The sequence below is a fragment of the Gopherus evgoodei genome, chromosome 16 (assembly GCF_007399415.2).
Source record: "Gopherus evgoodei ecotype Sinaloan lineage chromosome 16, rGopEvg1_v1.p, whole genome shotgun sequence".
NCBI classification, from domain to species: Eukaryota; Metazoa; Chordata; order Testudines; family Testudinidae; genus Gopherus; species Gopherus evgoodei.
In genome coordinates this window covers 2,943,689-3,084,412 of record NC_044337.1, presented here as the reverse complement: position 1 = coordinate 3,084,412, position 140,724 = coordinate 2,943,689, and the positions used below count along the sequence as shown (strand labels likewise).

Here is a 140,724-nt window from a genome sequence, read left to right as displayed (position 1 = left end):
CAGGCCGCCCAGCTCCAGCAGCAACAACAGCGTGTCGAGCAGCTGGGAGCACAACAACAGCAGCTGATCCAGGACCTGATGGTACAGAACCAAGAGTTCCAGTGACAATGTCTGCAGCAGCTAGCAACGGCGCTGCCCCGGCCCTCGGAGCTCTAGCCAGGAGGCACGGACGGGACCCCTCGGCTAACCCCACCCGTAAGACTGACTAAGATGGGCCCACTGGATGACCTCGAGGCCTTTCTGGTGACTTTTGAAACGGTGGCTCAGGTTGCCGGGTGGGCCCCCGACCAGTGGGCCACTCTCCTGGCCCCATACTTGATGGGGATGGCGCAAACAGCGTACCGGGGTTTATCCACGGAAGATGCCAGGGACTATACCCGGGTGAAGGCGGCGATTTTGGACGCCCTAGACGTCAGCCCGGAAACCTTCTAGCAGCAGTTCCGGAGTCTGGCCTACAACGTGGGCGCCCGCCCCAGGTTGGTGGCTCAGGAGCTGAGAGACCCATGTAAGCGGTGGCTGCAGCCCGACAGGCAGAACCCCGAAGAGCTCATGGAACAAATTGTCCTGGAGCAGTTCCTCCACATCCTCCCGTTGCGGGGCAAGGCCTGGGTCCTCCAGCACTGGCCCCCGACCGTGGCAGCCGCCGCCACCCTTATGGAGAACTTCCTTGTGGCGGAAACCCCGGTCGGGCCGGTTACGCGGAGTCACCCTGCAAGGCTCGAGCTCCCCAACCCCGAAAGATGGGTGAGCACCCGCGCCGAGCCACAGACTCCCCCGCGGAGTCAGGAACCCCGGTCTAGGCGTCCCAAGGGTCCGCCTCGACAAACCCCTACGGGCCCCGAGACCGGGACTGGCTGCGCCCCGCGGAGTCCCGCTACGAGCCAGAAGAGCGGTTCAACCCGGCCTGGGCGGTCTGAAATTGGGCCCTGTTTCTCCTGTGGGAAGCATGGGCACCTCCCATGGAACCGTATGGAGATGGAGTGCAGCTTTGGGCATGTCTGCACCAGAGAAAACTGTGCCCGACGGCCACAGGCTGCCAAAGTCACCGTGCCCGTAGTTGTCGGGGACTGCCAGACGCAGGCCCTGGTTGACTCTGGCTGTGGGCAGACACTCGTCCGCCGAAGACTCGGCTTCCCTGAAGACCATCGACTGGGAACTATCCAGCTGCAGTGTATACATGGCGACGTTTGATCGTACGCCAGTGCCCAGGTCCCATTTACCATGGATGGAGTCACACAAATCATCGTGGTCGGCCTGGCCCCATGACTCACCTACCCCATGATCTTGGGGCGGGACTGGCCAGAGTTTCCGGGCATCCTGAGGGCACATACGCAGGAAAACCCTGAGGTCACCCCCGCATTGGAAGGAGACTGCCCCAAGGACCCCACGGAAGAGGCTGAAGAGGCGGGGACTAAGAGGCAGGAAGGTGCGTCAGATGACCTCCTGCTGACACCCACTGACAACCCCACGATCGACACAGACTTCTGCCGGGACCAGAGGGAGGACCCCACCCTGGGCCAGGCATATGAACAGCTCACGGCGGTTGACGGTGCCCCGATTGATCCGGCCTGGGCTAAGAGCTGGCCCCACCTCGAGATACGTCGCGACCGCCTCTATCGGGTGGATCGAGATTCCCGCACCAGGGAGGTCCAGACACAACTGTTGGTGCCTCCATGCCACCAACGAGCAGTAATGAGGCTTGCACATGACGTCCCAGCGGCCGGGCACTTAGGCCAGGAGAAGACCCTCCCCCGAATTCTGTCGCGGTTTTTCTGGCCCGGGGTGCACCAGGAGGTGCGGAACTATTGTAGCTCCTGTTCTGAGTGCCAGCTGGCCGCTTCCGCACGGACGGCCCCAGCCCCCTTAATACCCATGCCTATCATGGAAACACCATTTGAGTGGGTGGCGATGGACTTGGTGGGACCCCTCCCGAGAAGCCTGACTGGGTTTCTATACATTCTGGTCATCGGGGACTATGTCACCCGCTTCCCCGAAGCTGTCCCGCTTAGAGACATCCCTGCCAGGACCATTGTGGATGAACAGGTCAAGATCTTTGCCCATGTGGGCCTACCCCGGGAAATCCTTACCGACCAGGGTACCAACTTTACCTCACGGTTGCTGCAGCAGGTCTGTAAACTCCTCGGGATTAAGCAGCTGCGCACCTTCGTGTACCACCCACAAACCGACAGCCTGGTGGAGCGGTTCAACCGGCCCCTGAAAGACATGTTGCACAAGTTCTCTCCCGAAGACCTGCGCCGATGGGACCAGTTGATCCCACCGTTGCTCCTGGCCGTCCTCGAAGTACCCCAAGCCTCCACCAAATTCTCCCCCTTCGAGCTGCTGTATGGCCGGCATCTGAAAGGGCTCCTGGACCTCATGAGGGAGACCTGGGAGCAGACCCCGTCACCCACTCAGGGCCTTCTACAGTATGTCCTGCAGCTTCAGGGCCGTCTCACCCAAGCTAGAACACTAGCCCGAGAGAATTTGAAGGCGGCACAGGAAGCTCAGGCCCAGACCTATAATCGAGAGGCTCGGGCTCACGAGTTCCAACCGGGAGACCGGGTGCTGCTTTTCTTGCCCTCCAAAGAGTCCAAGCTACTGGCCCGGTGGCAAGGGCCCTATGAAGTGGTTTGGAAGGTCGGGCCAATCACCTATGAGCTTAACCAGCCCAACCACCGGAGGAAAACCCAGAGGTACCATATCAACCTCCTGAAACCTTGGCGAGAACGAGAAGGCCTCCTGATCAACCCTTGCTCACCAAAGCCTGAGCTAGGGCCCCGGGCTACCCTGCCCGAAGACCCCATGACACCTCAGCTCAGGGAGCCTGTCATAAACAGATAGTTAAGGGTTAAGGTCTCTTTTACCTGTAAAGGGTTAACAAACAGGGAACCAAACACATGACCAGGGGACCAGTCAGGAGACAAAATACTTTCAAGTCTCGGTGGAGGGAAGCCTTTGTTTGTGTTTTTTGGGTTTTGCTTTGTTCTCTCTGGGCTCTCAGAGTGACCACACGTACCTACAGGCTCTCTAATCTTCTATTCCAATTTTGTGAGTACAAAAGTAGGAAGGCGGTATAGTCTTTTTATTTGTTTTCCTTTATTTGCAAATGTGTAGTTTGCTGGAAGTATTTTAAATTGTATTTTGCTGGAAGGGAGGCTTCTTTCTAGTTTCTATAAGCTGACAGACCCTGTAACTTTTTACCATCTAAATTGCAGAGATAAACTTTTACCTTTTTTCTTTCTTTTTTATTAAAAGCTTTGCTTTAAGACCTGTCTGATTTTTTTCTCCTAGTTAAGGCTTAAAGGAACTGAGTCTGTGTACACCAGGGAATTGGTGGGGAGAAGGGAAAGAGAGCAGGGGGGAGAAGGGAAAAGTGAATTTCCTCTTTTAGATTCACGGAGTTTGAATCTGGATTGCCTCTGGGTGAAGAGAAAAGAGGAGGGGGGAAGGTATCATTCCTCTCTGTGTGGTGATTCAAGAAGTTTGAATCACGGTGATCTCCTAGTGTACCCAGGGCGGGAAAGATCTGGGAGGAAGAAAGAAGAAGGGGGAATCCCTTTGTTTTGATTCACGGAGCTTGAATCTGTATATCTCTCCAGGAGCCCAGGGAGGGAACACCTGGAGGGGAGGAGGGGGAAAGGAAATGGTTTATTCCCCTTTGTTGTGAGACTCAAGGAATTTGGGTCTTGGGGTCCCTAGGGAAGGTGCTGGGGGAGACCAGAGTTTATCAGGCACTCTATTCTAAGTCCTGATTGGTGGCAGCACTACAGGATCTAAGCTGGTAATTAAGCTTAGGGGAATTCATGCTAGTACCCATATTTTGGATGCTAAGGTTCAGAATTGGGAATTATATTATGACAGAGCTGCTAACGGAGGAGCAACGAAAACAAGCCAGCTGCCTCCTGCAGGCATTCTGTGGGACATTCACAGCACAGCCAGGCTACACGACCCTCGAGTACCATACCATTCAGACCGAGCCGGGGGTGGTGATCCAAGAGTCCACGAGGCCCTTACCCTATCGAATGCGGCAGGTCATCGAGGAGGAGGTTCGGGCGATGCTAGAACTGGGTGTTATCAAACTGTCACGGAGTGAATGGGGTAGCCCTGTAGTCCTGGTTCCCAAACCGGATGGCACCCAGTGCTTCTGCATTGATTTCCGCAGTGTCAATTCTATTTCAAAATTTGACGCGTACCTGATGCCACGGGCAGATGAGCTGTTGGATCGGTTGGGCAAGGCCCGCTTCCTCACGACGCTCAACCTCAGCAAAGGGTACTGGCAAATCCCCCTCTATCCCGTGTCTCGGGAAAAGACCGCCTTTGCCACGGCCTTGGGCCTCTACCAATTCACCCGGATGCCCTTCGGTCTCCATGGTGCCCCTGCAACGTTCCAGCGGCTCATGGATCGCCTTCCTCATCAAGAATATTCGGCCATGTACCTGGACGATGTCGTCATTTACAGCTATCGCTGGGAAAACCACCTAGAGCGAGTGGCGGCGGTCCTGCAGTCCCTATGGGCCGCAGGATTGACCGCCAATCCAAAGAAATGCTGTATCGAGTGGCAGGAGACTACCTACCTGGGGTACACTATTGGGAGGGGACAAGTGAGACCGCTCATGGGAAAAGTCCAAGCCCTAGCGGCCCGTCCACCCCCACTACAAAGCGTCAGGTACACCAATTCCTCGGTCTGGTGGGCTGCTATCGGAGATTCATCCCCGACGTCGCCTCCATTGCAGCCCCTTTAACGGGACACTTGACTAAGACCAGTCCCCGATGGGTGGAGTGGACCCCAGAGTGCGACCGTGCCTTCCGGGCCCTCAAAGACTGCCTCTGCCGTGAACCCATCCTGCACAGTCCCGGCTTTTCCCGAGGTTTTGTCCTGCAAACAGATGCCTCAGAAGTAGGATTAGGAGCGATCTTATCCCAGGAACTGGAGGGTGAGGAACATCCCGTTATATATCTCAGCCGGAAATTACTTCCGCGAGAACGGCACTATGCCGTGATACAGAAGGAGGCCTTGGCCATAAAGTGGGCCTGTGATGCCCTGTGGTATTACCTACTGGGGGCCCCCTTCATACTTGTCCCCGACCAAGCCGCGCTTTGGTGGCTGGCCCAAATGAAAAACAATAATATGCGGCTCATGCGGTGGTATCTGGCACTACAGCCATATGCTTTTACCGTCCGCCATAGGGCCGGTAAGGACCATGCCAAGGAGGACTTCTTGTCCTGCCTGGGGGAAGCGGATGGGTCTGACCCCAATGGACGGGATCCAGCTTTGGTGGCGGGGGGGTGTAGCGAGGCGGTGGGATACCTCACAGCCCCGCTGAGGGACAAACTTCCCGTACCACCACCATGGGCGGAACCATTGGGTCCTGCGCCTACCCCTCAGAGGTCACGGCGCAGACCCGAAAGTATAAAGGCCCGCCTGCAGAGCTCAGTCGAGGCCCAGCCACCGCAGGGGCCAGACATCTGCAGCCACTGCCAGCCGGAGCTCACACCCGGCCAGCCGAGCCTGCCCCACGCTTGCTACCCAGAGGAAGACTGTCCGAGCCTGCCCCGCGCCAGCTACCCCGAGGAGGACTGGCCAGGACCACCATGCTCCAGCTACCCCAAGGAAGAGCTGAGCCTGCCCCGAGCCAGCCACCTCGAGGAGGAGCCGAGCCTGTCTCTTGCCAGCTACCCCGAGGAGCTGCTGAGCCCACCATCGGCTACTTACCCAGAGGAGCCGATGGTGTTCGAGACCGCTGGTGACGGTACGATGACTCAGGTACCCGACGAGGGGGTGTGCGGAAGTAGCCTGGGGGCAGCCGACCCCCGTATGACTGCAACACTGCCAGAGCCAATGTCAGTGTGTTGCGGCCAGGATCCCCACTGACAGCAGCGAATCTCTGCCACTGTTAGGGCCCCGGGCTGGGATGCAGTGGAGTGGGAGGGCCTGTGTCCCCCTGCCACCCCATTCCGGGGTGGCAGACTCCCCCTTCCCCTGGACTGAGGAGGCCAAAGCCTATGATTACTGCTCAGCCCTGCCTGAGGGCCTGAGCATTCGGACTCAGTGTTTGGTGCCCTGCCCTGCCCTAGGGCCGGGCTTAAGACTATTACTGCTCAGCCCTGCCTGAGGCTTTGAGCATTCGGACTCAGTGTTCGCTGTTCCGCCCTGACCTAGGGCCTGAGCAGGTTTCGGACTATTGACTCAACCCCGCCCGGGGTCTGAACCCCCCTAACCAAGTGTGCGTTAGTTCCTAGGACAGCAGGGCCGCCGGCCGGCGAACTAAAGAGAGGAGGTTGGATGCCCCACAGCCCCGCAGATGCATATTCCTTTTCTGGCACCACCCCACCTAGCATCTGAGTACGTTAATCAAAAGGAGCATTTCTCTATGGTTCTCCAGGCACTTGTGGATTACTGTGGGCATTTCATTGACACTAATGCAGGCTGGCCCAGAAAGGTGCATGATGTACGCATCTTTCAGAACACTGCCCTGTTCAGGAAGCTGCAGGCCGGGACTTTTTTTCCCAGACCAGAAGATCACAGTAGGGGAAGTTGAAATGCCCATTGTGATCTTTGGAGACCCGGCTTACCTGTTAATGCCGTGGTTCATGAAACCCTACACAGGGAGCCTTGACAGCAGAAAGGAATGGTTCAGCTACAGGCTGAGCTGGTGCTGAATGACCGTGGAGTGTGCTTTTGGCCATTTAAAGGGCCGCTGGCGATTTCTGTATGGGAAGCTGGACTTGGCCGAACACAGCATCCCTGCGGTTATATCTTTGTGTTGTATCCTCCATAATATTTGTGAAGGGAAGGGTGAAAGCTTCAGTCAGGCATGGTCCTCCGAGGTTCAACACCTGGAGGCTGAATTTGCACAGCCAGAGAGCAGGGCTGCTAGAGAGGCCCAGCACAGGGCTGCAAGGATTAGGGATGCCTTGTGGGAGCAATTTGAGGCTGAAAACCAGCAGTGATGTCTGGTGCCCTGCACGGGTGTGAAGTGCAGTGGTTACAATGTTAGTAGGAATCTGTGTTTGCTAAGCTGATTTGCAGTGCCTGTTTCTTTCCTGGGCTAAGGTATCTTTGACTTTATGCAATAATAAAGACTGTTTTCAAAGCCAAAACATCCATTTATTGAAAAGAAAATTCATTTATTGAAAAGAAACACAACTGCTTGGGAAACAGAAAGGGCAAGGGGGTGGCGTGGGAGTGGTACACTCACAGATTTGCATGTGTCCTGTCTGGAGTGCTGTGCAGTGAGTGCTGCACTTCAGGATGCCTATACTGCATGGTGATGGGGGCTGAGTGCAGTGGGTAAGGGTCGTAGTTTTCAGGCCTGGGTGGTGAAGCTACAGAGGGCAGCTGGTGGCAGTAAGAACCCGAATGTTGGGGAAAGTGGGTTGGAGGTGAAATGGGGGCACAAGGGAAAGAGTTTTGGGACAAGGGCTGCGGGGAGAGGGTGGGGAGAGCCGTGGCAGTGCTCCACCTGCATGGCTACGAGCGCCTGGATAGAGTCCGCTTGGTGCTCCATGATGCTCATCAGCTGCTCCGTGCTTTGCTGCCGGTGCTCCGTGATTCGCCGCCGGTGCGCTGTATTTTCCTGGCGGATCCTGCTTTCACTCTCCCTCCACTGCTGTGCTTTTTGATTCTCTTTGAGAGATTGATGCATCACTTGTTGCAGCATCTCTTCTTTGCTTTTTTGCAGCCTCTTCCTGAGTCTTTGCAATCTCTCAGCTGGTGATAACATGGACTGCTTAGATCTCAAGGTTGCATCTGTAAAGGAAAAAAAGGAACACTTAACAGAGGCAGCATTGTTTATACTAGACAGAGTAATGATTCTCTCACACTTAGGGGAGGGCACACACAGTCTACACAATAGCATAATTTTCCCGTCCCAAAAAGAGTGCACATCACCCACAGGAGCCCCAAAATCATGAGTAAGGGGGACTGATTATTTCACTGCTGTACTGTCCTCTGGGTTTCGTTTCACTGCTGTACTGTCCTCTGGGTTTCTGTGCCTTGGGGAGAGCCAACAGCTGCAGAGGGCACCTATACTGAACACTGTCCCCACATTTTCCACAGGAGTTCATCCTGGAAGATACCTCGCTGCTGAGGGTGACCTGGGAAGCAAGGGAGGGTCTTCTATTGCAATGCGGCTTCTGCCCTGGCCCATATGCAGCTTGTCTGTGTGCAGCAATGGTCCCCCTGTCCCTCACAGCACAGTGGCATGGACATGTTAGCCTGACTGGGACAAGGACCACGGTGGCTCTCCCTAGAAACCTGCACAAGTGCATTGCCCACGTTCTGGATGAGACTTTCAAAGAGATTACCGAGGCCGATTACCGCAATGTGACAGACCACATCAATGCGCTGTTCCGCATCTAAGCATGCATGCAGCTCTAACCCTCCTCTCCCAAAGAACCTGCACTGAAAAAAATCCTTCCCAAAAGAAAAAAGCTGCTTACTGTGAACCTGCACCAGGTACTGTTTGTCCTCCACCAGGTACCGGCTGCTGCGACTGGCTACCTTCCTCCTGGCTATAGAAGAGCTCCTGGCTGCATGCCTCCAGGGAGTCCGGGGTGTCTCTCCCCACCCCAGCACCCTCACTCCCGCTTTCCTCCTCATCCTAATCCTTGTCTTCCCCCGGCTCTGAAGTGTCCATGGTGGTGCTCAGAGTGGAGGTGGGGTCACCCCCAAGTATCGTGTCCAGCTCTTTGTAGAATCGTCAGGTTGCGGGGGCAACACTGGAGTGGTTGTTTGCCTCGTGGGCTTTGTGTTAGGCATTCTGCATCTCCTTCACTTTAATCCTGCACTGCAGTGCATCCTGGTCAGGGCCCCTTTCCATCATGGCCCTTGATATCTGCCCAAATTATAATTCCTCCAGCTGGAGCACAGCTGGGACTGGACAGCTTCCTCCCCCCAAACACTGATGAGGTCCAGCAACTTGCCATTGCTCCATACTGGGGCTCACTTGACACGTAGAGGCATGGTCACCTGGAAAGATTCGCTGATAGTGCTCTATGCCTGGCTGAGCAAACAGGAAGGGGATTTTTAAAATTCCTGGGGAATATAAAGGATGGGTCTGACAGCTGATCACCTGAAGTCAGGGCAGTAGAGTTCGAACTGATGACCAGAGTGTCTAGAACAGGCATTGTGGGATACTGCCGAATATTTCTGGAGGCCAATCAGAGCGCATTGGGTGGCTATAATGGCACCGCAGCACAGCAGTGGCAGTGCAATAATCTTTATGCCTGTCGGGGAGGTGGAGTACCAGCAGCGCTGTAGCCACAGAGATACAGCATTGAACGTGACTTGCCAGTGTGGATGGGGAGTGAGGTACAGTGCTGTGAGCGGCTTTATTGTGCTGTAACTCGCAAGTGTAGCCAAGGCCTCAGTTTAAGGGACTTGCTCCAGCACTCAGATGTCCATCTCCCTTGGAGTGCAAACCCAGAGATATAGTATGAAATTCACCTCTTCCCTCAATGTGGAAGAAGGTATGCACAATTTCTCACCCCCTTCCCTGATAGAAATCACATAAACTGGGTTGTATGATAAACCAGAAATAAATGTATTAACTAGAACCAGTATATTTTAAGTAGTTACGGTGGTAGCAGACAGAACAAGGCAGATTATTAAGAAAATAAAACAGAGTATGCAAACTAAGCTTAATACACTAAAGAAACTGGTTATACGCGAGTTCTCACCCTAAATGTGGTTCTAATAATCTTCTTCACAGGTCAGATGCCCTTCCAGCCTAGGTTCAGTTCTTTCCCCCTGTTCAGTCTTAGTTGTTTCCAGATATCATCTTGGGTCGGGTAGAGGGAAGAACTGATTACCTGGATTACGTCACTCCCCACCCTTAAATAGGGTTTTCATAAGGAAGGAGCCCTTTGTTTCCTAGTTTGACACCCCCCCCTTCCCTTACAGTGGAAAGTTACAAGAAGTCTCAGGTAACGTTTTAGTATCAGGTGACAAGACCAACTGACTCTGTGGGGCCCTTGTAACCATTCTTCACAGGCTGACCCACACGTTTATAGGAAAACTAAGCTTTTTTATAGTCCATTGTCCTTGTTGATGGGCCATCCACCCTGTCTGGCTTTTCCATTGTTGTACCTGAAGTGCTGGCAATGGCATTACCCAAAGTAGCATCATTGAAATACAGATACATAGTCACTATACCTAATTTCAGATACAGAAATGATACATGCATACAAATAGGATAGTTGCATTCAGTAAATCGTAACCTTTCCAATGATACCTCACATGAGCCATCTTGCATAGAGTACATCTCAGTTATGTCATATTCATAAGCAGGGCCGGCGCTACCATTTTAGGCAGCCTAGGCAATCGCCTAGGGCGCCAAGATTATTCAGGGGGTGGCATTTTGCCGGGGGGGGGCGGCAGGCGGCTCCGGTTGACCTGCTGCAGGCATGCCTGCTGAGGGTCCGCTGGTCTGTGGCTCCGGTGGAGCTGCCGCGGTCATGCCTGCGGACGGTCGGCTGCTCTCGCGGCTCCGGTGGACCACCCGCAGGCATGCCTGCGGCAGCTCCACCGGAGCCACGGACCAACGGAGCCTCCGCAGGAATGACTGCAGCAGCTCCACCGGAGCCGTGGGATCAGCGCGGGGGCGGCAAAATGGCCATGCGCCTAGGGCGCGAGAAACCTTAGCGCCGGTCCTGTTCATAAGCATATTTTCATATAGCATATGGAATGCCACCTCCCATGCCCCCTCAGCTCCAAGGGTCTAGGTAACTTGAGACAGTAGATTGGGGCAGAGGCAGGGAGAGTAATCAGAGAACAGGCAGCAGCTGCCCCGCCGAAATTTGAGAGTGACGCCTCTCGATGACATAACTTGTCGACCGCAAGTGGCGTCATCGAGAGGCGTCCCTGATGAAATTCAGGGACGATGCCTCTCGATGACATCACTTGTTGGCGACAAGCATCGTCATCAAGAGGTGTCCCTGCCAAAATGCCGCTGAAATTCGGTGGCATTTCTGTGGGTGCTCTCCCGGGGTCCAGGACGCGGGCGCACTAAGATGCTCCCGCGGGTGCCATGGCGCCTGCGGGCACCGCCTTGGGGACCGCTGCCTTACGCTCTGGGTCTGCGAGGTCTTTTAACAGTGAAAAAGCCTTACACAGTAATATTCTACTTAACTTCTTCTGATGAAGTGGGGTTTTCCCCCTTGTTATGTTGCATGTGAATGCTACTGTCCTATATTAATACTGTGTGCACCTTGGTGTGCCTGTGTACTGTACCAATGGCTAGGTGGTGGGAATAAGGGTGTGTGGCTTTTGCTAAGACCCTTGGGGGCAAGTGAGGCTGCCCAGCTGCCTGCACATAAGCTATGGCCGATGTCCTTCATAACCTAGGAATCAGGAGGGGAGTGCAACCAGGTGACATTTTGCGCAGAAGGCAGAACAAAGCCTGGGGGAGGAGCAATGTGTGTCAGTAGCCAGGTAACGAGGTCCAACTCAGGCTTCTGTGAGGGACTTGAAGGGTGGGAGACCAGGGCGTCTGGCCTGGGGTTCCCCCCAGGATGGACTTGGCTGAAAGTCACTGATTTCTGTGCTAACAAGTTAGATACACAGCGGAGAACAGGTCAACTAATAAACATTCCATGTTACACCCTGGCTGAGAGTCACAACTGACTGCGGAGCTGGGGTGCAGGGCCCTTTGGTTTAGGCGGACTCACTGCAGAAAGCGCATTGTGAACCAGCGTGCTGAATGCTCTGAGGTCAGATCCAGGAAGGCCAAAGCTGTGGAGGCTTCTTGCCCGGGCAACGGTGAAGGTGGGGGCACATACACACCGTGCCTAATAAGGCAGATGAACTTTTCTTGCTGGCCAGTCAGGATCAGGTCATCTGGGGAACTCCAGCTTCTGCCTGGTGTCACTAGCAGAGTGTTGAGGTCTGGCAGCTTTGATTGTGGGACTAGGGCCTGGAGTTGGTTCCCAAGAATTTCCTTTTGGACCACAATTTATATAGTAAAATTTGAGTCTTGCTTAGCTGTACCTTAACCAACCATTTTACTAAATTATTAAACAATTTTCTAGCCAATCCTAACATATTGTATAACCATTCTTTAACCAATCATATCCCACCACCTTCATTGATTTACACCCAGCAAAATTAGTTATGCGACAGACAGAAACAATTAAAGAACCAGGCAGAGGCTCTACAGATAAACAATACAGAAATGGGGAAGTAGGAATTTCACAACCACAACTTATTGATTATTGATTTCTTGCCAGACAGATGCCATCAAACAATGTTTTCTTTAACCATCTGAAGATTTGTTTCTTTATCTGGTGGTGGTGATACTATTAGGTCAGGAGCCTTCTTAACAGCTCAATATTACATTGTTTTAATGTCATTTAGATGGACCGTGAGATGTAACCTTCTTCTTTTTAGCTCATGGCTGCAGCTCTCCTAATATGGCTGCTGACAAAGGCCTCAGACCTCACAATATGGCTACAGGAAAAGCCTTATCCTTACACCTGAGTGACGTATTTGTACTGCTGTAGATTTGTCGTGTAGACCTGGCCTCAGCCACATGGACAGAGCAGTGCATGGGCCTTAATAAAGTCCCCCTTGTTTAACTAAATCTGCATTCAGCTTCTCTTTGTAAACGAAATCTCCACCAGCTTCCCACAACCACCTGACTGCACGTGACAGCCTCATTCCCCCCAGTACTTCAGTGTATGGCTGGGGAAGGGGGCAGACAGAGAGGTGCATATAGCCCATTTCTTCACCTGGATAGGGCTGAGTCAGGAAGAGAGGAGACTTATGGGGATAGAGGGCTGGTATAAGGGGGATACAGAGAGGTGGCAACACCCCAAAGCCTCCTATCTCCATCCTCTCCTCATCCACTGGCAGGAAAGGGAAGGGAAGCTGCCTCCAAAGACTCAAAATGAGAGAACAGGCTTGCCATCCTCCCTTAAACATGGAGGAGTGGACTAGCAGGCCCTTGGACTGGCTACCACCCAAGAGGCCATCTGCAGGCAGGGAGGGAGGATGGTTGTATGTCTCCCAAAGGGGACTGGATGCTACTCCAACCTTCAAACTTTTAGTGAACCTTCTAATTAAGCAACTTCTATTAAAACCCACTACAGTACTTTACCAGAATGTGCACACTGGCCCCTGGTGGCTGGAACCTAGAAGCCAATCTCCATCGTACAACTGGCCCTTGAAAAAGGTTATATGTTGATAGCTGTTGGGCTAGAGGATGGGGGAAAATATTGTGAATCTCTTCCAAGCTCAATCAGGACCAAATAGCTCCCACTTCATGCAGCTGAGGCATGTGATGTGACTAATAAAGCACATATTAGCATCCTAACCTCAGAATAAGCAGGAAAATATGTATCCCCCAAAGGTGTCTTGTTTTGGAAATTTACGTGTGTCTGAAAACAGAGGCATATAATGGCAGTGTTTCCTTCATCCTAATAGCATTGCTATCACAGTGTTATAGTTAAGGCTAAGATTGTGTCATGGTTATTTTTAGTAAAAGTCACGGACATGTCACAGGCAATAAACAAAAATTCACAGAAGCCATGATCTGTCTGTGACTTTTGCTGCTTCTGCTCCATGGTTTCTCCTGCCACCCTGGTGGCAGGGAGCTATGAGGTTCCCCCTCTGCCTGTGGCAGCTGCAAGGTGACAATATTTCCCAAAGAGAAAATGAGACACCCCCAGCTGCTCATCCGAGGCATCTTCCTGCCCCCGGGAAAGGTCGCCTGTCACTGGAACCCTGAGGAGGGCCCCCTCAAGAATCTGTCACCTGTTGCTGGAAACTTGCAGGGGGCCCCCTGTCACCTGTCACTGGAACCCTGCCAGGGCCCCGCTGGCTGCCAGCTCCAGAGTCCTGCAACCCCTGGGGCTGAAACAGAGAATGTCAGGGAGGTCTCTGGACCTCACGGATCCGGATCCGGTGACTTAGTTATAGTGTGAGCCATGCCTGCTTGGTGTGACACTCTGTCCCTCTCTAGTGGCAGCTAGCTCAGCTAGAGGCTGGTGAGCCCGTTGCAGCCTGGGCTACTAGAGATGTATCTTATAGCTCATGCAGTAAAGGCTCCTGCATTAAGCTCCAGAGATACTGTTGGGTTAAATCTTGTTTTGGTATGTTTCTCCTCTAGTCTCCATCTTGTTTTACTAAAACAATAACTAGGACTCCATTTTGGATGCCCTCCTTTATGGAGAGCTTCCCGCCCCTCCTCCCTGCCTTTTTCAAAGTAGAGCAGGAAAGGCAAGGAGTGATTAGAACACGTGATTGCGTACTTTGCCTAGCAACAGCAGACTATGGTGGCAGCCTCACTGCTGCTCGGGGCTGTCCATCCTAGTGACAGTCAGTGTCTCCCATGTTACCAGACTGTGGAAGGAGTCCTAGCGAGGCCGAGATTATAGTGTATGGTACTAGGTTCCATCTGTGTCATACACTGCATGCATCCATTCCATATCCACCTGCGAGTCCACATACTACCACTCAGGACGATGCATAGGGGACGGAAGACAGAAGAAAGGAGAGGAAAGCCATTTACCTGGTGATCATCATTGTGCTGCTCTGTACTTTGGAGGAAAACCCTACACCCCCATGTTCATCTTTATAAAATGATTGTGTGGAAACCAATGCAAAGTTTGTCATGTTGGGTGTCTTCGGAAGGCTCACAATGTACTGAGCATTGTTGTTATAGTCATTGTTGCAGTAATGTTATAGGTTATAATTCCATGTATATAGTTATGAGGCTGAAAATGTGTCCTCATGGCTTAAAATAAGCCCAGACAAAAACTCTCCAGAAGCAGAGGGGCAGTTCACACCTCATCAGGGCAGGTATGGGACAAACCCAGCCCAGCCTCACAAGAACAAAGGACGCTGGCCTAGGCAGCAACAAAGGATCTGTTACACTCTCCAGGGAGTCACCCCCCTTCCTTTGGTCAGTTTGGAACTGCGATAAGGTAATGCTTACCTGACTCTGAAGGGGGTGGGGGCAAAGCCAAGAGGGAAGAAAGAACATGATAAAAGGCAGAGACGTTGGCCATGCTCTTCCTCTGTCTTCCACCTACATCTACAGACACCACTCCAAGCGACTGAAGTGCTGATCAAAGGGGAGAACCTGGCTGAAGAGCAACCAGCCAGTCTGTGCTGGGCAGTATCTAAGGGTACGTCTACAGTATGAAATTATTTCAAAATTGTTCTATTCAAATTTTTGGAAGTGATTTTATACATTCGGTCCTGTGTGTCCCCACTAAAGCGCGTGAATTCAGCGGAGTGCGTCCACAATACCGAGGCTAGCATCGAATGTCAGAATGGTGCACTGTGAGTAGCTATCCCACAGTTCCCGCAGTCCCCGCCACCCATTGGAATTCTGGGCAAAAACATTCTCACAGGTGTTTCTGTGTGTGTGTTGTCAGTCGCTCCTCCCTCCGTGAAAGCTACGGCAGACAGTCATTTCGTGCCTTTTTGGCGTGCAGATGCCATACTGCTTTCAGTAGATGGTGCAGTATGGTGCACCGCTTCTCTCTTGGTACTATGAATCCACCTCACATTTCCTTTCATCTTTCTACGTAATCTCTATAAGTAGCTACTCTTTCTCTTCCTCATCGATCGCTTCCGCTGCCAACTGTGCTCGGCCATCATGAACCGAGCGTCACAGCTTCCGCTGCCAACTCTGTTCTCCTGCTCTTGCTGCGCTACTGAGCTTCTCCATGTTGTCTATCCTGGCTCCCGCCTCCATGAGAGCTACAGAAGACAACCATTTCTCATCTTTTTCGGCTATCGTGAGCCAAACAGCACCTCTTCTGCTGCCACTCTGCTCTCCTATATTTCACGCCCTTTTGCCAGGATTATCCATGCAGGCACCATAGCTCAGCAAGCATGGAGCCCGAATTAGATCTCCGCTGCAGTTTTGGCCACTGTAAATATATCGCACATTATCCAGCAGTATGTGCAGTACCTGAAAAACCGGGTGAGGAAGCAACAATAGCACAATTACTATACTGATGAGGACATGGACACAGATGTTCCTAGAAGCATGGCATGTGGCAATTGGGAGATCATGGTGGCGTTGAGCCAGGTTCATGCCGTGGAACACCAATTCTGGGCCTGAGAAACAAGCACAAACTGGTGACCATAGTTTTGCAGGTCTGGGATGATTCCCAGCGACTGTGAAACTTTCGTATGTGTAAGCGCACTTTCATGGAACTTCGTGTCTTGCTTTCCCCTGCCCTGAAGTGCAAAGACACCAAAATGAGAGCAGCCCTCACAGTTGAGAAGTGAGTGGCCATAGCTCTGTGGAAGCTTGCAATGCCAGACAGCTACCAGTCAATCGGGAATCAGTATGGAGTGGGCAAAGCTACTGTGGGGGCTGCTGTGATCCAAGTAGCCAATGCAATCATTGACTAGCTGCTATCAAGGGTAGTGACTTTGGGAAATGTGCAGACCATTGTGGATGGCTTTAATGTGCTGGGGTTCCCTAACTGCGGTGGGGCAATAGACGGAACGCATATCCCTATCTTGGCCGCGGAACACCGGGGCGGCCAGTACGTAAACCGCAAGGGGTATTTTTCCATAGTGCTGCAAGCACTGGTGGATCACAAGAGATTTTTCACTGACATCAACATGGGATGACTGGGAAAAGTGCTTGACACTCGCAAATTCAGGAACTCTGGTTTGTTTGAACAGCTGCAAGAAGGGACTTTCTTCCCAAACCAGAAAATAACCATTGGGAATGTTGAAATGCCTATAGTTATCCTTGGGGACCCAGCCTATCCCTTTATGCCATGGCTCATGAGGCCATACACAGGCACCCTGGACAATAGTAAGCAGCAGTTCAACTATAGGCTGAACAAGTGCAGAATGGTGGTAGAATGTGGTTTCGGATGTTTGAAAGTGCGCTGGCGCAGTTTACTGACTCTGTTAGATCTCAGCACAACCAATATTCCAATTGTAATTGCTGCTTGTTGTGTGCTCCACAATATCTGTGAGAGTAAGGGGGAGACTTTTATGGCGGGATGGGAGGTTGAGGCAACTCGCCTAGCAGCCAATTTCATACAGCCAGACAACAGGGTGATTAGAAGAGCACAGCAGGGCAAGCAGGGCATCAGAGAAGCTTTCAAAGCCAGTTTCATGACTGGCCAGGGTACGTTGTGACAGTGGTGTTTGTTTCTCTTGAAGTTACCCTCCCCCTATATATATGAAAGGAAATAAAGTCACAATTGTTTAAAAAACATTCTTTATTATTTGTTGCACAACAAAGTGATAGAAATCAGAAGGTAGACCGGGGTGGGGTGGGGGTATTGGGTTGGGTGATGGAGGAGGAGAGAAGGACAAGTCCAGAAACCATATCAAAATTTCAGATATGCCAGCTTTCTGCTGCTTGTGCAGTCCTCTGGGGTTGAGTGTGTCGGTCCCCGTAGCCTCCCCCTCCTCCCCCCCCCGTGTTCTTGGGCATCTGGGTGAGGAGGCTATGGAACTTGGGGAGGAGGGAGGGCAATTATACAGGGGCTGCAGCGGCAGTCCGTGGTCTTGCTGCCTTTCCCGCATTAGATCCACCATACAGCGGAGCATGTCAGTTTGTTCCCCCATGAGCTTGACCATAGCATCCTGCCTGCTCTCATCGCGCACATCCCTCCTCTCTTTGTGTTCATTTAACACTTTACGGGACTCCGCAATTGTTTGCCTCCACGCATTCAGCTGGGCTCTATCAGTGCAGGAGGACTGCATGAGCTTGGCAAACATGTAGTCCCAAGTTCGTTTTTTCCGCCTTCTAATCTGGACCAGCCTCTGGGAGGGAGTAGATGGAGCTGCGTTGAAACATTTGCACCTGCGGGAGTAGAAAAAGGGAGGGTAGTATTTTAAAAGATACATTTTAGAGAACAAAGGGGACACTTTCTCAGTGAAACAGGCAATTCATAGTACACAGCACATGTTCTTTCTGTACAAAGCTGCATTTTGCCTCTTATACTGAAGCGCCTGCCACTTTGGTGTGAGTAAGCCATCGCACGCGGCTGGGCAACAGAATTCAGCTTGCAGGCAGCCATGGTAAGCCCTAGGGGCACACGGGGTTCTGATTCTTCTGCATTCATTTCAATGCTTTCAAACTGCCAGGCCACCTTTCCCACAGCAAGCAATGCCTGGTGGGTTTGCCATATAAAAGGAGGGCCTGGTGGACTCTCTGGGATGATCGCTTCACACAATCACCACACCTACCTCCCTCTACACACACAGCGTGTGGCTCCGATGAGGCTCTGAGCAAGGATGAGCCCTTTAAACTAAATGCAAACAGGCCAGCACAGCTGGATTTTCCCCCACTCCCCACTGCATGGCTCTGATCAGGCTCTCGCTCACTAGAAGTGCCTTCTCCAGGGTCGTGGTCCGGGAGCCTGCATTGGGAGTCGGGGGAGGCTATTGGCTCCAGCATTAAGAATAGTTCCTGGCTATAGGGGAAAATGAATTCCCCACTTGCCACCTGTGCACTGTTCTTCTCCTCTTCATCCTCCAATAACTCATCCTCCTCGCTCCGTCCAACTCCCCCCTTGCAGGTGTCCATGGACAGTGGTGGGGTAGTGGTGGCGTCACCCCCCCTATAATTGCATGCAGCTCACGGTAGAAGCGGCATGTATGGGGCTGTGACCCAGAGTGCCCGTTTTCCTCCCTGGCTTTTTGGTATGCTTGCCTGAGCTCCTTGATTTTTTGTACGACACTGCTCTGTGTCCCTGGAGTAGCCTCTTTCCGTCATGGCCCTGGAGACTTTAGTGTACGTATTTGCGTTTCTTGCTTTGGAACGTACTTCTGCCATAACAGATTCATCTCCCCAACATGCAATGAGATCCAGTACCTCCTGTCTAGACCATGCTGGAACTCGTCTGCGAATCTGGGACTGCGTAGTCGCTTGTGATGATGGACTCTGCATGGTCGCCTGTGACGGTGGACTGTGCTGATGATGACCAAACAGGAAATGAAATTCAAAAGTTCCCGAGACTTTTACTGCCTGTGACGAAGTGGGAATGTTCTTAATGTTTTCTCTGAATACTGTGTGTATGGCTCAGTTTCCCCTATGCATTTCTTGAGTGTGCACAGAGAATGGCTGACACCCTGCCTCCTGGAAACTAATGGCCTGGACCTCTCCCCTGCAAAGTTGTCAACTAAAGGTGTTGAAGAACAAAGAGATCAGGTGACCTCATGGCCCAGGAAAGAGACAAAGGGAGAGGAGGGGCTGGAGAGTCTCAGTTTGGAGCTGGCTGGGAAAATGGAGGGGAGCCCAGACGGGACTCTGGCCTCCCTGGGGTCCCCCAAGATGGACCTCACTTAGGGCGTCCTGTTATCTGTACCTGCAAGACCTGTCTTGGACTGTGTTCCTGTTGTCTAAATAAACCTGTTTTACTGGCTGACAGAGTCATGGTGAATCACAGGAAGCCGGGAGTGCAGGATCTTGTCTCTCCCAAACCGTGACAACGCCTACCTGGCTAGTGCATTGGAGTTGAGAGTGTTGTCCAGAGTGGCCGCAAGGGAGCATTATGGGATAGCTCCCAGAGGCCGATAACATTGAATTGCATCCACGGTTCCTGTAACCCGGAACTGCAATCTCAATTTTAGCACTACTCCACTTGCTGAAGTGGAGTACAGAAATCGGATTAAAGAGCCATTTAAATCGAAAAAAAACAGTTTGGTCGTGTGGATGGAATCAATTTTATTTCAAATTAACTCGGCTAATTCCGAAATAACTGCATACTATAGACCAGGCCTAAGTTTGTAAGGGCACTGAAAGTGTTAAGATCAGCTTAAAATGCATTTTGCTTTAATTTCATTTGGCCAAATCTGACTTCTTATGCTTTGATTTAAAATCTATCTTTCATCATTAATAAATCTGTTTGTTTATTCTACCTGAAGCAGTGCATTTGGTTTGGAGCATGTCAGAAACTCCCCTTGGGATAACAAGGCTGGTACATATCAATCTCTTTGTTAAACTGATGAACTCATATAAGCTTGCAGCATCCAGCAGGCATAACTGGACACTGCAAGACAGAGGTTCCTAGGGCTGTGTCTGGGACTGGAGATATTGGCTAGTGTCATTTAGTTGCACAATCCAAGGAGCAGCTTACATGCTAGAGGCTGTGCATGAACAGTCCGGGAGCGGGAGTTCTCACAGCAGAGCAGGGTAAGGCTGGCTTCTAGAGTCAAGGATTGGAGAGGCCTAGTAGATCACCAGTCCAGATAACACCAGAGGGGAATGTCACAATCGCATCCTTCTCCAGCATTGATAGAATCATAGAATATCAGGGTTGGAAGGGACCTCAGGAGGTCATCTAGTCCAACCCCCTGCTCAAAGCAGGACCAATCCCCAACTAAATCATCCCAGCCAGGGCTTTGTCAAGCCAGGCCTTAAAAACCTCTAAGGAAGGAGATTCCACCACCTCCCAAGGTAACCCATTCCAGTGCTTCACCACTCTGAGTGAAAAAGTTTTTCCTAATATCCAATTTAAATCTCCCCTACTGTAACTTGAGACCATTACTCCTTGTTCTGTCATCTGTACCACTGAGAACAGTCTAGATCCATCCTCTTTGTACCTCCTTTTCAGGTAGTTGAAAGCAGCTATCAAATCCCCCCACTCATTCTTCTCTTCCACAGACTAAATAATCCCAGTTCCTTCAGCCTCTCCTCATAAATCATGTGCTCCAGCCGCCTAATCATTTTTGTTGCCCTCCACTAGACTCTTTCCAACTTTTCCATATTCTTCTTGTAGACATAGTACTCCAGATGAGGCCTCATCAATGCCGAATAGAAGGGAAAGATCACGTCCCTCGATCTACTGGCAATGCTCCCACTTATATAGCCCAAAATGCCATTAGTCTTCTTGGCAACAAGGGCACACTGTTGACTTCTCGTCAACTGTAACCCCCTATGTCCTTTTCTGCAGAACTGCTGCCTAGCCATTCGGTTCCTAGTCTGTAGCAGTGCCTGGGATTCTTCCATCCTATCCTATCCCTACCCTCCAGTGTGTCTACCAGTCCTCCCAGTGTAGTGTCATCTGCAAACTTGCTGAGGGTGCAGTCCACACCATCCTCCAGATCATTAATGAAGATATTGAACAAAACCGGCCCCAGGACCGACCCTTGAGGTACTCCATTTGATACCGGCTGCCAACTAGACCTGGAGCCATTGATCACTACCCATTGAGCCTGATGATCTAGCCAGATTTCTATCCACCTTATAATCCATTCATCCAGCCCATACTTCTTTAACTTGCTGGCAAGAATACTGTGGGAGACTGTATCAACAGTTTTGCTAAAGTCAAGGAATAACACATCCACAGCTTTCCCCTCATCCGCAGACCCAGTTATCTCCTCAAAGAAGGCAATTGGGTTAGTCAGGCATGACTTGCCCTTGGTGAATCCATGCTGACTGTTCCTGGTCACTTTCCTCTCCACTAAGTGCTTCAGAATTGATCCCTTGAGGACCTGTTCCATGATTTTTCCAGGGACTGAGGAGAGGCTGACTGGCCTGTAGTTCCCCAGATCCTCCTCCTTCCCTTTTTTAAAGATGGACACTACATTAGCCTTTTTCCAGTCATCCAGGACCTCCCCCAGTCAGCATGAGTTTTCAAAGATAATGGCCAATGGCTCTGCAATCACATCTGCCAACTCCTTTAGCACCCTCGGATGCATTTCATCCAGCCCCATGGACTTGTGCTCGTCCAGCTTTTCTAAATAGTCCTGAACCACTTCTTTCTCCACAGAGGGCTGGTTACCTCCTCCCCATACTGTGCTGCCCAGTGCAGCAGTGTCATAAACAGATAGCTAAGGGTTAATGTCTCTTACACCTGGAAAGAAGTAACCTGAAACACCTGACCAGAAGTAACCTGAAACACCTGACCAGAGGACCAATCAGGAAACAAGACTTTTTCAAATCTGGGTGGAGGGAAATTTGTGTGTGGGTCCTTTGTTCTTTGTCTTGAATCTGTCCCTCTCAGCTATGGGAAGGATTTTTCTGTTTCCTGCTTTCTAATCTTCTGTTTCCCAGTTGTAAGTACAAAAAAAATAAGACAGTGATTTATATGTTTTTTTTTATTTTGTATTTACATGTGTGTAGTTGCTGGAGTGCTTTGAATTGTATTCTTTTTGAATAAGGCTGTTTATTCATATTTCTTTTAAGCAATTGACCCTGTATTTGTCACCTTAATACAGAGAGACCATTTTTATGTATTTTTTCTTTTTTTTTATATAAAGCTTTCTTTTAAGACCTGTTGGAGTTTTTCTTTAGTGGGGAACTCCAGGGAATTGAGTCTGCAGCTCACCAGGGAATTGGTGGGAGGAAGAAGTCAGGGGGAAATCTGTGTGTGTTAGATTTACTAGCCTGACTTTGCATACCCTCTGGGTGAAGAGGGAAGTACTTCTGTTTCCAGGACTGGAAATAGAGAGGGTGGAATCCCTCTGTTTAGATTCACGGAGCTTGCTTCTGTGTATCTCTCCAGGAACACCTGGAGGGGGGAAGGGAAAAGGTTTATTTCCCTTTGTTGTGAGATTCAAGGGATTTGGGTCTTGGGGTCCCCAGGGAAGGTTTTTTGGGGGACCAGAGTGCCCCAAAACACTCTAATTTTTTGGGTGGTGGCAGCTTTACCAGGTCCAAGCTGGTAACTAAGCTTGGAGGTTTTCAAGCTAACCCCCATATTTTGGACGCTAAGGTCCAAATCTGGGACTAGGTTATGACATGGTGGCAGCGTTTGACAAGCAGTCTGGGAGCTGACCTTGTTCGTGAAGACAGAGGCAAACAAACCCAACATTGAGTACATTAGCTTTTTCCACATCCTCTGTCACTAGGTTGCCTCCCCCATTCAGTAAGGGGCCCACATATTCCCTGACCTTCATCTTATTGCTAACATATCTGTAAAAACCATTCTACATCTCTTGCTAGCTACAAATCAAGTGTGATTTGGCCTTCCTGATTTCACTCCTGCATGCCTGAGCAATATTTTTATACTCCTCCCTGCTCATTTGTCCAATCTTCTACTTCTTGTAAGCTTCTTTTTTGTGTTTAAGATCAGCAAGGATTTCACTGTTAAGCCAAGCTGGTCGCCTGCCATATTTACTATTCTTTCTACACATCGGGATGGTTTGTTTCTGCAACCTCAATAAGGATTCTTTAAAATAGCTCTCCTGGACTCCTTTCCCCCTCATGTTATTCTCCCAGGGGCAGTAGCATAGCTAAGGGTGAGCGGGGTAGTGGCCATTCTCCCACTGAGCACAAGTAGTGCCTTTTCAATTTCTTGGCGCCTTTTTAATTTTTACTCACCCAGTGGCACTCCGGGTCTTCAGTGGCACTTTGGCAGCGGGCCCTTCACTTGCTCCAGGCCCGCTGCTCTTCACTCGCCGGAATGCCACTGAAGACCCGTGGAGCGAGTGAAGGTCCCACCACCGAGGTGCTGCTGAAGACCCGGAGCACCGTCTCATCAGTAAAAGTGCCACTGGGTGAGTAAAATCATCGCAGCGGGTGGCACCTTTTTTTGTGATCGCTCCCCCTGTTCCCTCCACCTGGCTACGCCACTGCCCAGGGGATCCTGCCCATCAGTTCCCTGGGGGAGTCAGAGTCTGCTTTTCTGAAGTCCAGAGTCCGCATTCTGCTGCTCTCCTTTCTTCTTTGTTTCAGGATCCTGAACTCGACCACCTCATAATCACTGCCTCCCAGGTTCCCATCCACTTCTGCTTCCGCCACTAACTCTTCCCTGTTTGTGAGCAGATGATCAAGAAGAACTCTGCCCCAGTTGGTTCCTCCAGCGCTTGCACCAAGAAATTGTCCCCTACATTTTCCAAAAACTTCCTGGATTGTCTGTGCACCGCTGTATTGCTCTCCCAGCAGATATCAGGGTGATTGAAGTCCCACATGAGAACCAGGGCCTGTGATCTAGTAACTACCTGAAGAAAGCCTCGTCCACGTCATCCCCCTGGTCTGGTGGTCTATAGCAGACTCCCACCACGACATCACCCTTGTTGCTCACACTTCTAAACTTAATCCAGAGACTCTCAGTGTTCCAGGTTCTAATGTTCCTGTGTTCCAGCGTTTCCAGTCTTCCTTGATTCTGTCCAGGATTCCAGAACCATTCTCGTTGCATGGTTGGGATTTGTTCCGTGGGACAGTTGGGGTCCATCCCTTGGACAGTTGGGGTTCATGCCTAGGACAAGGAGAGAGATGGTACTGTAGTTTCCTTTTCTTGTCTGTTGGTTATCCCAGTGTATCAGGTCTGTGTGCTCTGGACTTCAAGTCAATTTCCATACTGTTAACAACTGAGCCATTTGTTTTACCTGTGCTTTTGTTATCACTTGTGCTTATGTTATTTAGCTTTGCAACAAGTGTTCTGTTTAAGACCAAATTGATCTAATAAATCTTGTTGTATTTGCACCTTACCCTGTTGATTTCATTCTTAATTACCCCAGGGACAGATATGGGAGGGGGAAGGGCCTGCCAATTAGCCCATCTTCTGAGCAGCCTCAGAAGGAAAACACTTTAAAATCTGTTACGGGCTAACAATACCAGGTTTGATCCCAACAGGCGTTACCATAGCATGGGAAGATATATGCTGTTTTAATAACACTGATTAAGACTTATTTACTTGACTTCAAAACATCATAGGGCTGATTCCCAGCTGGTGTAAAGTGTCAGAGTGCCATTGAAGTCAAGGGCACTAAGACAGTTTACATCAGCTGAAGATCTGCTGCTTTTGGATGGTCTACACTAGAAAACCAGACTTTTAACTACACCATATGGGTCCAGTGGTGTGACACCCGCTGCCCAGTGTAGCCTCAATTACACTGGTATACTGGAGCTTAACACTGGTACAATGGTGCTTTGCACTGGTACAACTGTACTTTAAGAACATAAGAACATAACATAAGAATGGCCCTACTGAGTCAGACCAAAGGTCCATCTAGCCCAGTATCCTGTCTTTTGACAGTGGACAGTGCCAGGTGCCCCAGAGGGAATGAACAGAACAGGTAATCATCAAATGATCCATCCCTTGTCGCTCAATCCCAGCTTCTGGCAAACAGAGGCTAGGGACACCCTCCCTGCCCATCCTGGCTAATAGTAATTGATAGACCTGTTCTCCATTAGTTTACCTAGTTATTTTTTGAACTCTGTTATAGTCTTGGCCTTCACAACATTCTCTGGCAAAGAGTTCCACAGGATGACTGTGACTTGCGTGAAAAAATACTTCCTTTTATTTGTTTTAAATCTGCTGCCTATTAATTTCATTTGGTGACCCCTAGTTCTTGTGTTATGAGAAGTAGTAAACAACACTTCCTTATCTACTTTCTCCACACCAGTCATGATTTTATAGACCTCAATTATATCCCCCCTTTGCTGTCTCTTTTCCAAGCTGTAAAGTCCCAGTCTTATTAATCTCTCTTCATACAGAAACCATTCCATACCCCTAGTAATTTTTGTTGCCCTTTTCTGAACCTTTTCCAAGTCCAATATATAGTTTTTGAGATGGGGTGACCACATCTGCATACAGTATTCAAGATGTGGGTGTACCAAGGATTTATATAGCGGCAACATGATATTTTCCTATTCTCTATCCCTTTTAAAATTATTCCCAGCATTCTGTTTGCTTTTTGACTGCTGCTGCACATTGAGTGGATGTTTCCAGAGAACTAATCACAATGACTCCAAGATCTACTTCTTGAGTGGTAACAGCTAATTTAGACCCCATCATTTTATATGTATAGTTGGAATTATGCTTTCCAATGTGCATTACTTTGCATTTATCAACATTAAATTTCATCTGCCATTTTGTTGCCCAGTCACCCAGTTTTGAGCGATCCTCAGTCTGCCTGGGTCTTAACCAGGTCCGACTCCAGGGTTTTTGCTACCCCAAGTAGAAAAAAACCCAACCAAACAAAAAACAAACCGCGATCATGATCTGCGAGAGCTCTACTGCTACCGCTTCAGTCTTCGGCAGCAGATCTTTCGCTCCGAGAGCGAGTGAGGGATCCAGAGCTGAATTGCCGCTGAAGAGCCAGATGTGCCGCCTCTTCCCCGTGGCCACTCCAAGCACCTGCTTGATGGGCTGGTGCCTGGAGCTGGCCCTCATCTGAACTATCTTTAGTAATTTTGTATCATTTGCAAATTTTGCCATCTCACTGTTTATCCCTTTTCCCAGATGATTTATGAATATGTTAAATAGGACTGGTCCCAGAACAGACCCCTGGGAGACACCACTATTTACCTCTCTCCAGTCTGAAAACCCACCATTTATTCCTACCCTTTGTTTCCTATCTTTTAACCGGTTACCAAGCTATGAGACCACCTTCCTCTTATCCCATGACAGCTTACTTTGTGTAAGAGCCTTTGGTGAGGGACCTTGTCAAAGACTTCCTGAATATTTAATTACACTATATCCACTGGATCTCCTTGGTCCACATGTTTGTAGACCCCCTCAAAGAATTCTAGTAGACTGATGAGGCATGGTTTCCCTTTATTAAAACCATGTTGACGCTTCCTGAACAAATTATGTTAACCTAGATGTCTGACAATATTGCTCTTTATTACAGTGTGAACCAGTTTGCTCAGGACTGGTCAGGCTTACAGGCGTGTAATGCGGGATCACCTCTGGAGCCCTGTTTACACACGGGCACTGCTGTGGCAGTGCTTTACGCTGCTTGAAGGTTGGTACTTTGCACTGGTGTAAAGCAGCTTTGGGCTGGGGCGGCTACCGAAGTAAAAAGCCCCCGAACCAAACAGCGGCGCCGGCAAAGCCGCCAAGCGCACACCACGCCCCGGCCACACAGAGAGCGGGAAGCCCCAGGCTGTGGCTGCCCCCTGCCCCGCCTAGCCCAGCCCAGGCACGCGCACGCGCACGAGAGGCGCTACAGCGCGCACTGACGCGAGTTGATGCCGAAGTCCGTTGGGTCAAGGCGCCCCAAAGTCCCACCCTCCTGAAGGCGTCATTCTTAGCCAGTGAGGTAAAGTGTTTGATAAACACGTAAATAAACCAATCAGAGCGCAGAGCGTAGGCACAGCCGTTCCGGGATTAGGGACTCCTCTCATCCAATCATTCCAAGCCAACTGAAGGAGTGACAGGCTGGGCGCCCTATGAGCGGCGAGGCGGGGCGCGCAGGAGAAGGCTGCGTACGGGTGGAGCAGGTCGGTGCCATGGCGGAGAGCGACTGGGACACGGTCACGGTGCTGCGCAAGAAGGGGCCGAGCGCGGCCCAGGCCAAGTCCAAGCAGGTCAGGGGGGTGCCCGGAGCCCGGGCCGGGGCGGCCGAGCGGGTCCCGTCAGGCGCGGCTCTCAGCCCCGTGCGCCTCCCCCCCCCGCGGCTGGGGACCGGCGGGTTCGGGGCGGAGCCGAGCGGGAGCTCCGCGCGGGCGGGCAGGGCCCGCCTAGCTCCGGCTGCCTCGGCCCTGCTCCCCTGAGCCCGGCCGGGCTCCCCCGCACCCGCCATGTGGGCTCCGAACGGGCGCGGGCCGCTGGCTGGTGCCGGGTCCACAGCGTCTCCCCTCGGGCTCCTTGTGTTCGGCCCCGGCCCGGCCGCAGGGCCAGTGCCAGGAGATCTTGTGCCCTAGGCCAAACTTCCACCTGGTGCCCCCCCCCGCTGCAGATCGGCTCATTGAGGGGCGAGTCCCTGTGAGCCTTTATAGCCCCCAGGCCAGCCGTGCCCAGGGCCTGCTGCTCAGACCAGCTTCCCCGTCCTGCCGCCTGAACTCCCCTGGAGGGTGCAGCGCCTGTGAGCAACCCCGGCGGCCCCCGCCCCAAGTCCACTCACTGGCTTTGCCCCAGCCATGGAGGAGCCAGCGCGGTGCCAGGGGGGCAGCAGCAGCCCTGCAAAGGTGGCGATGCTGTTAGTGGGGACCAGCTGTGCCCCCTGCCCAGGCTGTGGCCTGGTCTCACACCCCCCAGCGGCTCCTGCAGTGGATTCATGTGGGTGGTGGTCCCTGTGTGTCCCCCCAGCTCCTCCCCTCACTGCACTTGGCCTCTGTGGCTCCCGGGAGTGTGAGCTGCTGCCACTGCCCCTCCCAGAGCAGGCTCAGGGCCTGTGCCCTGGTACTGGCTCACATGCCTGGGAGCCGCAGAGCCCGAGTGCGGTGAGTGGGGAGCTGGGGGGGCACAGGGGGGCTGCTGCCCACATGTATCCGCTGCAGCATGCAGAAGCCCAGGGGGTGCTGGGCTGCAGGATGGGTGGGGGCGTGGCTGCTCCCTGCTAGCATCTCCGCTGCCTTTGTAGGGCTGCTGCCCCCCTGCGCCGCGTCTGCTTCTCCATGGCTTGGCTCACCGCTACTGCAAGCGGGATGCTCTGGCTCTCTGGTGCTTCCGGAAGGTGGCTCCTCCCTGCTGAGCCAGGGCACTGCTTTTTGGTGCCCATGGCCGCCACCTAGTTTGCCTAGTGGTTGCACTGGCCCTGCTGGCCCGGGGGGACTTTGTTTCAGCCCTAGGACAGTGGGACTTGCACTGGTGCTCTCTAACTGGGCTTTTGACGATGAGTGGAAGGTACGGGTCCCTTTTGTGCACCAAAATAATCTTCTTTGGAGTACTTGCATTGCTCACCACCCAAAACACATTTTGGAAGCGGGCTGGATATTTCCTGCTAGTAAGGGCCTTTTGTTTAGGGCATAACTGTACTGAATGGCATACTCTAATGCAAGTATCAGAGGGGTAGCTGTGTTAGTCTGGATCTGTAAAAGCAGCAAAGAATCCTGTGGCACCTTATAAACTAACAGACGTATTGGAGCATGAGCTTTCGTGGGTGATTACCCACTTCATCGGATGCATGCGACAAAGTGGGTGTTTACCCACAAAAGCTCATGCTCCAATACATCTTTTAGTCTATAAGGTGCCACAGGACTCTTTACTGCTTATACTCTAATACAGTGGTTCTTAACCAGGGGTCTGGGGCCCTCTGGGGGGCTGTGAACAGGTGTCAGGGGGGCTGCCAAGCAGTGTCAGCATCAGACTCACTGGGGCCCAGGGCAGAAAGCTGAAGCCCCGAACCCAGCCACCTGGGGCTGAAGCCTGAGCAACTTAGCTTTGGGAGGCCCCCTGTGGTGTATGGCCCTGGGCAATTGCCCTGCTTGCTACCCCCAAACGCAGGCCTTGGCTTGTATATGCAGAAAACCAGTTACTGTAGCACAAGTGGGCCGTGGAGTTTTTATAGCATGAGGGGGCTCAGAAAGAAAAAGGTTGAGAACCCATGTTCTAATAAACAGTACTGAATGCAGAATCATGTCAATCAATGCTCTGATGCAGCACAGTTGAAAAGAGTGTAAAATTAAAAAAGGGATTTTTGTCTAGTTTGGTTTGTTCCATTGCTGACACTTGTGGGGTAGGCTTTTTTCTAATAACTTGGTGTCTGTGCAGTAAGATTAATCTACCTAGATTATTGTACAGTGACAAATTGCTGCTGTTCTCTTGGAAAGCACCAAGATGTCACATGTTTTTTGCTGAAAAGACAGAATTGACATTTTGAGGCTTCACTCTTATCCAGGAAAAGCACTGACTTGGCAATAGAACGTTGTGCCTTGGATTGCTACTTCTAGTAGGAATAAGAAGGAATACAGCTGGAAATACAGAATTGCAGATAATCTAGTTCATCTTTTAATATATGCCTCTGCTAACCAGGCTGAGAGGGGCATTTGGCACAGATTCTAAAAAATTAAGCTCTCTTAAGCTCCTCCAGTGTTGCACTGGCTTGTTCTTGTGTGCGTTCAGACATTCAGTGGCTTTCAAAGGTCTCTAACATTAACAGTTCACTTACTGTATATTAAAAAGAATATTTCAAAACTACTGTGCATCAAAGAAGCTGGCTGATGCAACATAATTGGGAGGAGCTTCAACAAGTATAAACTGCTTGGAGTGTATGCCCTGCCCCAACCTCAATGGAAGGAGCCTTTGACCCACATTTGATGCTGCAGTTCGCCTATTGTCTATTTCACTGTTAAGGATTTTTGTGATTGGACTACAGCTTTGGGAAGAAGCTGCAAACTACCCAGGTGCATATTACTTATTTCACATGTGGGTTCATTGCCTGAAAACAGCCATGTAGCTGTTTCGTGCAACTACTGTTGAGTGGTAGTAAAAACGAACACAAATTCCTAACTGATAACAGCCCATCTGTGTACAGTCGTACAAAAAACCTGTATGATAACCATCTCTTAGCTATTTCGTAATCATCTGTCACCTTGATGCTTTTGCCCCTTGTGATACAGCAACTGAATACCAAATTCTGTGACCTTTGCCTATCATCTGTTTGTTCCTAGGTAGCTCTAAAAGTTCCGGGGTCAAACCAGAGCATGTAGTTTTGGTATCAGTGGAGATAAGTACTTATCTTATCTAACCTGTACTTAGTTTGAGTTTGTGTTAATACTAATGGTTAGTGCTGCATTTTGTTTGTTGGCTACTTCAAAAATAACCATCTATAGTCTAAGTATCAGAGGGGTAGCTGTGTTAGTCTGTATTCACAAAAGCAATGAGGAATCCAGTGGCACCTTAAAGACTAAGCATATGTCTACACTATGAAATTAGGCTGAATTGATTGAAGTCGATTTCATACAGTCAGTTGTGTCCCCACTTAAGACCATTAACTCGGCGGAATGCGTCCACAGTACCAAGGCTAGCGTCGACATCCAGAGCATTGCACTAGGTAGCTATCCTGCAGTCTCTGCCGCCCATTGGAATTCTAGGTTGAGCTCCCAATGCCTGATGGTGCAAAAGCATTGTCATGGGTGGTTCTGAGTAAATGTTGTCAAACCCCCTCTACCAGTGAAAGCAATGGCAATAAATTGTTTCTCGCCTTTTTTCCTGGGTTACCTGTGCAGACGACATACAGTGAGCTGAGCGGGCTCCATGCTTGCCATGATATGTCTCCGGGGTGCTGCCAGATGTGGTACTGCATTGCTACACAGCAGCAGCTCATTGCCTTTTGGCAGCAGATGGTGTATTACGACTGATAGCCCTCATCCTTGTCTCCTGGGAGCTCTTGTAGCTGACCTCGGTGAGGTCAGTTGGGGGCGCCTGGACATAAATAGGAAATGACAATGGCCAGCAGTTGTACTGCACCTTCTGCTGCCAGCCTAAGATGTATGAGAGAGATGGAGTGGATCAAAACAATAAAGAGACCAGATTTGTTTTGTATTCATTTGCTCCCCCCTCCCTCCATGAATAGTGGTGGGAGGGATAGCTCAGTGGTTTGAGCATTGGCCTGCTAAACTTAGGGTTGTAAGTTCAATCCTTGAGGGGACCATTCTGTGTGACAGCCCTGTAAGCCATGTTATCAGTTGCCCCTCCCTCTGTCAGAGCAATAGCAGACAATCGTTTCACGCCTTTTTTCAGCACAGACGCAATAGCATGGCAAGCATGGAGACCGCTCAGATCACTGCCGCAATTATGAACACTGTAAACACCATGCACATTATCCTGCAGTATATGCAGAACCTGCAAAAGCAAAACCCAGCGAGAAGGTGACAGCTGCATGGTGACAAGAGTGATGAGGACATGGACACAGACTTCTCTCAATGAGCAGGCCCTGGCAATGTGGACATCATGGTCTTAATGGAGCAGGTTCATGCCGTGGAATGCTGATTCTGGGCCCGGGAAACAAGCACAGACTGGGTGGACTGCATAGTGTTGCATGTCTAGGACGATTCCCAGTGACTGCGAAACTTTTGCATGTGTAAGCGCACTTTCATGGAAGTTTGTGACTTGCTTTCCCCTGCCCTGAAGTGCAGGAATACCAAGATGAGAGCAGCCCTCGCAGTTCACAAGGGAGTGGTGATAGCCCTGTGGAAGCTTGCAATGCCAGACAGCTACCGGTGAGTCAGGCATCAATTTGGAGTGGGCAAATCTACTGTGGGGGCTGCTATGATCCAAGTAGCCAATGCAGTCAAAGAGCTGCTGATATCAAGGGTAGTGACTCTGGGAAATGTGCAGGTCATAATGGATGGCTTTGCTGCAACAGGATTCCCTAACTGTGGTGGTGCGATAGACGGAACCCATATCCCTATCTTGGCACAGGAGCACCAAGCCAGCGAGTACATAAACTGAAAGGGATACTTTTCAATGGTGCTGCAAGCACTGGTGGATCAGAAGGGACGTTTCACCAACATCAACGTGCGATGGCTGGGAAAGGTACATGACGCTCACATCTTCAGGAACTCTGGTCTGTTTCAAAAGCTGCAGCAAGGGACTTTCTTCCCAGACCAGAAAATAACCATTGGGATGTTGAAATGCCTATACTTATCCTTGGGGACCCAGCCTACCCCTTAATGCCATGGCTCATGAGGCTGTACACAGGCAATCCCTGGACAGTAGTCAGGAGCAGTTCAACTATAGGCTGAGCAAGTGCAGAATGGTGGTAGAATGTACATTTGGACATTTAAAAGCACGCTGGTGCAGTTAGCTGACTTGGATAGACCTCAGCCAAACCAGTATTCCATTGCTGTTACCGCTTGTTGTGCTCTCCACAATAACTGAGAGTAAGGTGGAGACATTTATGGCGGGGTGGGAGGTTGAGGCAAATCGCCGGGGCGCTGATTACGTGCAGCCAGACACCAGGGCAGTTAGCAGAGTACAGGAGGGCACGGTGCGCATCAGAGAAGCTGTGAAAACCAGTTTCATGACTGGCCAGGCTGTGGTGTGAAAATTCTGTTTTTCTTCTAGATGACCCCCCTCCCTACCCTTGGTTCACTCTACTTCCCTGTAAGCTAACCACCCTCCCCTCCGCCCTTCGATCACTGCTTGCAGAGGCAATAAAGTAATTGTTGCATCACATTCATGCATTCTTTATTAATTCATCACACAAATGGGGGATAACTGTCAGCGTAGCCTAGGTGGGGTGGGAGAGGAGGGAAGCACCAGGTCACACTGCACTTTAAAACGTATTGAATGCCAGCTTTCTGTTGCTTGGGCGGTCCTTTGGGGTGGAGTGGTTGGGTGCCCGAAGTCCCCGCCACCACGTTCTTGGGCGTCTGGGTGAGGAGGCTATGGAACTTGGGGAGGAGGACGATTGGTTACACAGGGGCTGTAGCGGCAGTCTGTGCTCCTGCTGCCTCTCGTGAACCTCAGCCTTGTGCTGGAGCCATATCAGTTTGTTCCTCCAGTAGTCTCAGCATTGCCTCTTGCCTTCTGTCACCAAGCTGACACCACCTATCATCTTCAGCCTGCCACCTGTCCTCGCATTCATATTGTGCTTTCCTGGACTCTGACGTTGTCTGCCGCCACGATTCTGCTGGGCTCTTTCTGTGTGGGAGGACTGCATGAGCTCAGAGAACATTTCATCGTGAATGCATTTTTTTCGCCTTCTGATCTTCGCTGGCCTCTGTGAAGGAGAAGATAGTGTGAGCGTTGAAACATATGCAGCTGATGGAGGAAGAAAAAGGGAGAGTGGTAGTTAAAAAGACACATTTTAGAGAACTATGGGTGACTCTTTCACCGTAAACCTTGCTGTTAACATTACATAGCATATGTGCTTTCGATACAAGGTCGCATTTTTGCCTCTTATTGAGGGTATGCCAGTTTGGTGTGAGAGATCTTTCACGCAGGGCCGGGCAACAGAATTTGGCTTGCAGGCAGCCATGGTAAGATAGTCTTTTGGCTTCTTTAACCTTTATAACATGTGGGAATGGTTTCAAACAGCAGTGCCCTCATTTCCCATACCAAGCAGCCGTTGGGTTGGCCATTTAAAAGGAGGAGGGGGTTGTGGTTTTTGGATTAACGTGCAGCACAAACCCAACTAAATACTCTCCCCACACACACACTCAATTCTCTGGGATGATTGCTTCACCCCTCCCCCCACCGTGTGGCTAACAGCGGGGAACATTTCTGTTCAGCCACAGGCGAACAGGCACCTCTGAATGTCCCCTTAATAAAAGCACCCTATTTCAACCAGGTGACCAGGAATGATATCACTCTCCTGAGGAGAACACAGAGATAAAGAACGGATGCTGTTTGAATGCCATCAAACACCAGGACCATACGCTGCCATGCTTTGTTATGCAATGATTCCAGATTATGTGCTACTGGCCTGGCATGATAAAGTGTCCTACTGTGGAGGACGGAATAAGGCTGACCTCCCCAGAAACCTTTTGCAAAGGCTTTGGGAATACATCCAGGAGAGCTTTATGGAGATGTCCTTGGAGGATTTCTGTTCCGTCCCCAGACATGTTAAGACTTTTCCAATAGCTGTACTGACCGTGAATGCCAGGGCAAATCATTAAACACTCTTGCTTTTAAACCATGTGTAATATTTACAAAGGTACACTCACCAGAGGTCCCTTGTCGACCTGACGGGTCCAGGAGGCAGCCTTGGGTGGGTTTGGGGTGTACTGACTCCAGGTCCAGGGTGAGAAACAGTTCCTGGCTGGCGGGTGAAATGGTTTCTCCGCTTCCTTGCTGTCAGCTATCTTCAGCCTCCTCCTCTTCATCTTCCTTGTCCCCAAAACCTGCATCCCTGTTGCGTGCTACTCCATTGACAGAGTCAAAGCACAGGGGTGGGGTAGGGGTGGCTGCACCACCTAGAATGGCATGCAGCTCATCATAGAAGTGGCATGTCTGGGGCTTTGACCTGGAGCAGCCGTTTCCTTCTGGTTTTTTGGTAAGCTTGCTTCAGCTCTTTAAGCTTCACGCAACACTGCTGCAGGTCCCTGTTATAGCCTCTGTCTTTCATGCCCTTTGAGATTTTTTTCAAATGTTCGGGCATTTTGTCTTTTGGAACACATTTTGGAACATTTTCCTCAAACACAAGTCCAGTGGGACTGCATCTACACTTCAAAGCAATAGGGATTGAACCCTGGGTCCCAGGTTGACTCAGATTCAGACCCTTCACCCCCAAGGAGTCCTGGAACTCTGGGTCAGAGCCCTGGGTTAGGGGCACCTGCCCCCCCCCCCCAAGCTTCATACCATACTTGGGTGCAGTTTGCAGCAGGAGGGAGAAGCGCATTTTATTTATTTTATCTCTACTAAAGATAGTGTATAAAAGCTTGTAAGGCTCCAGAATTGGTACCTCAAGGCTTGGGATTGGGAATATTTTGTGGTATTGTCTCCCTGATTTTTCTAAATTTACATATAAACTTAAAATATGGCTTTATTGGGGTTTGTATATTTTTTCTTTATATATTAATTAGGAGTACTGTATCAATCAGCTAATTTCTAAGAGTGTGTCTACACTACAAAGTTAAGTCGATTTTATGTAAATTGACATTGATCCTCCAATTTAAGCAAGTCGATATTGTGTGTCCCCACTATGCTCATTGTGTTGGCAGAGTGCATCCTCACTGACAGGGCTTGCATCAACACATGGAGTGCTGCGCTATGGGTAGCTATCCCACAGTGCATGGAGCCGAGTGGAATTTTGGGTTGGGCTTACAATGCTTCATGGGACCAAAACAGTTGCACAAGTGGTTATAACATGGCGTTAGCCACCCTCCCTGAAATCAACGGCAAAGAAACCAAGCCTTTTTTCGTGCCTTTTTTCGTAAGCCTGGGTTACCCACGCAGATGCCATAGCACAGCAAGCATGGACTCCGATCAGCTGTACACTGTTGTTGTGAGCATTACAAACACCTCATGTCTTACCCTGCAGTATATACTCAGCAGGAGCTGCCTCATGGAACGATGTGATGCCATACAAGCAGCCCTGCTGGAAGCCATATACTGGAGCAATTTGCAGTTGCTGGTGACTGTTGCAAATCACCTTGACAAGGTGGAATGCCACTTGTGGGCCCAAGAAACAAGCACTGACTGGTGGAACCACATAGTTATGCAGCTATGGGATGGCGAGCAGTCGCTGCAGAACGTTCAGATGTGTAAGGCCACTTCCATGGAACTGTTTGAGGAGCTTTCCCCAGCCCTAAAGCACAGCAATAGTAAAATGAGAGCTGCTCTGACAGTTGAGAAGCGAGTGGCGATAGCTCTTCGGAAGCTTCCAATGCCAAACTGCTACCGGTCAGTGGGGAATCAATTCAGAGTGGGTGTATCTGCTGTGTGGTCTGCTATGATCCAAGTTTCCAAGGCAATCAATAGACTTCTGCTACGAAGGGTAGTGACTCTGAGCAATGTGCAGGGCATAGGGAACCGCATAGTGGCAAAATCATCCACTAACTGCGGTGGGGCTATAGACAAAACGCATACCCCTATCTAGGCACCATACCACCTTTGCAAAGAGTACATAAACTGAACTTCTCAATGGTATTGCAAGCGCTGGTAGATCACAGGGGCCGTTTCACCGACATCAATGTGGGATGGTCGGGGAAAGGTGCATGATGTGTGCATCTTTAGGAACTCTAGTCTGTTCTGGAAGATGCAAGCAGGGACTTTTTTCCAGACTGCAAAATAACCATTGGTGGTGATGAAATGCCAGTTGTGATCCTGGGAGACCCAACCTACCCCATGCTCCCATGGCTCATGAAGCCGTACAGAGGCAGCCTAGACAACAGTTAAGGACCAGCTCAAGCATAGGCTGAGCAAGTGCAGAATGGTGGTGGAATGAGCCTTTGGATGTTTAAAAGGCTGCTGGCGTTGTTTGCTTACTAAGTTAGACCACAGTGAAAGCAATATCCCCATTGTTGTTACTGCCTGCTGTGTGTTCCATAATATCTAAAACAAAGAGAGAAAAGTTTCCGGCAGGGTGGAGGGTCAAAGCAGATCACCTGGTAGCCAATTTTGAGCAGCCAGACTCCAGGACAATAAGAGCACTTGGAGGGGCTGTGCATCTCCATGAGGCTTTGCAAACTAGTTTCAGCAATGTGACCCACAATAATGTGATACTTACATGTGGTGTTCCTTATCAAGCTACCCCCTTCATTGCATTTTTCTCCCCTGTAAACTCCATCCCCACTCACCACAGTGTGCTGAATGAATAAAGAGCCTTCTCTTGTGAGGGAATGGGCTCCAGAGTTTAAAAACAGTTCTTGGCTGTTTGGGGAGAATGGATCCTCCACTTGCCTTCCTCGCATTCTCCTCCTCTTCCTCGTCAACAGTGTCATCATTGTTGCCCTAGGTCACCCAGGGCTCCTGGGAGGTATCCACAGAGCATTTTGGGGTAGTGGTGGGGTCGCCACCAAGAATCACATGCAGCTCCTCATATAAGTGGCATGCCTGTGGCTCAGAACCAGAGTGGCTATTCACCTCCCTTATCTTCTGGTAGGTTTGCTGAAGTGCCTTTATTTTCATGTGACACTGCTGCATGGCCCTGGTATAGCACTTTTCCTACATGCCCTGCATGATTTTTGGCAAAGATATCAGCGTTTCTTCTGCTGGATCGGAGCTCTGCCTGCACAGACTCTTCTCCCCACACAGCAATAAGATCCAGCACCTCCTGCGTACTCCATGCTGGCGCACATTTGTGGCCTTGAGCATCCATGGTCAGCTGTGCTGACGAGCTCTCCATGCTGATCAAACAGGAAGTGAAAATTCAAAAGTTTCCAGGGCTTTAATAGGGAGGCGACTGTTTCCTGTGTACCTGGCTGATGTGCAGTGGAGTTGAAAGTGATCTCCAGAGTGGTCAAAATGGAGCAGTTTGGGACACCTCCTGGAGGCCAATTCATTCAAATTACATAATGCAGTGTCTACACTATCCCCATGTCCACCCTTGGATGTCAAATCAAGCACTGCGCCTCTCATGGAGGTGGAGTACAGAAGTGAACTTTATAGGTCCCTTAGGTCGACGGAAGGGGACTCAGTAATGTAGACACCTATTATTAAATAGGTCAACATTAGCCATGTTAGGTCAAACTTTGTAGTGTAGACCAGGCCCAAGTTATCTGCAAAAAACTTAGTTATCAGGTGCCTAAGTAGCCACTCGAGTCGTGGGTAAAGTTGCTGTCTTCTCCCGACCCCCTTCCCAATCTGAAATAGTACCCCTGCCCTGGGTTCGCACAATTTATGTCAATTATGCTTGAGCATGAGTTTGAACCTTGGGCTTAAATTGCAGTCTAGACACACCTCTGGACAACAGTGTTTAAAAGAGAACTGGATAAATTCATGGAGGTTAAGTCCACTAGTGGCTATTAGCCAGGATGGGTAAGGAATGGTGTCCCTAGCCTCTGTTTGCCAGAGGGTGGAGATGGCTGGCTGGAGAGAGATCCCCTATGTTCTATCCTAACCCATTTTACATTGCTTTCTCAGTAATAGGAACAATAGAGTAATGTAATGTTTCTTTCTCAAACTGGGTGAGGGAAGATTAAAATCCACATAACGTAATTTTTTTTTTCCAGGACATCCAAAATGTCTCAGTTAATATGGAGAGTTCTTCCATGTACTTCTCAGAACTAATAAATCTCGTCTCCAGCTGGCAAAGCAGGCTACTTCCTTCCCTCTCCTTTGGTAGCAGAATTGTTGCTGGTTGCTTGGATACTTGCTCAGGGAGGATTTTTTTGCTAGCAGCTTGGCTGTTTGTGGATGATAAATCCATTCTTTATTAGTGTTTAAATAGAGGTCTGTGCCTTATGTTAATGGAACTAATCTTGATAAAGTTAAATTTCTTATTTCTAGGCAATCTTAGCAGCGCAGAGAAGAGGAGAAGATGTAGAGACCTCCAAGAAATGTAGGTATTTCTGTCGGGGGTGGGTAAGGAAGGACAGGTTCATGTTTTCCTTTAACTTCATGGTAACCCCTGTCATGGTTTTAGAGTTAATTGCACACACACACACCCCAGTCTTCCTCAAGAGTACCCACTTCAGATTTCAGGCTCCCACCCCTTGCCTCTCTCAGGCAGGGATGTTTCTCTCTCTTCCCCTCAGACTGGGGATTTAGGCTTTTTGCAGTACCTCTGCACTTCTGTGATTTTCCCCAGCACTGTTTAGCCTTTCCCCAGGGGTTACAACAGTGTACTAGTTAAAAAGCAAATTGCATTTAATAGGAGGGTGAAAGCATTACAGAGGGAGCATGTTAAACAAATAGAAGTTCCCATATGCATGGTAAAAGCTTACCAAAGGTCATCATTCATCCTATGCGGCTCTAATAAGCCAAAGTCTTCGAACCCTTCTGCAAGGGTTCCCTCCCATCCGCTCTCTTAGACAGAAGGTCATGGCCATTTCTTGAATTAGAAAGAAGACCCCCTTGTCAGTTTTAATCTCAGCTTTTTTTTATGCCAAAAACCTTTTCATTGTCTGGTCTCTGGAAAACCCAGTGTGAGGCATTTATATGCCAACCTCCCCAGGGGGTGATACCTCTCTGGAGGTGGGTATTTGCATCCTGAGTGATTCACTTTAATCCCACTGGCCACCAAACAGCTGATTGGTGGTGGGTGGGAGCCACTGGGAGGGCGGGGTAGTTGCTGATCAGTTGGACTATTTTCCGCCCCCGGAGCACCCACAGAGTTGGCATCTGTGCATTTATGCTGCTCTGACTCTGGGCTTGTCTACATCAGAAAGTTGCAGCGCTGGTGAGGGAGTTACAGCGCTGCAACTTTGAAGGTGTACACATCTGCAGGGCATCACCAGCGCTGCAACTCCCTGTTTGCAGCGCTGGCCGTACTCCCGTTTTGTCTGGGGTGTAGAGGATCCAGCGCTGGTGATCCAGCGCTGGTAATCCAATGTAGACACTTACCAGCGCTTTTCTTGACCTCCGTGGAACGAGGAAGCCTCTGGTAATCAAGCTGGTCTCCTTTCCCGGTTTGCTCTCTCGTTCCCGGAACCCCGAGCAAGCAGGTCTCCTTCCCTGCGGTTTGCGGGGTGGCTCCGGGAACGCGAGAGCAAGCCGCGGCGAAGCTGGTCTCCTTCCCCGGTTTGCTCTCTCGTTCCCGGAGCCACCCTGCAAACCGCAGGGAAGGAGAACCGCTTGCTCGGCGGTTCGGGGAACGAGAGTGCAAACCGGGAAAGGAGACCAGCTTCGCCGCGGTTTGCTCTCGCGTTCCCGGAGCCACCCTGCAAACCGCAGGGAAGGAGACCTGCTTGCTCGGGGTTCCGGGAACGAGAGAGCAAGCCGGGGAAGGAGACCAGCTTCGCCGCGGTTTGCTCTCTCGTTCCCGGAACCCCGAGCAAGCAGGTCTCCTTCCCTGCGGTTTGCAGGGTGGCTCCGGGAACGCGAGAGCAAACCGCGGCGAAGCTGGTCTCCTTCCCCGGTTTGCTCTCGCGTTCCGGAACCCCCCTTGAAGCCGCCCAACAGCGCTGCAGTGTGGCCACATCTAACACCACTTGCAGCGCTGGTTGCTGTAAGTGTGGCCACTCTGCAGCGCTGGCCCTATACAGCTGTACTAATACAGCTGTAACAACCAGCGCTGCAAAATTTTAGATGTAGACATGGCCTCTGTAAAGTGGGCCCTTACAGTGGGTATAAATATCATTTGCTCCTAAATCAAGGCCCCTTTATATTTATTGAATTATGTAAAAAGGACTTGCTGTAACTGAGAAATGGGCTCTATATCTTTTTAAAAAATAGACTTGCTTTTTACATCAATTACTTCATTTATGTATTTTGCATTTACAAAACTATAAAAACAGATGAAGCCTTTTTTGGGAAACTACCAAAAATATAATTTGGGCTAAAATTCTTTAATCCAAAAAGGCAGCCTGGAGCAAATATTTAAAAGATAAGTTCCTTGTGGCTGATGTATATAAAATAGAACTGTTAACAGAGTCTTTAACCATAGCAAACACTGTTATGCAGTGGAACTAAAATAATACATATTTCCATAAATTCACTCTTTCAAAATACAAGTGAGATATATAAAAATAGCTATTGCACTCATTTTTTAATTATGAATTCAATCGTTACAGATGTTGGAACTCTTGAAATCTATTATGTTGACAACCTGAGTATTTAAAGTTCTTAAACATTTACATAAGACACACTTTTAAAGAAGTGTAAATGTATTTACATAATACAGTGTAATGGTACTATTCTGTCTATACTTTGTGGCTTTTCCCCTAAAAACCCTAAAGAAAATAATGAATATTTAAGACCTCTTAACTCACAACAGTCCTTCAGTCTTTGTTTTGCAGAGGTCTCAGGTCATGCTCTGACAATACATAATATATGTGCTTCAGTAGTTAAGGTTAATAGGGAAAGTTTAAGAAAAGAAAGGGGAGAAGTTAAGAATGTTGATTTTTAAATTTATGCATTTCCTTTCTTGATGTTGATTGTAATAAGGTAATCAGGAAAAGGATAAAACACATCTGTAGCTCACTAAAGTACCCTCTTCTAATAGTTAGCTATATGTAATGATCACTCTTGAAAGCAAATATAAATTTAAGTGGAAATAGAAGGGGGGTTCAGGGGTAGTCAATTATTTTTTGTCCAGGTCCAAATTTCTTGGCCAAGGTATAGTCAAAGTCCGGATTCCAGAGAAACATTTTTCACAATGCAAGTGCCCCTGTTCAACAAACACATACAATGCTGTGCATTAGTAATATGCCCAGGGTGTATTGCTTATATTGTTTAAATGAAATCAAACCACTGTATAACCTAAAAATAACCTCCAAGAAAGATGTAATAAATCACATAGATAAAATGTCAAATAGATGTAAATATAGCATTAAAACACTTTCAGACAACTGTTTTGTTTTGAATTTGTTTTGAGTTTACAAAGAGTATTAACTTTGCTTTTGTCAAATAAAAGTATTGGCATATATAAAACCATCTTCGATACTTTCAAGCCTTTTGTGGCTTATTTAGTATTAGTATCAGAGTTTGAAAGAAAACAGTTCATACATGAGCTCTGTATCTTAGTTTTATGATTCAAGTCTTTCATTTAACAAAACACACCCACACACATGTATTAAGCAAAAGAATCATGAATAATCACTGTGAAATATCTGTTAAAACTTCAGTATCACCACTGAGAATGAAATGTTATATGGCAATGCAGATTTAAAATAAAATATGCATGATGAATATATAATACTCCTCCCCATCAGTGGGAAAAGTGACAGGCCCTGTGCTGGACAAGGACCTTTAAGTTTGGAGTGAGTTCAGTCAAGGCAAGACGACTCCAATCACTCCCCTCCAGTCCCCTCATTCCCCATGTCGCCTGCCAGCTCCCTATCCAGAGAGGCTCCCGCCATCCCACTCACTCAGTCCAGCTGCCAGCTCGTTCCTCCACATGTCCTGCTTGTCCCATGCCTGCGCTGCTATTGGCTGGTGGGGCTGCGACTGCACAGGCAGCCACTCTAGGGACGCACTGCACCCAGCTGCCTGCCCCCTGTTGGGGGGGCCCCGCGCTGGGAAGCAGACAGCTCTAGCCCAGGCTCGGCTTCACCCCATTTGACCTTTGTTTTGGGAGGGGTGGCTACAAGGGGGAGAGGGTTAAGGCAAGTTTTGGGGTAACTATAGCCCTCCAACACTGCACCTGACTCCAAGGTTCCACATTGGCCCTTCTAAATAAACAAGGAAACATAACCAAAAACCTTAAAGTTAAGAGTTTTGTCTATTACTAATAATCAGGTATGGAAGCAAAAATACTGTGCTCTTCTTGCTTTTCAAAGTTTTTCTGTGTGTGATGTTAGAAATTAAGGTCTCTTACAGCCTGAGAGAGTCTGATAACTGGAGATCTAATGAACTGCCAACAGCCAAAAGAGTGAAAACTTGGAAGGGAAGGGATTTTTATTCAGACTGTTTAAAACTTTATGGATTTTGTTGTTGTTGCTAATGCTGAATTATCTTTAATGATTAACATTTTGGAGAAGGAACGTCTTTATTTAAAGAGTCAACACCCACACCCCTTGGATTATTCAGCGAAAACTAACTGCATCATCTGAGACCTTCAGTGGGTCCTGCAGTAAACCAGGGGAGATGGGAGTTGACACTGATCTCTTTAAAAAAAATAAAAATAAAACAACAAAACCTTTCAGTCTTTTATTTCTTGACACAACAAGTGGGACTATGCTAATAACACTTGCGGAGGACAAAAAGTTGGGAGGTAGTGCCAGTATGGAGGAGCACAGACTATAGCGTGAAGATCTGGATGACCTTGTAAACTAGAGTAATAGGGTGAAATTTAATAGTGCAAGGTTATGCACTAACAAAAATTCTTGTTGTTAGTCACTATCAGCTGGGGACTTATCAGTTGGAAGTGACAGAGGAGGAGAAAGACCTGGGTGTATTGGCTGATCACAGGATGACTGAGCTGCAAATGTCAGAAGGTGTGAAAAAGGTTAATACCGCCCTAAGATGCATTGGGCTAGGTATTTCCATTAGAGACAGGGAAGTATTAGTACCATTATACAAGGCACTGCTGAGCCCTGATTTGGAATACTGTGTGCTTTTCTGGTCTCCCATGTTTAAGAAAGATGAATTCAAACTGGAACAGATGCACAGAAGGGCTATTAGGATGATCTGAGGAATAGAAAATCTTCCTTGTGAGAGGCGATTCAAAGAGCTTGGCTTGTTTAGCCTAAGCAAAAGGTATAAATACATCAGAGGGATAAATACCAGGGAGGGGGAAGACTTATTTAAATTAAGCACTAGTGGAAACACAAGATCAAATGGCTATAAACTGGCCATGACCAAGGTTAGCCTTGAAATTAGATGAAGGTTTCTAACCATCAGGGGAGTGAAGTTCTGGAATGGCCTTCTAAGGGGAGCAGTGGGGGCAAAAAACATAACTTGCCTCAAAACTGAACTTGATACGTTTATGGAGGGGATGGTGTGGTGATAGACCATATGCCACTGTAGGCAATCGATGACTGCCAGTAGTAAAAAACCCCTACATCTGGAAATGAGACACTAGATGGGGAGGGCTCTGAGTTACTGCAGAGAATTGTTTTCCCATATACCATTTGGCTGGCAAATGTGTGCACAAGAGAGAGGTAATTCTGCATGTTTGAAAAACAGCCTTAACCATTCATCTGACAACACTAGAAATTCCTGAAATCCTTGACCACAAATGAAAATTAGTTCTACAGAAAGTCAAAACTGGACACATCTGTAATCTAGTGTGGGCATAGAGCTTTCAGGTGTATAGGTTGAGGTTTGGATGGAATTAGCTTTGTTGCTTGATTATGCAATGTGATTATTTTATACATGTACACTAAAATAATATGAATTGTGAGAGTATTTGGGTACTTAGCTACGTTCCTTCAGATGAGTGTACTTTAACTTTTCTTGGTCCATGTACATTTTATTGAGTAACAGCTTTAGGACAAAAACAAGGCCCTTCATACTTCCTAGTGTGGTAGACTTGAAGTTCTGTAGCAGTTTAAAGTCAACTTAATATATTAAACTGAAATATGAAAACCAATAATCCAGTAGTCTTTGTGTGTTGGTAGTGCGTTACACTTTATTCTGGCCCAAAATTTTCAGTTTTCAACATGGCACAGACTGCAATGTACAATTCCATCATACAAGTTGTGGTGGGAGTGGTAGGGGATCTTGGAGTGCTTGGCAGCTGGGGTAGGGGGGTTGCAGGATGAAACATTAACAGGGCTTCTGGTAAAATGGCCAGCAGCGTAGTTTAGATTGTTGTCATTAGGTTTTAGACCAGCCAATTAAAATGAATAAAGTAGTTAACCCCTGTCTCAGGTCTTATTTCAGGCAGTCTGCAGGCAACGTTGCCTCCGTTACCCTTGAGTTTTGTTTGAAAGGTTTTCTTTGCAATCATCAGTGATTGTTTTTCTGTTTTTTTAAATTAAAAGCTTAGGTTCTGAAGAGTGATTCTGGGGTAACTTCTACATCAGTGGAGTGCACAGGGACCTGGCTCAAGTTAATGGTGACTTGAATGGGTGGAGTGATGAATGCTGAAAACTCTACAAAGCTTAGGGAAGTTGACTGACTTTCATCAAAGTGCTTGTTTGTCCTAGTACGGTTTTGACACCTGCCTCTTCTTGATTTTGTTTAAATGCTAGGGGCCGCAGGCCAAAACAAGCAGCATTCGATCACTAAGAACACAGCTAAGCTGGATCGGGAAACGGAGGAGCTGCACCATGACAGAGTCCCCCTTGAGGTGGGCAAAGTAATCCAGCAGGGCCGACAGAGCAAGGGCCTGACACAAAAGGATTTGGCCACGGTAAGTGCTTATCAGTATCGTTTGGTCTCTACTCCTGCTTTTCCTCAGCCAGACTCTGTGTATGTGAGGGAGCTGGGTTGTAAATGGTGTCAAGTTAGCCTCCTGACTGGTAAATGGTGAGCTGGTATCATCAAGGGTTAATATAACACCACAAAACTTTGCAGTTAACTAGCAGCTCAGGTGGTGGACCAGGGACCTCTGTCTGGAACCTGTGAACACTCTTTAAGAACTGCGAGCTATGTTGTGGGCTGGAGTTAGCTTTCTCTCTAACTGACTTAGCCCTAGCATAGTAATTTCTGGCGGAGGTGTTGAAAACCTATCTGTATCTGAGCTTTCAAACAGAAGTATCTGCCATGCTGCTGGACTGCAGTAGCTTGTGGATACTCTCCAATTTCTTGAGAGTGAGGCAGACCTTTTTACAATACAACTGTTATCAGCATGGTAGCACCCAGACAGAAGAAACCAATGATAGGCAGAATTCACTCTTGCAAGCCTGGTGTACTTCTGGGAAGATGCAGCCACTCATGTAATATGGGATGTCTTGGGTTTGTGTTTCTGAATGTTCACTGTTTGTTAAACTGATGTGTTTAAAGCACATCTTCTTTTTAGAAAATCAATGAAAAACCACAAGTTATTGCTGACTACGAATGCGGAAGAGCAATCCCCAACAACCAAGTTCTGGGCAAGATCGAAAGAGCCATCGGTGAGTGTTAGATGCATAGTAGCATCTAAAACCGCTTCAGTGGGGGGGGGGGGGGTGGAGGATGATGCTGCTGTCGATGAACATCTACACTTAACTTCTTTCCATTGCACCCAGCATTCTCTAGGGCAGCAGCATGTGTTGCTCCGCCGGTAGGATACTTGGGGGCTTGAAGTCAGTGCTGTTTCATGGGTTCACCTGTGGTAGTGGTCACCAACTGATCAGTCGTGATTGACAGGTTGATCCTAGAGGATCTCTTGGTCGATTGCAATCTCTAGTGTTGTAGCAGCGCTGCTGCTAAGGCAGGCTCTGTGCCTTCCCTGGCCCCACGCTGCTCCCAGAAGTGGCCAGTGCAACCCTGGGGTGGGGGGGAGCAGGAGTCTCACGCTGTGTGCTGCTCCTGCCTGCAGGCACTGCCCCCGCAGCGCCCATTGGAATGGGGAACTGTGGCCAATGGGAGCTGTGGGGGAAGTGCTTGCAGAGAGGGGCAGCATGCAGAGCCATGTGCCCCCCGCCTCTCCCCAGGGGCACATTGGCTGCTTCTGGGGGAGGCAGGGTAGGCAGGGAGCCTGCCTTAGCTGTAACCCTGCTACACCACCAACCGGGAGCTGCTGGAGGTAAGTGCTGTTTGGTGGGAGGCCGCACCCCAACACTGAACCCCCTCCTGCACCTCGAACCCCAGCCCTGACCTCTCTCCCAGAGCCACCACGCTGTACCCAGTCCTGCACCTCAACACTACCCTAGCCCTGACCCCTCCCAGAGCTTGCACCCCTCACCCCCTCCTGCCTCAGCTCAGCCCAGAGCCCCCTCCCGTACTGCGAACACTTCGGCCCCAGCCCAGAGCCTGAGCCCCCTCCCGAACACCTACTCAAGCCTAATGAAAGTGAGTGAAGGTGGGGGAGAGTGAGAGGCAGACAGGGGGGGATGGAGGAGGGGGCGGGGCCTTGGGGAAGGGGCAGGGTGGATCCTGGGTAGCCCTTAAATTCAAAAAATGATCTTGGGCATAAAAAGGTTGGAGACCACTGACCTATGGGGTTCACGTTGCATCCTAACATTAAGATTGTTTCTGCTGATTCAGAAGCGGGAACTCGGAAGCTTTCAGCCCTCTGCAGGCATTAAAAACTCACATTGTTTCAGTGTCTTGGACTTGCTCTGTGCCATCCAAAAATAGCACTATCAGACAGACATCTGAAGGCCTTATGTAAATCCAAAGTCATGTGTTTGGCAAGTAAACAAGGGTTATGTGAATACATTGGGGGTGGGAGGAGTGCCCAGCTTTCTAGTTATACAAAGCCTTAATTTTTAGATATTTGTAATGGACTAGCATATCTGCTGCTAAGACCATCTCAGATGGCTTTTGCAATGATGCTTAGTCAGTAGAGTGATGTTTCTCGGACTAGTGATTCTCTTCCTCCCCTCTCCCCCCGTGTATTCTTCAGGAAGTGACTGCTAATGTCCTATAAATTACCTGAGCAAGGATCAATTTTTCTAATTACCTGTTACAATTTCTTTTCAGTTATGTATAAAGCCTGATTTTTTTTCTTAAATAAATCTCCCTCTAGTGTACTTGTCCTGTCTTGCAATGGATGATTTCTCCCTTCCCTCACTCCAACCACCTTAGTTCATTTGTTGAGCTGTTTGGGGATTCATGGTGAAAAGTATGTTGGGAGGACTCAAGTCAAACTGCTGAAAGTTGTCTCCTTTGTGTGTCATTCTAGGCCTTAAGCTACGTGGAAGGGATATTGGAAAACCACTTGAGGCTGGCCCAAAAGGGAAATGAAAACAAAGCCTCGAAATCAGTTTGTTCAGACTGATCTCATCTGGCTGGTGCTCTTTAACCACCAGAATCTCTCTTCATATTGCCAAGCAGAACAAGGAGGTTTCAGACTTGCTTGGGGGGGATGGGGGCCTGCAGAATTTCTACCTGCTGAAAAAAGGCAAACTTAAGTGATTTTCCTGATTTCTGTGTTTTCCTTTCTCCTTTCTGGAGATTAAGAAACTAAACCCAATAAATAATGCATCTGATTTTGCCATAAAAGTGTGTCTTGGTGTTCAGAACTAGCTATTGATCAGACAGTTGGGTGATCTGAAGTAAGATAATTTAATTGGAGCAATTTTAAGGGAGGGTGGGTTGTAAGTATTTGGGAGAGGTGGGGGTTGGTTAGAGCCCATATTGAAAAGGGGTTGGTTTGGGGCACTATATTGGAATGACATTTGTTTGTTCCTTCCAGCCTGTTTTAAAGAGATGTATAATAAAGTTTGTTACCCTTCAGTTAGCTGGTGTGATCATTTTGTCGGTCTGTCTGTTGGAGATGGCTCACCGCCCCAGCACCTGTTTAGAGTGTAGGACTACACATAATGGAACATGCATAGAGCACTGAGGACGTCATGAAGCTCTAAAGTCAGAGAGAGCACAGGAGGCGTCAGATGTTTCCAGAAGCAGTGAAGTGACATGTTCTTCTGTCTGGCTTGGGTCAGCAGCCTTGAACCATCTGAAACAAGTCATGGTGTTGACTGTGGCTCTAGTGCAGTGGAGGTAGGTTCAAAGAGCAGGGTCATCGCAAAGAAGGTGACTTAGACTACACCAGGAAACTTCCAGCTAGTCAAACATAAGTACTTCTACCCAGCACCGTTCTCTTTTGTACCAAGCCAGTAGTTCCCAATGGAACTGGACAAACTTCCTTTAACCAAAATGGGTGCAAATATTCTGAGCTTGCCAGGGCTCATGCTAGAGATGACAGCTCAGTGTAACTTAGTGTCATGGCCTGAGTAAGGTCAGCACTGCATCTTATGACCTCTATATTGTACTGCAAGAGAGACACTGATGAAATCTGCACATTTCTCTGCTGAAATGTAACACTTCCCTTCAACCAAGTTTTCAGAATGATGCTTCTGAAGAAGCTAGACTTGCACAACATGTGCTTGTACTTGTACAGAGGCAGAACCAGTTGGCTAGCAGCTCTAGACTATATTCTGTGGTTCAGACTGCAGGCTTCCTATTAGCTAAAATGATGCTGTACTTCAGTGTCCACAAATACCGCTGTGGGTAGTGGGAAAACAGGCTGAACAAGAATAATTCCTGTACAATAAGAAAGTAGGGCTTGAGCCACCTGATCTTCAAAAGCTGTTTGTTAGCCGTGTGAGAAACTGAGGGCTTTGATCTCCCCTTCATGTTCCTCAGTAGGACTCTGAAATGACCCCATTCTTCATTGTCTCTGCTGTTCCCTGGAGCCCAGTGCACATGGGGAGTTTAGCTCATGCTCTGAATACTAATGCAATGCAACCATTTCAGGCACATGGCCCCTTCACCCTGACTTCTCCTCAGCATGCCTTTGATGGAGGGAAAAGGGGATGGTGAGATACAGTAACTGGTTTGCCCAAGGTCATACACAAACTGGCAGAGCTTGGACTTGAATCCAAGGCAATGGCTGTAGCTATTGCACCATCTATCTCTAAGTTCAGTTGATGTACTATCCCCTTTGGGGGCCAGTCTTTGGACCTAAGGAGCTTCTAGTAATCAGCACACTCACTTCTTTTTATTTGAAGATAACTTTGACATACTGAAGGTTGTATAGTGTTTAAGAGATTAATAAAGAGTCAGATTAGGATTTTAGTCAAATAGCTTCTGAGACTGTAAAGGGAGAAATTGGTTTGATACATAGCTGCACTTATTGTAGAATAAAGTACTAGATTGCTACATAACAGGGCCATTTCTACCCTGCTTCTTGGAGGGGAAGTAATTCTTAGGTGCTCACAGCTGCTTTGATGCAGATACCCATGACTAGGCTTGGGAGGATTAGATTTATCATTACATGGCACTTACACCTTACCCTCCCAAAATGACCATTTCCATCAGTAATGAAAAGTGACAGAAAAATGCTGCTTGAGAACTTAGTTTAAGGATCTTTATATATAGTGGTGCATGATGTTGACAGTTTGTTTTAATGGTTGCAAAATCTTAACTCTTTGAGTTTCAACTTCTGTCATTAAGAATCATTCCCTCCCCCTCCGTTTTCCCCAAGTGAACGTTAAAAAGAGATACAAAAGGCTTAAAATTATATCCCTTAAAATTATAAAAACCTTGTCAAGCCGACCCCTGACAGTCACGAGCTTCAGCTTCTTCCCTGTAGCTGTGTCTTATTTAATTTGAATACATAATTCCTGTTTGTGTCTGATCTGGTATTTGCCAGACACCAACCAGTCCTGGATCGGAGCCAGCGGTCCCGGCCCTGGCAGCCCCACAGATCATCCAGAAGACACAATGAGCGTGAAGGCCTTTTAGGCTCATTCCTGCTGTTGAGCAGGAGATGCTAATGGGAGACAAAGCTCAAATTGATGTTCAATGTATTGAGTGCAGTGGAGGAAAACATCTATATTGGAATCAATGACTGTTTTGTCTTTCACTTCCTAGTAGAAGAGAGGATATCATCAGCTGAAAAAATAACTTTTGCTGCCACCAGACAACTGCATAAACACTTGGGCTTCAAGAAAGCGGTCAGTGAGCTGAAATCAGCTTCAGCACTCAACAGCTACTGGTGCTTTGTGACAACCCAGTAATGTTAGTTAACATGATGAACCTGGAACCTATCCCCACTGGAGCTAGAATCAAGGGAGTTGTGACATTCACATTAAATGAAAACCCTATGAGTGGGGACCCTTTTTGTGTAGAAGATTGCATTATTTTAGTGAAACGGCAGACCATCCAGATGTTCTTGGTGTATGAGGATAGAGTCCAGATAGTGAAGGAAGTGTTCATTATGGAGTAATCCTGTGCCTTGGTAGATGGTCATTACTTATGCCTTGCATTCACTACACAATATATCATATTGAATTATAATGCTGTCACCATGCAGTGATGAGAAATGGCCAGTTGTGAAAAGGATAGGCAGACAGAAGTTTCTGCTGGCTGGACCTGTTAGGTATGTTTGCAAATGTGGATGTGTAGCAGGGTGCTGGTGCAAAAGCACCTAATTACCGCTGCTCAGCCAGCTCCAATCAAGAGAAATAGGTTGGGGCTGGTGAAACAGACCTGATGCCTGGCCTGCGGATTGGCTCCACCTGCAGGTCTGACAAGTCAGCAGTTATAAGGGCTGGGAGCCAGCAGAAAAGCCAGCCAAGGGAAAGGTCAGTCTCCTAGCTGTGGGCTGACTGCAGGAAAAGGGAACTAACCCTGCATGCCTTGTACATAGCTCAACACTGGTGGTGGGAGAACTGTGTGTATAAATAAAGCCACGGGTGCTGCATAACTAGAGGCCTCTCTGCACTTTATTGGGACAGGGCAGTGGACTCGTCACAGGATGGCATGTGCTCCTGTGCACTGGTCAGAGACTGATTGGAGCAGCTCTGTGTTTTCCTTATGGAGTTGCTCTAGATGAAGTTTATTACAGTGCATAGTATGCTGGATCAACAAGGAAAACAGACCCTACCTTTTAAGGAAGGCCACATCCTACAAGACTTTGAAGCGAAGGTAATTATAGCTACCAGTAAAGGTGTGTACATCTTGGTGCCATTACCTTTGGAAAGGCAGATTCAAGATCTTCTAACCCGTCAGAGTGGAAGAAATCCTAATCTTAGTAAAGGGAGCCCGAAGGAACATATAAAAAAGCAGCCAGTTGTGAACCAAGCGAACAGCCAACAGAGGACAGATAATAGAGGGAGTTTGCCTAGGAGTTTGCTTTGGGGGAGTTCCCACAGAGTTTTTTTGTGTTTTTTTCAGGCTTCTGTGAGCAGTAAATACAACACTGAAGAGGCTCTTAGAAGGAAGACATTATGGGATAGTGAGCGATCAGCTGTTGTGACCTGCACAGGATGTGCCATGTTTGTCTTTCTCCCGGAGGATAGACGCGACTTCATGTGCACAAAGTGCAAGCTGGTCTCCATATTGGAAGAGAAAATTAAAGGGCTAGAGACCCAAGTATCAACCCTGTGTTGCATCAGAGAAAATGGAGATTTTCTGGATAGAAGACAGCGTTTGGTACAGCAAGCTAAAGAATCAGAGGGTGCAGTGCAGAACAGGGAAGAAAATTGGCAGCATGTGACCTCCAGAAGAAGAAAGAGGAGAACCCATTTACCTCGAAAGCAGATAGAGGTAAGAAACCGTTTTCAGGCTCTCTGCACAGGTATTATGGTGGAGAATGGTTTGGAAGACTCATCTGAGGGGAAGGGATCGGAAGGGAGACCCCATTGACTGGAAGCATGGGATGCATTGTCCTAGGGATGGGGTTCCATGACCACCACTCCCAAGAGGAGGAGATGGGTGGTGGTAGTCCCCCCTAAAGAGAACGGAGTCATCCATATGCCGACCAGACCGGGAAACTCAAGACATGCTGCTTGCCTGGAGCTAGAATTCAGGATGTGATGGAGTGTCTGCCGAGACTGATCAAGCCCTCAGATCGCTACCCCTTCCTACTTCTCCACATGGGCACCAATGATACCGTCAAGAATGACCTTGAGTGGGTCACTGCAGACTGTGTGGCTCTGGGAAGAAGGATAAAGGAGTTTGAGATGCAAGTCGTGTTCTCGTCCATCCTCCCTATTGAAGGAAAAGACCCCGGAATGGACCATCGAATTGTGGAGGTAAATGCCTGGTTACACAGTTGTTGTCGGAGAGAGGGCTTTGCATTCTTCGACCATGGGATGATGTTCCAGAAAGAAGGATTGCTAGGAGGAGATGGGATCCACCTAACAAAGAGAGGGAAGAGCATCTTCACAGGCAGGCTGGCTAACCTAGTGAGGAGGGCTTTAAACTAGGTTCACCGGGGCATGGTGACCTAAGCCCTGAGGTAAGAGGGGAAGTGGGATACTGGAGGAAACAGAAGGAGGAAGGTACAACAGGGGAGGCCTCCTGATCCCTACTGGGAAAGTAGGGCAATCGGCTAGTTATTTTAGGTGCTTGTACATGAATGCAAGATGCCTGGGAAACAAGCAGTAAGAATTTGGAAGTCCTGGCACAGTCAAGGAACTATGATGTGATTGGGAATAACAGAGACTTGGTGGGGTAACTCACATGACTGGAACACTGTCATGGATGAGTATAAACTTCAGGATAGACAACGGGAGAGAAAAGATGGATGAGTTGCACTGTATGATTGCTCAGAGCTCCAGTATGAAACTGGAGAAAAGCCTGTTGAGTCTTTGGTTTAAGTTTAGAGGAGAGAGCAACAAGGCTGATGTCGTGGTGGACCTCTGCTATAGACCACCAGACCAGGAAGATGCAGTAGACGAGGCTTTCTTCGGACGACTAACAAGCTTTCAGATTACAGGCCCTGGCTCTCATGAGAGACTTGAATCATTCTGATATCAGCAGTGCACAGACAATCCAGGAAGTTTTTGGAGTGTGTTTGGGACAACTTCCTGGTGCAAGTGCTCGAGGACCAACTAGGGGCTGTGCTCCTCTTGCCCTGCTGCTCACAAATGGGGAAGAATTGGGAGGGGAAGTAGAAGTGGGTGGCAGCCTGGGCAGCAGTGACCATGAGATGGTCGAGTTCAGGATCCTGACAAAAGGAAGAAAGTAGAGCAGCAGAATATGGACCCTGGACTTCAGAAAAGCAGACTTTGACTCCTCAGGGAACTGATGGGCAGGATGCCCTGTGAGGTTAACATGAAGGGGAAAGGAGGCCAAGAGAGCTGGCTGTATTTTAAAGAAGCCTTATTGAGGGTGCAGGAACCATTTCAATGTGCAGAAAGAACAGCAAATATGGCAAGCGACCAGCTTGGCTTAACAGAAATCTTCAGTGAGCTTAAACACAAAAAGGAAGCTCACAAGAAGTGGAAACTTGGACAGATGACTAGGGAGGAGTATAAAGATATTGCTCAAGCATGCAGCACAATTAGAGTTGCAGCTAGTAAGGGATATGAAGGGTAACGAGGGGTTTCTACAGGTATGTTAGCAACAAGAAGGTCAGGGGAAGTGTGGGCCCCTTACTGAATGGGGGAGGCGACCTAATGATAGATGATGAGGTGGAAAAAACTGAAGTACTCAATCCTTTTTTTGTCTCGGTCTTCACAGACAAGATCAGCTCCCAGACTGCTGCAATGGACAGCACAGTATGGGGAGGAGGAGGTGAGCAACCCTCAGTGGTGAAAGAACAGGTTAAGGACTATTTAGAAAAGCTGGGCAATGGAAAATAATTAGGGGGCTGGGGCACATGACTTATGAGGAGAGGCTGAGGGAACTGGGCTTTAGTCTACAGAAGAGAAGAGTGAGGGGGGGGATTTGATAGCAGCCTTTAACTACCTGAAGGGGGGTCCAAGGGGGATGGAGCTCTGCTGTTCTCAATGGTGGCAGATGACAGAACAAGGAGTAATGGTCTCAAGTTACAGTAGGGGGAGGTCTAGGTTGGATAGCAGGAAAAACTTTTTCATTAGGGTGGTGAAGCACTGGAATAGGTTATCTAGGGAAGTGGTGGAATCGTCTTCCTTGGAGATTTTTAAGGCGTGATTTGACACAGCTGTGACTGGGATGATTTAGTTGGGGTTGGTCCTGCTTTGAGCAGGGGGTTGGACTAGATGACCTCCTGAGATTTCTTCCAACCCCAATCTTCTATGAATATTCCAAAAGAGAAGTTTTAGGTAATGTACAAACGAATCTTGCAGCAAACAGGTTTTATACACTTTGCACAGCGTCAGTTCCTAGAAGCAAAAGAACTCTTCAGAAGCGACTGACTTGATGTCTGGGAGCTGATCACTCTCTCTACTCCATCCTTTTGCCTGCTTCCTCTTCATTCATATGGTCTCATCAGCCTCTTTACAAGTACGCTGATTTAAACCAGCTGGCCTAAGGGGATCAGCAGAAGATGACTAAGTGCAAACCATTTCTCCTGAGTTATTTGAATGAAGGCCACAGCACTGAAGTTGCAAATGGCTACAAGGAAGACATTGCTACAGCTGTGCTCAAGCTATATGCAGAGGCTAATTATGAAAGCCTTCTGGATCTACTGGTCTCAGAATTTCTGTCTTCTGACAGATTGTGTTTCTCCAGCCAAGTAGCACTAAGGATTTTGCGCTTAGACTCCTTATCAGTACACTGGTCAGGATGCTGCAGCACTTCAGTTATGGGTTAAAATAGTTTAATGGAGACATTCAAGATTCTACACATTTAGACCTTTATGAGTATAAAATAGAATTCCTTACCTTCTGCTCAAACCAAGCACTAGTGTGGAAGGCTGGTGAATGAGTTTTACAGAAAAGTGAGGAGCTTGGAGTACAAATTTTTATGAAAATGCCTTTGGAAGAACAAGGAAATAGCTTTAATCCAGATGTCATGATATACCTTAACCTAGGGGTTGGCAACCTTTCAGAAGTGGTGTGCCAAGTCTTCATTTATTCACTCTAATTTAAGGTTTTGCGTGCCGGTCATACATTTTAATGTTTTTTAGAAGGTTTCTCTCTACAAGTCTATATATAATATAACAAACTAGTGTTGTATTGAAAATAAACAACATTTTGAAAACCTTTAAGAAGCTTCATTTACAATTAAATTAAAATGCTGATCTTATGCCACTGACCCGCTCAGCCTGCTGCTGGTCTGGGGTTCTGTTCACCTAGGCTGGCAGTGGGTTGAGTGGGGCCTGCAGCTGGGACCCCAGCTGGGAAGGGTCTGGCAGCCAGAACCCCAGATGGGCAGCAGGCTGCCAGCAACAGGGACCCCAGACTGGCTGTGGACTGAGCGGCTCAGGGGTTCCATCGTCCGGCTCCTGCCAGCCGGGATCTCGGCTGCTGGATGTGCTCAGCCCGCTGCCGGCCTGGGGTCCCGGCCCTGTCCCCATACAGCGGGTACCTACCTTCTCCCTGGTTCTGGCCCATTCTCTTCCTCTCTGCACTGAGATGAGCGTGGGAGTACATTGAGCACAGGGCTGGGGGTGAAGGGTTTGGCCAGGAGCTAGAATGAAGGAAGGGACTCAGGGTTGGGGCAGGAGGTTCAGGTGTGGGGCACTTACCTGGGCAGCTCCCATTTGATGTGAGGGATGCAGATGGGAATGTGACTTCCATTTGGTGCTCAGGGTGGGGGTGGGAATGGGAATGTGTGGGGGTGCATGGGATGTGGGGGGCTGGGGATGTGGAAGGTGCAAGAGTCAGGGCAGAGGGCTGGGGGCATGTGAGAGGGTGCAGGTGTCAGGGTAGGGAGGCTAGGTATGTGTGGGGGTTGCCAGAGTCAGGGCTGGGGTCATGGGGGGTGAAGGAGTCAACACAGGGCGGGGAGGTACAGGGCTCAGGGCAGGGGCCTGAGGGAGGTGTGGGGGTGCAGGGCTCAGGGCAGAGGACTAGGGGCGGGGGGTGGGGTTAGGATTTAGGGCAGAGGGCTGGGTGACTGTCCCCCACCGAACCTCCAATGCCCCACTGCTCCTTGTCCCGACTACCCCCTCTTGGGACCCCACCCCCTATCTAAGCCTCCCTGCCCCTTGTCCCCGACTGCCCCCCTAGGATCTTACCCCCTACCTGTCCTCTGACTTCCCCAACCCTTATCCAACCCCCCCCCACACCCAGACAGACCCCCTGGACTCCCATGCCTATCTAAGCACTCCCCATCCCCTGACAGGACCCCCAGAACTCTGGACCCATACAACCCCTTTCCCCCCCCCGCTCCCTGCCTGCCCCAACCCCTCTCCACACCACTGCCTCCTGACAGCCCCCCCCCCAGAACTCCTGACTCATTCAACCCCCCCAGGTCCTTGTCCCCTGACCACCCTGTCCAGAGACCCGTCCTTGCTCCCTGTCCTCTGACTGCCCTGACCCCTATCCACCCCCCCAAACAGACCCCAGGACTCCCATGTCCCATCCAACCCCCCCTGCTCCCTCCAGAGACCCCCACCCCTAACCACTCCCCTCCTGGATCCCACCCACTCCCAATCCAACCCACTGCTCCCTGTCCCTTGACTGCCCCCCCCGGTCCCCTTACCATGAGGCTCCCTGCTCACCTGGAGCCCTGCCGCCACCGTGCAGCCCCGCCCCGCCCCTCAGAGTGATGTGCGTGCAACAGCAGGGCTCCGGATGAGCAGGGAGCATCTTTACCTCTCCACGGAGCCCAACGCTGCCCCGCAGGAGCGCGCAGCCCCAGCCCCTAGAGCGCTGCGCGTGCCCTGGCAGGGCTCTGTGGGAAGGCGGGGGAGGTGCCGGCAGCTTGCTGCGCTTGGCCAGTGCTCCGGCCTGGGACTGCGGACCCCACGGCTTGCCGCATCGGCAGGATTTTTAATGGCATGTGGGGTCCCAGCAGGCAGCCGCGTGCCATTACAAATTGGCTCGTGTGCCATCGGTTGCCGACCCCTGCCTTAACCAATACCCTACGTCATTTGTTAAATAGCTGGAGTATACTTAGTCTTAGATAGAAAAATAGAGAACAAAAAGTACCATACCCACTTAGCTGCGTTGTATTTGGAAGCAGTGCTTCAGCCAAGATCTGTAACTACAGACAATTGTGTGGAACAGACCGAAACACAGACTCAGTTACACAGTCTTCTTCAGAAATCTGATGTTTATAGGATTCATTTTATTTTAGATAAAATCAGGGGGACAGATCTTCATATGGAAAGGGCAATACTATATGGGGAAACTGCAGGAATGTGACAGCACTTGAACGTGCTTCAGGAAGTTGTTATACAGGATCTGTTCATACTCTAAGTTCAAAAAGGGGCTTGTATTCCTCCTTCCAGCTGACCTTGTCCGTCTCAACGAAAGCTTCCATTGTAGTCAATAGGCAAAACAGTTTCAAGAGTAGCCTTGGAAATGAAAGTTGAGCCCATGTTGCTGGAGGAGCGTGAAGCCTTGCAGAACCCATGTTTCATTCTGTATGTGCAGCTACAGTACAAGTAGGTGCCTATTATGAGAGGCTCACGTCTGGTTCTGCTTCCTCATCCGCAGGTAGTGGAGTTATAGTGACCCTGTCCTGGAATTAAAGGTGAGCAGGAATTGCTTGTAATTAGCTTAGGCCCCATCTAATGAAGTGTATGACTGTTCCCTGCCAGCCAGCTCAAAGGGGAGGAAAATGTAATAGTCATGGGGTGAAGGACATCAAGCAGCACTGATGGTTGTGGTGTCTACTACCACCTCCTGCTCTGTTCTAAAGAGGAGGGTTTGAGGAGTTCACAGCTGCCATCCGGCCAGCAGGCAGTGAGGGGTCTTGTGCAACTTTCCACCATTGTTGTTGGCTGCCGTATTGCTGCATAGGGCCAAAGCTGATAAGCTGCTCAACTTTACTCCTGGGGAAATTCTGCACCATTGCACATGCACAGAATTTGTCTGCTGCAGATTTCTTAGCTTCCCTACACAAAAGTGACTTTCTGCTGCAGCAGCAAAGGGAAGCCACAAGAGTGGTCATACGGCCCTTCCCAGCAGTATGTGTTGGGTGCCTGGGGCAGCCATAAGAGAGGTAAATCACTCTAGGGCAGGGGGCGGGCCTGGAGAAGACCTGGTTGGTGGCTTCTGTGCTGCCCTGGGCTCAGGTGCTAGTCCTGGCTGGGCTGGGGAGGAGGGGACTTCCACTTTCCCTGCATGGCATTGGGGCGGCATCAGATCCACCCCCAGATTTCTCCCTTGGCTGTAGGAAGCTCTGAAAACTCCCCTCACCCCCACTGCTTCCATTGCTCCTCAGCTGCAGGAGGAGGGATCCCTGTACAGGGATCTGCTCTGCCCCACCCCTGTGCATCAACCCCCTCATCCCCAGACCCTCCCGACGAGCTGCACCCAGAACTGCCCCGGACGAGCCCCACTCCCCTTGCACCTGGACCACCCTGACAGGCTACCTGCACCTGGATCCCGAGTCTCAACCAGCTGCACATAGATTCCCCCCCCCCTGCTGAGCTCTGTCCCCCACCCAAGTCCAGACCTCCTCCACTGAGCCCCAACTGCCTTCACCTGGACCCCCTTGCAGAGTTCCATTACCATGACATCTGGAACCCCCCTCAACATGCACCTGTGAATCCAGCTCCCCTGAACCCAGCTTGCCCCACACTAATCCCCTCCACACTTGGAGCCTGCCTGGCCACACCTGGTGCACCTGGCAGGGATGGGCAGGGCCCTGGGGTGTTTCTGGGGCAGGTCTGGTCCTTGTGCTGGGGCAGGGTTGGGTGCAGCCTCACTGCTGAGTCGGGGGGGGCAGGGGCAGGGGTAGCTGCACAGTGAACTCACAGCGTGAGCAATTTCTAGTCCTGCAGGGATGAAAAAGGCCAAAGAACTGGCGGGTGTCAGATTACCTGCAACTGTAATGCGATGGGAGCTGGCATTGTTGGGCAGGGGGGTGGGGGGGCACTTAGAGTGGCAGTTCTCAGTCATTCATCTCTCTCCTCCCCATCACCCTCCTAGTCAGTCGTCTCTGACTGATGCTCAAGCTGTAAAGGCAGCAGCTGGATAAAGAAGCAAAGCCTCTAGTGGCCCTTCACTTAACCCCAGCCCCAAGCCCAGGCAGTGAGCTGCAGTTCCTTACATCTCTAAACGTGATGTTGTCAAAGCCTTGGCTGGCGGCCCTCTCCTCTGGCATCCTGCCCGCTGCCACCCTCCTCTTCAGCCAGCAGCACATGCTCCAAGCTAGTAGGAGCAGGAAGACAGTGGCCAGGAAAATGCCAATCACGACTGCTGCCACAGCGCCTTTGGCAAGTTTCCCACCTGCAAGCAGAAGCGAGTGCTGAGCACAGTGGAAGATGCTGTGCTGGGCCAGGCCCCTGCACCATCGCCACCAGTGAGGTGAGCTAGGCCCCAGCACCTGGTTTCAGGGGATCAATCTGCAACATGGGGTCCATGCTACGCATCTCCCCCACCCACCTAACATCCCCAGCTGCCTGCCTCAGCCAGCTCTCCTGAGAGCACAAGGGTAGAGAGGCCAAAGGCCGCAGTAACTATCACTGCAAGCGTTAACCCTTCAGTGGCCTCACTCACAGGCCTCCTCCTCTTCCTGAGGGGCCCTCATGGGAGAGCAGGGACTAGCTCCAGCCCGGGGCTGCCCTCCTCTACTATTTCCCGTTCTCCCCTGGCTGCTGGCCTTGCTTTCCCAGCTCACCCCCAAGACCAGCACCAGTGGGCGTCTCCCCCTCCCTGCTGCCCAGGGAGCCCCATTGGCACAGCAGGCCCAGAAGAGTATTCAGCCTCTCCTCCCCGCCTCCATGTGGCCTGCCCCAGCGGTGTCGGGAAGGGGACAATCTGCAGCAGGAGAGAGCAGCCCACCGCTGCGGGCCAGGGCGAGAGCTCCAGGCGGGCCAGTGTACAAGCAGAAGGCAAAGGGGCAGGGAGTCAGGACTCCTGGGTCCTATGCCCAACTCTGCCTCTAATTCTCTGTACAGTCAGGTGACTCGTTTCCCCGCCCCACCCTGCCCTGTCCAATGGGGGCTGTGCCATGGGTCACACAGATGGGTGGGGAATAGGGGTGCTCGGCAGTAGTGCCTTGCTGAAGGCACAGCTGCTCTGACCTCTGACTGGGTTGGAATCGGCCTCACCTTCCATCTGGCCCAAACCGTTGCCATCACAGCCCTCTCCAGCATGGTACGTGATATCGTCCAAGGCAATGGTTCCCCCAGCAGGCCACATGCCATTGGCCACTTCAAAGACAATCTGCAGGGAGAGCGGGAATCCAGCCTGAGCTCCAGCACAGCACCCAGGGAAGGGGGATGGGAGAACAGCTTCACTGCTCAGCCCCCGCACTGGAGGGCACTCCAGAGGAAGGGATGCTGGGGCAGCACCCAGCCAGGAGAGGAGCAGGGGCCTGACTGCAGGGTGGAGGGAGCCCACTGCCCCCTAAGCCAATGGCACCTTGTGACCAGAGGCTAAAGACAAACAGCCTTGGCAAGGAACTGATCTCAAACTGCTCGGGGGGCAGGGCAGGTTGGTTCCATTGGGCTATTTCCACTGGGGCACCTGAGCAGGTGCTGCCAACCAGCTGCAGTGGCAGCATCCACCAGCCCTAGGGCCCCTGCTTCACAAACGCACAGACGTGTGTGACATTGCGCTCCATAGTCCCCACAGTGAGAGGATTAAGGTGTAATTATGATGCATCTTCTACAAAACCTGTCATGGGAGGTGTCAATGGAAAAATTACGGTTTGCTGAGTATGATTATCCTATTTGTATGCAGGTGTCACCTTTGTATCTAGGTGACCAGATGTCCCGATTTTATAGGGACAGTCCTGACCTTTGGGGCTTTATCTTATACAGGTGCCTATTACCCCAACCCCTGTCCTGATTTTTCACACTTGCTGTCTGGTCACCCTCTTTGGATCTGGAGTTATGAACATTGTATAGTATCTCACATGTGTCTGCTCCTGGGTAACTCCCGCAAGTTAGTTTACATCTAGTCTAGCCAGCACCTTGTGCATGACCTATTCAAGGTAACAGCCCATCAGTGAACACAACGGGCAACCTCACCTAATGGTCTTGCCTGTAAAAAGCACAAGAGTCCTTGTGGCACCTTAGAGACTAACACATTTATTTGAGCCTAAGCTTTCATGGGCTACAGCCCACTTCACTGGATGCATAGAATGGAACAGATAGTATGCATCCAATGAAGTGGGGTTTAGCCCACAAAAGCTTATGCTCAAATAAATATTAGTCTCTAAGGTGCACAAGGACTCCTGTTCGTTTTGTGGATGCAGACTAACGTGGCTGCTACACTGAAACTGGTCTTTCCTGTGACTTTCTAGACAGAATATGGGTCATGGTCCCTGCCATGACTTGTTGAAGCATGCAAGGGCATGTGACTAGATCATATGATACTGGACTCCATCTTGTGCCTGTAGTTTTCCACAAACTGTACTGGGAGCTTTACTTGGAACAAAGAAGTTCCCTCTGCATGGAAGAAACTATAAAAGGGGGAAATGACATCACCCTTTGGCCTCACTCCTCCCAAGGACTGAACTGGGGAGGGGGTCCCAGGCGGGCAAGAAGGAAGCCCAGCCTGTGTATGGAAGATGGGGGGACTGTTTGCACTATCAGGGTGAGACATGGCTTAATCCAAATCCTGTCCAGTGTATAGAACTTAGATTGCGATTTTGTTTATTTCTTAGATAACCAACTTTGGTCTGTATGCTATTACTTATAAGCAATTTCTGTAGTTAATAAAGCTGCTTTATATTTTACCTAAAAACAGTGTGGTTTGAGTGTAGTGCATGAAAAATCTTAGCTCAGTTAATAAAAGCCTGTGCATATGATCTCCACATTGAGGGAGGGGTGGCCTGGGTAATAAACTTTACACTGGCCAGGCTTTTGACCAGGGCAGGACAGGACAGTTCTGAGGGCCCAGGCTGAGGAGCTGGAGGGGATTGTCTGGAGCCTCCCTGGAGTTAGTTCATGAGTGGCTAAGAGAAACCTTCATGTAACTGCAGCTGGGCGTGTCCCTGTTTGTGTGTGGCTGTGTGAGTGCAAGTCCTGGAGAGGATTGCAACTTGTCACAGCCTCACAGTGTGAGAGGGGGCCCAGAGGTACCCCAGTTCCAGGCTGCACCCTAGGGAAGTCTCACAATGTGGTTACTTGCTCTTACTCCCCCCATGGATTGGCTGGGCCTGGGCTCAGAGTGCACTACCCACATTTCTAAAGGCAAAGGCTGGTGGTGGGGTGCCTGCTCACAGGCTAGGGACCCCCTGCGCCTGCCCCACTCAGCTCGCCCTAGTGCCAGGTGCCCGCTTGCAGAACAGGGATGCCCTGCACCTGCCCTGCTTAGCGCCCGCTTGCAGGCCAGGGATGCCCCCTGCACTCAACCTGCCTGATTCTCCCATGGTGAGCCAGCAGGTGGGCTCCTCCATTACTAGTGCTCCAGCTCCCTGCTGGCTGCATCTCTGCTACCCACCAGCTGCCAGCAGTGGGAGTGCTGCATGGGCTGTGGCAGGAGATCTGCTGGCAGAGCCATGCCAACGCTCTCCAGGCAGCTCTGGGCATGCCCCCAACCATTACCTGGAACTCCACAGTGTTCTGCACAGAGATGGTTCTGTTCCGCCAGCCGTGGCCCTGGTGCCCTCGGGCGCACCAGACTGTTAGTTCCCCTGCCATGCTGTACAGCTTCACCCTCAGCTCGCCGCTGTCTGGTCCAGAGATGGAAGCGGGGCCCAAGGTCAATGCAGACACCCAGGGAAAGCAGCCCAGAGCTCAGCCTTTGCCTGGGCTAACCCCACCACTCACAGGGCCCAGAGCAGCTCAGACACTGGGGGGTAAACCTGAGCAACCCCCCCCCAGAACAAGAGAGGGAAACTGAGGGATGGGGAGAGCAGTGACTTGCCAGGGTTACACAGCCAGCCAGTGTCAGGGCTGGGACTAGAACCCATGAGTCCTGGCTTCCAGCTCCAACCCCTACACCTGACTTCTTGTGCAGCATCACCAGGGCCAGTGCAACCTATTAGGCAACCGAGGCGGTCACCTAGGGCACTAGGATTTGAGGGGGTGTTATCAGCGGTGACCGCGGCGGCCGGATCTTCGGCTGGCTTGGTTGCCGCCGGCATTTAGGCAGAGGGAGCTGGGGCAGGGGGGCATGGGGAGGGCACCTGCAGCAAGTAAGGGGGAGGCAGCACGCAGGGGAACTCCCCGCCCCAGCTCACCCCTGCTCCACCTCCTCCCCGAGCAACCCGTGGCCGCTTCACTTCTCCCGCCTCCCAGGCTTGCGGTGCCAATCAGCTTAGGTGCCGCAAGCCTGGGAGGTGGGAGAAGTGGAGCAGTGACAGCGTGCTCGGGAAGGAGGCAGAGCAGGGGTGAGCTGGGGTGGGGAGCTGCCGCACGGCTCCCCGGGTCGGGGAGGGGATCTGTCACGGGGGGGAGACCTCAGGGTGGGGGTGGGGGATCTGCCGCAGGGCTCGGGGAGGGGGTGGAGCAGAGGTGAGCTGGGGTGGGGAGCTGCCGCACGGCTCCCTGGGGTGGGGAGCTGCCGCACGGCTCCCTGGGGTGGGGAGCTGCTGCGGGGGAGGTGCCTCAGGTTGGGGGTGGGAGAGCTGCCGCAGGGCTCGGGGAGGGGGTGGAGCAGAGGTGAGCTGGGGTGGGGAGCTGCCGCGGTGGGTGCCTCAGGGAGGGGAAGGGCTTCCACGGGGGGCGCCTCAGGGTGGAAGGGGGGGAGCTGCTGCAGGGCTCAGGGAGGGGGTGGAGCAGAGGTGAGCTGGGGTGGGGAGCTGCCGCACGGCTCCCCGGGGGAGGGAGCTGCCGCAGGGGTGGGTGCCTCAGGGCGGGGGCGAGAGCTGCCACAGGGGGGCGCCTCATGGTGGAGGGGGGGAGCTGCTGCGGGGGGGGCACCTCAGGGCGGGGTCGGGGGCAGGGAGCTGCTGCAGGGCCCGGGGGGGGGAGGGTGCAAGGTGGAAGTTTCGCCTAGGGCGCAAAACATCCTTGCACCGGCCGTGAGCTCACTCCCCCTCTGCTGCCAGTCCCAGCGGCATCAGCTCGGCTGGCTGGAGCCCTTGGGCCAGGCAGCCGGCAGGGACGAGTCCCGCTGCCCAGGCAGACCAGCTTAGGCCGACCATCTTGCCCACAAGCCTCCCAAGCCCTTGTGCAGCTACTCTTACCGGCAGGGTGAGGCCACCCCACAATTAGTGCCCCAGGGCTCCCTGAACAGCCCGGCCAGCCCTCAGCTTGGCTGACAAGTTGCTCTTGGCTTCATCAGCCTGTTGAGAGAATTCCCTCTCGCCCAGGATTTAGCCCCAGGTTGGGAGCTCTGCTTCTCCCCGGCTGGAGTAGCACAATGACTGCGGATCCCCTGCCCACAGCTGGCCCCAGCCCTTTGCCTCTCACGCACCAGCCCTGCCCCTTTGTCCACCCCCCATGTGGGCGAAGGCCCCAGGCTGTGGCAGTAGGCGTCACTCACAGAAGTGCTCTGGGAAGTCCATGTGGTACCAGAACCGGAGGCAGGCCCCCATGGTGGCGGGCAGGTGCTCGCTCAGCAACCAGGCGGCATTCCCCCCGGGACCCAGCACGCTGGCATCAAAGTAAACGTAGTGACCTGTGGGGGAGATCAGCAGGAGTGCAGGTGCCAGCCTCCTTTTGCAGGCCAGGTCGGGTCTGCTCACCCCTCATCTCCCTGTTCCTTCTGCCCACCGTGGCCTAGGGCTCCTGATCTGACCCTGCCCAAGCCCCTCGCGTTGAGTCCTAGGCAGTGCTCTGCTTCACCGGCCTGTTGCGGGGACTCCCAGGACACGCCCTTCCCCAGCAGGCAGCCACAGGGCTCCTCACCCCCAAGGGTCCACAGGCAGGGCCAGGCGGAGGCATGTTGGTGCAGAAGAGCAGGTTGTGCCCTGCTGCTTCCTGAGCCGGGCTGGTGCTGGGCAGAAACAGGGTGTCAGAGTCCAGGGCTGCCAGCTGCACACAGCATGTGAAGGGACCTGGCCAGCTGGGAGCCTGGCCAGACCCAGACAGGCGGATCTGCCCAGGTACCCACGGGCGGCAGGTGTTGCACTCCATGTTCCCTGCAGTGGGTCCCAGTTCCTCCCAGCTAGAAACCTGAAGTCAGACTCCACAGAAGGGCTCATTACCTCCCCCACTCCACCTCCCGCCGCAGCCCGGGTCAGAGCACCATGGGGGTGGTGCCCCCCCAGCCCGGGTCAGAGCACCATGGGGGTGGTGCCCCCCCACCCAGCCTGGGTCAGAGCGCCATGGGGGTGGTGTTCCCCCCCTCAGCCCGGGTCAGAGCACCATGGGGGTGGTGCCCCCCCACCCAGCCTGGGTCAGAGCGCCATGGGGGTGGTGTTCCCCCCCTCAGCCCGGGTCAGAGCACCATGGGGGTGGTGCCCCCTCCAGCCTGGGTCAGAGCACCATGGGGGTGGTGCTCCCCCAGCCTGGGTCAGAGCGCCCTGGGGGTGGTGCCCCCTCCTCAGCGTGGGTCAGAGTTCCGGGGGGGGAGCCCCCCCAGCCTGGGTCAGAGCTCCATGGGGGTGGTGCCCCCCCCAGCCCGGGTCAGAGCGCCATGGGGGTGGTGCCCCCCCAGCCTGGGTCAGAGTGCCATGGGGGTGGTGCCCCCTTCCCTTAGCCTCTCTGGCCCTCTGAGTCCCAGAAGTGTGTCTCTGCTCCCCCCAACTCATGGGGCTCAGTCACCCCCATTTCCTCACTTGCCTGTGATCCTGATGGGCTCCCTGGGTCAGGGCTGGTGGTTGGGCACTGCCCAAAAACTGAGCTCCGAGCTGGGGCTATTGCAGGGTCAGTGCTGGTCTTTGGGGTGACTCATTGCCAGGGCCGGCTCCAGGCACCAGCGCAGGAAGCGGGTGCTTGAGGCAGCCAATGGGAAGGGGCGGCACGTCCGGGTCTTCGGCAGCAATTCAGCGGCGGGTCCCTCAGTCCCTCTCGGAAGGAGGGACCCGCCGCCGAAGAATGAAGCAGTGCGGAGCCGGCCCTGCTCATTGCACCATCACTCCCAGCACCGCCAGCCTCCGCATGCCACTGCCAGCCGCAGAGAAAGGGGGACTGCCTGCAGCCAGTGAGACAGTCAGGACACCTCAGTGCCAGCCCCGCAGCATGGCCCCCAGCCAAGATCAGGGCTCCTGGGTGTGCTGGGCTGCAAGTCACGCCGGGCAGAGCTCAGCAGCCCCAGACCAGTTCCTGAGCCAATCAGCATCTCTGCCACCCAGCCCCAGGGACGAGGCTTCAGTCCCCAGTTCGGCGGAGCCGGGCCAGGACGGAGGAGCGGATCTGCCTCCCTCCTCCAGGGTGCGGCAGCATGCGCAGTACCCCAGCCCTCAGCAATGAGCCCCTCTAGAGGCTCCTGGCCATGCTGGGCACTGTCCTGAAATGAGGAGCCTCCCTGCCCAAACCCTGAGTCCCCCAGCCCCCTTCTCTGCTGCCCACCCCTTCCCAGGAAGGCTGCATGGTGAGGGCTACCTGCTCAGCTCCCCAGCCCTGCCCATCACTGTGTGGGTCCCTTCGACCCCCCTCCAGGCCAGTCAGGACACCGGCCCCCCCTGGATGCCTCCACCCAGCAGCCCCATCTCTGCTTCTACCTGGCCAAGAATGCCTCTCACCTGCTGTCGTGCCCAGCGTGTGGTCCACCTTGGGGCCCAGGCTGGCCCCGCTCCTCCAGCCCCAGGCGTAGCTGCCCAGGGTGCGGTCTGAGGGGCTGGTCCAGCCACAAGTGTCTGACTCAAAGTCACAGGAACCTGCCAGCAAGAGACCCCCAGCCCAATTACAGGAGCACGGCTCATGGTGCCACCGGGGCATCCTCAGTGGGAGGAGTGCAGGATCAGGCCCTTGGCAAGACCTCTCTGGGGCAGCCCCATCCCTACGAGCCTGGGCTGCTAGACAGGAAAACAGCGGCAGGGGACAGCCATCACCTTGCCCCAGGGTAAATCTGTGCTGGGAACACTGGAACTGCCAGGCTGGGAAGGCCTTTGGCCTCCCCATCCTGGGCCTGTCTCTAGCAGTGGCCAGCACCAGATGCTGGAGCGAGAGGGGGTTTTATAACCCCTCAATGTACAGCTACATCGATCTGTATGTGGTACTGCATGAGCTCCCCTGCCTCCCGCCAGCACCTCGTGCCCAGAAGGAAGCTTGGAGCCCCCCAGCTTCCAGCCCTGGCCCCAGTGGCAGTAGCTGATGTGACTGTCCTGAGATGTGGGAGAAGCCGAATGAAGCTGCTGTCTGAACTGCTGCGTTTAGCAAGGTGGGTCAGCTGAGCCACTGCACCTGGGGCGGCTCCCTCAGGCCGGCACAATGGCAGTCTGGCTTGTGCCACAGGGGAGTGGGCAATGCCAGGCATGGAGCGATGTGGGGTTGGGATGAGAACCTGCAATGCCGGTCGCCAAATGCTGGTCACTGTCCCCTTCCACTGGCCTGGGGCAGAGCCAGGGGCTGCGAGTTATATGGACCTGTGGTGCCCGCGCTCCAGAAAATTCAGGGCCCGGGGTCCTGCTCCACCAATGTTCGGGGCAGGGTCTGAGCCCCTCCCACACGCCAAACCCCTCATTCTCAGCCCCCGCCAGAGCCCACACCCCACCCAGAGCCCTCACCTCCTCTGCCCTAGCCCTGAGCCCCTCCCACACCCCAAACCCCTCAGCCCCAGCTAAAGCCCTCAACCCCTCATCCCCCCACACCCCAACCTTCTGCCCTAGCCCTGAGCCCCTTCTCACATCCCTCAGCCCCAGCCCCAGCCACAGTCCTCATCCCCCTGCACCCCAACCCTCTGCTCCATCCCAGAGCCCTCATCCCCCCCACACATTGTGCAATATAGGGAAACTGTTAAGCGCTTACAGTTTCTAGTCCATTTTTACATTATTTAAAAAAATATATATCGGCTTACAAGGCTGGGGAGGGGGCGGGACTTGGATCCGTTCTGGGCACCACCAAAAATTATACAAGCCTGCCGCACCTGGGCAGAGCAGCAGGTTCCCAACCCCGCCTTGGCCGCCATGTTCAGATTGGTAGGGGCCAGTGGTGATCTGAAGCCAATTCCCACTGGTTCGCGGGAACCAGTTGTTAAATTTAGAAGCCCGTTTAGAACCGGTTGTCCCGCGAGGGACAACTGGTTTGAAAAGGGCTTTTAAATTTAACAAAAGCTCCAGCAGCTCCCTGCCCTTCCCCTGGCCCCAGCTCACCTCACTCTGCCTCTGCCTCCTCCCCTGAACGCTCCCCCGGCTTCTCCTCCCCCTCCCTGGCTCCCTGAGAATCTGCTGTTTGCGCGGGAAGCCTGGGAGGGTGAGAAGGAAGCAGTGGCTTCCCGCAGGTGAGCTGGGGCAGGGGGGCGGGGACGCGAGAAGGGCTCCAGGCGCTGCACGGCTGCGGCCTGGCCCCCGACCCTGACCCTGGGCGGCACGGCTCCGGCCTGGGCCTGACCCCGACCCCAGCCAGCATGTGTTTGGCCCCAGTCCCAGCCAGCCGAGTGGCGTGGCTCCAGCCCGGCCCCGGTCCCGGCCAGCCGGGTGCCCCAGCTCCGGCCTCTGGGCCCGGCCCAGGCCCGCCGGGCGCCCTGGCTCCGGCCAAGCAGCTCCGGTCCCAGCTCTGGCTGAGCAGCTCCAGCCTGCAGCCCCAGCCCGGCCCCCACCTCCAGGCAGCGCAGTAAGGGGGCAGGGAGGGGTGTTGGATAGAGGGCAGGGGAGTTGGGAGGCTGGATTAGTGTCGGGGTGGTCAGAATGCAAGGAACAGGGGAATTGAATGGGAGCAAGGGTCCCAGGGGGGCAGTCAGGAAGGAGCAGGGGTTGGTTAGGGCAGTGGGGGGCAGTCGGGTAGGGATTCCAGGGGCAGTCAAGGGACAGAGAAGGGGTGGTTGGATGGGGCAGGGATCCATCAGGAATGAGAGGAGGGGTTGGATAGGGCACCAGGGGGCAGTCAGGGGACAGGGAAAGGAGGTGGATGAGGCAGGGGTCCCGGGGGGGCTGTCAAGGAATATGGGGGGTTGGATGGGGCAGGAGTCCGGGGGGAGCACGACCCCCTTGTGGGGTGAGTGGGAGGGAACCGGTTGTTAATATTTTGGCAGCTCATCACTGGTAGGGGCCAGCATCTGTCTGACCCTGCCACGCACAGCAGCGTACATGTGTCACAGCCGCCCCTGGCCTTTCCACTCTGACACTGACACACAACTGGCCAGGACCTGTCCTGGGGTACACCCCCCCTCCCCGTGGTCCTGTAGGAGTTGCAGAGAGAAGCCAGCCAGAGACCTTCTGCAAGCAGGCGCCAAAGAGGGACCTCAGGCTGTTCCAGACTCTGCGCGGTGCTGGCTGGCACCTTGCGCCAACCACCCCCCTCAGTCCTCACCTCACCATCCCCCCTCCCCTGCCCTGCCCCTCTTTTCCCATGTAGCTGAACCCATCCCCTTCAGCCAGCTCTCCCCTCACTGCCCCCTGCTCAGGCTGCTGGGCCACCCTCCCCGTCCCCAACCAGACTGCCCGGCCCTGAAGAGCTGTGTCTGGCCAGCATCAGCTTCGGTGGGCCCTGGGCACTACCAGCCCCGTACCTGGCTCTGGGCAGCTGCCGGCCTTCAGGTGCAGATCATCAAGGGCGACATAGGAGAGCTCACCCCCAGCACTCACCACCTCAAACACAGCCTGCCAAAGAGAGCAGGGAGCAGGTACAGGGTCAGGCCGGAGGCCCAGCCAGAGCTGACTGGACACTCATGCAGCCTGGAAGGGAGGTGCCAGGCCCACCCATGGCATTGGTCTGCCTTATCTCTTTGTGAAGGCTGGGCCAGAGCCTGATAGACCCCATGGGTCTCAGCCATGCAGCAACAGCATGGTGCCCCAGGACTAGCCTAGGTCTGCTGCAGCCTTCCAATCCCCTGCTGGCCACGGGGAGGTGTGTGGTGGAAAACCTACCTAGTCTAGATGAGAACCCAGCTCCAGTGAAGGACTTGCCCTTCCTTCCCCTTACCAGCTCTGGCAGGCCCAGTCCAGCCTCCACCCATGGATGGCTGCCCATGGAGTAGCCGGGCTGGGGAAGACCCTCAGAGCACATCTCTGCTCGGAGAGTGGCTTCCAGGCTTAGCGCGCCAGGGCTCTGGAGCGCCTCTCTGACTCAGGCTGGGATCTGACTGATCACCCTGTTATTTATAGGCACTGCCAGCACATCAGAGCACCAGCCAGGGACCAGGTCTCACCTGCCAGTCCTCAGCCGCTTGGACAGTCACTTTACCATAGCGCCAAGCGTCCCCCTGCGCTGAGCTCACGCTGAACAGCCTCCGCTGCACCCCCTTCTCCTTCATAAACACCATCAGAGAACCTAGCAAAAGCCAGAGACAGGTGACATCTCCTGAGGGCCACCCACTGGAGCAGAGGGCAGGGAGCAGTGGCACCACCAAGCCCAGGCACTGGCAGTGTTCGTGGGAGCTTGCCCCTGGGCACAAGTAGGAGGCAGTGGGATTTGTTCCTGGGTCCAAGCTCCCACACTCCTACTCACACTCCCTGTGAGGTCACGGAGGGGGGGTCGGGATGCGAGGGAACCAAGCCCCAGGAAAGGCCATGGCTCACCCAGCAAGTGTGTGGCTGTCACGGAGTCTGGGGGAGTCAGGGCCCTGCAGCCCCCACTTCCTGCGATTCACTGTGACTCTCAGCCAGCCAGTAAAACAGAAGGTTTATTAGATGACAGGAACGCAGTCCCAAGCAGGGCTTATAGGTGCAACCAGGACCCCTCAGCCAGGTCCCTCTGGGGGGCAAGGAGCTTAGACTCCAGACTTGGGGTTCCTGCCTCTTCCCAGCCAGCCCAAAACTGAAACCAAAAACCCCTCCAGCAGGCTCTCCCCCTCTCCCTTTGTCCAGATTTCAGAGTGGCAGCTGTGTTAGTCTGTATCCACAAAAAGAACAGGAATCCTTTTGTTAGTCTCTAAGGTGCCACAAGGACTCCTGTTCTTTTTTCCCTTTGTCCAGTTTCCCAGGCAAAGGTGTCACTCGTCCCACCCCCCTTCCTGGCTCAGGTTACAGGCTCAGGTATGTCCTTCACCTAAAGTCACCCCCTGCTCTCCCATTCCCCCATGCAGACAGTCCCAGTAAAACTAAACAACATTTGCAGGTCAATCCACGCTGCTCCCTACTGTGTCACAGCCAAGACCAGAACCCAAGACTCCTGACTCCCAGGCCTGACTTCAACCACAGACCAGCCTTCCACTATGCCTCTTGCCCCTCCCTCCACTGCCCAGCATCTTTACACCTGCCATCCCGAGGGGCTCAAAGGGGTGGGGCTTCCGGGCTCACCTGGGTCACTGGGGCTCAGCTGGTACCAGAAGCCCAGGCACTGCGGACCAGTCAGGGGCCTGTACTGCCCAGAGCTCAGAGTGGCTGCTTGCCCACGAGGCAGGAAGGCCTTGCTGGTATCAACAATCATGTAATATCCTGTGGAAAACAAAATCCAACAGCCTAACAGAGAATCACTTAATCACTCCAGGCCCAGAACTGAGACTCCTGGGCACAGGGCACAGCCATGGACCCTCCAGCACCAGCCCCGGTCAGACCTAGGGGCACACGGGCCCCCTCATCCCTCCCAGCCCCAGCCCAACCCCTGGGAATGGGGTACAGCCATGGACCCCTCTCCCCGGTAAGGTCTGAGGTCTTTTTCTGCAGCCATATTAGGAGAGCAGCAGCCAGGAGCCAAGAAGCAGAAAGTCACATCCTCACGTTCCCTCTAAACTACATTAAAACAATGTCATATCAGGCTGCTGAGAAGGCCCCTGTCCTAATAGCACCCACCATCACCAGATAAGCAAGGAATCTCTTAAGATATTTAAAGAAAACATCGTTTTCTGGTATTCTGTCCCACAAGGAAACATTTAGCTGCAATTGTGGGTCGTGAAATCTCTCCTCTTTGTTGTTTTGCCTTTATGGTCCCTACTTCTCTATTATTAAGGCTAAGATTGTGTCATGGTTATTTTTAGTAAAAGTCACCGACAGGTCACAGGCACTAAAAAAATTCACCATGGGAGCTGTGACCTGCCGGTGACTTTTGCTGCTGCAGCTCCATGGTTTCCCCCACCACCTTCAGGGCCGGCTTTATTAACTGCGGGGCCCGATTCGAATGCCCGGCGGTGGTCCGGGGCTTCGGCGGCACTTTGGCAGCAGGGGGTCCTCTCCGAGTCTTCCGCGACACCGAAGGCCCCCCACCGCTGAAATGCCGCTGAAGACCCAGAGGGGACTGCTGCTGGGTGAGTAAAAAAATTAATTGAAAGGCGCCTAAGGCATGGGGCCCAGGCATGGGGCCCTTTTAGGCGTGGGGCCCGATTCCTGGGAATCGGGGCGAATCAGCCTAAAGCCAGCCCTGACCACCTTGGTGGCTGGGCGTTGTGGGATTCCCCCTTGACCGTATTGCCCAAAGAGAAAATGGGACACCGCCAGCCGCTCAAAGGCGGCATCCCCATCCCCCCACCCGAGGTCCGAGGAGGGTCCTCTCAAGAGTCTGTCACCTCTTGCTGGAACCTTGCAAGGGGCCCTCTGTCGCCTGTCACTGGAACCCTGCCAGGGCCCCACTTGCTGCCAGCTCCAGAGTCCCACAGTCCCTGGGGCTGAAGCAGAGAATGTCAGGCAGGGTCACTTCCATCACCTCAGTGACATAAACCCAGACTTATCTATTGTTTATCTGAATGGTCTCTGTCTGGTTCTTTGATTGTTTCTGTCATAACTAATTTTGCAATGTATAAATCAATTAAGATGGCAGGGTATCATTGGGTAAAGAACTGTGTCATAATATGTTAGGAGTGGTCAAAGAATTATTTTGTAAACTTTAGTAAAATGGTTGGTTAAGGCACAGCTAAGCAGGACTCAAGTTTAACTATGTAAACTGGAGTCCAAAAGGAAATTCTTTGGACTGGAACCAACTCCAGGACATAGGCCAAGATCAGAGCTGCTGGACCTCAACACCCTGCTAATTACAGCTGCAGAAGCTGGAGTCCCCAGATGACCTGATCCTGCCTGTCCAGCAGGAAAAGTTCCTCTGCCTTATTGAGAGTGGTGAGCAGTGCCTGCTTAGCATGTGTGTTCTGTTTTGGTAGCTGTTAACAGAGGTTAAGGGTAATACTGTGTAAGGCTCTTTCACTGGTAAAAGACCCCGCAAATCCACAAAAGACTATGCCCTGAGCCGTGGCAGATTTAGAGTTAGTGGGGCCCTGTGCGCAGCTTCATTTTCGGGGCCTGACCCTCAGGATCCAGCCAAGAAAAAGAACATTCTCTCTTATCTCCCCACCATTTTTCATTCTTTTTGTCTTCATTATCCTCCTATATTATAAGTAATAGGAAATAAATGAAAATAAAGTGAGGTACCTTGATTGTTTTTGTAGTCTAACTTTTTTTTTCACAGACCACTTGAAAATTGCTGTGGGTCTCGGTGGACCACTTAATGATCTTTCCAAATGTTGTTTGTACCATTAGCTAACTATTGTAAAGTGCTTTGGATAAGAGCGCTTTATGAAAAAAAACTTAATGACTGTTCCTTGGTCCACTTGAATGGAGTTCTTAGACCACAGTTTGAGAACTTCTGGTCTAGATGAAAGCTTGTATTTGCATTACACTAACATGAACAATGTTTAAAAATAAGAAGTATAGATGATGCATGAATGGAAAAATAAAAGTTAACTTTCTCTGAAGAAACTTATTCAACCTGAAAAAAAAAATATTCAGATAGCTTTTTTTCTACACTTTTTCTTTACAAAATCATCAATTAAGTCATCGTAAGGAATATTTTGTAAAGAGGCACTTTCAATTGTCAATATTGCCGACCTTGTCATATGTTCCTGACTCATCATATTTTGCAAATAATTTTTAGCTTATTTCAATACAGAGAAAGTACGTTCATCAGCAGGATTTGTGACAGGTATTGTTAAAAATATTTTCAAAATGGTTTCTACATTTGGAAAGGTTGCCTGCAAACCATCACATACAAATCTATACAAGTCAGCTGGTGACCTCGAAGCACAGCCCTCACCATTTTCGATAAAATGAATGAAATGTTTCATTTCATCATCAAAAAAATTCCCTTAATTTCTTACTGTAGTGGCTTTTAGCATTTTCATCCATACTTCTGTCAAAAAACACGCAAAATAAACCAACAGTTTTCTTTAGAGATTCACCTCTACTCTGCAATTACACTATTAGTGTGTCACAAATAACATCGATGGTCTCAACGATAACCTTCTCTTTCCCTTTTAAATTGATTTCATTGTCTCTAGTTTCATCAAAAAATAACTTCCTGCTTTTTTTACCCTTCTCATCAGATATATCAGATATATTTTCTGTTTTCTGTTTCATTTCGAACTTCCATGACAAAACTTTTAACTGAGGTTAACAATTGTTATCAACCTTTTGCAGTGATTTCCTGCTAAGGATTTTGCTTCAGTTTTCGCACGTGGTTTTTCAGCATTTGATGTGGTATGTCAAATAAGGTTTTCTTTGTATCATCATAGCTCATTTTCAAAGCCAAAACAGCATCTGCACAAGCAGACCACTGGGTGTCACAAATTCTTTTCCCTGTCAAATGTTTCTCATTTGCTTGCTCCAAGCGTGATTGTAGCATACTCCACTGATGCGTGGAAACCGGAAAAAAGGCATACACATTTTGAACAAAGTCAAAAAAATGTGTAGCTCCCTCACAAAATTCGGCTGCAGCTTTGCAGATTAAATTTAAGGAATGACTGGAACATGGTATGAATAAAGCAGAAGGGCTTGCATCCTTCAGTCTTGCCCGTAGACCTGAATATTTTCCTGCCATATTTGCAACTTTATCAAAGCCCAGGACAATTTTTGATGTACCAGCCTAGATTTGCAGTGACCTCCAAAACAATTGTCTCTAGACTTTCAGAAGTGTGGGATTTTAGTGGGACAAAACAAAAAAAACACTCTGCAACTTCACCATTGCCGGTCACATATCTTAACATTAATGTTAATTGGGCTACATGACTCGCATCTGGTGTTGAATTGACTATTATGGAATAGTACTTGGCATTCTTTACTTCATCAGTGAATTGGTTTCTGAGCCACTCTGCCATTGCAGTGATGAATTAATCATAGGTTTGATGCATTAAAAAGTTGGTCTTCCCTGAGTCATAATACTGATCATTTTTCAAATGTTCTTTGAGAAATCGTCAAATTCACTAACATATTCAAGGCAAGTTAAAAAATTACCTTTTTGATTTGACAATGATGACTCATAGATTCATAGACTCTAGGACTGGAAGGGACCTCGAGAGGTCATCGAGTCCAGTCCCCTGCCCTCATGGCAGGACCAAATACTGTCTAGACCATCCCTGATAGACATCTATCTAACCTACTCTTAAATATCTCCAGAGATGGAGATTCCACAACCTCCCTAGGCAATTTATTCCAGTGTTTAACCACCCTGACAGTTAGGAACTTTTTCCTAATGTCCAACCTAAACCTCCCTTGCTACAGTTTAAGCCCATTGCTTCTTGTTCTAACATTAGAGGCTAAGGTGGACAAGTTTTCTCCCTCCTCCTTATGACACCCTTTTAGATACCTGAAAACTGCTATCATGTCCCCTCTCAGTCTTCTCTTTTCCAAACTAAACAAACCCAATTCTTTCAGCCTTCCTTCGTAGGTCATGTTCTCTAGACCTTTAATCATTCTTGTTGCTCTTCTCTGGACCCTCTCCAATTTCTCCACCTCTTTCTTGAAATGCAGTGCCCAGAACTGGACACAGTACTCCAGTTGAGGCCTAATCAGTGCAGAGTAAAGCGGAAGAATGACTTCTCGTGTCTTGCTCACAACACACCGGTTAATGCATCCCAGAATCACATTTGCTTTTTTTGCAACAGTATCACACTGTTGACTCATATTTAGCTTGTGGTCCACTATAACCCCCCAAATCCCTTTCTGCCATACTCCTTCCTAGACAGTCTCTTCCCATTCTCTATATGTGAAACTGAGTGTTCCTTCCTAAGTGGAGCACTTTGCATTTGTCTTTATTGAACTTCATCCAGTTTACCTCAGACCATTTCTCCAATTTGTATCATCGTGTCTTCTTAGAGGTAGTCCCAAAGAAGACAGCAGTTTGACCATGGCAACAACACATCTCAGCACTTTCCTCCAACAAGAACACTCCTTTTCGAACTGAGCTGATAACACAGAATCAATTCTTCCAGATAATTTACACCTTTGAACAAACTTACACATAGCATTAATATGAGCATTGGAAGTTTCATGATCAGCAATATGTCATGCAACATTTCTCCAATTAGAGTGCCTGTTGAGAAATGTTTGCTTTCCTTCACTATGGTCAGGGAAAAATGTGCAAACATAACAGTAGCCTGCCTCAGTGGTTTCCAAAAAAATCAACCAAATTCTCATTTTTCTTCAGCCTCAGAAAATGGGACTCATGAAGGCCTCTAAATTGCTTTCATTGTGCAACCTCATATTCTTTTCTCAAATTTTCCATATTACCTACATTTTTTTGGTTTATTTACTAAGAAATAGTCTATCATATCCAGTGCAACAGATTTTGGCCATAATGCAATGTCTTCAGGGTAGATTTCTTCCCTTACTTCAACAAAATTACCAATATTTTGTAGTTCCATTGTCACTTCAGAGTTCACTTGTTCAACTTTTGCAGTCATTGTGGTATCCCCACAACTCGGCAAGTGATCAGATAGTTCAGATGTTTCCTCGCCCATACTTTTGATGAATTTCCACTATTCAATACTTCAGGCTTTTTAAAATAAGATGACAAACTGTCTTTTTGCTTAGCTTCGTCTTCTTGCCTCGCCTTCATTTTTTTGCATTTTGACTGCCAGACTCATAGTGTCACTTCATTATTGATAAAAATCTGACCTAGATTTTATGTAGATTAAAAATGTCTGAAAGAGCAGGGGCCTAGCCATAGGTGGGGCTGGGTGGGCCGTGGACCACCCAATTAGCTTTAACACTATTAATCTCGCGTTTTTATCAGGCTCTGTGAAAACAGGATTTTGAACCATTACATACTAGTGACAAATCACAGACATTGTTTCAAAGTGCGGGGGAGGGTGCTTTTGTACAATTGGATAATTGGTCAAGCAGACAGACTTTGATTGGCAAATGACAGTTTCCCTTAGTTGCTGTTATGCTATTGCCGAGACAGCAAAAAAATGGCAAAGCGAAATTCTTTGCTAGACTACTTCAAAAACCCCCATTTAGAGCACAGTTTGTAGAATAAGTTCACAGAATGCAGAAAGCCTGGACCGCTTCACAACCTCCAATGCTTATTAAATTTAGTCATTTGTCAGATTTGTCTTGCATTTTGGGGCCCCTGTCGTTGGGGGCCCCGTGCCACTGCACGGTTCGTTTGACAGTAAATCCACCACCGGCCCTGAGCCCTAAGAACTGGGTAAGGCTGGGGGTGCCTAAATCGACTGGGTTATGCCTTGAGCCCTAGGAACTGGGTAAAGGTGGGTGCCCTAGAGTGTGCGGGTAACACCCCAACACCAGCCCTGGTCAGAGCCCTGGGCACAGCCATGGATGCCCACCCCCCAGCACCTGCCCAGGGCAGACCCCTGGGCATGGGGCACAATCATGGACACCCCCCCCCAACACCAGCCCTGGGCAGACCCTGCCAGCCCTCCAACCAACCAGAGAAAGGACCCAGCTGCAGGCCCACCGTAAGGAAAAGCCAGAGAATAACTGCATCTTCCAGTGCATCTGAACCAGCACAGATCATGCGGGCTGACAGAGCTCTCCCTGTTACCTGACCTGCCACCTCCTAGTGTCCAAGACAATGGGATTGTCACAGTGGCATGACTACTCGCACCCCCTGCTGGCCCAGCATGGCACTGCCAGCACTCCTTGCCTCAGTTTCTCTTCCCAAGGTGTGTGCCCTCAGCTTGTCATGCACCAGTCTAGGGTGGAGCTGTGGCTTAGCCCTCCAGCAATCTTACAACAAACATAACCCCGGGGTGGACGGGGGGGGAGAAAACCAAGAGTCCAAACTCAAACATTCCCACCAAACAGAACGTTTCCTCTGCCCTTTGGGACTTCTTCACCCATCCCCCAGCCCTGCTTCCAGCCCCTTTCTATGCTCAGCACCACCTGGGTCCCTGGACTGCCCTTTTCCTTCCAGTCCTGGCCTGTCTTCTCCCTGCAGTGCCAACTACCGAGCAAGCCCCCGCATCTCCTCTTCGAAAGCCTAGAAGACCCTTAATCTAGTGCCTGACCTGCCTTAGCCCAGCCCTCAGGCCGGGGAGGTGTGGCTGGTCCCTGCCAGCCACAACACAGCACCCTGGCGGTTTGCACTGGCTCAGTGGAACCATGAACCCAGGTGATCAGCATGGCCACTGTGGAGTGCCCTGGAAATGGACTGGCTCAGCCCCACCTGGCAGTGCCACAGGAGCGCCCTGCTTACCCATCCCCCTCCTGTCCCGTGTCCTGGTCCTCAGCCCTGCCCTGCACCCTCCATGCTGCAGCATTCCAGCCACTCACATGGTTTCCCCTGGGGGGACCAGCTTTTCTGCAGAGCTCAATGTGCCAGGTGCAGCCATGGGCTTGACAATCAGCCCATAGGCATGTGGGAGAGCTGTGTTCTGCAATCAGTCCCCGGCACCTCATGGCACCTTCGTGGCTGGCCAGGGCCCTGTGCTGCAAGCAGCGTGCAGTGGCTGTTTGCCAGGCCCAAGGAAGGCAGACGGGCCCCCACAGCCCTGCAGGAGCACAGGGGCTGCATTACCTCGGGCTGTCCCCATGGTGTGGTCAGTGGGAGGGCCAACGGTGGCAGTGCCCGTGGCGTTGCTCTGCCGTGCCCATGTGTACTGCCAGCTGGAGGAGAAGCCACAGGAATTGGCCTCGAACGAGCAGGACGTCTGGGGACCACAGGCTCCAGCTCGCACGGTGACATCGTCCAGGGCCATGTTCCCCAGGTACCCGTCACGAAGAGCCTCGAAGATCAGCTGTCAAGGAGGGAGGCACACAGCACTGAGCATGGCCCCCATTGTCATCGCCTCTGCCTATGCTCACCACTGGAGGGCGCCATGTCAGCACCACACCTGCATGTGACAGGATAAAGGGTCCTCAGAGGTATTGGGGAGGAGCCCAATGGCCACAGAAATCTGTGAAGTTAGACACCTAAATACCCTTGAGGGTCTGGGCCCCAGTGACCCCCCGAAGCAGCTGCTGCCGGGGCTGCAGCCCAGGCGCCCTGTGGCTGGGTGAGCAGCACAAAGCCTTATGGAGCTTGCATGGCAGTGCCCTAGGCTCAGGAGTGTGGCACAGCCTTTCTGTTAGCACTTACTGAGTGCCAGCAGTGTGCCTGGTGCTGTACAGACATGAGGGCAGGCACAGTCCAGGAGGGGCTGGCGGTGACCCAGCATGGCACTGGGGCCAGAAAGGTCGGAGTCCTACCCCTGGCTCTGCAGTGACTGCCCACGTGCCACTGCAGAGCCTTGAGCACTGAGGGAGGAGGCAGTGTCTCGGGGGGCCTTACCCGGTATCTCTGGAGAGCCTGGCGACTGAGTGTTGCGAATCCCAGGTGCCACGTGCTGCCACGAGAGCCCGTTTGGGTCCAGAGCACTGTCTCCGGCTCCCCATCATGCTGGATCTTTAGGTTCAGCGTGCCTGGGTTGAAACTGGAGGTTAGGGAGCCCATGGGAATGGGCAGGCGACCAGCAGGTCGGGACAGGCACAGAGCATTCCTAGAGCACCTGCCGGACAGCCAGGAATCCTCTCCCCTCTGACCTGCAGCCAGCTCTGGGGGGTGTCTGCTGGCAGGCAGGGACAGCCTCTGCTGGAAAGTGACCAGGGAGTTGCATTGGCAGAAGGGACAGGAGCCAGGGTTTTACGTCCCCAAAGAGAAACGTGCCACTGCCTGGCACTCAGTTCATCGCCCCAGAAGGGCTGGGCTGAGCAGCTGGGACTGGAACCTGGGGTTCTCGAGAGCTAAGGCTGGCCTTGCTTCCCAAGTGCTGGGCTCCCGTAAAACAGCCACCCCGGGCCAGCGAGTGAGGGAGTCACAGCAGGGCTGGGGGCTGTTCTTCTTTGGGGGCACTAGGAATGGGAGGGAGCCATACGGGGAGAGAGGCTCCTCGTGCTGGGGCACTCTCTCTCCCTGCCTGCACTGGGGCGACCCATACAGCTGGGACCTCACTCCTGGAAGCGCGAGCACCAGGGTGACCCACATAGCAGGGACATGTCCCTCTCTGCAGTGCAGCTCCAGTCCTTGGCCCACCCGCGCCCCTCACCCTGGTCTCATGCGTCCTTGCCAGAGGCGCTCTCTGTTGAATGCACAATGCCGGGCATGTCAACTGGCACCTTTCTGGAGGAGATGGGGAAGGATCTGTTTCTCCTGCCCTATGCAGAATGGGCACAGCCCAACCCAGCCCTTGGAAGCCCTATCATAGAATCCCAGGGTTGGAAGAGACCTCAGGAGGTCATCTAATCCAACCCCCTGCTCAAAGCAGGACCAATCCCCAGACAGATTTTTGCCCCAAATCCCTGTATAGCCCCCTCAAGGATTAAACTCACAATCCTGGGTTTAGCAGGCCAATGCTCAAACCACTGAGCTATCCCTCCCTCTCACAGGGAGTGACTTACCACTCTGAGGGCCATCCAGGCGGTACCAGAACGAGAGGCACTGCTCTCTGCTGGGAGGGTCCTGGGGGTAGGTGACGAGACGCGCGCTCAGGTCCCAGGTACTTTGGGCAGAGAGATCCACGGACAAGAAATAGCCTTTCAGAAGCAAACACAGCCCACGGTGAGAGCTGGTGCAGCAGAAACAAGGGCTGGCAGGTATCTACAGACACCCGCCCAGCCCTCCCTGCACGCAGCCCCAGCTTGCTACAGCCACAGGCCAAGCCTCGCCACACCAGCCTCACCCAGATCTTGGCCAAGCCATTACTCCAGCCCAGGTGTATTGGCAACCCCTGTGGGCTGGAAAGGCAGCAGACAGAAGCAAACCCAGCCTCTCCCAGCAGAACTCTGCTTGCTCCCTACCAGAGCCCTTGCCTTGCCTCACGGCCCAGCCTGGGGTCCAGGCCCAGGCCTGCCCCCACACTCCAAAACTAGGGGCCCAGCTTTGCCTTCTAAAGTTCCTGGCCCTCAGCTCACGTTCAGTGGGCTGAGTTTGGAATGGATCCCAGAGCCACCGCTGGATGCAGCTCTGAGACCAGCTCCACGGGGTAGGCCCTGGAGGAGGGCTCCAACCCACCCCATAGCCAAGGATTTTTGGGGGCAAGCCCTCTGGCTCCCCAGCAGGACCCACCTGTGCCAGTGGTGTGGTCAGAGCCCAGCCCCAGACCTGTGCCTCTCGCCCACTCAAAGTCATCGCTCTGATCCTGGTACCAGCCGCAGAGCCCCATCTCAAAGTTGCAAGACAGCTCTGTGCAGAGAGAGAAAAGGCCAAGTTGTGAACGAAGTCAGAGTGGGGCGGGGGCCAGGGCCACCATCCTGCAACCAAACTGCTCACTTCTGACTCAGCCCCACGTCGGAGCCACGTTACAGCTGCTATGGTCCACCCCCACCCCTACTAATTTCAAATAGCTCTTAGATCTAGTGGCCAGATCAAAGGAGCAGGAAATTGGGTTCCTCTGAAAGGGCGTGAGGTTGAGTGGTCAGAGCAAGTGAACTGGGAGTCAGGTCTCCTGAGTTCTATGCCAGCTCTGCTGTTGCTTCACTGGGTGACCCTGGGTAAGTCACTTAATGTGCCCGTGCTTCAGTTTCTCCATCTGGAGTTGGGGTGAGCTCCTTGCTCTGAGCTCTCCAGATGGAAGGAGGTGGAGCCCTTTGTGGGTTACATGCCCTTCTCTCTGCCCGGGTGGAAGAAGAGCAGGCTCCAGTCCTTGCCGGCTCCTGGTGGCCTTTGGTGGGAGCCTCGAGCACTTAGCAGGCCTGGGGAATCCGGCTCAGCCCCTGCAGGGTGAGGAGTAACCCAGACGGCACGTGGTGGCTGCAGGAAGGAATGTCACTTGGGCATAATCAGAAGAAAGGGCATCCAGGGTTCCCAGTCCTTCTCCTGCTCACGTGGTGCTGGAGACGCTCTCAGCATCAGCCTCTGCATGGGCACTAGGAATGTGAATCTGACAGGGTGAGATTCTGGTGCTGGGACTAGACGCCTGGGTCTAGATCTTCAAACTTATTTAGGTGCCTAACTCCCATTGACACCAGTGGTCCCCAGCCTTCTGCAAGGACAGCCCTGCTGGCATGGGCTGTCCCCGCAATCCCTAGGGGATGAGAGGAGCAAACTTGGGAAAAGGACAAGGGAGGCTGCAGGGGTTGGAGATCACTGGCTCTGGGATGAGCCTTCATCACCCACCTCAACTCGGCGCCCAGGATGGTGGAGTCCCTGTGCACTAAATTCAATACCGTGGCAGTGCAGAGACCTCCGGCCACAGCCTGTTATTAACCTGGTGGTAGTAACTAACTACTGGAAAAGAGCAAATCCTGCACCTGGCACCATCTGGAACCAAGCCCTGGAGCATGAATGGGTCAGGGCTGGTGAGTCCACCCATCCTGGGCCAGCAGCAGAGCAGGCCCCCCGCTGGCAGAAGTTGGTCAAGTGTCCCATTCCCGTTTCCCTGGGGGGTCCTGCGGTGCTCAGGGGAGAGACGTACCCGAGGCGTCTGGCGGGGTAAAGCGGGGGTCGCAGTTCACAAACACAACATCGTCCACAGCAGCACTCTGCACCACGGGGCCACGCAGCTTCACCAGGGCAGTCAGCTCCAGCTGAGGGGACAGCAGCCCTGGTCAGCACCATGGCTCCACACACGCCCCATCCTGGCCCCACAGTCCCCTCTGGACACTCGGGGCCCTGAAGTCTGTGCAAATTCAGCACAAAGGTGAGAGGTGCCGTGTGGCCCCTCCTCCTATCCCACCGTGCAGGGGCCTCCCCTGGGAGCGAGACGGGAGCTCTGTCTCTGGGGCCCGCTCAGCCCTTGGCAGCTGACAGCAAGAAGTCAATCATTGCTGAGCCCCTGCCTATGTGTCCCCAGGATGGAGATGGTCTCAGATTGGCCCCATTGGCTGGGACTGAGTTTGGGCACTGCCACCCAGCTGGCTTGGAATCAGCACTGAGACATGAAGGGCTCCTGTTCCATCCCTGGCCCCCTGACCAGCCTGTCCCCTCGCCCCATTTAACCTCCAGGTTACCCCGGCTCAGTGCTTTGTTCTTGGGGCTGCAGCACTGACAGAAGGCGGTGCCCAAGCTGCATGTGCTGGGGGTGCCCTTGGAGTGCCCACGAGGCCTGAGATGGGTGCGTTCACCTGGAAGGGTCTGGCTCTCTCCCCTAGCGGAATGGAGATGTGCTTCCACGCCGTGCTGCCATTGCCTTGCGTTTGCCAGGCCAGCCGGTGTGTCCCCAGGGCATGATCCACGATGCCGAGCGCAATGAACCCTAGCAAAGGGAGAGGGGGATGGCGAGGCAGCCTCTGGCTCTGAGACGCTGGCCCCAGCCGCCAGCCTGGCAGCATCCTTGGGAGCCCACTCAGCATGGCAGGGCCCAGGACCAGCTGCTGTGTCGGGCAGGGGGATCCGGAGCACGGCAGTGACCCGTCTGGTGACTCCATGCTGCTCGGGGTGTCACGTCCAGCAGGGAGTCTGGGTCTGCACTGCCTGGGGATGGGGATGGGATGATGGGGCCACGCTCCGGGTGGGGCTCCAAGAAACCTCTTCCCTGGGGCAAATAAGCAGAACATGGCTGCCCCTCTCCCTGCAGCACCCGGGTAATCAGTGCCTAAGCCCCCGCCCCCAACCAAGAGTGCTACGACCTGGGCATATTATGGGGGACGCTACATAGGACCCTCCCCCCACGCTGGAGAGCTAAGCGCAGCCCGGGGGGGGGCCCAGCGAGTGCGGGTACCTTGGGGGTCGCTGTGCAGCCAATAGTGCATCTCCACGGAGCAGGCCAGGCCCGAGGGGCCCAGAACAGGAGTGCGAGCCCTGGCCACCGACACCACCTGGCCCGGAGCCAGCACCACACCCAGGTAACTCCCTAGGCAGGAAACAGGCCACAGCGGAGGAATAGTCACCCCATCCCCACTGACCCCCAGCACCACCTGTCCTCCTCCCCTCCCCCACTGCCCCCAGTCACTGCCTACCCTCTTCCCCTCCCCTCCCACAGTGCCCCAAGGCACCACCTGCCACCCTTCTCCTCCCCCAGTGCCCCCAGGCACCACCTGCCACCCTTCCCCTCCCCCACTGCCCCCAGGGGCCAGGGGTCTCACCTGTGAAGGGTCAGGGAGGAGGCAGGTCTCCCTTGTGGGCTGATGAGGTGGGGGGGGTCTCCCTTGCAGGGGGTCTCACCTGTGTAGGGGCAGGGGGGTCTCCCCATAGGGCGGGTTAGGGGGTGGTTAGATCTCCCCTGTGGGGTGATGGGCATGCGGGGGCTTTCACTGGTAGAAGGGTGGGGGGGTAGGAGTCTCAGCTCCATATGGGCAAGGGGCTCCCCTGTGGGTGGCCTCACCTGTGGAGGTGTTGGTGGTGTGGTCTGCCCCAGGCAGTAAGGCCTCGCTGGCTTTCTGCCTCGCCCACTGCAGCTGGCCCACACTGACATCCTTCCAGCCCCTAGCCCCGGCCTCGAAGGTCGATGCCCCTGGAACACACCAAGTTTTCACTAGCCTTGTCTGGGCCCCGAAGCCTCTCGCCAGGCGGTGCCAAGAGCCCCAGATGCTCCTGGCCTGAAGGCGTCTGCTGCTGCAGCCCCCTGTGCCCACAGCCATCGGCACTGGCGGGTAAGCAGCTGGAGTCAGGAGCTCAGGCACTTTGGCCTTGGCTGGACACGGCAAGGGTTAAACCAGTGCATTACCCTGAGCCCCACGGACCCAGGCTGCCTGGGGAGCTGTGGGTGGCATTGCTGGGTACGTGCCTGGGCCCGCCTGACTCCCCTGGGCTCAGGTTTTCTCTCCTCCACCCACTGTGCTCCAGCATGACCACTCCTTGCCCCTGGGCTTCGCTCACTGGACCAGGGTTAGGCCCCCAGGCATGACCAATAGGCATCACGTGGCTACCTGTGAGGCCCAGGTGACTTTCCAAAGGGAGGGTTCCTGGCCTGGCTGGACGGACTTTATCTCTATGTCTGCAGAGAATCTAGCACAATGGGGCCCTGATCCTGAGCAGGCTTCTGAGCATTTCCATCTGCTCAGTGGAAAACAGCCGTGCTAGGCAAGAAGGCAGGGTTTGGATATGCAGTTTGTCAAAGTGCCTGTGCCGAAGCCCCGGCTGTCACTGCAGAGTGCCAGTCCGCCAAGCGGGCTCTGCACGGTCCTTACTGAGCAGATTCAGAAGCACAAAAGCACTGAACGATGCAGAGATGTGAGCAGGGAGGAAATCCAAGGCTGGAAGGGCAGAACAGAATGGGATAGCAGTGGGGCAGCAGGACAGGAGTGGGGGGCATTGGCAGAGGGTTATGTGCAGGGATTCCAGAGCTAGGCTAGCAGTGGGGCAGCAGGTCAGGACTGAGGGGTGTTGGCAGAGGGGTGCGCGCAGGGATCCCAGGGCTGGGATAGCAGCGGGACGGCAGGTCAGGACTGAGGGGCGTTGGCAGAGGGGTGTGTGCCGGGATCCTAGGGCTGGGATAGCAGCAGGGCAGCAGGACAGGAGTGGGGGGCATTGGCAGAGGGGTGTGTGCAGGGATCCCAGGGCTGGGATAGCAGCGGGGCGGCAGGTCAGGAGTGGAGGACATTGGCAGAGGGGTGTGAGCAGGGATCCCAGAGCTGGGATAGCAGCGGGGGGGCAGGTCAGGAGTGGAGGGTGTTGGTAGAGGGGTGTGTGCAGGGATCCCAGGGCTGGGATAGCAGTGGGGCAGCAGGTCGGGACTCAGGGGCGTTGGCAGATGGGTTTGTGCAGGGATCCCAGAGCTGGGATAGCAGCGGGGTGGCAGGTCGGGACTGAGGGGTGTTGGCAGAGGGGTGTGTGCAGGGGTCCCAGGGCTGGTATAGCAGCGGGGCGGCAGGTCAGGACTGAGGGGCGTTGGCAGAGGGGTGTGTGCAGGGATCCCAGGACTGGGATAGCAGTGGGGCAGCAGGTCAGGACTGAGGGGTGTTGGCAGAGGGGTGTGTGCAGGGATCCCAGGGCTGGGATAGCAGCGGGGCGGCAGGTCAGGACTGAGGGGCGTTGGCAGAGGGGTGTGTGCAGGGATCTCAGGGCTGGGATAGCAGCGGGGCAGCAGGTCAGGACTGAGGGGTGTTGGCAGAGGGGTGTGTGCAGGGATCCCAGGGCTGGGAAAGCAGCGGGGTGGGAGGTCAGGACTGAGGGGCGTTGGCAGAGGGGTGTGTGCAGGGATCCCAGGGCTGGGATAGCAGCGGGGCGGCAGGTCAGGAGTGGAGGACGTTGGCAGAGGGGTGTGTGCAGGGATCCCAGGGCTGGGATAGCAGCGGGGCGGTAGGTCAGGACTGAGGGGGGTTGGCAGAGGGGTGTGTGCAGGGATTCCAGGGCTGATATAGCAGTGGGACGGCAGGTCAGGATTGAGGGGTGTTGGCAGAGGGGTGTGTGAAGGGATCCCAGGGCTGGGATAGCAGCGGGGCGGCAGGTCAGGACTCAGGGGGGTTGGCAGAGGGGTATGTGCAGGGATTCCAGGGCTGATATCGCAGTGGGGCGGCAGGTCAGGATTGAGGGGTGTTGGCAGAGGGGTGTGTGAAGGGATCCCAGGGCTGGGATAGCAGCGGGGCGGCAGGTCAGGACTCAGGGGGGTTGGCAGAGGGGTGTGTGCAGGGATTCCAGGGCTGATATCGCAGTGGGGCGGCAGGTCAGGATTGAGGGGTGTTGGCAGAGGGGTGTGTGCAGGGATTCCAGGGCTGATATCGCAGTGGGCGGCAGGTCAGGATTGAGGGGTGTTGGCAGAGGGGTGTGTGCAGGGATCCCAGGGCTGGGATAGCAGCGGGGCGGCAGGTCAGGTCAGGAGCCAGCGAACAGAGCTGCTAACAGGGGAGTTCCAGGGGGAGGTCACAGGGGGAGGTCACAGGGGAGACCAAGGCAGAGAAACCAGGAAGGCAGACAAGGGAAGGGGCAGGGGTCCAGTGCTCGTTGGTGGCCTGTGGAACAGTGTGAGGTGTGGATTGCCAGGCACAGAGGTGGAAGAGTATGACTGAGGCAGAGGCAGCAGGCAGAGAGACACTGAGGATGACCGGATGCGGTAGCTGTGGCATGTACATGGTCCTGGAGGGGGCACCTGAAAGGAGTTTTGTCTGCATGAAGTGCCACCTGATAGAGCTGCTGGAGGAAAATGTAAGGGGACTGGAGATGCAGGTGGAAACTCTGGCTGAGTGTAGAAGGGGGTTTGAGCAGATGGTGGAACACAGACATGATGAGGCGCAGGGGATAAGCTCAGACGAGCGGATAGAAGTAGGACCAAAGTACTCTGAGGAGGGGCTGCTGGGTGAGGAAAGTGGATGGTGGAAGCATGTGACTCGGAGAACCAGGCAGAGGAAAAGACGGGCCAGCGATGGAGAAATAGAACTCAGGAACAGGTTTGCTGAGTTGGGAAATGAAGATGGAGCACAGCAGGCTGCTGAAGGAGAGAGGGCAAGGAAAAAGAGACGAGCAGCTAGTCCTGCAGAAGGAGGGGAGGAGTCAATGGAGGCAGCACCAAGTATGAGCCCTAGGAGGATTGTAAGGGCGAATATAAATCGAGAGGACTTGCGGCAAGCTGGTGTGGAGGATAGACCGGAGAATCACACTGTCGCCAGGAAAAGGCAAGTCTACATGATTGGAGACTCTTTACTGAGAAGAATAGACAGGCCTGTAACTAGACCTGATCGGGAGAACAGAAGGGTGTGCTGTCTGCCAGGGGCTAAGATACAGGATGTGGACCTGAGGCTGAATAGGATCCTAGCGGGAGCGGGAAAGAATCCGTTGATTGTCCTTCATGTGGGAACAAATGATACAGCTAGTTACTCGCTGGACTGTATCAAGGAGGATTATGCCAGACTGGGGAAGACACTCAAAGAAATCGAGGCTCAGGTGATCTTCAGTGGGATTCTGCCGGTTCCTAGGGCAGGGCGACGAAGGAGTGACAAGATTATGGCGATCAACAGATGGCTCAGGCATTGGTGTTACAAGGAGGGCTTTGGGATGTACGGTCATTGGGAAGCAGTTACGGACAGACAACTGTTCGCTCAGGATGGACTTAATCTAAGTAAGGAAGGAAATAGAATTCTAGGATGGAGGCTCGCCGACCTCATCAAGAGAGCTTTAAACTAGGAAGTTGGGGGAGATGGTTGGGAGATGTTCAGGAGATCTCCACGCCGGAATATAACCTGGAGAGGGAAGTAAACAACGTGAGAGGGGATACCCTTGCGGACCAAAGAATTGATCCAAGGAGGAATAATGGAGTAGAAACCAGATTAACGGGTGATGCTGGTGGTAGAAGGTCTGTGCACGATGGGGGAAAGAATGTCATTGACACTAAACGCCAAAAATTAAAATGTCTGTACACTAATGCGAGGAGCCTAGGTAACAAGATGGAGGAACTGGAGCTACTGGTGCAGGAAGTGAAACCGGATATTATAGGGATAACAGAAACCTGGTGGAATAGTACTCATGACTGGAGTACAGGTATTGAAGGCTATGTGCTGTTTAGAAAAGACAGGAAGAAAGGCAAAGGTGGTGGAGTAGCCTTGTACATCAATGATGAGATTAACTGTAATGAAATAAGAAGTGATGGAATGGATAAGACAGAGTCTGTCTGGGCAAAAATCACACTGGGTAAAAAAGCAACTAGAGCTTCCCCTGAGATAGTGCTTGGGATGTGCTATAGACCGCCCGGATCTGATTTGGATATGGATAGAGACCTCTTTAATGTCTTTAATTAAGTAAACACAAAGGGGAAATGTGTGATTATGGGAGACTTCAACTTCCCGGATATAGACTGGAGGACGAGTGTTTGCAAGAATAATAGGGGTCAGATTTTTCTGGATGTGATAGCAGATGGATTTCTTCATCAAGTAGTTGAAGTATCTACGAGAGGGGATGCCATTTTAGATTTGGTTTTCATGAGCAGTGAGGACCTTGTGGAAGAAATGGTGGTAGGGGATAACCTTGGTTCGAATGATCATGAGCTGATTCAGTTCAAACTAGATGGAAGGATAAACAAATGTAGATCTCGGATTAGGGTTTTTGATTTCTCGAGGGCTAATTTTAAAGAGTTAAGGAAATTAGTTATGGAAGTGGATTGGACGGAAGAACTTGCGGATTTAAATGTGGAGGAGGCCTGGAATTACTTTAAGTCGCAGCTGCGGAAATTGTCGGAAGCCTGTATCCCAAGAAAGGGGAAAAAAAACATGGGCAGGAGTTGTAGGCCAAGCTGGATGAGCAAGCAACTCAGAGAGGGGATTAGGAGAAAGCAGAAAGCTTACAGGGAGTGGAAGAAAGGCGGGATTAGCAAGGGAAGCTACCTTGGTGAGGTCAGAACATGTAGGGATAAAGTGAGGAAGGCTAAAAGCCGCATTGAACTGGACCTTGCAAAGGGAATCAAAACCAATAGTAAAAGGTTCTACAGCCACATAAACAAGAAGAAAACAAAGAAAGAAGAAGTGGGGCCGCTATACACTGAGGATGGAATGGAGGTAAAGGACAACCTAGGCATGGCCCAACATCTAAATAAGTACTTTGCCTCAGCTTTTAATAAGACTAGTGAGGAGTTTAGCGATGATGGAGGGATGATAAGTGGGAATGTGGATATGGAGGTGGATATTACCGCAACTGAGGTAGAGGCCAAACTTGAACAGCTTGATGGGACAAAATCAGAGGGCCCAGACAATCTCCCTCCGAGGATATTAAAGGAACTGGCGCGTGAAATTGCGAACCCGTTAGCGATAATTTTTAAGCAGTCGATAAACTCGGGGGTTGTGCCGTACGACTGGAGGATTGCTAACGTTGTCCCTATTTTTAAGAAGGGGAATAAAAGTGATCCAGGTAATTATAGGCCTGTTAGCTTGACGTCTGTAGTATGTAAGTTCTTGGAAAAAATTTTAAGGGAGAAATTAGTCACGGACATAGAGGTCAATGGTAATTGGGACGAATTGCAACATGGATTTACTAAAGGTAGATCGTGTCAAACCAATCTGATCTCCTTCTTTGAGAAGGTGACGGATTACTTAGATAAAGGAAATGCGGTAGATCTAATTTACCTCGATTTCAGTAAGGCGTTCGACACGGTTCCGCACGGGGAACTGTTAGTCAAGTTGGAAAAGATGGGAATGAATATGAAAGTTGTAAGGTGGATAAGGAACTGGTTAAAGGGGAGACTCCAGTGGGTCGTATTGAAGGGTGAACTGTCAGGCTGGAAGGAGGTTACTAGTGGAGTCCCTCAAGGATCAGTTTTGGGACCGATCTTATTTAACCTTTTTATTACTGACCTTGGCACAAAGAGCGGGAATGTGCTAATAAAGTTTGCGGATGACACAAAGTTGGGGGGTATTGCTAACACGGAGAAGGACAGGGATACTATTCAGGAAGATCTGGACCACCTTGTAAACTGGAGTAAGAGTAATAGGATGAAATACAATAGTGAAAAGTGCAAAGTCATGCACTTAGGATTAATAATAAGAATTTTAGATATACGTTGGGGACGCATCAGTTGGAAGCGATGGAGGAGGAGAAGGACCTTGGGGTATTGGTCGATAGCAGGATGACTATGAGCCGCCAATGTGATACGGCTGTTAAAAAAGCAAATGCGATTTTAGGATGCATTAGGCGAGGTATTTCCAGCAGGGATAAGGAGGTGTTAGTACCGTTATATAAGGCGCTGGTAAGACCCCATCTGGAATATTGTGTGCAGTTCTGGTGTCCCATGTTCAAGAAGGATGAATTCAAACTGGAACAGGTCCAGAGACGGGCTACTAGGATGATCCGAGGAATGGAAAACCTGCCTTATGAAAGGAGACTCAAAGAGCTTGGCTTGTTTAGCCTGGCCAAAAGAAGGCTGTGGGGGGATATGCTTGTTCTATATAAATATATCAGGGGCGTTAACGTTAGGGAGGGAGAGGAATTATTTAAGTTTAGTTCTAATGTAGGCACGAGGACGAATGGGTACAAACTGGATATTAGGAAGTTTAGACTTAAAATTAGACGAAGGTTTCTAACCATTAGGGGAGTGAAGTTTTGGAACAGCCTTCCGAGGGAAGTAGTGGGGGCAAAAGACTTATCTGGCTTCAAGACTAAGCTTGATGGATATATGGAGGGGATGTTATGATAGGATAGTTTAATTTGGGCAATTGATCTTGGATTATCACCAGATAAGTCTGCTGATTGTCTGCGGGGAGATGTTGGATGGGATGGGAACTGAGTTACTGCAGAGAATTCCTTCTTGGGTGCTGGCTGGTGAGTCTTGCCCACATGCTCAGGGTTTAGCTGATCGCCATATTTGGAGTCGGGAAGGAATTTTCCTCCAGGGCGGATTGGCAGGGGCCCTGGAGGTTTTTCGCCTTCCTCTGCAGCGTGGGGCATGGGTCGCTTGCTGGTGGATTCTCTGCAGTTTGAGGTCTTCAAACCAGTTTTGAGGATTTCAATAACTCGGTCCTGGATTAGGGGTTGTATAAAAGTGGATGGGTAGGGTTCTTTGGCCTGCCTTGTGCAGGAGGTCAGACTAGATGATCATATTGGTCCCTTCTGACCTATGAGTCTATGAGTCTATGAGACTGAGGTGTCTTGGCAGAGGGGTGTGTGCAGGGATCCCAGGGCTGGGATAGCAGCGGGGCGGCAGGTCAAGACTGAGGGGAGTTGGCAGAGGGGTGTGTGCAGGGATCCCAGGGCTGGGATAGCAGCGGCGTGGCAGGTCAGGAATGAGGGGCGTTGGCAGAGGGGTGTGTGCAGGGATCCCAGGGCTGGGATAGCAGCGGGGCGGGAGGTCAGGACTGAGGGGCGTTGGCAGAGGGGTGTGTGCAGGGATCCCAGGGCTGGGATAGCAGCGGGGTGGGAGGTCAGGACTGAGGGGCGTTGGCAGAGGGGTGTGTGCAGGGATCCCAGGGCTGGGATAGCAGCAGGGCGGCAGATCAGGACTGAGGGGCGTTGGCAGAGGGGTGTGTGCAGGGATCCCAGGGCTGGGATAGCAGCGGGGTGGCATGTCAGGAGTGGAGGACGTTGGCAGAGGGGTGTGTTCAGGGATCCCAGGGCTGGGATAGCAGCGTGGCGGCAGGTCAGGACTGAGGGGCGTTGGTAGAGGGGTGTGTGCAGGGATTCCAGGGCTGATACCGCAGTGGGGCGGCAGGTCAGGACGGAGGGTTGTTGGCAGAGGGGTGTGTGCAGGGATCCCAGGGCTGGGATAGCAGCGGGGCAGCAGGTCAGGACTGAGGGACGTTGTCAGAGGGGTGTGTGCAGGGATTCCAGGGCTGGGATAGCAGCGGGGCGGCAGGTCAGGACTGAGGGGTGTTGGCAGAGGGGTGTGTGCAGGGATCCCAGGGCTGGGATAGCAGCGGGGCGGCAGGTCAGGACTTAGGGGCGTTGGCAGAGGGGTGTGTGCAGGGATTCCAGGGCTGGGATAGCAGCGGGGCAGCAGGTCAGGACTCAGGGGCGTTGGCAGTGTGTGTGCCCAGCCCCTGCCCACAATCTGGCCGAACTAGCTGGTGCTCTCAGACCCGCGCCTCATGTTATTATCACTGCACCATGGAGCGTTCTCCCACCCAGGCCAGCCGCTGCGTGATCCTTTACCACAGTAAGTCTCATCGGAGCCGTCTTCACACGTCTGTATAAAATCGCAGGCGAGCTCTGCACTGATGCACTTTGTATTGTTGCAGGCAAACTCCTGCGGGGTGCAGGGCGTGGTGGGGTCCATGGAGGAAGTCTGGGGGGTGATGACCTGACTGCCTGGGGAGGGCGAGAGCAAGAGCCGGTCAGGGGGCACTACGGCGGGGGCTGTGCTCAGCTAACTGCCAGCAAATGCAGACCCAGCCGGGGCACTGAAGGCCCCTCCGATGGCTCCTTAGCACAAGCCGCACTGGAACGTTACAGGGAGCGGAGACCGGAGGGGAAGCTCTCTCCTCTTCAGAGTGTGGGTCACTCCAGGAGAGGCCTGGGCTCTTTTCCTCCTGTTCCCCAGCCCAGCCCCACCTCCCCTCACGACACTGCTGGCAAACTCCCCCCAGGCGCCTGTGCCACGCACTGCGAGCCGTGGAAGAGCCAGCGCCGTGGGACCCGCCAGTGTGGCCCAGACCATAGGCAGCTCATGGACCCCGGCTTGAGTCGTGTGCCTGCCAGCACAGCCCCCACTTCCCCCCGAACCGCCCTCCCCAGTCCCGCCCCCATCCCAGCTCTCCCCAGCCTCGCCTTGTGCACCATGGGTAGCCAGGGAGTGGCTGTACCTGTAAAGGCTTCCCACGTGTGGCGGTGGGGGGAGGAGGGGCTGGGGAGAGGGGGCAGGTCACAAGGGCTGGGTGGGGATTTCCTGGCTTCTGGGTGTGTCAATGGGACACTTGCCTGGTTTGTAACAAAGTTGGCTAAGGGAATAAACATGGCAGGGCCTGGGAGGGGACATGGGGCCAGTGGTGGATTAATCACTTGGCTGCGGACTGTGCCCAGGGGCCACAGCCACCTGGGGAGCTCCCAGAAAAAATCCGCTGCCAGGCAGCATAAACCTGGAGCCCCTGCTGCTGGACAGGTAAAGCCCCTGTACCCCAACCCTGCTCTGCCACAGCAGCATTGGGTGAGAGAAGACCCCATGCCCCAACCCCACTCTCCAGAAGCAGCACCCCCAGCTGCATCTCTGGCAGAAGTTGTGGGATGGTGGAAGGCCCCCCCAAGCCCATCATAGAATTGGAAGGGACCTCAGGAGGTCATCTAGTCCAATCCCCTGCTCAAAGCAGGACCAATCCCCAGACATTTTTACCCCAGTTCCATAAATGGCCCCCTCAAGGATTGAACTCACAACCCGGGGTTTAGCAGGCCAATGCTCAAACCATTGAGCTATCTCTCCCTGCACAGCAGAAACCCCCAGGCAGGGGCAGTCCCACCCAGAGGCCCCAACCCTGCCCCTGGCAGAAGCCCCTGGGTGGGAGAAGACTCCATGCCCCGACCCTGGTCCCCCACAGAAGTGTCTGGCACTGCGGGAGAAGCCCCAGCTCCTGGATCCTCACTGTGGCCCTGGGACTGGAGGAGTTTTCATTCCCTGCGGCACCCCAGGGCCATGGCGCTCGGATAGAGCTTCTGCAGTCTTGGGAGGACAGAAAGGTGCAAAAAGAGTTGTGAGGTTGCTATGGGGCAGTGAAATCATAGAATATCATGATTGGAAGAGACCCCAGGAGGTCATCTACTCCAACCCCCTGCTCAAAGCAGGACCAACCCCAACTAAATCATCCCAGCCAGGGCTTTGTCAAGCCTGACCTTAGAAACCTCTAAGGAAGGAGATTCCACCACCTCCCTAGGGAACCCATTCCAGTGCTTCACAACCCTCCTAGTGAAAACGTTTTTCCTAATATCCAACCAAGACCTCCCTCACTGCAACTGGAGACCATTACTCCTTGTTCTGTCATCTGTCACCACTGAGAACAGTCTAGATCCATCCTCTTTGGAACCCCCCTTCAGGTAGTTGAAAGCAGCTATCAAATTCCCCCTCATTCTTCTCTTCTGCAGACTAAACAATCCCAGTTTCCTCAGCCTCTCCTCGTAAGTCATGTGCTCCAGCCCCCTAATCATTTTTGTTGCCCTCTGCTGGACTCTTTCCAATTTGTTCACATCCCTTCTATAGCATGTGTGTGTGGGGGAAACTGGACACAATACTCCAGATGTGGCCTCACCAGTGTTGATTTGAGGGGAATAATCACTTCCCTCGATCTGCTGACAATGCTCCTTCTAATGCAGCCCAATATGCAATTAGCCTTCTTGGCAACAAGGGCACACTGACTCATATCCAGCTTCTCATCCACTCATCCCTAGGTCCTTTTCTGCAGACCTGCTGCTTAGCCACTCGGTCCCTAGTCTGTAACAGTGAATGGGATTCTTCTGTCCTAAGTGCAGGACTCTGCACTTGTCCTTGTTGAACCTCTAATTTGTCTAGGTCACTCTGTATCCTATCCCTACCCTCCAGTATATCTGCCTCTCCCTCCAGGTTAGTGTCATGTGTGAACTTGCTGAGGGTTCAATCCATCCCATCATCCAAATCATTAATGAAGATGTTGAACAAAACCAGCCCCAGGACCGACCCTTGGGGCACTCCGCTTGATACCGGCTGCCAACATCGAGCCGTTGATCACTACCCGTTGAGACCGATGATCTAGCCAGCTTTCTATTCACCTTATAGTCCATTCATCCAGCCCATACTTCTTTAACTTGCTGGCAAGAATACTGTGGGAGACTGTATCAAAAGCTTTGCTAAAGTCAAGGTATATCACGTCCACTGCTTTTCCCATATCCACAGACCCAGTTATCTCCTCATAGGAGGCAATTAGGTCAGTCAGGCAGGACTTGCCCTTGGTGAATCCATGTTGACTGTTTCCGATCACCTTCCTCTCCTCCAAGTGCTTCAAAATGGATTCCTTGAGGACCTGCTCCATGATTTTGCCAGGGGCTGAAGTGAGGCTGACTGGCCTGTAGTTCCCTGGGTTCTCTTTTTTATATATGGGCACTATATTTGCCTTTTTCCAATCGTCCGGGACCTCCCCAAATCACCACAAGTTTTCAAAGATAATGGCCAATGGCTCTGCAATCACATCAGCCAACTCCCTCAGAACCCTCGGATGCATTAGATCCAAGGACCCATGGCCTTGTGCATGTCCAGCCTTTCTAAATAGCCCTTAACCCTGTTCTTTCACCACTGAGGGTTTCTCACCTCCTCTCCATACTGTGCTGCCCAGTGCAGCAGTCTGGGAGCTGACCTTGTCTGTGAAGATGGAGGCAAAAAAAGCATTGAGTACTTCAGCTTTTTCCACATCCTCTGTCACTAGGTTGCCTCCCTCATTCAGTAAGGGGCCCACACTTTCCCTGACCTTCTTGTTGCTAACATACCTGGAGAAACCCTTCTTGTTACTCTTCACATCCCTTGCTAGCTGCAACTCCAATTGTGCTTTGACCTTCCTGATGACACCCCTGCATGCTCGAGCAGTATCTTTATACTCCTCCCTCGTCATCTGTCCAAATTTCCACTTTCTGTAAGCTTCCTTTTTTAGTTTAAGCTCACTGAAGATTTCACTGTTAAGCCAAGCTGGTCGCCTGCCATATTTGCTACTTTTTCTGCACTTTGGGATGGTTTGTTCCTGCACCCTCAATAAGGCTTCTTTAAAATACAGCCAGCCCTCCCGGACTCCTTGCCCCCTGGGGAAGGAGCAGAAACGGGTGGGGATCTGGGTGATGTCTCGGGCAGAAGGGGCAGGGCTGCAGGTGGATGGAGTGGGGAGGGACTATATTGGGAATTGGCCCTGCTTTGAGCAGGGGGTGGGACTAGATGACCTCCTGAGGTTCCTTCCAACCGTGGTATTCTGTGACTACATAGAATACTCTGGCCCAGGGCCCCAGGAAATCTTAATCTGCCTCTGCTTGGGGCTATAGCTAGAGGGGGTATATGGGGCAGACAGACGGCCAGCTGGAGAGAGAGACAGAGAGATATTAAGCCATGCTGTGCTATATGGCAAACAGAGAGTCAGGAGTGGATCACCTCACAGCTCTGAGGTTGACCTGAAGAAGATGCCATCAGCGACAGGACTAACCTTGCCCTGCCCATTAGTCCAATGGAGAGGGAGTTAAAGGTTAAAACTCCGGTCCAGCAGCTGGCAAAGAGTGAACAAAGGGACCTGTCTGGCTGCTCACCTGCAACCCGGACACAGCCTGGAGAGAGAACCAGGTCATCCAGGGCCATGCTGCCTTTGGGTCCTGTTCCGATCATGCCCTCAAGAATGATCTGCAGGGACACAACGAGCTGCAGATAACACAAGGAACAGGCTAGCGTCTGCTTCCCATGCAGGACACCCCAGATGTCTTACAGGAATGAGGCCCGCCCCACGGAGTCCCAGCCAGGAGTGTCTGCCCGGAACTGCAGGCAGAGGATGGAGGGGCCATCATCTAACAGGCAAATGAAAGCAAATGATGTGAAGTGATGCAAGACCGATACTGGCGTGATTTCTTTCCCAGGGGAAGCTTGGCTTAGATGGAGATAGTTTCAGGACATGTGTGTAGGGGGGAAGGACATGCTTTGCGGTGTGGGGTCTGTGCATTGAATGTGTATGTGATGGTAGGTCAGTGAATAGGGTATAGAGGTGGGGCACTGCTTAGGCTTTGTGATGATGGTGAGTAAGTGTTTAGGCTGTGTGATGGAGGTAGGAAAGTGTGTAGGGCAGGGAGGGGGTCAGTATTCAGGCTGAGTGATGGTGGGTCAGTGTGCAGGGTACGGAGGGGGTCAGCGTTTAGGCTGTGTGATGAGGGTGGGTCAGTGTGTAGGGTAGGGAGGGGGTCAGTGTTTAGGCTGTGTGATTGTGGGTCAGTGTGTAGGGTATGGAGGGGGTCAGTGTTTAGGCTGTGTGATGGTGGGTGAGTGTGTAGGGTATGGAGGGGGTCAGTGTTTAGGCTGTGCGATGAGGGTGGGTCAGTGTGTAGGGTAGGGAGGAGGTCAGTGTTTAGGCTGTGTGATGGTGGGTGAGTGTGTAGGGTACGGAGGGGGTCAGTGTTTAGTCTGTGCGATAAGGGTGGGTCAGTGTGTAGGGTAAGGAGGGGGTCAGTGTTTAGGCTGTATGATGGTGTGTCAGTGTGTAGGGTAGGGAAGGGGTCAGTATTTAGACTGTGTGATAGTGGGTCAATGTGTAGGGTAGGGAGGGTGACAGTGTTTAGGCTGTGTGATAGCGGGTCAGTGTGTAGGGGGTCATTGCTTTGGCTGTGCGATGGTGGGTGAGTGTGTAGGGTAGGGAAGATGGTAAATGTTTAGGCTGTATGATGGTGGGTCAGTGTGCAGGGTACAGAGGGGGGTCAGCGTTTAGGCTGTGTGATGAGGGTGGGTGAGTGTGTAGGGTAGGGAGGGGGTCAGTGTTTGTGCTGTGTGATAGTGGGTCAGTGTGTAGGGTATGGAGGAGGTCAGTGTTTAGGCTGTGTGATGAGGGTGGGTCAGTGTGTAGGGCAGGGAGGAGGTCAGTCTTAAGGCTGTGTGATGGTGGTTCAGTGTGTAGGGTAAGGAGGAGGTCAGTGTTTAGGCTGTGCGATGGTGGTGGGTGAGTGTGTAGGGTATGGAGGGGGTCAGTGTTTAGGTTTTGCGATGGTGGGTCAATGTGTAGGGTAGGGAAGGGGTCTGTGTTTAGGCTGTGCGATGAGGGTGGGTCAGTGTGTAGGGTACGGAGGGGTCAGTGTTTAGGCTGTGCGATGGTGGGTCAGTGTGTAGGGTATGGAGAGAGTCAGTGTTTAGGCTGTGCCATAATGGGTCAGTGTGTAGAGTAGGGAGGAGGTCAGTGTTTAGACTGTGTGATGGTGGGTCAGTGTGGTGGGTTGGGAGGGTGTCAGTGTTTAGAATGTGTGATGGGAGTGGGTGAGTGTGTAGGGTTGGAGGGGGTCAGCGTTTTGGCTGTATGATGGTGGGTCAGTGTGTAGGGTTGGAGGGGGTCAGCGTTTTGGCTATGCAATGAGGATGGGTCAGTGTGTAGGGTATGGAGGAGGCCAGCATTTAGGCTGTGTGATAGTGGGTCAGTGTGTTGGGTTTGGAGAGGGTCAGTGTTTAGACTGTTTGATCGTGGTTGGTGAGTGTGTAGGGTAGGGAAGGGGTCAGTGTTTAGGCTGTGCAATGGTGGGTTAGTGTGTAGGGTCTAGAAAGGGTCAGTGTGTCAACTGATGGTGGTGAGTGAGTGTGTAGGGTATGGAGGAGGTCAGCGTTTAGGCTGTGCGATGGTGGGTCAGTGTGTAGGGTAGGGAAGTGGTCAGTGTTTAGACTGTGTGATCGTGGTGGGTGAGTGTGCAGGGTATTGAGGGGGTCAGTGTTTAGGCTGTGCGATGGCAGGTCAGTGTGTAGGGTATGGAGGGGGTCAGTGTTTAGGCTGTGCGATGGTTCTGGGTGAGTGTGTAGGGTAGGGAGGGGGTCAGTGTTTAGGCTGTGTGATCGTGGTGGGTGAGTGTGCAGGGTATTGAGGGGGGTCAGTGTTTAGGCTGTGCGATGGCAGGTCAGTGTGTAGGGTATGGAGGGGGTCAGTGTTTAGGCTGTGCGATGGTTCTGGGTGAGTGTGTAGGGTAGGGAGGGGGTCAGTGTTTAGGCTGTGTGATGGTGAGTCAGTGTTTAGAATATGGAGGGGGTCAGTGTTTGGGCTCTGTGATGGTGGTGGGTCAGTGTGTAAGGTATGGAGGGGGTCAGTGTTTAGGCTGTGCGATAGTGGGAGAGGGTGTAGGGTAGGGAGGGGGTCAGTGTTTAGGCTATGCGATAATGGGAGAGTGTGTAGGGTAGGGAGGGGGTCAGTGTTTAGGCTGTGTGATGGTGGGTCAGTGTGTGGGGTATGGAGGGGGTCAGTGTATAGTAGGGTAGAGGGTGTGTGAGGTAGGTCAATATACAGGATGTAATTTATTTCCCTAGGAAAACTCAGCCGCAGCACCAATTCTTAGTGCTGGTCCAGCCCTTTAATCTGCCGTCCCAGCTGGATTGTGCAAGGCACAGCAGGGGACCCTTTGTCCTGTCCATGGCTGTGTAGCGTGGGGGGTGGGAGCTCTCCCCATGTCCTGTTCCCCCTGCACTGGGGCAGGGCTGGCCAAGACCTGGCTCACTGGGGCCCGGGCACAGAGTGATTTCAGCAACTGATGGGGAATGAGGTCGTGGGGATGCAGGGTCAGATTGGGAACGGGGCTGAATTGGCATCCTTGGAGCCTGAAAGCCCCTTTGACCCCCAAGAAAGCATCTCCTGGGTAGGGACATGCCCCTTGCTGCCCCAACCCTTCCTGGGATGGAGCCCTCTAGCGGCTCCGAGGGGATGCAGCCACTCATGCCCATTCTGCCCTTTGCCTCTTCTCAGGGGGTGGCTTTGTGTCATGGTCACGACTCTACTGGGTCCTGGCTTAAAACCCACATTGCCTTGCTGCTCCATGGCAAGAGCTGGGCCTGCCACCCTGTGCTGGCCCAGCCGCCGGGGGGCACATGAAGGGTTTGCTGCCCACCTGGAAGCTCTCGGTCACACTGAAGTCCACCTTCTCCCTGAACCAGTAATCCCCGAGGTCCCCGGCCCTGGAGCGCACGAGCTGCATGACGCCGGAGCTGGGTTTGTAGTAGATGTTGAGGCTGCTGGTGGCCGAGTCGTAGAGGTGGGAGTAGAACACGAGCTGGACCCGGAACGAGCATACAGACAATAAGCGCCTCACTCTGCCAACCCGCTACTCAGGGCCAGGCTCAATCCCTGTGTGCCCAGGAGCAGCCAGCCAGGAAGGAGGCCCCGGGTTCCAGCACGGCCTTGGCACTGTCATCCAGCCCAAGCAGAGGCAACATGAGGAGGGCAGGGCAGCTGCAAAAGAGCCCCGAGTGCTGGCTGGAGTGTGCCCCGCGGCTCTGCCTGGCTCTGCCTGGCTCCGGGCCATGCTCTCCTCACCCAAAGATCCCGGGAGATGCTGTTCAGCCTACAGCACGACCCTCACCAGCCAATCAGCACCCAAACTTTCTGAACGTGCCTAGTGCTGGAGAATCCTGACTGGCTGGCGAGGAGGTCAGTGTCCCTCCCACCCAGTGGGGTGGTGCCCAGGGCTCTCTTTGACTCAATAAAATCCAGAACTTGGGAATTTCAAGCCTAATGATCTGCTGAGGCACCCATAAAATCCCCACCTCGTGCGGCTCATCCATAGCCCTTCCCTCTACTGCTGAGCTGGGACCTGCAGGAGCTGAGCACCAGCTGTCCGGCAAACACCCAAGCTGCCTTGGGCAACACAGAGCCCAGTGGCACCTGCAGAGTTCAGTGGTTTCCAGCAAGCCTTGAAGGGCTGGTTTCTCCCCAGCAGCAGCCCCCCGAGGGTGGGTGAAGAGGGGCCCTGCCTGCAGTCCCTAGACACTGCGTAGGAGCCACCTCCAAGATGTCAGCTGTCCTTCCCTGTCCAGGCAAAGCCAAGAGGAGGCTGGCAGCCATGTAGCCCAGGGGCAACTTACAGAGCAGCAGCTGGTTGTGGTTGCTTGGAAAGTTGGACTAACGAGTCTGGCTGCATCGCTGCGCCGGTCCTGTGGGCCGGTACTGACGTAGAGGAAAAAGCCTATGGGAGATCAGCAGCACACGTTGGGTTGCCAACTGTGTAACCACCCCCGCCCTGCCCCCTACCCCCTGCACTGCCCCTTCTTCAATGCCCCACCCTGCTCATTCCATCCCCGCTCCCTCCCTTGCTCGCTGTCCCCCACCCTCACTCACGCTCAGTGGGCTGGGGCAGAGGGTTGGGCTGTGGGCTCTGGGTTGGGGCCGAGGAGTTCAGAGTGTGGGAGGGGGCTCCTGGCTGTGCCTGGGCAGGAGTTTGGGGTGCAGGAGGGGGCTCTGGGATGGGGCAGGGGGTTGGGGTGTGGGAGTGAGTGTGGGGTGCAGGCTCTGGTAGAGAGTTTGGGTGCAGAAGGGGGCTCCAGGCTGGGGCAGGGGTATGGGAGGGGGTGAGGGGTGGCACTCACCTTAGGCAGCTCCCAGTCAGCGGCACAGTGGGACTAAGGCAGGCTCCTGGAAGTGGCCAGCACGTCCCTGTGGACCCTGGTGGGGGGAGGGCAGGGATCTCTGTGCACTGCCCGCACCCTGAGCGCCGATTCCGCAGCTCCCATTGGATGGGAACTGCCTTAGCCCTACTGCACTGCCGACGAGGTAAGCAGGGCCCAGGGGCTCCACACACTGCCCCCTCCATGCACTGCTGCCCGAAGTGGCCAACACATCCCTGTGCCCCCTATGTCCCCCACAGTTCCCATTGGCCGCTGTTTCTGGCCAATGGGAGCTGCAAAGTTGGTGCAAGGGGCGGGGGCAGCACACAGAGACCCCCTCGCCCACCCTCCAGAGGCCACAGGGACATGCTGGCTGCTTCTGGGAGCAGCGGGGGGGCTGGGCAGGCAGGAACAGTTGGCAACCCTAAGTACACATTAATACAGCCCCCCCCCCCCCAGCTGGCTTTATACCCAGGCCTCATGTGTTACTGGGATGCACCGTGCTCTACCTGCTTGGCGGTGGGGAGGCAGTGTGGCCTACTGGCCAAAGCACTGGAATGGGATGTGGGCTCTAGGGGGACCATGGGAAAGTCACTTCCCTGCTCTGTGGATCAGCTTCCCCAGCTGTAGAATGGGGATAATGACAGCGCCCCCCTGGAGCTGAGATCGCCTGATGCCTAGTGCTCCATACGAGCTAGTTAGACCCGTCCAGTAACTCTTCCCCCCAGAAAGAGTCCCCAGCAAGAAGGATGAAGAGAGGCAAATACCATGGAGAAAAATGCCACCTGGAGTGAGGCTCCCAGCTTCTCCAGTGCCCCCACCTTGAACAGCAGACTAGGGCCCCCTCCATGTACTTGCACATTTGGTTTCTAATTTTGTGACCTTCCCTGCACAAGCCGGTTCCCATGGTGAACTGCTGGTTGGGGTTTCACTAGCAAGCGCCCCAGTGGGCATGGAAGACGCTCCCCAGCAATACGCAAAGGGGCATGACTGCAGGAAGGAAGACAAAGATCTGGTAAGATTTTGCTTGCATAAAGGCCTGAGAGCTGCTTTAACCTGGGGACCTCTGCTGCCATCATCTACCCCTGGAACAAAGACCCTGTTTGAAACAGACCGGGGGAAAAGGGAGGAGGTGTTGCCTTGTATATTAAAAATGTACACACTTGGACTGAGGTGGAGATGGACATAGGAGCCGGAAGCATTGAGAGTCTCTGGGTTAGGATAAAAGGAGTAAAAAACAAGAGTGATGTCATGCTAGGAGTCTACTACAGGCCATCTAACCAGGTGGAAGAGGATTTTTTTAAACAACTAACAAAATCATCCAAAGCCCAAGATTTGGTGGTGATGGGGGACTTCAACTATCCAGATATATGTTGGGAAAATAACACCGCGGAGCACAGACTATCCAATAAGTTCTTGGACTGCATTGCAGACAACTTTTTATTTCAGAAGGTTGAAAAAGCTACTGGGGGGAAGCTGTTCTAGACTTGATTTTAACAAATAGGGAGGAACTCGTTGAGAATTTGCAAGTAGAAGGCAGCTTGGGTGAAAGTATCCTGAAATCGGAGTTCACAATTCTAAGGAAGGGTAGACGGGAGTACAGCAAAATAGAGACAATGGATTTCAGGAAGGCAGATTTTGGTATGCTCAGAGAGCTGATAGGTAAGGTCCCATGGGAATCAAGACTGAGGGGAAAAACAACTGAGGAGAGTTGGCAGTTTTTCAAAGGGACACTATTAAGGGCCCAAAAGCAAGCTATTCCGCTGGGTAGGAAAGAGAAAATATGGCAAAAGACCAGCTTGGCTTAACCAGGAGATCTTGCATGATCTAAAAAATAAAAAGGAGTCATATAAAAAACGGAAATTAGGACAGATTACAAAGGATGAATATAGGCAAACACAGAAATGCAGGGGCAAGATTAGAAAGGCAAAGGCACAAAATGAGCTCAAACTAGCTACAGGAATAAAGGGAAATAGGAAGACTTTTTATCAGTACATTAGAAGCAAGAGGAAGACCAAGGACAGGGTAGGCCCACTGCTCAGTGAGGAAGGAGAAACAGTAACAGGAAATTTGGAAATGGCAGAGATGCTTAATGACTTCTTTGTTTCGGTCTTCACCGAGAAGTCTGAATGAATGCCTAACACAGTGAATGCTAATGAGATGGGGGGTAAGTTTAGAAGATAAAATTAAAAAAGAACAAGTTAAAAATCACTTAGAAAAGTTAGATGCCTGCAAGTCACCAGGGCCTGATGGAATGCATCGTAGAATACTCAAGGAGCTAATAGAGGAAGTATCTGAGCCTCTAGATATTATCTTTGGAAAATCATAGGAGACGGGAGAGATTCCAGAAGACTGGAAAAGGGTAAATATAGTGCCCATCTATAAAAAGGGAAATAAAAACAATCCAGGAAACTACAGACCAGTTAGTGTAACTTCTGTGTTAGGGAAGATAATGGAGCAAGTAATTAAGGAAATCACCTGCAAACACTTGGAATGTGGTAAGGTGATAGGGAATAGCCAGCATGGATTTGTAAAGAACAAATCATGTCAAACCAATCTGATAGCTTTCTTTGATAGGATAACGAGTCTTGTGGATAAGGGAGAAGCAGTGGATGTGGTATACCTAGACTTTGGTAAGGCATTTGATACAGTCTCTCATGATATTCTTATCAATAAACTAGGCAAATACAACTTAGATAGAGCTACTATAAGGTGGGTGCATAACTGGCTGGATAACCGTACTCAAAGAATAGTTATTAATGGTTCCCAATCCTGCTGGAAAAGTATAACAAGTGGGGTTCTGCAAGGATCTGTTTTGGGGCCGGCTCTGTTCAATAGCTTCATCAACGACTTAGGTATTGGCATAGAAAGTACGCTTATTAAGTTTGCAGATGATACCAAACTGGGAGGGATTGCAACTGCTTTGGAGGACAGGGTCATAATTCAAAATGATCTGGACAAATTGAAGAGATGGTCTGAGGTAAACAGGATGAAGTTTAACAAAGACAAATACAAAGTGCTCCACTTAGGAAGGAACACTCAATTTCACACACACAGAATGGGAAGAGACTGTCTAGGAAGGAGTACGGCAGAAAGGGATCTAGGGGTTATAGTGGACCACAAGCTAAATATGAGTCAACAGTGTGATGCTGTTGCAAAAAAAGCAAACGTGATTCTGGGATGCATTAACCGGTGTGTTGTCAGCAAGACACGAGAAGTCATTCTTCCGCTCTACTCTGCGCTGGTTAGGCCTCAACTGGAGTATTGTGTCCAGTTCTGGGCACTGCATTTCAAGAAAGAGGTGGAGAAATTGGAGAGGGTCCAGAGAAGAGCGACAAGAATGATTAAAGGTCTAGAGAACATGACCTATGAAGGAAGGCTGAAAGAATTGGGTTTTAGTTTGGAAAAGAGAAGACTGAGAGGGGACATGATAGCAGTTTTCAGGTATCTAAAAGGGTGTCATAAGGAGGAGGGAGGAAACTTGTTCACCTTAGTCTCTAATAGAACAAGAAGCAATGGGCTTAAACTGCAGCAAGGGAGATTTAGGTTGGACATTAGGAAAAAGTTCCTAACTGTCAGGGTGGTTAAACACTGAAATAAATTGCCCAGGGAGGTTGTGGAATCTCCATCTCTGGAGATATTTAAGAGTAGGTTAGATAAATGTCTAGCCAGGACGGTCTAGACAGTATTTAGTCCTGTCATGAGGGCAGGGGACTGGACTCAATGACCTCTCGAGGTCCCTTCCAGTCCTAGAATCTATGAATCTATGAGCACATCAGAATGTACCTGTGACAACTGAGAAATCCAACAGTCAAAGCAACTAGCGAGCTAAGGAGCAGGGAGCAGAGTGGCTAGGGCCGTGACTTAGGACTTCTCTCCTCACACCCCTGTTCTGCTCTGGCCAGGGCAGAGACATCTCTTGCTGTGCATGGACTGAGCACAACATCAGAATGTACTGATGCAGGAGAGCAACTTGGAGCCGGAACTCCTCCCTGTCAGCAGGGGACTGCACTAATGCCCCTGTGCGGGTGTTTGGGGAGGGACTGTCAGATTCAAAGGTCACTCGGATGTGCTGTGTCAGAGGGAACAGCTCATCCTCTATGGGAGCAGTAAGGTCAGGTTGCTTTTATCTCCTCCCCAGGGGCTCAGAGGTCCCAGCCTGTCCCAGGTGTTTTGGCAGGGGGTTAATGTTTAACATTTGTTATGCTCTATTTTCTTGGCAGTGCCTTCCAGTAATCACAGAGCTTGCTTTCCAGGAGGACATTGTGGCTGTCCCCTTATCCAGAGGCCAAGGACTCTGCAGGCGGGGGGCCCACAGGCAGATCAGAACCAACAGCAGAGGGGTCTAAGACATGGCTTTGGAGCCTGCCCCATCCAGCCACCCCAGAAGGCCAGCGGTGCATTGTGGGAACACCGATAATCAAGGTAGTGAAGCAGCCTGAGTGGAACCTGCCCCTAGCATGGGTGTGATTATTCCATAAGCCCTAAGAACCAGCCTGGGCCCTGTTCAGTGACCTAATAACTGAGCAAGTGAAGCATCAGCTTGTCTTGACGCTGAGCTGTAGTAGTGAACAGGCTTGTGCCATGCCGGGGCTCAGGGCAGGAAATATTCCAGGGAAATCCAAACCCTCCCTCTGCATGGAGTCCTCTTAGCAGTAAGAGCAGAGTTGAGCCAATCCTAAAGTCACCGTGACCTGATTACCAGGAGGGGACAGGAATGGATGGGATCTGCAAGCTGCTTCTCCCTGGCCTCTCCACAGACTGTTACCTGGCCCCACACATCACTCCAGGCGGCAGCATTCTGGGGGGCAGGGAACAGAGTAAGACTCTGGCATCTGCTCAGCCCTAGACACACACAGCAGAACTACTCGGCCCCTTAGCGGCCCAGGCCCCTGGTGCATCCCTGACTCCACTTCCCTCCCCTGACAGGATGGGTGCAGCACGGGGGGGACCCAGCAACCCTCAGTGGGTTGCAGAGGTACCTGTCCTGCTGTTGCTGCTGTGGTCCCGTGTGGGGCTGCGGGCCCCAGGCACGAGGTGGAGGCTTGTGTTCCTGATCCAGGTCGGGTAATTGGGCACAGTGTTCCAGCCACACCAGCCCATCTCAAAGGAACAGATGGTGAACGATCCTAGGAGAAAGATCCAGGCCAGAGATCCCAGTGAGCTCATAGACTTATAGACTCATAGACTTTAAGGTCAGAAGGGACCATTATGATCATCTAGTCTGACCTCCTGCACAAAGCAGGCCACAGAATCCTACCCATCCGCTTCTATAACAAACCCTCAACCTGGCCGGGGGTGCCTGGGTATGTGGGCACACGTTCCACCGCCCTCTCTAGGAGGAGCCAGAACTGCGTGGCTGGGTGTCCTAGGCCCTTTAGCCCAGGGGTAGGGCTCTGGGCTTGGGGGGACGTTCCCAGCAAATACAGCCTTGGAAGGTGGGGCTAGGCTGTTCGACACCTCCCCATCCAGCCAGAACCAGGCAAAGCCAAAGTTCCCAGGTGCTGGGCCAGGCCCAGCTCGCGCAGCAGGGTGGCACATGGCAAGATTTGGCCAAACTCTGAGCTCTTGGGAGTCATTCAGGCACAGAGCCCCCTAGCAATCTGAGCCTGCTCCTCCAGGGGGGACTGGGAAAGACCCACTGGGTCCCATCCACCTCTGACTCCAACACTCACACACTCTGTGCTTCCTGTCTGGATTTAACAGCATCACTGCTCTCCAGCCCCTGGCAGCCGGTGCTCAGCACTCTCTGGCCTGGGAATGCTGCCCACTTTCAGGCCCCTGGAAGCCAGTGCTCCCCAGCCACCGACACTGCCTGCTCTCCAGACCTTGGCAGCTGGTGCTTTCCAGCCTAGGAACCCTGCCCGCTCTCCAGCCCCTGGAAGCTAGTGCTCAACACTCTTGGGCCCCTGGTGGCTGGTGCTCTCCAGCCTGGGAACCCTGCCTGCTCTCCAGACCTTGGCGGCTGGTGCTTTCCAGCCTAGGAACCCTGCCCGCTCTCCAGCCCCTGGAAGCTAGTGCTCAACACTCTTGGGCCCCTGGTGGCTGGTGCTCTCCAGCCTGGGAACCCTGCCCGCTCTCCAGCCCCTGGCAGTTGGCGCTCTCCAGCTCAGGAATGCTGCCCGCTCTCCAGCCCCTGGCAGCCAGTGCTCTCCAGCCTGGGAACACTGCCCACTCTGCATCCCCTGGTGGCTGGTGCTCTCCAGCCTGGGAACGCTGCCCACTCTCCAGCCTAGGAACCCTGCCCACTCTCCAGCCCCTGGCGACCGGTGCTGAGCTCTCTCTGGCTGGGGAACACTCACCGCACTCTGTGGCGGATTCGTCTGACAGATCCCCGCAGTCGTCAGTGCCATCACAGAGCTGCTCCAGCTGCACACATGATCCACGGCTGCAGTTCCTCTCGTCCGGGCCACACACTAGGCTCAGGGGCGCTGAGTGCAGGCAGGAAAGGGTTAACTCACTCAGAGAGATAGGGGAAATCCAAGCTTTGCAGGTCTAGTGCCCACTTCCCAGAGATGGCCCGGGTATGGCAGCCCCCCAGTGCTTGGGGCCTCCCAGGGAGTTGAGGGGGCATGAGGCTGTGAGGGTTGGGGAGGGCTGAGCCCTTGCTGCGGGGCTGTGGCCGGGGCTGCTGGGCCCAGCCTGGCCTGAGCTCCCAGCACACTGAGAAGAGCGGCCGTGGGACTCTGAAGCCAGCACAGCGTAGGTGACTGGGGATCTGGCACAAGTGCATTACAGGTGTCGGTGCAGGCACAACGTGCAGCCCCAGGGACACGTACGCTCTGAACACAGGCCTGGGCCCTTTCCAGCCAGCAGAGGTGTCACTTCCTCTGATCCCCGCCCCCACAGCTCAGGGGTCCCAGGGAATCCACAACATCCACAGCCAGCCAGGGGGGTGAAAGCAGCTGCCACAGAGCAGCGAACGTGTCCACTTCCCCACGCAGCAGCAGCTCTTCAGAGGGGGCTCGTGCTCTAGTCCAGGGGCTCTGTCCTGCCCTGGGCATGCCGAGGGGAGGAAAGGGAGGTGAAAGGAACAAGGGAAGCGTCTGGGGGCTTTGCACTGGCTCCCTGCTGACTCTGCAGCCAAGCGCAGCACCCCGGGGAGAGGCAGGTGCGATGGGGGGTGCTGCCTTACGTGGCAAGCCACAGCTCCTGAACTCCACGTCATCCAGCTGCAAGGAGCTATGCCGCGAGGAGAGGGTTATCTGCCAAGAGAAGGGAAAGCCCCGGGTGGGCACAGCCTAGACACCAGCACAATTGACACGTGAGCATGACTGGCATGGACTGACCACCCGCAGCCACTGGGTTCCTTCTGCTCCCTCTTCCCCCCCCCCTCCTGTGGGAATGGGGAGGGGGAGAGATTCTGCCTGCCCTCCTCCTGCAGGTGGGGCAAGTAGCCTCCCCCAGCCAGAGCTGACGTGAGCCTCCTACAGGTGCTGCAGAGTTTGCGTTTGCTGGCCATGCCCCGTCCAGGGCCCCTCATCCACCGAGCACTAGCCCCTCTTAGAGGGGGTCTGTAGACCCAAGTCCGTCACATGTGGACAGTCTAGAGCCTGTCTGACCACTGGTCTGGTTCTATGCTAATACTGTGGGCCCTGATCTCCAGAGCCGGCTGGTTCCCATGTGACCTATCTCTGACCACCACACGCCACCACTGCAATGTCTCCCCAGCTCTTTCCCTGCCTTTGCAGCTCTGTGCTTCCCTGGCTGCCCCACAGGCCAGTGTCCCACGCTCCCCTCACTGGAGGGCCGTGTATCAGCACATCATGCCTAGCTGGCATGGGAGGCCTGAATGTGCTCAGACTCTGCCAGCTTGGCTCAGGCTGTTGCCAGGGGGCACGGAGCAGACTAATGGCTGGTTTCTCACCTGGAACTCCCCTGGCACCCGGCCTGTGTATGCAACCAGCTCCTGCCAGGCAGAGATGCTGCTCTTGAGACTCTGCCACAGTGTTCTGGTCTCATTGTCATACGTCAGCTCCACCCACAGAGCCGGCTGCACCGTCTCGTTAGGCCCTACAAGCAAGCCAGGATCCATGATCACATGGGGGGTGCCCCTCCAGCCTGGGGCACCCCCCAAGTGCCCCAGCATGACGTGCGTCTCTAGTCACCAATTTTCTCAAAACTGGGTGACTGGGCAACAAAATGGCAGGTGAAAGTCAGTGTTGATAAATGCAAAGTAATGCACATTGGAAAACACAATCCCAACGCTACATATAAAATGATGGGGTCTAAATTAGCTGTTATCATTCACGAATGAGATCTTGGAGTCATTGTGGATAGTTCTCTGAAAACATCCACTCAATGAGAACAGAATGTTGGGAATCATTAAGAAAGGGATAGATAATAAGACAGAAAATATCATATTGTCTCTATATAAATCCATGTTACGCCCACATCTTGAATACTGTGTGCAGATGTGGCCGCCCCATTTCAAAAAAGATCTATTGGGCTTGGAAAAGATTCAGAAAAGGGCAACAAAAATGATTAGGGGTATGGAATGGCTGCCATATGAGGAGAGATTAATAAGACTTGGATTTTTCAACTTGGAAAAGAGATGACTAAGGGGCGATATGATAGAGGTCTATAAAATCATGACTGGTTTGGAGAAAGTAAATAAGGAAGTGATATTTACTCCTTCTCATAACTCAAGAACTAGGGGCCACGAAATGAAATGAATAAGCAGCAGGTTTAAATCAAACAAAAGGAAGTATTTTTTCACACAACGCACAGTCAACCTGTGGAACTCTTTGCCAGAGGATGTTGTGAAGGCCAAGACTAAAACAGGGTTCAAAAAAGAATTAGATACATTCATGGAGGATAGGTCCATCGATGGCTATTAGTCAGATGGGCAGGGATGGTGTCCCTGGACTCTGTTTGCTAGAAGCTGGGAATGGGTGACGGGGGATAGATCACTTGATGATTCCCTGTTCTGTTCATTCTCTCTGGGGCACCTGGCACTGGCCACTGTCAGAAGACAGGATACTGGGCTAGATGGACCTTTGGTCTGACCCAGTATGGCCGTTCTTATGCTCTTATAGCACCAGCCAGTGTCATCCTCTCATCCTAGCTAGGGCACCGTGGTGCCCTCCACTCAAGCCTTCTGCACACCAGCACAGAATGCTGCTGCTCAGGGTGGCTTGTGCTCTACAGTTTCAGGGCAACTGGGAACTTGTGCTCTACAGTTTCAGGGCAACTGGGAACCAGAATTCCTGAGATCTGTAAGGTTCTGCTTTAATCCCACTAGAAGGACCCAGTGCCGGTGGCCTAGCAGCTGGAAAGGTCTCTTTGAGCCCAGTGGCTCTCTAGAGACCCAGACAGAGTATGACAGATTCTGACCCTGTCCCTGGCTCTGCCACGCACTCACTGGGTGAAGCTGGGCAAATCCCTTCCCCCCCAGTGCCTCAGTTTCCCCAGCCGTAACATGGGGATTATATTATTCCCCACATCACAGGAAGACTGTGAGGATTCAGAAATGTCTGTAAAATGCTTATGGACCCTCAGAAGGAAATGGGTGAGTGGAAGGCAAGTGGCTATTTAGTAGTAATACCAATGGTATCTGGCACTCAGTAGCTGCTAAAACATTGACAATTCAGTTCACATAAGGAATATAAGAACTGCCAGATCGGATCAGACAGGGCTCCATCAAGCCCAGATCCTGTCTGCAGAAGGGTTCCATACCAGCTGTCTTGGACAGGCATGCACCCCTCCCTATCCCAGACAATAGCACATCAGCGTGCTGGGAGCATCTTGTCAGTCGTCCTGGCCAGCTGCCCATCCCAGCCTCCACCCTCTGCAGCTGCCCTGCCCCCTCCAGTGCTCCTTTGAACCCTAGGCACAGATCTTGTCCCTGTGCTTGTAGCAGGGGTAGGAGAGGCTGGGTCCATCCTCCAGCAGCACAGCACTGGTGTTGCAGACAGTGCAGTGTGTGCACCTTTACCTGTTTCCCACAGGCGATACCATGCTCGGATCTCACAGGTGGCTGCTGCTTGTTGCATCACGGGGGACCTTAACCTAGCGATGGCAGCAAACGTGTTTCTGCGCATCTCTGCAGCCATGTACCAGCCTGGGGAGAGCATACATCAGGAGGATCATTCACATTGCCAGGGCCAGGCAGAGAAGGAGATGCATTCCCTTCCCTGATCCACTTCATGGGAAACAGACACATTGCGAATGCCACACCGCGTGTGTTCTCTCCAGGAGCCTCACCTACAGCAAGCGAAAATGGGGCTACAGTTCTTAACATAGACCAACGGAGGAATGCCCCCTCGGGAGGGATATTTCAAATACAGCAGCATCCTGTGAAAACAGTTCTCATTCCTGGGCAGCACTGCCACACTGAGAGGCAGCATTTACCGAGGTTTATTTGAATGCATGATTCCATATACACCTGAGAATTGAGTCACTATTACCTGTGCAAAGAGCCTTCTCCTCTGCAGCCCCTGGCATCTGGAGCAGCCTTTCCCCACCCTTTCCTCTCTGCATCTCCACTCACGCCAGCTCCTTGCACAGGCCTCCTCATCTCTGACTACCTCCATCATGCCTGTTCTTTTCTCAGGCCTGGTCTACAATTAAAATGTAGATCGACCTAGCTGTGCTGCTCAGGGGTGTGAATGGGGAGGGTCCCAGAGACAGGGCTCCAGCCCGAGCCTGGATGTCTGTTCTGCAATTTAATAGCCCCACAACCCCAAGTCAGAGGACATGGGCCAGCCCCAGCTGCGCAGCGCAGACAGACCCAAAGCCAGCATGTGTTTCAAAGAATAAAGGCAAAGCCCAGCTATAGAAATAGCAAATTCTGCCTATGTGCCATGGAGTCATGTGACTGGATGGGCCTTTCAGAACGTCAAGGGCCAGACTCCCCAGTGCCCTTCATCCTGGTAGCTGTTTACTCCGGGGCCGAGAAGGGTAAACCCCCCGTTTGGGTCAGCAGCACTAGTTCACACCAGCTCTGCACTGGCTAATAAAGAATTGGCTCCCAAATGCCCTTGCAAGGTCTGAGGCCTTTTTCTGCAGGAAGCCACAGCAGCCATGAGCGAAGAAGCAGAGAGTCACATCCCCACATTGCCTCTAAATTACATCAAAACAATGTAATATGGGGCTGTGAAGAATGTGCTTCTGTCCTATCCGTGCCACCACCACCAGATAAAGAAACAGAGCTCACCATGTTTAAAGAAAATGTTGACAGCATTCTGCCTGGCAAGAAGTCACTTCTCAACAGTTGTGTTGTGAAATCTCTACTTCTAGTGTTTTGTCTGTACGAAGCCCAGTTCTCTATTGTTTATCTGTAGGGTCTCTGTCTGGTTCTTTGATCGTTTCTGTCTGTGGCGTAACTCATTCTGCATGATTTAAACCAGCTCAGGTGCTGGACTCTGACTGGGTAAAGAATGGTTTCGTAATGGGCTAGGATAGGTGAAAAATACTGTCATGCAGCACGTCAGTTTGCAATGGCTGGTGACGGCAGAGCTAAGCAGACTCAAGTTTCACTATATAAACTGGGGTCCAAAAGGAAGTCCGTTAGTACCTAATTCCAGGACACAACCCGAGATCAGAACTGCCAGAGCTCAGCACCTGCCAATCAGACTGTGCAGAAGCTGGAACCCCAAATGACCTGATCCTGCCTGGCCACCAGGAAAAGTTTGTTTGCCTTATTGGGAGTGGGGAGCGGTGCCTGCTTAGCAAGTGTGTTCTGTTTTGGTAGCTGTTAATCAATAGACAATATTACTGTGTAAGGCTCCTTCACTGGTAAAAGACCCTGTAGACCCACAGAACATTATGTCCTGAGCCCTAGGAACTGGGTAAGGGTAGGCGCCTTTCACTCAGAGCATTAGGAACTGGGTACAGGTGGGGGTGCCTAAATTAATCAGTCCTGTGGCACCTTATAGACTAACAGACGTATTGGAGCAAGAGCTTTCATGGGTGAATCCCCACTTTGTCAGATGCATGTACATGCATCCAATATGTTTGTTAGTCTATAAGGTGCCACAAGACTCTTTGCTGCTTTTACCGATCCAGACTAACGTGGCTCTCCTCTGATAAATTAATCCAGTTACACCCTGAGCCCAGAGAATGGTAAAGGTGGATGCCCTAGAATGTATGTGCAGGTAACACCCTGGCTTTTGTGCATTTATAATCCCAGCCTTCAAGCAACAGGGCTAAGGAGTCCCAAAGAGCCGCCATGTGCCAATCACAGGCGGATCTGTTCTGAACACCACAGTGCACCCTACCCCTAGACGCTTGTCAGCTACAGCTGCTGCAGGGAGGGTGACTTTTTCAGCTCTGATACCCCAGTGCAGTGGTAACGAGAGTGGCCACTGGCTACCCGGCACAATGTGGTGCGGTTACCCAGATCGGTGCCCCGGGTGTGATCGGCGCTGGGTCCTGTCCCCCACATGGCGATGCTGGCTCGGTCTGTGACCCATCTGTAGGCAGAAGTGCTCACGTCCTTCCAGCCACAGTTGCCCTCTTCAAAATCGCAGGTGAAGGGAGTTCCCAGCATGACTGATTCTTTGTGGTAACCTGCTGGGAAGCAGAGGAGAGTGATTAGTGCTTGGGAGGGCTGGACAGGACTCGTGCATGTTTCTGCTGGTGAGAAATCAGCAGCATCGGACATTTGGGGATTCCTGTGGGAGTGGGTAGGGGAGTGGGGGAGGAGTGGAATTGGTGAGGCAAGAGGGTACTCAGGTGGGTGGGTAAGTGGCATGTGGATAACTTGTGTGCCAGGCAGAGCGAGCAGGAAAGCCAGAGCTGTGTAGCCCTGCAGTGCATTTGGATCATCCTTGTGTGACGTAGTGGGGCCCTGGTTCTAGGGTTGCCAACTCTGACTAAAGCTATTCCGGGAGATTTTTTCCCCCCAACATGATGTAATTTCATTTTCTTAAAATATCCTAGTAAAATCTCCTGGATTGCTTTCACTAGTCACCAGGAGATGGATGTCGATTCCAGGAGACTCCAGGCCAACCTTAGTGGTGGCTCCAGGCACCAGTGTTCCAAGAGTGTGCCTGGGGTGGCAAGCTGTGGGGGGGGGGCACCCTGCCTGTCCCTACGAGGGCGGCAGTCAGGCAGCCTTCAGCGGCGCGCCTGCGGGAGGTCTGCCAGTCCCGCGGATTCAGTGGGAATTCAGCAGCAGGTACGCTGAAGCCGCGGGACCGGGGACCTCCCACAGGCAAGCCACCAAAGCTGCAGGACCAGGGACCTCCCGCAGGCAAGCCACCGAAGGCTGCCTGACTGCCGTGCTTGGGGTGGCAAAAAAAGCTAGAGCCGCCCCTGCCAATCCTGGAGGGTTGGCAACCTCACCTGGTTCCCTCCTCTTCTCTTGGAGCAGATTCAGAGCCAGGACCCCTGGGGAACCCGAGGCTCTTGGGCTGCAGATTGCTAATCCCAGGAAAGAGCAGCCAAAAGCCAAAGAGCAAGAGTCAGAGGCAGCTGGGACTCACCGCACTGGTTCTCATCGGAGCAGTCCCTGCAGTCGCAAACAAAGTCACACACCTTCGAGGCGGGACTGCTGCATCTGTTGATGAAGATGGACTGGATGCCAGGGTGAGGCCAAGCTACCAGAGAGGGTAAAAGCCAGCATCAGGGGGCCAGCCCCAGGCAGATCTGAGGCCCGTCCCTGGCCACTGGCTCCCATCTCTTCAGGGATTGACCCCAGGCTGTGAATCTCGAGGCTTGGAGGCCTGACAGGTGGGGAGCAGCTGCTCTGAGTTCTCTGACCTTCTGCTCCTGCGATGTTCATAGGCCCCTTTGAACCCTCCAGCCTCAGCACCTGCAGCGCTAGGCTGGGGATCTGCGGGGGAGATTGCAGGGCTGCCCTTCCCAGCTGGGCTGGAGCTTGGCCTGGTTCTCATTCTCATCAGCCTGTGCTGCAGGAGGAAGATGGTGGCTTTTGGGGAGGCCATTTACCACAATTCATGGGCTGGAGAGTTAAACATGGATGGAGGCAAAATCCCAGTGAAAGTCACCATGTGGTGAAAAAGAGCTAAGACATATGCCCAGTCAGCATTTGGGACTAGGAGGTTGGGAACTCATTTGCCTCTTGGGATCTGGAGTTGAAGACCCACAGGCTACATTTGAGCTTTGGAGTCTCCTGCCTTACAGTGGTATGTCTCAAATACACCATAAAATACTTCTAATGCCAGGGGTGGGCGGGAGCCTGCTCGCATGGTAAGAGCTCAGGATGCTGGGGGTATATTGCCAGCTCTGGGAGAGAGCAGGTTCCAGCGGGAAATGGGGCTTGAGATCTATTCCCAGCTCTCTGTGACACCTTGGGAAGTCACTTCCCCCTCCATGCCTCAGTTTCCCCATTGTAAAATGAAGATAATGGTGCTGAGCCAGCCTTGTAAAGTGCCTTGAGATCTGAAGATTAATATGTAATGCCAGCAGACCGGGCACCAGCTCACGCCAAGGTTCCATGTCTCAGCCAGACCCGTGTGGGTTAATAGCGATAAAATTGGTATTAGAATGATAAGAAAGTTTTTAGTGTCTCGACTCTGGTGAATGCTTGTGAGTTGCTGCCGGCATTCATCTTACCTATAATATCTGTGCTGCAGATTGGAATGTAATATTGGAGCGTGCATATTGGGAGCCTCTGGGGCTGAATTGCCATACAGGAGAGGGAGCTGCCCTTCTACAGAAATTGTTATGCCCCCGCCCCTCCCCAAAGAGGAGACCCAGCAATGCCAGTTCTTACAACTGGAAACTCCCCACTGGACTGACAAACTGTCAACAAAAGGACTCCTGTTGCTCCGCTGCTCCCTTCCCATGATGATGAGTCACCTGAGCGGACGCTGCCCCTCTGCTGAGTCTGCAGCTCAGAGCACATGGCAGGAGGGGGATAAAAACCTCAAACCAAAGGAACTAAGGTCTCTAGGCTGCTTAGACTCAGGCACAGGGGGGCACAAGCTCTTTTTAGACATAACCAAGAGATCCTCAGCTGCTTAGCCTGGGTTAGCCCTAAAGGACATGCAGAGCTTGCTGATTACAGAGGCCTATATTATCTTTTGAAACCTAAGATTGTAATTCATTTGTGTCACTTGTGTGTCTATATTTGCTGGCTTGCAAATAACACTCTAATTTCCTTTTCCTGTTTAATAAGTCTTCATATCGTTTACTATTGGATTGGCTCCAAGCTTTGGCTTTGGGGTGAGACCTAAAGCACAACTGATTAGGGTAAGTGACTGGTCCAGTGGGATCAGAAATAACCTGAACATTGCTGTGATTCTTGGTATAAGGGGCCATCGATCACAGACCGTTGGTCACCTGTGTGGCAAGACAGACTGGAGAAAGCAAGGGGACTGTCTGTGACCAGGGGAGCCAGAACAGGGGGTGAGCCAGGGGGCCATGAGCCCATCACTTTTTACCATCTGTAAGGGTGAGCGATGGGAGACGGAGAGGAGAAAGCGAGAGATGGGGTCTTAAGGCAAAGAGGCAGCGCAGGGGCGGGGCCTTGGGGGAAGGGGCAGGGCCTCAGGGAGAAGAAGTGCCATGGGGGCGGGGGCCTCGGGGGTAGGGGCCAGGCATTGATGGAAGGGGCAGTGTGGGGGGAGGCCATGGTTTGGGTGCCTGAGGAGTTTTCACTTGGTGCATTTGGTTGGTGAAATCTAAGTATAGAACTCACAATGTTTGGGGTTGGTCCGCTGAGCCAGTCCTGAGGTTGGCACTCACACTCCTGCATAACCTTTGTGAGCATCACAAAATAGTGATGTTATTTAACTGAGTATTTGTCATGCTATCTGGAGTGGCTCATGGCCATGAGTGCCGACCGCAGGGCAGACTGTCAGAAAACGGCAGACACCCAAAGCTGGTGACGTGACCTATAATTAGACTTCCCCAAGCCCATAACAAATGTGAACTCCTGGATCACGCTACCTGTCTTACCATGGAGTCACAGACAGTTCCCTTGGACTCTCTAGTCTATAGGGTTGCCAAGCGTCTGGTTTACACTGTAAGACCCGGTCAAAGAGGGACCCTGGTGGCTCCAGTCAGCACCGCTAACTGGGCCACTAAAAGTCCAGGCAGTGGTGCAACGGGGCTAAGGCAGGCTAGTCTCTACTTACCCTGGCTCTGTGTGGCTTCCAAAAGCGTCCGGCATGTCCAGCACATAGGCGTAGGGGTCAGCAGGTGCTTGTGTCCCACCCCGAGCACCAACTCCACAGCTCCCATTGGCCAGGAACTGCGGCCAATGGGAGCTGTGGGGGTGGCGCCTGCGGGTGGGGGCAGCACATGGAGCCCCTGTGGCCACCCCTATGCTTAGGAGTCAGAGGGACATGTCACCGCTTCTGGGGGCCGCCTGAGGTAAGCACTGCCCGGCCGGAGCCTGCACCCCGCACCCCCTCTCACACTCCAACCCCAGGTTGGAATCCCCTCCCACACCTTCCCAGAGCCTGCACCCCCCACACACATTCTGAACCCCTCGACCCCAGCCCAGAGCCCCCTTCGGCACCCCAAACTCCTCATCCCCAGCTCCATCCCAGAGCCCATACCCTCAGTCAGAGCCCTCACCCCCTCCTGCACCCCACACCCTACCCCAGACCATATTCCCCTCTTGCACCCCAAACCTCTCATCCCCGGCCTCATCCCAGAGCCCACATCCACAGCCAGAGCCCTTGCCCCCTCCTGCACCCCAACCCCCTGCCCCAGCCCGGTGAAAATACTGAGTGACGGTGGGGGAGAGCAAGAGATGGAGGGATGGGGGATCAAGTGAGCAAAGAGTGGGGCCTCGTGGAAGAAGTGGGATAGGAGGCAGAGCAAGGGTGTTCGGTTTTCTGCAATCAGAAAATTGGTAACCCTACCAGTCTATCCTGTCACCCAGACAAACTGGCCTTTGTAATAAATGGTCACGCCAGAAATCACACTGCATCAGGTTGCTCCCAGTCGCAAGAGACCAGTCACTGACCCCAGTTCAACTGGTGCTCCAGATCTTACACCAAAGACAAGGCTGGCATCCAATTCTATAGTAAACTAACTATAGATTTATTAGCTAAGAAGAGGAATGAGAGTTACTGAGGTTAAAGCAGGTAAAATATATGAACATCTGAGTCACAGGTTTCAGAATGGTACATGTTAGTCTGTATCAGCAAAAACAACGAGGAGTCCTTGTGGCGCCTTAGAGACTAACAAATTTATTTGTGCATAAGCTTTCATGGGCTGAAACCCACTTCATCAGATGCAGGGAATGTATCACAGGGAGTCACAGTTTGTAACTCCAAATGGTGCCAGTGATGTAATAAACTGCCAGTTTCCCCAAAGTCTTTTCAGGGTACCCAGATTGTCTCTGGGGATCTCTGCTTTGCATCCAATACATTTCCCTATAAAAGTTCAAACAGTCCAGACATGAAGGATCTTTCCATGAATCCATTCTTACAGCTTTTTCTGACAGAAAACAAGCTGACAGGGTCACTACCCCCGTGGGCTCCTTCTCTGCGGATAGAGAATGAGGAATGCATTTTAAGTCTTTGATCTCTGATCATCACACACAATGACAACTTGATCTGAAATTAGCACTTTTCTGTCAGAGTTCTTCATTTGCATTCCACAAGGCCTCTTTCTTGTTTGAGGTGTTCTTTAGTTACAGGGTGTACACAATGTAAATGTTTGCTACTATATTATAACGGGATACAGATAAGTGAAAACAGTGCATTTAATGTCCCATTCATTTTCATGAAGTTTAAATACTCTCTTACACATTTAACAATCACTTTAATCTACATTGATACACTAGTGAATTGGCCTGGCTTCCAGCCATGCGTTTGTAAGCAGGCAGTGAGGCCTGGGGCTTTGACATCGACTGGCACCTGGTCTGCCAGCATCACAATATTGTTGTATTTTAACCAAATCCTAGGCAATTGAACCAACATGTTTATGGAAATGTGCCAGAAATGGAACGTAACAACTTCCTCTCTCTGAATTCTTTCAAGCCTGCTTCAGAATATGCTTTATCCCATAATCCCTTCCACTAGGCCTGTCTCAGTGCCAGCTGGCACTGTCTGTGGGGGCAGAGCTCACAGCTCTGTCTGACAGGTTTCTCCAGGTGAAGAAACAAATGTCCCTGGCAGAGCCATATGGAGCCATGTGGCCCAAGAGGCCATGCAGTGCTGGGCAATATAGTCCACACCTTGGGTGGCTCCTATAGCACTGTAGCTAATAGAGCTGGGCAGAAGAGCTTTGACAGAATCATATTCCATGGGCATGGGAGTCCGATAACAGTGGAACACTCCACTCATTGAGTGCTCTGGAATTTCACCTTGGAAGAAAACCAGAAAAAAAAATCCTAACACTGTTGAAATGTCCCATTTTGACATTGTCATAGAATCATAGACATGTCCGGCTGGAAGGGATCTTGAGAGGCCATGTAGTCCAGTCCCCTGCACTGAGACAGAAGCAAGGAAACCTAGACCATCCCTGACAGGTGTTTGTCCAGCCTGTTCTTATTAACCTCCAATGACAGGGGTTCAATAACCTGCCTTGGTGCACATGGAGAACAATTGATCACTGGCCTATTTATAAAAGCCTTTAACATATCTGAAGACTACTATCAGGTACCCTCTCAGGCCTTGTCTACACTAAAGGGAAAAGTTGATCTAAGCGACCTAATTTGAGTGACATGACTAGTGTAACTCAAGTCGACATAGCTTAGCTCTACTTCCCGCAGGGTCCACACTACGCAATGGCAATGGAGATGTTCTTCCGTCAACTCCCCTTACTCTTCTCGATCCAGTGGAGTACAGGAGTCGAAGGGAGAGTGATCTGCAGTTAATTTAGCGGGTCTTCACTAGACCCGCTAAATCAACTGCCAATGCATTGCTTGCCGTGTCGATCCCCCGGTAAGTGTAGACAAGCCCTCAGTCTTTTCAAGACTAAACAGGCCCAGTTTTTGTAACATTCCTCACAGGTCAGGTTTTCTAAACCTTTTATCTTTTTTATTGCTCTCCTCTGGACTCCCTCCATTTGTCCACAGATTTCTTGAAGTGTGGTGCCCAGAATTAGAGACAGGACTCCAGCTGAGGCCTCACCAGGCCCAAGCGGAGTGGCACAATTATCGCCTGTCTTACACGTGACACTTCTGTTAATACACACAGAATTATGTCAGTCTTTTTCACAATTGCATCACACTGGTGACTCATATTCAATTTGCGATCCACTAGAACCCCCCGAGCCTTTTCAGCAGTACTGCCACTTTGACAGTTATTCCCCATTTTGTAGTTGTGCATTTGATTTTTCCTTCCTAAGTGAAGTACTTTTGCACTTGTCTTTATTGAATTCCCTCTTGTTGCTTTCAGACCAGTTCTCCAGTTCTGAATTCTAATCCTGTCCTTCAAAGTGTTTGCAACCCCTCCTAACTTGGTGTCATCCACAAATTTCATAAGCACACTTTCCAATCCATTATCCTAACCATGAATTAATATATTGAATAGTATCAGACCCAGGACTGACCCCACTAGATACTTCATTCCATTTTGACAGTGAACTATTGATAACTACTCTTTGAATATAGTTTTTCAACCAGTCTTGCATCCACATTACAGTAATTTCATCTAGACGATATTTCCCTGATTTGCTTATGAGAATGTCATATAGGACTGTATCAAAAGCCTTACTAAAATCAAGCTACAGCACATCTACTGCTTCCTCTCCCCCACATCCACTAGGTCAGTAACCCTGCTGAAGAAGGAAGTTGAGTTGGTTTGGAATGATCTGTTCTTGACAAATCCATGCTGGCTATTCCTTATAAACCATTATCCTTACAAACTGATTGTTTAATAATTTGTTCTTTTACCTTTCTGGACATTAAAGTTAGGCAAAATTGTCAGAATGAAACATTTCAATTTTTCAGTTTGAAATAATTTTGTGTTTCAGTTTGATTTTCTATTCTGTTATATACTATAGGCCAATACACCATCTATAATTCATAATAATAGACTACAAAACTTGAAAAAAGTCAAAACTGAAACAAAACTTAATTTTTTTAAGAATTTTCCTTCATGGAGAATTTCAATATTGTGCAGTTTCATTCCAATTCTGAATGAAGCCATATTTCAAAATCCTCTGTGAACTGGCATTTCTGGCCTCTTCACAGCCTAATAGTTAGTAATCACTCAGGTGTGCAATAACCCCTGTATCAATGCCTGTATCAATCTTGTCATAAAATGAATGTACACTCAAGGAAGAGTCAGAGCCTGAGCAATGCTGGTATTACGGATGTTTGAATGGCATTGCTGACATCCAATCAGTGTTCACATCCCAACCTGGAGAGGATGGACCTAATGCTCAGGTTTGAAATCCTCCTCCCTTGATGGAGGCACATTAAGATTTATTGGGGCCCTGGGCACGAAGACCATTTGGGCCCCCCACACCTCCATCGCCACTATGCCCTGTCTCTGCTCTGCCCCTTCTCACTCAAGGCCCCGATCCCTGGCCAAGCCAGAAGCTGGAGCCAGCAGGGTCATGGTAAGACCTGCCCAGGGAGCCCAAGCCGCTGTTAGGAGCCCTGGACCCTCCACCTAGGATTGCCAGAAGTCCAGTTTTGTTTTGATTTTATAAAAAAATTTCCTTTAGACTTTATCATCCAGCTGCCTGTTCTCTGCTGGATTCGGTGTGAAGCTCTTTAGAGTGGAGACAATCGTTTGGGACTGTGTTTGCACAACCTAACACAAAGGGTTCCTGGTCCGGGACGAAGGCGCCTAGGTGCTAGGGGACTGCAACTAATAACAGAACAACAGGAATTGATCCATTATATTAAACGTGTCCACACAATACAGCTGAAATAAACAAGTTCAGTAATCTCCCAGGAGCATTCTGATTAAATCAATCTGTTCCTGTGAAACATTTTGATTTATTCAAGTCGGCATTTCCTGTTCCTGTTCCCTCGGAAAAGTTCTCTCAGCTCCAATGTTTGTATTTCAGCGGTACCTGGAGGCGTCACCTGAGCTCAGGCTCCCACTGTGCTCGATGCTGTACAAACACCGAGTGAGAAACCAGACCCTGTTTTGAAGAGCCCTGTCTAAAGAGACATGACAAAGGGGAAACTGAGGCATGGAGAGAGGCAGTGACTTGCCCAAGGTCATCCAGAGAATCAGTGGCAAAGCTGGGAATAGAATTTAGGTTCACTGAATGCCAGTCTGATGCTCTAACCACTAGAGAACACCTCTTCCTTTAGTGCGGAGTCATCCAAGACTCAACGTACCTTTTGTTCTGTGGCAACTCACTTCAAGAGAACTATCTGGTCTAACGTGTGGCATGATCAAAGCCAATTTGGCCGCAGCTACTTGTTTAAGGGCAAAATGTCTCCTTAAAGCCCTGGCATGGCAGGAGGTTACAATTCCACACCATGAACCAGAGAATATCAGGGTTAGAAGGGACCTTAGGAGGTCATCTAGGCCAACCTCCTGCACAAAGCAGGACCAATCCCCAAACAGATTTTTACCCCAGTTCCCTAAATAGCCCCCTTAAGGATTGAACTCATAGCCCTGGGTTTAGGAGGCCAATTCACAAACCACTGAGCTGTCCCTCCCCAGAGAAGTCACAGGTGGAGATTGAATCTGAACTAGCAAGTGGTGGCTTGTCCCCCGTCCTCCCCTAGAAATGTCCTACTGGGAGGTGCTGCGTCATGAGGAGAACTTACCAGAGAGCATCAGAATCAAGAGGAACAGTCGCGCAGGCATCTCCTGAGCCTGTGCCCCAGGGCAGGTGTGCAGCTGGGAGCTGACACAGCCACCGGAAGGGCTGTGCTGCAGAGCGAAGTCTGCAACCAGCTCCCAAGGACTTGACAAGCTCTGGACTTCAGCCCCAGCGCTTACCCACACTGCAGAGCTCCTGATCCCAGTGCAATCAGTCCCAGGGGAGCAAGTTTTATCAGCAGGGCTTTTCCCTATGGAACTGACACTGTAGCCAGGGACATTCAGGGGGGGAGCAGAATGACAGCTTTTTGGCCGTGCCAGTACCAGACATCCTGGGGAGCAGTGACCATGGACCCACCTTGCTCCCAGAAGGAGTGTGTGTTGGGGGAGGGGGTCTTTCAGAGGGTCCACAATAGAGGATTCCTGGGTATCCCCAGCCAGCCCCCGAGGAGCCCTCACTTGTCCTCACTTTACCCCCTCCCCCACTCTTGCTATCCACTGTCTTCCTAGGTAGGAGACTCTGGAGGCCATCAGTGCTGAGCTGCCAGGGGACTGCTGCTGAGTCACACCCGGTGCTTGTGGCATGCACTGGCTGAGTGTGTGTGCCCACATCTGGGTAGCGGCTGCTGGCCTCAGGCAGGGTCAGAGTCTGCGTACTCCCCTCTAACCGAGGAGCTCCAGTAGCCCATGTGATTGACAGCTGGACTTTTGGACAACCCCTGCCACGGATTCACACTCCAGACCCTTGACCAGCTGCCTCCTCGGGCTCAAATGGAGCCATGACTGGGGAATGTGCATCCCTGCCCAACGGGGAAAATTGGAGTTCAAGACTGGAATTCAAGCAAGACATCTGGGTAGCTGAGATGTGGATGAGCTAATAATTAATTTGGATTTCATGATGGCTGAGGCTTGTGTAGGTATCTTACAAATGCTGTCCGTGCAAATTCCCTTTATGGATGTGGCCTGGGTGAGACAAGTTTGTACGCAATTGGTTTGCAGTGAATGAGCTGTCCTGCCCCCATTATCACGGCTACATGCTGTAGTAGCTTCCCAGCAAGGAAAGTTGGGGAGTGGCTGGGTCCTGCTTTGAGATCCAGGGTCCTGGGGAATCTTAGTTGTTGAAGGTCTTGTGGCTCTGAAGCTGGCACTGATCCCTGTTTGTTTGCTAAGTGTTTCTGACAAACAGAAAATAGCCAGAAAGGAACCACAGTAGCTACCTGTGAATGGGTGAGTCTGGTGAAGACTGGGGGTGGAGAGGCAAGCTCCCAGAGCTTCTACTAGAATTGTTTCAGTGAACTGCTGTCTATTTAAATGAGAAGTGGCAGAACAGTCTGAGGAGCTGTTTAATTAGGCTTAGGCTGGAGTTTGGGCTCGAGGACTTGGCAAGATGGATGTGTCCCAGAGCTCAGGCTGCAACCAGAAGATCTACAGCGCAATTGAACAACCTCTGAGCCCAAGCCTGCTGACACGGGCCAGCCACTGGTGTCTAACTGCAGGGCAGACACACCTTGGCCTAAGGGACTTTCTGGTTAGGAATCAGGAGTTGTTCTCCTGATCCACCAAAGACATAGGTTGTAGTGCACTGGTCCAGCACAAGAGTGATGCTGGAGGAAACCAGCTCACCACTTGGGAAGAGGAATTACAAGCCATCCAGAAAATGTCTCCGGAAGGCATAATAGAGCCTTCAGTCAGCCCTTGGGCTCACTAGAGGGGTGGGTAAGAATAGGGGAGGGGGGGGAAGCACCAGATGCTGTATGAGCTATAGAAAATTAAATCAAGTCACTTTAAAGGATTCTTGTCCATTACCACAAATAGGTGATACCCTGGACACTGTGGCAGGTTTGGTCTGATTTTCCCACACTGGATCTTAGCAGTGGGTGCTGGCACGTGGAAATGGATCCAACAGAGAGGGAACAATCTGTCTGCACAGCAGGGCGGCCTGTGGCAATACAAGGTGATGGCTTTTGGTCTGTGTAAAGCAGCACACACATCTGAGAAGCTAATGGAGACTGTGACAGGGCAGGCCCCTCCTCGCCTGCCTGCCACACCTAGATGCTACATGACATCCTGGTGCTGCTGAAACCTGTGAACAGGACCCGGTACATTTATAAATGGTCTTTTGCAGGCTGGAAGTTGAGCATCTGAAATAGAGCCCCAAAACCGAAGTTGTTCCAAGAAGAGGTAGCCTACCGCAGGCACCCAACTGGTGAGGCGAGAATTTCCACAGACAAAAAGAAAACCAAGGCTGTACGGAACCAACTCCTCAGCCACTCCCAGATATGCTGAGTTTGACAGGACTCCTCTCCTGTTACAGATTTATTTGTGAGTTTGCCAGCATAGTAAAGCTGCTGCATTGGTGGGGTGAGAAAGGGAAACCATTCCAGCGGCCAGCACAGTGTGATCTGGCATTTGCAGAGCCAAAAAAGGCTCTTGTGACTGCTCCTGTCTTAGCTTAGCCATGGTTCAAAACTTGTTTCATGTTGGACACAGATGGTAGACTTTTGAGTTGGGGGTGGTATTGACACCAGAACACAAAAGACAGGCGAGCGTGGTGGCTTATCACAGCAAAAGACTAAATTCTCTTGCAAGAAATGATTGCAGCAGTTGAAGGACTGCCTGGCACCAATTACAGCAATAGCGGAACTTAATGCCTGTGGCCAGGCCAGACCAGGTATCCTGGCAATGGCTCTTTACACTTAGGAGTCCTGCGGGGATTCCAGGTGGCTGGAGAACCATCAATGTTGTGATTTCACAATGACCCACAGGCCTGGACACAAGCATGGGAATGCTGATGCCTTGTCCAGCTAGCCTTCTTGAGGAGCTAGTTGCAAACACTGCCCTTAGCAGGAGAGCAAGGAACTGGCCATTAAAGGGAAAGAGTGTGCTCAGAGAGAGACTCTCGCCTTACTCTCTAAGCTCCACAAAGTGCAGATGTTCCTGGCTCATCCCCGGGACGGTGGATGTAGGATGCAGGAATGAACTCCAGAGCAGTGAAAAGCTTCCCAAAGAGATGACCCTGAAATCAGAATAGTGTGTGACTGGGAAAGCAAATGGCAAATGCAGCCACCCTGGAGTGTCTAGTATCCCCTCACTATGCTGGTCAGGATGGGAAAGCTTGGAGCGTAAAGATTAATTATGGTATAGAACATGGGAGAAATCAGTGGGTAACAGGTACAGGTATCAGCTGGTTATACACTGAAAAAGGAGGCCCTGAGCTTATGTCAAGATTAAAAACTGCTGGACATTTTGGGGCTACCAAAGTTTTGGCCGAGCAAAGAGAGGGATGATGGGCAGAGCTGAGATGGGAGCTGGTGTTATGGCTGCAGTCCGGTAGGTTGCTGAGCTATTGACAATCACAGATCTGGTTAAAGACGATAGGTATTCTTCTAAGCACCTTCCTTTCAGGCTACATGGAGGGAGCAATTAAATGTCCATTGTGTGGTAATATCTGGAAAACAATAAGCTACCATCCAAGGCACTGAGCCACATGGCAAAGCCAAAGAAAGTTAAGCTCTGTGGTTTGAACAGCTTCCCTTGGACTGATTGCAAATGCAGTGGCTGGGGGATTGATTGGTTGAAGCTGTGTATGTCTGTGTGGGTGACTGAGAGGCAGAAAACCAGCAGACAAAAAGAGAAGCAGTCATGAGCATGGCCGTGGGAGGGAGCAGAGAGACAGAGCTCCTGGGGGCACGGGATTGCTGAAGAGGCAGGCTTGGAAATTGTGAGCAAGGAAACTGCCTGCTGCTGTTTGTTTCTACTGTGCTTGGAGAAACCAGGCTTTGCGTGCATTCTTTGTAAATAAACAGGACTGCACCAAAGAAATACCCGACTTGGGGTGCCAATTATTCCTCCTAATGGAAATACCCCGTCCATCGGGGAGGATATTGCAGGAGCAGGTTTGGTTGCTTGACTGATCCAGGAATGGGGTGTGGCGGATGGGGCTGGCGGAGGTTTAGTTGCTTGATTGGTGCTGGGCCTTACTCTGGGATCCTGAGTTGTTGGGTGTGGAAAGTGATTCTAACAAATCTTTCTACCTTCCAAAAACATCCTGCTTTGCTTAACCCAGGCAAAAGAACTCCTCGTTGTGACCATACCACTTGGAAGGTTTTGGACTTCACCCTCAGTAAGTCTGCAGATGACACTAAACTGGGAGGAGTGGTAGATACGCTGGAGGTAGGGATAGGATACAGAGGGACCTAGACAAATTAGAGGACTGGGCCAAAAGAAACCTGATGAAGTTCAACAAGGACAAGTGCAGAGTCCTGCACTTAGGACGGAAGAATCCCATTCACTGTTACGAACTAGGGACCGAGTGGCTAGGAAGCAGTTCTGCAGAAAAGGACCTAGGGGTTACAGTGGACGAGAAGCTGGATATGAGTCGACAGTGTGCCCTTGTTGCCAAGAAGGCTAATGGCATTTTGGGCTGTATAAGTAGGGGCATTGCCAGCAGATTGAGACATGTGATCATTCCCCTCTATTTGACATTGGTGAGGCCTCATCTGGAGAACTGTGTCCAGTTTTGGGCCCCACAGTACAAGAAGGATGTAGAAAAATTGGAAAGAGTCCAGCGAAGGGCAACAAAAATGATTAGGGGGCTGGAGCACATGACTTATGAGGAGAGTCTGAGGGAACTGGGATTGTTTAGTTTGCAGAAGAGAAGAATGAGGGGGGATTTGACAGCTGCTTTCAACTACCTGAAAGGGGGTTCCAAAGAGGATGGATCTAGACTGTTCTCAGTGGTACCTGGTGACGGAAGAAGGAGCAATGGTCTCAAGTTGCAGTGGGGGAGGTTTAGGTTGGATATTAGGAAAAACTTTTTCACTAGGAGGGTGGTGAAGCACTGGAATGGGTTCCCTAGGGAGGTGGTGGAATCTCCTTCCTTAGAGGTTTTTAAGGTCAGGCTTGACAAAGCCCTGTCTGGGATGATTTAGTTGGGGATTGGTCCTGCTTTGAGCAGGGGGTTGGACTAGATGACCTCCTGAGGTCCCTTCCAACCCTGATAGTCTATGATTCTATGAGCCTATGTATTGGCTAACCACTTGAGCCAACAGGAGTAGTGGGAAGCAGTGCCACCTAGTGGACAGAGCACTAGATGGTGACTTGGATTCTATTCTTGGCTTTGCCACAGGCCTGCTGGGTAACCTTGGGCAAGTTGCTTCCCATCTCTGTGCCTCAGTCCCCCCATCTGTAAAAGGGGGGCAATGATACCAATGTCCCTTGTGAAGTGCTATGAGAGCAGCAGATGAAAAATGCTAGATAAGACCTAAGTATATTATAATTATGTGTGTGGGCTGCAATTGACGAGGCTTGCACATGGAGAGTTCTCTTGGTTTAAGGCCTCTGCGTAGCTGTGACATGACGGGGAGGGATGCAAAGTTATTTGCAGACACAAGATTCACTCCAGGTGAAAGTTTTCCAGCACACAGAGCCTCATGCACCTAGCGCAGGCTCAGAGACCCCATCTCTGACCCCCAGCTAGTGATGGATTGCCAGTACTCCATGGCCTTGGACTCCAGCCATGGGCACGTTGCTGTAAGTGTCCAATACACTCACGACTGGCCTGCCGGTGATTCACCATGGTGGGACCAGTGCCTGTCCTGTTTCCTAGAAGTGGTGACCCGGACAGGTGCCTATTATTAATTAATAATAATAATAAATTCCCTGGCCCTCCAGGACGGATTCTGAGCAGGTAGCCAAGAAGGTGGCTTTGTGACAGCCCAGTACCATCCCCAGCTCATGCCCCCAAGGCCTTGGATTCCCTTGACTGGCATGGAGCAGTATGCCCCCATCCCCCCCACAGCACCCTGCTCTCAGGGTTCTGTTGCCCAAGTCCTATTGCACAGAGCAGCACGTACTTTCTGCTTCCTAGGAGATGTCCTTGGACACTAGACTAGGGTTAGCCTGGTGTAATCAAGTCATAAACAAAGGGTTTGATTCTGCTCCCACTTGTGCTGGTGCAACATCAACGGGTTAGGGCTGCTACAGAGCTGAGTACGGGAGAGCAGAATCCAGCCTGCAAGGGCAGGGGCATTCCTGAGCTATCAGAGGGGACACTGGCCTTCACGAGCCTGGAAATGCTGGTTGGGAAACAACCACCTCCCATCCCCACGTGGGAGTACAAGTTCATGGAAAAGGCAAGTCTCCTGGCTTTGCCCTCCTCGCTTGACTAGCAGTTATCCCCCATTACCCTCCCTGGCCTATACGCACCACAGCAGAGACTATCTGAATGTTATTTCCCAGGATTAGAAACCAGCATATAAACATCTCTCATTAGGAGCAGTTAGCACTGACTGATTGGCTTGACATATTGCGGAGGGATTTGTCTTGTTTATGCTGTTTGTTTAGTCTGCTCTCAGCAAGGTTAAGACCCTGAATATTCCCTGCAGACACATGTGTAATGGTAAAGTTGATGTTGTGTTCATATATCTAAAGGTATTTAGTTGGAGATAAGGCAGAAGCATGCTTGTAACAGGATGTGTATGTCATGGGTGGCTGTGCATTGGAATGAGAGTTTGCTGTGGAGTCAGTGAGCACGTGCGGATATCTGATGCATGGTAGGGAAGACACACGAGCTTAGGTCAGGATGGATGTTCATATGGCCTTAAGTGGTGATCTCATGGAGTGTTATGGATTGCGTTAACTGGGAATGCACTTAGCTCTCAGCTGCCAATGTTTCTTATGTGGGAATTTTTGAAATGGCATGAGATGTATCAGCCCAGATTCTAACCAACGACGATTGGAAGGATGCTTTTGTCAGGCCTTTATCAATGCTTTAAAAGAGAAACTGCCAGGTTAAAACTCTTACTTTGAAAAGCAAAACAGGAGCCCCACTGAGAGGATTCAAAGGGAAGGTTTAAAACCTAACCCCCATGTCACTTTTGACGCTGTTTGGTTACTCTGTATTCCACTCAGCTCCAGTGATGAATCGAGACAGTTTCATTTGATGTCTAGGTTTCCATGCACAAGCCCAGGGCTGCAGAGAATACAAGGGGGAGAGCTGAATTCTCTTTTCAAATAGTTTCTATAGGAGTTTAAATCATTAGACCATTTGTGTTGTGAAAGGGTCATTTTTTTACACCACCTCACTAGGGGGTCAAATGTGACCTGATGGTACCTCTGGTGGGGAAATTTCTGGTGATGCTTAGTGGGGCTAAGGAGTTTGTCTTGCCTGAAATTCACTGCAGTGCAGAGGCGCCAATACAAAGTCTAGGCACAACTTACAGGGACAAGACTTAGGCCCCACTTAAGTTAGTCCCACTTTGGCCCTTTGGGTTGAAACAGGACTTACAGATTCCAAGGCCAGAAGGAACCATCATCTTGTCTGATCTCCTGTCCAGCAATGACCAGAGAACTGCCCCAAAGTAATTCCTGGGGAAGATCTTTTAGAAAAATCTCCAGTCTTGATTTCAATATTGTCAATGATGGGAAATCCACCACTTCGGTAAATTGCTCCAGTAATTAATTACTCTCCCCATTAAGAATTTCTGCCTTATTTCCAGTTTGAATTTGTCTAGTTTCAGCTTCCAGCCTTTGGCTCGTGTTAGACTGAAGAGCCCGTTATGAAATACTTGTTCCCCATATAACAAATTACAGACTGGGATCAAGTCACTTCTTAACCTTCTCTCTGTTAAGATAAATCGAGTGAGCTCTTTATAACTAGAAGGCAGGTTTTCTAATCTTTTAATCAATATTGTGCCTCTTCTCTGAATCCTCTCCAATTTATCAACATCCTTCTTGAATTGTGGACACCAGAACTGGACTCAGTGCCACAGCAGTCGCACCAGTGCCGAACACAGAGGTAAAATAACCTGTCTGCTCCGCCTCGAGGTTATGATCCCAGCCTAACATTCACTCTTTTGGCCTGTGTCACACTGGAAGCTCGAGTTCAGCTGATGCTTCACCACAACCACCAAATCTTTTTCAGAGTCCCTGCTTCCCAGGGCAGTGTCCCTCGTTCTATAACTATGGCTGCACTCTTTGTTCCTCAGTATCTACATTTACACTTAGCCATATTAAAATGCATATTGTTTGATTGTTCTCAGTTTACCAAGCAATTGAGATCACACTGAATCAGTGACCTGCTGGCTCTTCGTTATATACCACTCCCACAGTTGGTGTGTCATCTGCACACTTAATCGTGATGGTTTTATGTTTTCTTACGCGTCATTGATAAAAATGTTGAATAGTGTAGGTCCAGCAATAGATTCCCATAGGACCCCACTGGAAACACACCTGCTCAATGACAATTACCCCTTTACAATTATATTTGGAAACCTACCAGTTAGCCAACTTTTCATCAATTTAATTCATTTTATATCTATCATTCTATTTTTTAATTAAAATGTTGTGCAGTACGTAACTCTTGTGCTTTGCCTCAGAACTCCCTGTAGTCAAAAAAACCCATAAATGTTCTTACTTCTTCCCCTTCAGTTTAGGCCACGTGCTCCTGTGTTCTGCAGGGAGATCACAGCCTCTGAATTCCAAGGTGACCTCTAAAACTCCTGCCAGGATATGTACTAACCTGCAATATCCAGGAATAATCTGTGCCCAGGGCAAGACAGAAGGAGTCTTGATGAAATGTTAAGCAGCAATTTCCTGCCTCTGAGCCTGTATAACAGGGCAGTACGTTCAGCACATCCAGTGCTCTACCTGACCATTCAAAATCAGTGCTGGTGCCCCCGTGGCTAATAATGACCTCATTTTACAGGGGAGGCTACCAGGGCCATTTGCAGTTCCCAGCTTTGCTTGGCCAGTTGCAGTTAGTTTGAAACTGTTGCGTCTGGCTTAGGAACAAGTACAGTTACAGGGGTTAGGGAGCTTCCCAAGCACTCAGGCCCAGTTCTACAAAGGGACTCAGGCCTTGCCATGCTGAGCATCACGCCACCAACTCTTGGGTGCCTAGAAAACTCACAGGCACACCGCGGCGATCTCCAAAGTCTGAGTTAAGCAGCCAGTGCAGGGAGGCAGGTGCCTTAAGTGGGATCCACAAAGCCAGCAAGCTAGGTACAGAGCATCCTAAACTAGCCAATGACAGGAGAGCAGCCTGAGTCCTCCTCCCGCTCCCCCACCCCTAGCTAGAAGCCTACGTCTGGGCCTATTGCTACTTAGTGATCAGCGCAAGTCAGGGGGCTTCTGAGCCACAGACATTTGTTGCAGGAATGAGACAGGGGCCGGCCTCACTCACACCACACAAATGGCCGTGGCAGAGGAGAGGATGCCATGTTGCAACGTCTAGCGCACTCAGCGGGGCTGTGGGAGACCCAGGTTCTTCCTGTAGGGAGAAAGGATTTGAAGAGGGACTGCTCAGGAGCATGCTCTCCTAGGCGCAGACTCCACGGGTGCTCCAGGGCTGGAGTACCCACATGGGGAAAAAATGGTGGGTGCTGAGCACCCACTGGCAGCTCCCCATCAGCTTCCTCCCAGGCCCCAGTACCTCCTGCCCACCAGCAGGCCCCATGGATCAGCACCTCCACCTGCCGCAATCAGCTGTTTCACGGCATGCAGGCAGGAGGCTCTGGGGAGAGGGGGGAAGAGCGGCGCACTTGAGGAGTGGGGCCTTGGGGGAAGGGGTGCAGTGGGGGGGGATGGCCTGCGGCAGAGCTGGGGGTTGAGCGCCCCCCAGCACTTTGGAAAGTCAGTGCATGCATGCTCTAACCACTGAGCAATGGAGGAGTGGCTCCCTGGTTTCACCTCTCCTTCCACTGTGGATAGATGATGAGTGACTCTGGAGCCGAGTGATGAGGGCATGCCCACAAAGCAGGAGACCCTCTGCCCAGTCCCCTGCTCCCGTCAATCCGCAGTAAGGCTAAGATTTTGTCCTGGATATTTTTAGTAAAAGTCACCGACAGGTCACCGGCAAAGCAGAAAAATTCACAGAATCCGTGACCTGTCGGTGACTTTTACTAAAAATATCCCTGACAAAATGGGGCTCTGTGGATCCCCACATTGCCTGAAGGGGGAGCAGCTGTGCAGGGCCTAGGAGGTTCCCCCGCCACCACCTGTGAGCTTGCCAGGGGCTTGGGGTTTGTCCCCCTCCACTGCCCAAGAGCTTGGGGGCTCCCCTGCTGAACCTGAGGGGTTCCCCCGCTGCCAGCAGCTGCGAGCTATAGGGCACCCCGCCACGGGCAGCAGCGTATCCCACAGCTCCCCACCACTGAAGTCACAGAGGTTGCTAGAAGTCACAGATTCCGTGACTTAATCATCAGTTATCCCCAGTAGAACAGCAGACTGACACAGCCACGTCAGACTAACCCCAGTGGTGCGAGCACTCTGCTGAGAGGTGGGAGACCCCCTACTCATACCCTCTGCCCCCATCAGGCAGACTGGGGAATTGAGCTGAGGTCTCCCACACCTCCACAGAGTGCTCAGACCTCTGGGCTAGAAATGATAAGGGCAGCAGCAGTTCCTCAATGAGATTTTGAACTGGATCCAAGCCATTAGGGGCCATCCTCTGAGCATGTCTTCAGGGTCAGGCTCCACCCATGCTTTGTGAATTGCTCTGGGATGTAGGTGGCAGGCGGGTGGGTGGACGCCTGGAGGGAAGCAGCAGGGCACAGGCCTAGAGGCAGTTTGGGTATGTGGGAACTCCAACCTTGAAACAACATAGGCACCGAGCAAGTTCAGATGTTTGTAGAGTGTAGTGGGGCTCATGTAGGGGCCAGCAGGACTAGTGGGCAGGCTACAGATGCAGCCCAGTCCCCAAAGCTCTGGGGTGGCCTTATCAGGCAATCTGGAGGCCAAGTTACAGTCTTGTCTTTTTTCAGGTTCTCCCAATCAGGCAAGGGGCAGAGGGTTAGGTAGGAGGATGTGACACTTTGTACCTCAGGGGAACACCAGCACTCCCATGTTCATCCTTGTAAAGTAATTGTGTGGTATCCAATGCAAAGTTTGTCTTGTTGGGTGTCTTCAGAAGGCTCATGATGCACCAAGCACTGTTATAGTCATTGTTACAGTAATGTTATAGATTATAATTTCATGTATATAGTTTGACACTGGAAATGTATCCTCATGGCTTAAAATAAGCCCAGACAAAAACTCTCCAAGAGCAGAGAGGCAGTTCACACCTCATGGCAGGTATGGGACAAACCCAGCCCAGCCTCACAGGAACAAAGGACACTGGCCTAGGCAGCAACAAAAGGATCTGTTAGACTCTGAATGAGACACCCCCCCTGGTTTGGTCAGTTTTGGACTGGGATGAGATAATGCTCACCTGACCCAGAAGGGGGGGGCAGGTAGCAAAGGCAAGAGGGAAGAAAGAACATGATAAAAGGGAGAGATGTTTGCCATTCTCTTCCTGTCTTCCACCTACATCTACAAACACCATTCCAAGCAACTGAAGCGCTGATCACAAGGAAGAGCCTGGCTGAAGAGCAACCAACCAGCCTATAGCAAGAAGCATCTAAGTTTATAAGGGCACTGAAAGTCTTAGATCAACTTAGAATGCGTTTCGCTTTTATTTCATTGACCAGATCTCACTTCTTGTGCTTTGACTTATAATCACTTAAAATCTCTCTCTATAGTTAATAAATGTTTGTTTATTCTACCTGAAGCAGTGTGTTTGGTTGGAAGCCTCAGAGACTCTCCCCGGGATATCAATTTCTTTGTTAAACTGACGAACGGATACAAGCCTGCAGCGTCCAGCAGGCATAACTGGCTCCTGCAAGACAGAGGTTCCTAGGGTTGTGTCTGGGACCAGAGATATTGGCTAGCATCATTCGGTTGCACAATCCAAGGAGCAGCTTACATGCTAGAGGCTGTGCATGGACAGCCCAGGAGTGGGGGGTTCTCACAGCGGAGCAGGGTAAGGCTGGCTCCCAGAGCCAAGGATTGGAGTGACCGAGCAGACCACCAGTCCAGATAACACCATAATGTCACAGCGGTTCGGCGAGCAGGGTGTATGTGCAGCTTGTAACTCCAAGTGAAGTTCACACTTTAAGCACTGATATTTGTGATTTTAAGTGAATCTTAAGTGTAGGGGCTAAGAACAGTCAGAAGGAGGTCACAGTTTTGTTATTTTCTGTTTGCTTATTTTGGGAAAGGGAAGTAGGAACAGGAAAACGACTGAAAGCAGCGAAGCAATTGCAAAGTTGGAGCTTTTTAGGCTGCAGAAAAGGTGAGGGAGCATCAGAGATTATTGCAACAGAAAGAACCGGAGATAAAAGAAAAAAAAAGAGAGAAAGTGCATGAAAACACCAACTGGACCTGCTAGAAAAGCAGAACCAGAATCCCCCCAAACCCAATGACTCCCATCACTCCAAAAATCCACAAGTGGGAACACTTATGTCCTGCATACAGTGAGGATGATACTGCTGCATAGCTGACTCCCTTTGAAAGGCTGTGTATAATACGTGAAATCCCTGATAAGAGTTCCTACCCTGATTGCGAAATTAACTGGTAAAGCTTGAAATGTATTCAATGGAATGCCTATTGAAGATGCTTTAGACTATTGTAAATTGTAATTAGACTATTTAGACTATTGTAAATTTAAAGATACTGTTTAATTTTCACTGTAAACATTCAGGGAGAAGTCCTGGCTCCACTGAGATCAATGGCAACCCTCCAATTTCACTGGAGCCAGGATTTCCACAACAGGCTTTGCTGCCCCTTCGCCAGTTGCAGCTCAAGACTACAGCACTGAGACAATTCATGGATCCAAAGGGTGTGGAGGCTGGTGAATTCCCCATGCTCTAGGCTCGTCCCTCTCCTGTCAGAAGCTTCCCAGCAGAATGAACTCACATCATCCATGAAGCTTCAGACACAAGGAAACTCAGTGGAGCCCAGGCAGCTCCAGAGCACTGGCCAGTGCAGGTTCTGCTCCCACAAGCTCAGCCAACAACCTGGGCTTCTCAGTCCTAGGAAGAGGGAGCGATGTCTGCTGCTGTCGGAGTAGAGCCAGGTCAATAGCCTTCATCAGCCCAGGTGACCGCATAGTCTGGATACTTGTCTTTCAGGATCTTTGTGGACACAGAGTGTTTTGCTCGACCAAAGCCCTGGAAGAGGAAAAAGGCAGCGCTGTGAACTGCGAAGGGCAAAGGAAGCATCCTGGGGGACAAAGCCCTGAGCATTAAGAGAATCCGAGAGGATGATCTGGGTATGGAACAGGCCACCAGGCCACCAGCACTTTGCCTAAAACTCCCAAATGACCCCCATCTACACCTGGCAACAATCCACACTGAACGCACTGCAGCTCGGCACCAGGTGCCCGGAACTGGAGCATCAGGGCAGGGCAGTCCTGGCCCAACTTTGTCCCTGCTCCTAGAGATTAGGGTTGGGAAGACTCTGAAGAGTGGCAGCATCCTTGGGCCACACAAGGTACCTCTCTCTTACTGGGTTTATCTAGGGTAGGTCTGGGGATCTAGAGTGTTTCTAGCAGAGGCAGTGAAGGGAGAAAGTGCAGATAAGTTGCAGGAGGGAGATTAAACTATTTCCCAGAGTTGGGTGGGACCCATACAGCTCTCTCTGCTCCAAGAACGAACAGTGCCACATGGTCACTGTTAGCCCTTTGAACTGCTCCTTGGCAACATCTGCTGCTCTGTGCCTAGTGTGACGAGCAGCAGTCCAAGAATTTATTTCAATTCGGCTTCTTTCTTTGCCCATTTGGCTTGTGGCTGCTTCCATTTTGAGAGCAAAAGCACAAGCCTTAATTAGGTGGGTACAGTTAAAGGAACACAATCCCCCAGGAGGAACACAGTCACACCAGCATAGATGTGCTTGTACTGGGATAGCTATTCCACAGGGAAGGCGTATAAGCTATACAAGTATAAGGCACCTTTATACAAACATTTCTGCATTCATATCAGGGGGATTGTACTGCTTTAACTATACTAATGTAGTTAAAAGTAATAAAGGGTGTACAAGAATAACTAGATCAATAGAAAGTTACACCCCTAACTAACACAGTTATACTGGTACAAAAACTGTGTTTAACCCAGGTGTGAGGAGGCGCCCTGGCTCCCCGCTGCACCTGAGGGGGACAAGCCAGAGCAGGCGCCTCAGTGGGCGGAGTCAGCATGGCCTGTCCCCGCCCCCCGGATGTCAAGGGGCGGGACAGGAAGTATAAAAGCCCGGCCCCAGCCGTCAGTTGGCCGCCGGAGAGGGCAGATGCTGGTGCCTGGCCGGACCTGCCTCGCGCCCACTACCCGGAGGAGCGCTGCCCGGACCTGCCTTGCGCCCACTACCCGGAGGAGCGCTGCCCGGACCTGCCTCGCGCCCACTACCCGGAGGAGTGGCCTGAGCTTCCCCACGACCGGTACTTGGAGGAACCTATGGTCTGGGACCCATCAGACGACGCCGGCAAGAACCAGGTACCCAGAGAGGGGGAGGTTGGAAGTAGCCCGGGGATAGCCGACCCTGGTTTGGCTCTGGAAGAGCCCAAACCCATGTCAGTGTGTTGCAGCCAGGATCCCCACTGACCGCAGCGGGTCTTGACCGCTGCTAGGGCCCCGGGCTGGAACGCAGTGGAGTGGGAGGGCCTGCGTTCCCCCTGCCACCCGTAATTGGGTGGCAGACTCCCCCTCTTCCCGCCTATTGCCACTGCTCTGCCCTGATCCAGAGGGCCAGAGCTAATTAGACTTGTGTTTGGTGCCCCTGCTAGGGGCCTGAGCCTGGACTATTACTGCCCGGCCTGTCCAAGGGCCGGGGCTTATTGACTTTGAGAGCCCCGACCCCGGCTAGAGGGCTGGGGCTCTACCCTGTTTACAGACCCTGGACCCCGCTCAACACCTGCCGAGGGCTAAGCCTACCCGGACTGCGGCGCGCAAGGAAGCGCCCTGGCTCCCCGCCGCGCCTGAGGGGGACGAGCCCCGACACAACCGGCTTACACCAGGCATTAGACTACAGCAGGTTAACAGGCAGCAGGTTTAAAAAAAAGCACATAAGGAAATACTACTTCACACAAGGCACAGAACCTGTGGAACTCCTTGCCACGGGCTATGTGTAGTGAAGTATACATGGCTCCCAAAAGGAGATCAGTTCATGGAGGATTGGTCCATCAATGGCTGTTGGCCATGATAGTCATGGAAACAACCCCACACTTTGGATGTTTTTTTGGTCTTACAGCCCCAGCCTTCAGGAAGGGCTGTTGTTACCAGCCTAACTAATAAGTCAATACCTTTAAAGCTTCACTACCTTATACCCATTAGACAGTGGTAAGATGCCAGCTTCCATGTCAAATCTGCATGGACTGTGAGTGGGTGGGTTCCAGGCTGGTGCTGTTGCTCAGATAACAAAGATACCGGCACAGGTGAAAAGAACCCCTCTCCACCCACTCCCTTCAAGGCTGGTTGCAAGTTTCTCAATCAAACCAAGAGCACCCTCCCATGGCTCCTTGCTTACCACAGAATATCCATAAACGTGGATCTTCTTCTCCTTGCTCTGGTGGGAGATCCTGCCCCCACCCAAGCACTCGCAGTCGTAGCCTTGCTTCTTGATTTCTGCCGCAGTCTTCTCATAAATATCAGCTAGGGTGGGAGACATTGTAGGATGAACATAAACAAAAGTCTATTAAAGTTCCTTCCCTGGGGATATTCTTGGTCCATATGGAATATATGGAACACAGAATTCACACATGTGCTACCTACCCCACACATACGATTGCTTTAGCTTTACCCACAGTTAAAGGGATACAGGAATGGTAGGAACCACAATCTGACGGCTCACCACTATGGGTCCCATTTCACAGTTCTCATCTTCAGACCCAGTTACCCTGGATCAGATCTGAACAGACTGTTCCTAGGATTTACAATAGATGGAAAGAATCCCAGCCCACAGAACTCGTGATCAGCTTTCTGCTCAGTTATCAACAGCACCATTTGCAACTATTTGTATCAGCTGCACAGCGATGGGGGATCCCTCCATACAGCCTCCTGAAAGGCAGGTACCATTACAAGGCAAATTGTGATCAGTTTGGTGCACTCAGATCTAAGTGCGGCCCTTTGGGAACGCTGCCGGCAGCCTCAGCATTGAGCCACATCCCATGTGCACCTCAGCTATGTGGGGCCCTGAGGCGGACACTGTCCCCCACTTTGCTCATCCCTGGAGCTTCGCACGCACCACTGCCCGCAGCCTGCCAGGAGCCAGTCACTCTCCCTACATTGCAAACAGGAACACAGAGGCAGGGGAGTGGAGGGAACGGGTCCCAGCTGAGGTTGAGGCGGAGCCAGGCGTGGAACCCAGGAGTCCTGGCTAACGGTGCCACCTGTCTGCGCTGTGCTGAGTGCCCACAAGCCCAGCCTGCCCTGGGGGCCCAGCACAGGGGCGGGCAACTGCCAAGTCACAGCCAGGAGAGCGGGCAGGCGGCAGCAGCTCACTCACAGCCCCGCCCCCCACGGCACGAAGCCCAGGTGACCCCGCCCCTCACCGTGGTACTCGGCCCAGGCGTGGCCCCGCCCCCAGCCCCAGCCCCGCCCTTCACCGTGTACTCGGCCCAGGCGTGGCCCCGCCCCCAGCCCCGCCCCTCACCGTGGTACTCGGCCCAGGCGTGGCCCCGCCCCCAGCCCCGCCCCTCACCGTGGTACTCGGCCCAGGTGTGGCCCCGCCCCCAGCCCCGCCCCTCACCGTGGAACTCGGCCCAGGCGTGGCCCCGCCCCGCCCCGCCCCTCACCGTGGAACTCGGCCCAGGCGTGGCCCCGCCCCCAGCCCCGCCCCTCACCATGGTACTCGGCCCAGGCGTGGCCCCGCACGATGTCCCTGGCGGGCCCCTGGCCCCCCGCCGGCCGCACGCGGATCAGCACGTACTTGAAGACGCCGTCGGGGTCGATGTCCACGCTAGAGATACCGCCCAACTGCTCCGCCGCCATCTTGCCGACCCCGGACCCAGCCAGGGACGCGCCCTGCCTCCGCCCAATGACGGCAAGGGGGCGGGGAATGCGCAGCGCCACGGCCAATCACGCGGCACAGCCTTGAAGCTCTCGCCCAATTAGAGCAAAAGGCTCTTCAAGGGGACGCGAACACTGTACTCCTTAAAGGAGAGGGCGGGCGCGTGGGATTTTGCCGATAGACACTGCCGGTTGCCGGGCCGATTGGAAGGGGCGGGGCTGGCGCGGGACAGCGCGGGGGGCTCCAGAGGTCCCGGCGGGGCGGGCGCGGGGCCTGCTGGGCGCTACTGCTGCGGGCGCTGCAGGCCCGAGACACCGGGCGTTGGACGAACTCCCACAGCCCGGCGGGGGCCCGGCCTGACCCCCACCCGGCTCCCTGCCCCTCACCCACCCCGCTCCCTGCCTCTCACCCACCCTGCTCCCCACCTATCCCCCAGCCCTGCCAGACCCCCACCCCGCCACACACCCAGCCCTGCCAGACACCCACCCACCCCGCTCCCTGCCTCCCACTCAGACCCACCTCTCACCGACCCCGCTCCCCGCCTCTCACCCAGCCTGCTCCCCAGCAGAAACCAGCCCCACCTGTCACCAAGCCCTGCCAGACACCCACCCCATCCCGCTCCCTGCCTTTCACCCAGTCCCACCTGTCACCCACCCCACTCCCTGCCTCTCACCCACCCCTCCTGTCTCCCACCCGGCTCCCTGCCTCTCACCCAGCCCCACCTGTCACTCACCCGGCTCCCTGTCTCTCGCTCAGCCCTGTCAGACACCCACCCCACGCTGCTCCCTGCCTCTCACCCCCCCCACCTCTTGCCCACCCCGCTCCCTGCCTCTCACCCACCCTGCTCCCCACCAGAAACCCAGCCACACCTGTCCCCCAGCCCTGACAGACACCCACCCCAACTCGCTCCCTGCCTCTCACCCACCCCGCCTCTC

At 52.0% G+C, this 140,724-nt stretch overlaps 3 protein-coding genes and 2 pseudogenes across 5 annotated transcripts; 3 read left to right on the top strand and 2 right to left on the bottom strand.

Moving 5' to 3' along the window:
• The first annotated feature begins 27,041 nt into the window (after positions 1-27,041).
• EDF1 (endothelial differentiation related factor 1) lies at positions 27,042-47,868 on the top strand. 3 transcript variants are annotated; one of them, XM_030535265.1, is made up of 5 exons: positions 27,042-27,107; positions 38,446-38,497; positions 44,736-44,896; positions 45,506-45,599; positions 47,315-47,868. In XM_030535265.1, the coding sequence occupies exons 1-5, from the start codon at positions 27,057-27,059 to the stop codon at positions 47,374-47,376; spliced, it is 420 nt and encodes a 139-aa protein (XP_030391125.1). In that variant the 5' UTR covers positions 27,042-27,056; the 3' UTR covers positions 47,377-47,868. The 3 variants fall into 3 exon arrangements, with proteins under 3 accessions (XP_030391125.1, XP_030391126.1, XP_030391124.1); XM_030535264.1 differs by having other exon boundaries at positions 27,059-27,194; XM_030535266.1 differs by lacking the exon at positions 47,315-47,868 and having other exon boundaries at positions 27,056-27,194; positions 45,490-45,598.
• Positions 47,869-49,752: 1,884 nt separating this feature from the next.
• On the top strand, positions 49,753-51,354 carry LOC115636183 (annotated as a pseudogene).
• Positions 51,355-54,140: 2,786 nt separating this feature from the next.
• Positions 54,141-54,937, top strand: LOC115636182 (annotated as a pseudogene).
• Positions 54,938-56,549: 1,612 nt separating this feature from the next.
• On the bottom strand, positions 56,550-117,521 carry MAMDC4 (MAM domain containing 4). The gene is made up of 29 exons (XM_030535979.1): positions 117,416-117,521; positions 114,797-114,910; positions 113,706-113,879; positions 111,304-111,429; positions 109,234-109,379; positions 108,502-108,571; positions 107,669-107,797; positions 106,349-106,495; positions 100,848-100,948; positions 99,875-100,036; positions 96,572-96,680; positions 92,486-92,641; positions 84,306-84,614; positions 83,703-83,834; positions 83,107-83,237; positions 82,458-82,569; positions 81,110-81,226; positions 80,443-80,577; positions 79,337-79,467; positions 78,584-78,803; positions 71,099-71,280; positions 70,053-70,343; positions 69,414-69,504; positions 66,490-66,624; positions 64,347-64,481; positions 62,462-62,589; positions 60,017-60,131; positions 59,014-59,192; positions 56,550-57,477 (listed from the first exon to the last, which is right to left on the bottom strand). The coding sequence occupies exons 1-29, from the start codon at positions 117,519-117,521 to the stop codon at positions 57,412-57,414; spliced, it is 4,149 nt and encodes a 1,382-aa protein (XP_030391839.1). The 3' UTR covers positions 56,550-57,411.
• Positions 117,522-135,452: 17,931 nt separating this feature from the next.
• LOC115636173 (14 kDa phosphohistidine phosphatase-like) lies at positions 135,453-139,813 on the bottom strand. Its single transcript, XM_030535959.1, has 3 exons — positions 139,623-139,813; positions 138,308-138,432; positions 135,453-135,963 (listed from the first exon to the last, which is right to left on the bottom strand). Exons 1-3 carry the CDS (start codon positions 139,768-139,770, stop codon positions 135,871-135,873), a joined length of 366 nt encoding a protein of 121 aa, XP_030391819.1. The 5' UTR covers positions 139,771-139,813; the 3' UTR covers positions 135,453-135,870.
• Positions 139,814-140,724: the final 911 nt, after the last annotated feature.

What these genes read in the sequence shown, in the direction of transcription:
- LOC115636173 (XM_030535959.1), bottom strand. Translation starts at nt 139,770, where the DNA reads ATGGCGGCGGAGCAGTTGGGCGGTATCTCTAGCGTGGACATCGACCCC. An exon ending in CGCCTGGGCCGAGTACCATG is followed by an intron (nt 138,433 to 139,622) that starts GTGAGGGGCGGG and finishes CTCCCACCCTAG; the next exon opens with CTGATATTTATGAGAAGACT. An exon ending in ACGTTTATGGATATTCTGTG is followed by an intron (nt 135,964 to 138,307) that starts GTAAGCAAGGAG and finishes TTCCTCTTCCAG; the next exon opens with GGCTTTGGTCGAGCAAAACA.
- MAMDC4 (XM_030535979.1), bottom strand. Translation starts at nt 117,521, where the DNA reads ATGGGAGCTGTGGAGTTGGTGCTCGGGGTGGGACACAAGCACCTGCTG. An exon ending in TACCCCGCCAGACGCCTCGG is followed by an intron (nt 81,227 to 82,457) that starts GTACGTCTCTCC and finishes CTCTCTGCACAG; the next exon opens with AGCTGTCTTGCAACTTTGAG. An exon ending in GGACTTCCCAGAGCACTTCT is followed by an intron (nt 62,590 to 64,346) that starts GTGAGTGACGCC and finishes TCTCTGGACCAG; the next exon opens with ACAGCGGCGAGCTGAGGGTG.
- EDF1 (XM_030535264.1), top strand. Translation starts at nt 27,117, where the DNA reads ATGGCGGAGAGCGACTGGGACACGGTCACGGTGCTGCGCAAGAAGGGG. An exon ending in CCCAGGCCAAGTCCAAGCAG is followed by an intron (nt 27,195 to 38,445) that starts GTCAGGGGGGTG and finishes TCTTATTTCTAG; the next exon opens with GCAATCTTAGCAGCGCAGAG. An exon ending in CACAAAAGGATTTGGCCACG is followed by an intron (nt 44,897 to 45,505) that starts GTAAGTGCTTAT and finishes TCTTCTTTTTAG; the next exon opens with AAAATCAATGAAAAACCACA.